The following is a 138,013-nucleotide window of genomic DNA, read 5'->3' on the forward strand; positions in this document are numbered from 1 at the left end:
TTTTCAGAATGTGGGATGAGTTCTCAAGTTCTTAGAAAACCTAGTTAATATCAGTCAGTATGGTGAATCATGATGGACCCTTCAAGAATCATGTGCATATTATTTGCTTGGTTGCTCATGGTTTTCTTGGTCAGAGTTCAAAAGAGGTTTGGTGTGGTCTGGAGAGGAAGAGGGGCTAATCCTCGTGTTAGTTAGCAGCTCCAACCGCTCCAAAGATGCCAATGGCTATTAATGGATGAATGACACTTTGATGGGGATAACAAGGAGCCAAACAAGAGTAAAGAGAACACACACACATACAAAAAAGAAGACAGAGAGCAGGAAGGCGTCTGTGTCATGGCCGGCCACAGCTTCCTAAAGCCTGCAAGATTTGATAACTTGGACGTTATTTTTCTTCTTTTTTTTTTATAGACAATATCATCAAAACAATCCAATATCATCAACACTAACAAGAAACCCGTAATGGTGACGCCCCAACCATCACCATTAAAAACAATTTGAAGACTTCAAGCATGCTGGCTCGGGAAAAAGACTTGCGTCATCCTCTTGGAGTAGACAAGGGGCCGTGCGAATGTTGGACTACTACTAATCCGATATCCGAGCCTGAAGTCGCTTTTGCCGGTTGCAATCACGCAACTAGCCTCATGGTCTTCAGAAAGCTTGGATTGCAAGTTGGGGCCAAGTATGGATAGGATTCCACCTGGATACGAAGGATCAGCTGGAGGAGTATTCTATGCTTACTGAAATAAATGCAAAAAGGATACTTCACCTGCGTGCTAACTTGTCAACCTGAAAGATTTCGGATCCTCGCAACGTATTTTCACTGCAGAGTACCCTGCAGCTTCCATCATCGCAAAATCACCTTATTATAGAAGAAGAAAGGTGGCAATCAATCAAATTAGGTCAAAATCAGATGTGGATTGGGTTGGAAGCGGATCGGATCAAAAATTCATCAACTCCAATCCAGCTCGATTATTAAATAGATCAAAATTTTAAATTTAAATCCGACCTATTTATTAAACAGATAATTCAGACCTGACCCATATAGCCCATTTATTAAACAAATCAAGTCAAGTTAAATAGCTTAGACTTGTTTCAACGAGTTAAGCGAATTTAAATAGATTGAGCAGATCGGATCAAACATATTTTAAATAGTTTAAATTATTTTAAATATGTTAAACAGGTCGGGTCATAACATTATCCAATTTTAAAAAACGGCTTAAAGATCCAAATCTGTACCTAACCCATTTAATAAATAGGTTTAGATAAGTTGATCTATTTATGATCCAAATTTATTTATGTCAAACTCAAAATGTTTAGATATTTTAACTTAAACTTAAAGCAGATCGTTCGTAGGTCGAATTAATGGATTAAATCATAAATTACCACCCATAAAGATGGCGATTAAATATAGCATATCGTATGTATAATATACAAAACATGGTGCAATTTTAGGTATTTTGCTTTCTTCATGGCAGGATGATCCGATAGGGATGGTCCTTCACGTACAAAACATCCTTATTGTATCAGTCCCACGTCAATTTCTTGGTAGGGTCCGCACAATAGGACGTAAATGCATTATGTAAAGAATGTAGTAAAGCAAAAGAGAAATGGAGGTGATGGTTAGAAAAAAAAAGGAAGGATGATTTATATTTAATTAAAGTTTTTAAAAAAATAAAATAAAAAGTAGTTTCTCTATGCGAATAAGATTTCCATATTTTATAAAAAAAATATATGTGAGACATAAAAAAAATATTTTCTTACCGGCTAGAAATTGGAATAATTTTTTTTACTAAAAATATTTTTAAGTTTTTAGATAGAATAGAAAAGAAAAAAATTTATTAAAGACAGAACAAGTATTTTACACAATTTTTTCAGACAAATAGCAGCTCAATCAAATATAAGCCACTCTATAATATGCCACTTTTTTTATAGTCAACCAAACATGCAAAAACTATTTTTTTGAGCATCATATGCTTGAGCATCAGCTTTTTGAAAAAAATATTTTAGTCAGTAAATTCTTTCAGCAAACTAAATAGGTTCTTAAGGTATTTCTTAAGCGTAGTGCGAAGACTTTTCTTGCCAACTTTTTATAATAAAATTTAGGCATCACGATGCAAAGTATGCAGCCTTATAATCTAGATCTATGATGCTCTGGATCCACAGGAGGGTGCCATTTCTTTAACCTTCCTATTTGTCTTACAGCTAAATGAAGGTTTGCTTGAGATTTTTTTAATGATATAATATAATGATGGAGTATCAAAAAAGAAATGATGTCAATTGCTTGTGACCCTGAATTTTCAGATTTTGTGCATAACATATATATATATATATATATATATATATATATATATATATATATATATATATATATATATATATATATATATATATATATATATATATATAGGGGATTGATAACTTACTCTCTATTATGGTAGGTTATCAATCTACCCATTTTTCATTGGACAAAAAATACCCTTATTTTTTGTAACTTTTAAGGGTGCTTGATAACTTTTAGAGAGCCAGAAAGTATTTTTTGAACCTCCAAAAGTACTTTTCAATAATATAGTGATATTTGGTAATAAAATTTAGGAGTTGTTTTGATTTTGCCAAAAAGTTCAAAAATTTGTGTGAGAGAAGCTCCAAGATGGAGCTTCTTCCTAAAAATATTTGCCGGCAAATGTCAGAAAGTTATTTTGGCTTTAATAAAATTTTCGTGATAATCAAAATACCTACAAACAAATACCATAAAGATATTGTTATGTAATAATATATTAATATGTAATAATAATAATTATAATACTTTATATTAAAATATTGTACAATAATAATTAACTCTATTTTATATATTATATTATATTATATCATAATGTTATTTTATAACATTATATCATAGTACTACAATATTACATTATATTATACTACAATATAATAGTTTCCAGCTGGTACAATGTATACTAATGTTAAGATCGTGTTATTAATCCTAAAATTTATTTAAACTATTTTAAACTTCTTATATAAAATAAAGGTGGCAAAGCCAAGTGGAGCTTTGGGCTGCTCAAGACTCGAATGTAAATGAACGAGGTATTTTCAATTGAGCCAATGTTTGAGAAAAACTGAGTTAGAAATTTCCAAGTTTGGTCCATTTCTAACATATCATCAAATTTGAAATGTCAATCGGACATTAGCTTAATGGTTGGCAATTGTACGCTTCTTTAAGGGATTACTCTTGGAAAAGATCTAAGATTCAGAAGTACTAGAGATAGCATATTACCATTGTGCCATGTCTCAAAATGAGAAATAAATGAGATTGAACGAGCTTGTTGTGAAACCAAGCCCAAGCTTAGCTTGGTTCTGTTGCATCATGGTAGATTTCATATATACATAATTCCAATATAATTAATTCCATGTAACTTATAAAGCATCAAGAGAAAGTATATGGTTCAATCAACATAATTAATTCCATGTGCACTCTCGAACTGTATTGAGGCACATATGGTGCCACAACTAGCGCACCTTGAGGTATGCTGCATATCGTGATGTCGCTAGTGGTGCACTTATGGCGACAGGAAACTACCTAGGATCATATTTGAATAATTTCTAAAAGGTATGGAGATTTCGCAGCAATAATCTAAAAAAAAAGGTGGAATTTCTTCAGCAATTCTATAAAATATATATATAATCTTGCGAAAGATTAAAGTATAGAACTTTATAGTAGGATGATTCTAACTAAGTTATTAGCCTTCATTGTCACCCATATTTTTTTTCCGCTATGGTTGGCTTATGCACATCTAGTATGAATACATCTTAAAAATAATATATTAAGGAGTGTCGAGATTTTTTTTTTTTTTTTTCTTCTTCTTCTTCTTTTCACGGCAACTGTAAAATTAACTTAAAGGAAGTTGGTAAAATTAGACGGTAACAAAAACGGAACACACCAGTAGGCCGTTGTGTTTGGCCACCATCCTGGAGTCACGCCTAATTCCTATCCTCCACATCCTGTTGAAAAAAAAAACGAAAAAAGGCAATCACGCCACCCTCACCCACCCCCTATCCTCCACGTGGAACCAAATGCCTTGACCGCGTTCCTTGTACCATGCCGGCCCCACCCCTCAAAGGAACCATGGACTTTGCCAAAAGAAAAGACCGGTTCGGTGGAAAAGCCGAAATCAACCCCAGTCCCTCCCTGCCGCTTTCCGCTCACCAAATCAAGCGGCCCAAAAGACGCAGCCACTCCACGAAACACCCCACCCCAAGTCCTTATAACAGCAGCTGACCCCCAACCCTCACAACCCGCACCATGCACTTCTCCTTCACTCCCTCACATCTCTTCGTTTCATTCTAACAACACCATGAACTCCGGCAACCAAACCACCGCCACCCTCTCCAATGGCCGAAGTGCCTCCACCACCAACCTCGGCTTCCTCTGGCTCTTGCCGGCGGAGATCCAAGTCCTCGAGCTGCTCCTCGCCCTGTCGATGTTCGTAACGTTGCATGCCTTGCGGCAGAGCAAGCGGCAGGGCCTCGCCGTATGGCCCTTCGTCGGCATGCTGCCGTCGCTCATCCTCGGTCTCCGCCACGACATGTATGAGTGGATCACCGGCGTGCTCGACGGGCTCGGCGGCACGTTCATCTTCCGCGGCCCGTGGTTCACCAACCTCCAGTGCGTCGTCACTGCGGACCCCCGCAACCTGGAGCATCTCCTCAAGACCAAGTTCTCTAACTTCCCCAAAGGCGGGTACTTCCGGAGCACCGTCCGCGACCTCCTCGGCGACGGCATCTTCAGCGCCGACGACGAGGTGTGGCGGCGCCAGAGGAAGATAGCAAGCCTCGAATTCCACTCCGCCGAGTTCCGGTCCATGACGGTCCGATCCCTCTACGAGCTCGTCCACTCGAGACTCCTCCCGGTGCTGGAGTCCGCCCACAACAACCGTACGCCGATCGACCTCCAGGACCTGCTGCTGCGGCTGACCTTCGACAACGTGTGCATGATCGCCTTCGGCGTCGACCCGGGGTGCCTCAGCCCCGGGCTGCCGGAGATCCCCTTCGCTCGCGCCTTCGAGGATGCGACCGAGGCCACGATTATCCGATTCGTCACGCCGACCGCCATATGGAAGGCTCTGCGCTTCCTCGACCTCGGGAACGAGAGGAGGCTCAAGCGGTCGCTGAAGCGCGTCGACGAGTTCGCCTACGAGGTCATTCGGACGAGGAAGAAGGAGCTGTCGCTGGAGTCCGGCGACGACAAGAAGCCGGCGAGGTCCGACCTATTGACCGTCTTCATGAGGGTCAAGGACGACGACGGGACGGCGTTCTCCGACGGGTTTCTGAGGGATGTGTGCGTGAATTTTATACTCGCCGGAAGGGACACGTCGTCGGTGGCGCTGGCCTGGTTCTTCTGGCTCTTGAACCGGTACCCGGAGGTGGAGGACCGGATTCTTGGGGAGCTTAGGAAGATTCTGGAGGAGAGAGGATATAACGGCGAGGGGGTCGAAGGAGAGAAGGATTTGATGTTCAAGCCGGAGGAGGTGAAGAGGATGGAGTATCTACAGGCGGCTCTGTCGGAGGCTCTACGCCTGTATCCGTCGGTGCCGGTGGATCACAAGGAGGTACGTACGTGCTAGCAGTTGATTTTTGGGCACACTGCACTAACACGCACACGTATCATGAGTTGTTTTCTATTTCCCATCGATATTAATGTTGATATTGAGTTGGCTGGATGATGCTTTACGTCTTCATTATTTATATCTAATTTGGTGTATGCTTGGCTTCCTTCATAGGCATGCATGCGTGCGCATAGAAATAGCCATCTATCTATATTATAGAAATCGGAGAGAGGTTATGGATGTGCAGACATGGATTTTTTGTGTCGATGTACTGATTTATGTGCATGTAAAGGACGTGATATGTTGATAGGATCATGACACTCGTTCATGTTCTTCTTCTTCTTCTTTTCTTTTTTTCTTTTCCCACATAAAAATACCAGTACCATACGAAGCATGCAAGAAGGTTCCGTGCTTAGTTGCGTCGTTGGGTAGTTGAAACTAATTTGTGCTGAAGATACCAACTACATATAGATACATAAATACATACATACTTACATATACATACATACATATATATATACATACAGAGAGAGAGAGAGAGAGAGAGAGAGAGAGAGAGAGAGAGAGAGAGAGAGAATTTCCTAGGTGGGGATGTCATTGACATGGATTTCAAGCTCGAAAGAAAGTGCTATGGTTGCCATGCAAATCTCAAGGTACAAGTGTATGACAGCCACTGCCAGTAGTAGCACTTCTTTCTGATGGGGCATATCCAACTCCATCCAAAGGAGGAGAATTCATCGTTGATAGTGCATGCTCACATCATTGTACACGTCTTACAAAGTTGCTCACCAAGTCACTGCCTATGAATAATAATAATAATACTCCAAGTCAGTGTCCATTAAGAATTTGAAGATTGATGCTTCCAGACACATTAGTATCGATCAATATGGCGTCACATCAAGTTAGACAAGTCAAAACTAGCTCCAGTTGGTGACAAGTGCACCGGGCATTATGTGGTTAGAGCGATACTAAACCAACAACCGTCCCAAGTAATTACGCTATAGAGCATGGTTAGGCCACCTGTGCTCTCACCTTTGAGGGAGTTCCCAGCGCTCAAATCGTGGGGCCCTTCATCCAGTTTCTTCCAAGTTCTCTATTAGAAAAGTTTCTTAAACGGCGGTGACCTAACCCTTGTTGCACGAGGAATATTACAAACATCAATAACGAGGTATCACCCAATTTAACTTCCGAAAGCAGCTTCTTGGCCTTGTTCTTCAATTCTTACGTTAAGTCCTCTAGATCATTTCTCCACCCTGGGTATTAAGGATGAGATGAACTTAATCTTCTAGGTTGGGCGACATCAGTGCCCAAGAGGCCTCGCCTGGGAACATATATCTTTTTTCATTTAATTAACTGCTTCTTGTGTTAGGAAAAGGAGGTTTTTCTCAAGAAGAATCAGCTTGTTTAATCCATTCGTTGGACAAGATTACATATATCCAATGCGCAAGCGGCACATAGCAAAAGTAATTGCAGAAGATTTATGGTAGTTGACTGTTTAATTATTTCTTTAGTTAAACGTTTTAATCTTTAGACAGTTCCAAGCCCTTAGTCAAGAGAATTATAATTATTGTAAGTGAAGCATCACAGTCGAAGACAGGAGGCCGGGCCTTCCTTACACCTTAAAACATGGGCAATAAAAGTAAAACCTCAAGTCCTATGGGTTGGTCCATCTAAGACCTTTTTATACTTGAACCAATTAAATTAGCCCCTTGCACCTCATTAATTATTGTGATTATCTGTTCTACCTAACCTGAACTTTGGTCTTATCCTATGCATGGCACCCGTCTTGCTCGTGTGCAAAGCTGCTATCGGCTGTGATGCTCAGCTGAACTTCTGAAGGGTGCTTATTAATTCATGAAACAAAGATGACTTGCCACCAAATCAAACATAACAATTATTGCATGCATTTTGGTTTGCATGAGTTACATTTTTCTTTTTTTTTCCATTCTGCATGGTCCTCGAAGAGCAATAGATAACCTTGAAACTACAGAATTCTAATAATTTACGAAAATTTTGTATCTTTTGAAGATGAACTTATTCCACAATTACCTTATTATGCGAACACTTCACAATCTATACTTGTAAATTATGGAATTGCCAAGTTTGAACAAAACCATTAATTTGCAATGTAATGATATGCGTGTATGTGTTGGCTTAGGTTGTAGAGGATGATGTATTTCCTGATGGTACTGTACTGAAGAAAGGAACGAAGGTTCTGTATGCCATCTACTCTATGGGGAGAATGGAGAGCATATGGGGGACGGACTGCAGGGACTACAAGCCAGAGAGGTGGCTCAGGGATGGCCGCTTCATGAGCGAGTCTGCATACAAATTTGCTGCCTTCAATGGCGGACCGAGGCTGTGCCTGGGGAAGGACTTTGCATACTATCAGATGAAGTTTGCCGCAGCTTCCATCCTCTATCGATACCATGTAAAGGTGGTCGAGAACCACCCAGTGGCCCCCAAGTTGGCGCTAACCATGTACATGAAGCACGGCTTGAAGGTGACTCTCTCCAGAAGGAATGACACCAAGCTTTTAAAATAGTAAATAAATGAGGTGAAAGCTTCAAAGGCTTAAATCAGAAAGCCGTATTAAGGTTCTACTTTGATCTGTTTTTAAGATACATGGGTATTGAATTAGTAGGATAGAAGATGTCATCATGTTCAAAAGCCTCCCGGTGGGAACTTTTTCTTTTTTGTTTATTGTTTGATGTGACGAAACTGATATCGTCAAGTTCCATAGTTTTACGGTAAGGCTTTTCTTTCAGTATTCTATACTTTTTTGAAGCCAACCATATGTTTTATGGATGGCTCCAATCTACTCTTGTAAACCAATTGTACCTCAAGTAAAAGCTATAACGTTTTTAATGAATTATTCAAAGTAAAACCTCATATATTAAATAAATATCGCTTAATTCCTCATTCTTATCACCTCAATCCCCTCTGTGTGTATATCTATCTCTATCTCTTGGATGCACGCATGGGCACGTGCAGGCGCTTGGAGATCCAAATGATCTCCTTCCAGGCGGCACATGTGTATCGAAAGGCGAACAAACATACTGATTGAGTCACCTTCTATTTTGCTCGGCACTCCGGTAAGATCATTTGGATTAGTGTAGCGGAGATCCCACTTTCTTTGTATCAATTTATTCCTTCTAACTTGGCTGGTTGTATCCACGTAAGAGCTATATGAATGCCGTTTTTTACCCAAAAAAAAAAAAAAAACAATGGGTGGTAAAGAGGATTGTCCGTTGGAGCAAAGCAGGAAAGAGAGGAAGAGAGAGGGAATGCGGAGGCTGGATGTGCTATCTTTGGTCTTGGCGACTCAATGAAGATGAGAAATTGTACCCTACCCTACATGAACTTAGGTGGCCTTGCACTGTGCCAATTACCTTATTTTTTTTGCTGTGGGCCAATCACCAAGATAAGTGTTTGATAAATAGAGCCTACAGAAAGAAGACGAGATGATTGGCATGGTCCACAATAATATGGTATAGGGTATAATTTCTTCAGTGAAGATTTAATAGATGAAGTGAGAGATTAATATCAGGCCCACTCCCCTCCACATCATGCTAAATTAATAACCTGTGTTTCTAACCCAACTACCATGTTGCTTGTTTTCTATCTGATGGCCGAGTTTTTTTTTTTTTTAATCAAAACTTTACGGTTGAGATTCAACCACTAGAGAATGATAAATAAAAATTAGAAGATACAAATCAAATCATGTACTCTATTATGTAATGCTAATATTTGGGTTTTGGCTCGTTCAACTCCACGTGAGAGAGACAGTCTTTGACACCTTGATTTCTTCCCCGTTACATTCATGGGCATAGCACATATTGAGATATTAGTTGCATATCCTTCATTATTTTGTAGGAAAAACATATCATTATGGTTGTGAGTAGGTCAGCCCCTTTTTTTTACTTTTGCATCTAAATAAAAAGGAATACAACCCGAGGTGCAACACAACTTAGAAAGCCCAACTCAACCTGTCAATCTATTCGCAACTATGTGCATAAAGTATGGCTTCTAAGGCTTGAAGATTTAAATTGGAAGGTTTCTTTCTGAAATTTCTATTATCAAGGCATGCTCTATGGAGCTTGGACCAAACAACGAGGATAAGGATGCAAAGGCATCCCGGGGTGGGTTTTTTTATGATGCATTGAATTGTTCCTTTGGTTTATCCCTTTTTTTATAAACCAAAGAAAAAAATCTATCTTCGTTTCAAATGTCGACCACATCTCGGGAAGAGAGGTTCCTACCAGGCAACCAAAAGTCCTTTTTGCTTACGCTTCTTTCGCTTTTTAAGTTAATTATACGAAAATGATGGAATCGATATGTATGAGGTTACGTAACGTTATTATAAGAAGTTAGCTGTGCATGTCCATCACCACTAGCTCTTTCGATGACTATGAGCAATATGGTCAGCTAATCTTGTTTCATTTCACAATCAAATAAATCAAAGATTAGATAGGTCAGTCCGTTGAAGATAGTGCATGTTTGAATATTTCTAAAGAAAAAAAAAAACTTTTTGCAGTCCAAAGGCTTGGATCTGGACTTTCAAAGGCTAGGATCTAAGTTGGATTTGGACATGCTATTGGAAAATACAAAACGGATGGGCCAATAAGCTCCATTTGTATAGCATTTACGGTCCGATCCTGTAGGAATATCTAAACAAATCTTTAGTAATCTTTCCAACCATAAAGCTCAAGAGGAACTCAAACTAATCCAAATGCTACCTTTTCAACCAAACACCATCTGGCTAGACCACGTTATGTTGGGTCAGGTAAGGATGTGTGGGCAAAGATCAAACCATATGATGGATGTATAAGAAATATTTGTAAAGTTTAGACTGGGACTGGTTAATATGGATTACTTTGGGATTTGAAATTGTTAGAAGGTTTCATCTAGAAACTGAGTTTGATTCAAATTGATGGAGATTGTTCAAGCCTTCGATCAGCATTGAACATAAACCTTCTTGAGAAATAGGATGGAGAAATCTTGGCTGAAATCTCATAGCCTTTGATCCTGCTGATAACCTTCTTAAACTATAAGAATTTTTTATTTTTCTTGGAGCCTTTCCTACCTAGCGGATAACCTTTTTTTTCTGTTTTCCCGGGGGAAAGCTAGCATTCTCGGATTATGAGATTCTGATACCCAAACAGGCCTGAAATGTTCCAGCTATTTAATTTAGGAAACCTCCATTGCAGGAATAGATAGAAGTCTAGAAGAGGAACGAGGCCCGGATGCACAATAAACTTTATAACAAATTGCAAGGAATAACTAACTATACATTGCCACTAGTATCTTTTCAGCCAAACCCAGTTGCAGGCACAGGCTAATACTTTTCAACTCAAGCTGAGTATGCCTTGTGAATGTCCTGTTCATGTAGCTTAATAGGCCTTCACTGTAGGAAAAGACAAAGAAAATTAGAACCAAGAGGTATATCAGAGACCTCATGGTAGACAATTGCATCAAAAATTGTTACATGAATGAAGATTGTTACTTGGCGCTGATATACTTCTCCGGCAACTAGTTGCTGCTACAAGCTAATACCTCCATTAATTTCTAGCTTTAACATGGCCTTTTTAAGGACATAGTGGGACAATGTTATGGTTATTTAGCTTACTAGGTGTCACGCCCCAAACCCGTTACGTGGGTCGACCACATGATATTGCCGCATGAACCCTAGAGTAATGCCCTAGAGATCATGAAAAGCCTAGGCCAAATGAATATCTAATAACTCAACAATTAATAGCCACAAAATCCAACTAATAAATCCACCATATTCGAATAATCAAACTGATTCATTTATATAAGATAATCAACTATTCGTTTGGCATCAGAGAATAAACTAACTAACTAAAGACTCCATCGCTCAAGCTCCATGCCCGACCTATCCATGAGTAGGCATCCTGCAACTTTGAAAGAAAAAGAGGAAAAATAGTGTGAGCTTTATAGCCCAGTAAGAATCTCCACATGTTTACATCATTATAATAATATAATTTGAAAATAACAATAAGCAATAACAAAATAAAAACATAAATTATGAAATCATTTTTCAAACATCAAGTATAACTAAACTAAACCGACAAATATCCAAAAAAATATACATCAAAATCCGGCCTATCAAAATAGATATATCACAATATATCAACAAATAAAAATCTTTTATTCAACATTGGTTTCATATTTCTTATCATCCGTTTCTTATTATTTTAATTTCAGTTTCTAAAATAATTACTTTTCGGCTTTGGACTAACCATGATCATATCCTGGTCCATGATTGATAAACAAAGTTTCCACGCGTAAGCCTGTGGAGACTATCCTACGTATAAGCCCATGGAGGTTGTCCCGTGCATAAGCCCGGAGAGGCCGTCCCACATATAAGTTTGTGGAGGCTGTCCCATATATAAGCCCGTAGAGGCTAACAAAGATTAGTCCAAATCAATTCTTATCCGTCTAATTATTATGCATTATTCTTATCAAATCAATTTTAATTAAACAGTGCATTCCTTATATCCAGATAGATAGAATCATAATTCATATAATCATATCTCCAATAGTTAACACATATAATAAACACATATTAAGTTCATACCGAAAATCATATAAACCAACATCTCATGCCAAACCAAATCTATAGGCATAAACCTCACAATACAAAACCAGTGGTATAAATCAATAAATATGTATATATTGGTGATCAAGTGCAAAAATTGTTACCTCTATTGATGACAAACTCGGTCACAATGTCTACTAGTCTATGCCTAGCATGTCCAATCAATCAATATAAATCCAACTCATACTTGACCAAACATTAGCATAAGAAATAAATACATCATTGATAGTTTCTTAACTTCGAAGCTCTAATATTTGAATTACACTTGCATCTAATTTTCCTATCCTATGTAACTCAAGATTAAATAAATAAATAAGAAATTAAGATTCTACCTTGATTGAAGAACTAGAGTATAAAATTCCTGTTAGGCTTCTTTTTGTCCAAATGAGTATGGCCACATATTAAACCAATGTCAACCATGAAAATAGATTTTGCACAAGAAGAAAAATGAGGCCCGCTGAATGACGGTGCGGAGCAAGCAGATTTAGCCAGCATGATGTATCCCAATTCATCTAATTAAGAGATCGGCCACCAATCAAAGCAAGAGTAACATGTCAGATGTTAGAGGGCCGACGAAAGTTGGAGTGGAGGAAGAACAGGGCCAACAAATAGTAACATTAGACGACTCGGATTGATCGGATCTGGATAGTTTAACCAGTCAAATCATGAAACAAGAGTTAGGGGTGTTGATGAAAGAGTGATCCCAACGATGTTAGTCCGAGACTCTCTACGGGGTTGACGAAAGAGCGCGGAAAGGAACAACGGAGAGAAAAAAGATTCTTCTTTGGGTCCTCTTTGAAGCATAGGGAGAGAAAAAGGAAGAGAGAGAAGAGATAGATGAAGAAAAGAGAGAGGAAACTCCATCCTTTCTAAAATAGGGGAGGCTTGTGGTTGATGGGAACGGAGGTGGCCCCGACGGTCGGCAGTGGCGGCGGCGACAACCTAATATCCGGCCTCCAGCGATGACCATGACATTATCAACACCCACGTTGGTCGGCGGTGAAGAAAGAATAAAGGAGCCGACCATGGATCGGCTCAAAACAAGGGAAGATAGAGCAACCTGGCTTACCGGCCGGCAATGGCTCTATCACCGACCATGGGGGGGTGACCGAGAGCTCGACTAAAGCTCCGGCAAGGACCCCATCTTTGAATCACGGCATAGGAGGTGATAAGAAACCAAAACAGGGGAAGAGGAATCTGGTTGAATCCCAGGGATTCAAGGAAAAATTGCTATTGACGATGGCTATAGGAGACAGACAAAAGCAGAGAGGAAGGTGACGATGCCTCAACTTTGGCGAAGTTTAGAGCTTGCATAGTGAAGCGGGTGCAGGGAAATCGGGAGGGAGAAGAAGAGAGGAAGGTGCCGGCGTTTGGTGGTGCAGGTGTGTGGAAGAGGGAAGAGAGAAGAGGCCTTTATAGGTGATGGAGGCTAAGGTTTCCCATCTCCGACGAAGTCGAAGAGGAGCTGGAGTCGGTTTCCTCTTCCGACTTAAAAACAAAGGAACTTCGTCCCCTTTCCCTTTTTTTTCTCTTGAGCCGTCCCAAATATCAATGGACCAGGCCTGACTCAGGTGTTGGGCCAGCCAAAGCACTAGACATCACACTCTCTTCCCCCTCAAAATAATTGTCCTCCAAATTAACTTAATGCTCAAACTTTGAAAGTTTGCAACCATCACATCTTCCTTAAGCTCCCAAATAGTCTTCCTCTTAGAGTGCTTGGTTCAAAAGATCTTAACATAAAGAATTATATGGCATCTCTAAACTTCCACCACAATACATATCAAGTTCTCATTATCCCTTTCAAAACAACACCAACCAAAATACCATAATTCATTGCCCACAACATTAATTGTTCTTGATTAATTCTACATAGAAATCATAATCGGCCCAATTCACTCTTAACAAAAATAGAAGAAGGCTTGAACATTAGATGCTCATCATGATCTACAGCCTTCTTTCTTCTCTTAACTTCTCCTATAATTTATTGATTAAACTTTTATCTTAGGAAAACCTCAAGCCCTTCAAGCAAATGGAGTAACAATATCAGAGCTACAAAAAGAAGAACTTTGCCAAAACATTCTACATTCAAGCTCGGCCAAATGATCATCAATCTGTTACCCCTAAATTTTGAGATGCTCAAAGTTCTTCCTGGCATTATTTATAATAGGAGAACCCACTAGTAAAAATTGCAAAGCTACATCCAAATTGGCCAAAGAATCAACAACATTCTACTTCGCTTTATCAATAAAATCATCCTTTAGAAGATAAATAACTCAACTCTTCTATCATAGTATCTTTTGGATCAAGAATTAGTATTTCTAACCAGTTTCAAAATAACTCAAACCATCATACTTTCACCGCACATTCTAATCTAAACACACCAAATTCTCTAGGTTCACTAAACAATTTCCGCCCAAAATACCACTTTGAGTTAGAACTAAGAAGATCCAAAATTTTAAATTTTCAAATAGAACTAGCACATTTGTCATGATTAATTCTTAAGCCTATTGCTAGCTTGAAGTTATTGCATAGGCTTCACCACGCATTTAGAACCCAAATAAATCTAGAACTAATCTAAATCGAGTTAACCCTAAGTTTCCTGACAATTCAATTAGACAATTCCAAATCTACCTTTTTTTTATGATGAACTCCAAGTTACAACAAATTAGAGGACCTAGAGTCAACATCCCTATAAATAGAATCTCCAAGCTAGCATCTTTATGAATAGAATCAACTCCACTATCTTCTTCAGATCTTTCTATACCATAACTCCTTGTACCCATCAGCAAAGCCTTCTATGATAACACATGCAAGCATCTTAAAACCAAATTCTCTACTCAATACTAGATTCTACCAGCGGCTTCATCAACAATGGAAAAAGGCCCTTCGTCGAATCAAGAACCAATAATTGAATTTAAATTAACACATCTAATAGTCTTTGACTGTAAGAACCAGGGCAGCTAGGCCATTACGACCATTCATCCGAGCTCATCCTCTCCCTCTAGGGGTTATGAGAACCCCCGATCCCACTCCATCTCCTTCCTCCCCATCTTCCTCTCTTCCTCCCTCTCTCTTCCTTCATCTGTTGGGCAGCTTGGGCTCACTGTGCCCTCACATGTGCCACCAGGGGGATCGGGATCGCAACGCCTCGTCGGAGCGAGTTAGGGTCTCCCGTCTCCTTCCCACTTCCTCCCCCTCCTTTCGATTGATCGACAATGGCCGGGATCCGGCAAAGGGCAGCTGGGATAAGAAAAAACAAGAAGAAGAAGAAGAAGAAGAAGAAGAGGGAGGGAGTTACCGGTGGCCGATCTGCAGTCGCCGCAAGCCCTCGGCCGCGATCGCCGCAGGCCCTCGGCCGCAGATCCGGCAAAGGAGCCACTGAGATAAGGAAAAAGAAGAAGCAGAAAAAGAAGAAGAAGAAGAAGAAAATGGAAAAAAACATACCAAGAGGATTTACCCAGCCATTGCCCTTGGTTACGGTCGCCACAAGCCCTTGGCCGCGGGCGCCGCTGGCCCTTGGCCATACCGTTGCTGGCCCTAGGCCCCTTCCCCTCTCCTGTGCTTCGATGGGGGGGTCTGACCCTTTCACGGGAAGAAAAGTGGGGAGGGCAACGAAGGAGAAGAAAAGAAGAAAAAAGAAGAAGAAGAAATGAAAATGTGTGTGTATATATATATAAGATAAACTATAATAAATTAAAAAAAAGAGAGTGAATAACAAGTAATTTATTTTTTATGGTACTGATCGGTACAGTAGAGTTGCCCAACCAAATCTAGGGATCTTTGGGTAAACAGAAGTAAGTGACCTTGGCACAAACTTTATTAGTGTTAAAATTATTCAATAATTTTTACTATAGAAAAATTATGAATTATATTTGATATGATGGATCCAATTTTTTTAAAAAAAATTAGGATTAAGCATACGATTGAAAATGATCCTTACTTTTGGCCAAATAGCATCTTTACTAAATACTTGTTGTAAATGATTTACATATGATTTATAAAAAATTGCATGAAAATGATATATGTGGCATGATTAGAATACTTTAGTAAAATTGCATAGTCGGCATAGCTGTGTATTTTAAACTTTTGCTATGCCATTTAGCATTTTCAACCTATTTATAAATATATGATTTATGAAAAATTATAAAATATTTTACAAACTCTCAGATAGCTGTGACCGCCTCTAGAAATGGAGGCCAATAGATATCCTGGAGCTAGCATCCAACAAAAATGGCCCTTTGCCAATGGGTTAAAGTGGGTAATGAATATGAATTATGAAATCTTGTCAGTTACAAAGGCGGCCCTGTCACAGGATTATAGTGACCATAGCAGCACAAAAATCTATGAGCAAGGTTTTGAACAATGATATGGCTAAATGGCAGAAGAATAATTTATGCCAAATGAACTTGAAACCATGTTTGTGAAAAATAAATGATTTATGCATGCATTGTTTTATGACCTGTTTTAATATATATGTTATAAAATATATATTTTGGAATATCTGTTATTTTTCTTAAATGATACATTAACATGAAAAAACTCATGCTTGATTCGGTAAGGTGCGCTTGGTTACTTACTGAGCCCTAAAGCTCATCTATCTCTTTATGTTCTTTTTTAGATAAATAAGGTTGCTAATAACTGGAAAGAATAAATGAATGGAGGTTGAAAACAAAATAAAGCTTGAAGCATAATTACAAGCTATTATAATTGTAGCAATGACTATTAAATTTGGGTTGTAGTCTTGAATACTCAAATATTTGATATAGATGATCTGTACCTACTTTCTTTTGATTAGCAAATAAAATTGAACAAATTTTATCTTGCTACAAGAAAGAATATTGTTATCATGGGCTTCGTGTTATTGTGGATAATACTCTATAGTAGAATGGCCATGCGACGCTCTAGATTTGGGGCGCAACAAAACAAGCTCTAAATTTGAGTCATGACAAATATGGTACCAGAGCAATAGGTTTGATCATGGGTAAAACTTAAAGTTTAGCAATAGGTAGTTAGGTCTCGTTTAGTTAGGTTCCGCGTAGTTGAATAAGAAAAGATAGATTTTCTTAATTATACTATTGATCGACCATGAAGATTGATGAATATTAGTATTTTGATAAGTGATAATGAGCAATAGAGAAAAGAAAGTCTTGGCAAATTTTGCTGCTAGGAAGAGAGGAGCGAGAGTGACTATGAAAGGAGGTGCCAACCAGCCTATTGAGCAAGCTCCAAGCGCGGTAGCCACCCAGACAGACATTGTTGGAGTATGCCAGGTGGTGCTTGGCTCCCTCAGCAGCAGCAGCAGATACAGGTCGATTCCCGATCTGCACCACCTATGGTGTCCTATTACGAGAGATTTAGGAAGCCCAACTCACCCATATTCGAGAGTAAAGCTGATTCTCTATCCGTAAAGACCTAGATTCGAGAGATGGAGAAAATATTCGATGCACTACAGTATCCTGAGAGTGTGAAGGTCAGGATGGCTAGACCAATGTTGAGAGAAAATGGAGAGTTTTGGTGGACGGCTATGAAAGCTGCAAATGAGAATGAGGATGACCACATGGGATGAGTTCAAGAAAACATTCTATGAACAATATTTTTCTAAGTCAGTAAGATTAGCAAAAGAGAACGAGTTCTTGTCTTTGAGGCAGACGGATGACATGACAGAATTGGAGCATGCAAATAAATTCAATGAGTTAGGCCGATTCTGTCCCTAGCTCATGGAGTTTGAAACACTACCAGAAAACACGCGTATAGTGACGGAGATTTCCGTCACTATACCGTGTTTCCGGTTACTAATACGGAATTTGTGACCGGAGCTCCCGTCACGAAATTAGTTACAAAAACACGCGTCACTAAATTCTCAATGACGGCGGCGATTCCCGTCACTAAACTCCGTGACAGAACCGCCGTCACTAAGCCGTTACAAATCCAAAAATTAAATATTTAAAAAATTACGTATTTTCCGTCACTAACCAGTCATTGAGTTAGTGACGAAGATAACTTGGTCACTGATTTTGTCACAGAATTCGGTCACAAATTTGGTCACTGATTTGTCACAACCTTCAGTGACAGATTTAGTCGTCACAGACATGGTCACAAATTTTGTCACTAAATTTGTCACTAATTCCGTTACTGACTCACTGAGCAAAATCAATTTTTAGAAACCAAAATCCTGTCACTAAGTTTATATTAGCTCGTCACAATACTTGGTAAACTATTCAGTAACCAAATTTGGTCACTGGTCACATTCCAATAATCTGGTATATTTGGTACATTGATTGGCTCATAATAAAAGAAAAATACAAGCTAGAGCCTCATCCAGTCATATGCATAAACAAAACAATGGAAGTGTTCTGCTGAAAGCTTTTCATTCAGCATCTCTCTTTTCAGAATACAAGAGACATATATAAATGTCGTCAGTATATGATTCCAATGGACTGACATAAATGACTTCAACTCTGTCAACCGGGAAGGAGTCGGAATAAGAACTTGTACTCGTTCAGATAGAAAGCCAGCAGTATGCTTTGACCCTTTGCTTTTGCATTGCCCCTTGTTGTTTCCTTTAACCTGTTTCATTCCATTCATCAGAGGGGCAAAAAAAAAAATAGAGAGAGAGAGAGAGCATTGCCCCTTTTGTTTCCCTTAACCTGTTTCCTTTAGCAAAGCATATCCCATCTGAAGTTAAAAAGAAAGCATTACAATTCAGTTCATAGTTACTTACAGAAATATAAAAACATGAGCAAAAGTTAAGAGTGACATTAGATGAGGGCATACCTGAGAAGCTAAAATTTTAACCAAAATTACAATAACCAATGACAACATCCATAGTCAAAGCAAAACTAAAAAAGTCCCAAACTATAACAACATCCATATTTAAACCAAAACCAAAAGGGAGTATCCCATGATCATGATTCATCTCACTATGAATTGGATTCAACATTGGCCGAGCATTGAGTTGATTGAGTTTCATTGTAGAAACTTGAGTTTACGACATCTTCTACAATCTCATCTAACTTGGCATCCTCAACATCTACATTGAAATATTGCAATAATTAATAATAAATTATTCAAAAAATAATAGAAATATAATTAATAAAACATATACCTTTCTTTTCCAACACCCAATCTTGAGTACAAATCAAGGCCTCGGCAATATTCAGTTTAAGTGCACTACGATACTTATCAAGTACCCGCCCACCGATACTAAAAGCAAATTCAGTCCTTACAAGATGTTAATAAAGACTAAACAAAATAAAACTGTAAGGCGATTTTACCAATTATCTTCCCTGCTTTGGAGAGAAATACAAAGTCTCACTGGAACCAAGCTGTTCAGAGCCTCACGCTAAATGTTCGTAAGATATTTTTTGATCATGATCCTGGGCTATTCATGGAGTGCTTGAAGAAGTTTGAAGAAGATGAATCTAAAGAAAAGGAGATTAAGTCAAAACGTGAAGTTGTATGGAAGCGCCTAAAAGAAATTGCCGCTTCGAACGCTGCAAGTAATGAGGCTGTTCAATCCAAAATACAAGAATTTGCTACAGTACAAGACTTTGTGTCATTTCGATCCTGAGATTGAAAGCCCAATCCAAAATACCAGGACCATATGTTTTCAATCTTTATGATGATCAGCAACAGGGTAAAGACATATCTATCACCTACTTAAAATCTTTATAAAGCTCTTTTTACAGTAATTAAGCTCTGCAACCTCATTCTAATTTGATGGTAAAATTGAATATGTTAAGTTACTATTGATTTTCTGGAGACATAAATTAACAGCTGAAAAATATCCATTATTGTTTGGGTGGCATATCAGCCATAATCCCAGATCAAACTGGTTGCACCTAGGTGTGAAGTCCAAAACATAGGAGGGCCAAAAAGTTTCATAGCAATACACAACCAAAAAAGTAATTAGAGAGATTATAGAGAACAGCATGGAACAATAGAGCGACAGATTAAAAGAAAATAAGACTCAGATGTAGGCATTGATGACACAATCTGCAGCAATTAAAAAACATCTTGCCTGGATAATGGCCGAGATATCATCACTTTGAAAAATTAATAAAAACATTAAAAAAACAAAGAAAATAGATAGCTCTTGATGTGTGAGAAGGTCCTCTAAAAATGGCTAACACATGCACCATCTCCTTCTTCTGCCCTTCTCACAAAAAATAAAAAAGAATAAAATAGGAAGCTACATTTTAAGAACAAATTAATGTGGGAAGCTTGGTAAGCGGGTTGCCAACAATAAGGAGAGCAAGCCGATCAGTTTTCTTCCCTCTTCTCTTTATTCATATAGCTACAGCCAGATCCGGCAACTTCAAGACTAGGGCAACCCAAAACCCTAACCTTGGTACTTGTAGCGCAAATCCTAACCACCATTATAAAATCTACCACATAATATCAGGAGAAAACGAAGAAAACCCCAAAAATCAAGAGGAAAAAGAAGGGATAAGCTCTATACTGAAAGAGAGAGAGAGAGAGAGAGGACAAAATTCAACATCATAGAGAACGCGACCAACAGGGGAAGGAAGAATGCCAATCGGGACTGGACTACCCGCAGCAGAGGGGGGAGGAATGACCCTCTCTGCCTTGCCTACCTGCAGCAGGGGAAGGAAAAGAACCCGGATAGGAGGGAAAGAAGAACCCTAGCGCAGCCGTCGACAACTGCGGCCACGGCGGCGATCAAGCGCGGCGCTGGATCCACAGGCGGAGACCCTCGGTAAGTTCCTTCCCCCTTCCTCTTCCTCTTCTTCGTTTCTTTTATTTTGTTATCATGGGGTAAAAAGAAACGGGGTTAGGGTTTACCTTGCTCGGGAAAGAACCAGTTGTGGGTTCTGAAAACCCTAGCCGACGAGCAAGAAGAAGGGGGGCGTCGACGGGGTGATGTAGACGTGATGATCTTGTCTCGGGTGAGAGTTGGATCGGCCGATCGGGGGGCGTGATGTAGCCGTGGTCACCGTCGACGGGGAGGCACAAATGGTCGGCAAGGAGGAGCCGGAGAGGAGAGGGCGGAGGTCGAGGAGAGGAGAGGAGAGGGGAGACAAGAAAGGGGAAGCGGCGATGCCAGAAGCCCTGGACGAAGCCAATGTTTTAAGTTCGACCGGGCTGATGGGGAAGTGCTTCGACCGGGCTGATGGGGAAGTAATGAGGTAAGTCGGTCTGCAAGCCAAATTTCATATCAAACTATTTTTTATCTATAAGGCCGATTGCACCGAACTTGATGTCTCCCAGCTCCCCACTCACGAGGACAAAAAAAAATCTCAGACCTTCTTCCGAAATCCAATCCCATTGCAGGAAAGCAGCAGTAGGGGTGCAAATAGGTCATGACCGGCACCATGAGATTTGAAAATGAGAAGAAGAAATTTGAGTTTTCTGGAGAACGATTGAAATTTGGGTTATCGAAGGAATTTAGGTGGGACGGCGGACACACTTAGTTTCATTTTGGATTTTCCTCCATTTATCTTTTTTTAATTTAGAATTACTCAAAAATAATATTTTTAATATTTTTGGAATTAAAATTTAAATTTGGTAACGGAAATTTTTGTCAATAACCCGTCACTGCCAAAAATAATCTTTTAAAAATTTATAAACACTTAGGTTACGATATTTGTGACGGCTGAATTTGTCACTATCTGGTTGCAATTTCGGTTATCATTTTGCTGACAGATACTCCGTCACTACGATGGTCACTAAGTTTTGGCGCCCATCCTACCCGCGCATTCTGTGACCGGCCTGTCACTAATCTGTCACTAAGTTTACACCATGGTGACCAAATTTATGTCGGTCACTAATCCGTCACAAATAGTGACTGATAACGGTCCGTCACTAATTTTCCGTCACTATACGCGTGTTTTCTGGTAGTGAAAGAAGCAAAGAAACATATTTGAACAGGATCCAATATATGGAATTCGATCTCGGTTGTCCTCTCACCTCTTCAGTAGTTATAAAGATGTGTTGGATAGAGCTCTGAAGGTCGAAGCAAAATGGAAGAGATCAAAGAAAAAAATAGGTGACAAGAAGAGGCCCAAAACAATAGAAAATCAGAATGGTCGATCGAGGAATTTTGGAGGCAATCCGAACAAGAAGAAGAAATTTGAAGCATGTGACTATTGTGGCAAGTTTCATGCTGGGCCTTGCCTTAGGAATATGGGAGCTTGCTTTGTATGTGGACTGTCAGGACATTTGGTACGAGACTCCTTGAACAAGAAGAAGAATGACTCTAGACCTGCTAAACTTGCCGATCAAAGACAGAAAGGAAGTGCACGGGTTTTCAAACTGACGCCGCAGGATACTAGTGTCAGAGATGGAGTGGTGGCAGGTATAATTTCCATCAACTCAGCTTGTTTGACTCTGGCTCTACGCATTTTTTTTATCCTTCAAGTTCTCTGTATCCTTGAATCGCATGCTTGAAAAACTAGATGAGCTATTGCATGTCGCTACTTCTCTTAAGAAGATAGTAGTTGTTGATTCTATTTTTAAGAATTGCATGATTCAGATAGGGAAAAAAGAATTAGTAGCAGACCTGGTGCAACTAGATATGCATGATTTTGAGGTCAATCTTGGGATGAATTGACTGTCTAAATATCATGCCTGTATTGACTGCTATGGGAAAAGGGTAGTATTCCAGATGTCGGGTGAGCTAGACTTTTTCTATCGAGGCAGGGCACCCATAGAGAAACCCATGCAGTGTAAGCCCTCTTTACACATTATTTCTGCTATGAGTGCAAGGAAGACCCTAAAAAAAGGGTGCCAGGCCTATCTAGCCTATGTGGTGGACACTCAAAAGAAGGTAGAGTTAAAGGATATTTCCATTGTTAAGGAATATTCATATGTTTTTCCTAATGAGCTACCCGAGCTACCTCCTAAAAGGGAGATTGATTTTGAAATTGATGTCATGCCGGGAGTTGGACCAATCTCCATGCCTCCTTATAGGATGGCCCCTGCAAAATTGCAAGAATTGAAGATCCAACAATAGGAACTTTTAGAGAAGAAATTAATTTGCCCGAGTGTTTTTCCTTGGGGAGCTCATGTCTTATTTGTAAAGATGAAAGATGGAAGCTTGCAGCTATGTATTGATTATGGAGAGCTGAACAAGGTGACTATGAATAATAAATATTTCCTACTTGAATTGATGATCTGTTTGATCAGCTGCAAGGTGCTCAAGTCTTCTTAAAAATAGATTTGCAGTCTCGTTATCATCAGTTATAAATAAAAGCTGAGGATGTGCATAAGACTGTATTTTGAACCAGGTAGGACCATTATTAATTTTTAGTTATGCCTTTCGGACTAACTAATGCACCTGTTGCCTTTATGGATTTGATGAATAGGATCTTCAAGTAGTTTTTGGACCAGTTTGTTATTGTTTTCATAGGCGATATATTAGTCTACTCTAAAGCAAGGAAGAACTTGAGGATTACTTGAGAGTGGTGCTGCAAATTCTTCAGAAGAAGAAGCTCTATGCCAAGTTGAGCAAATGTGAATTTTAGTTGGATGTCATTGCATTTCTCAGACATGTAATTTCTAAGGAAGAAAATTTAGTTGATCCAAAGAAAATAGAAGCAGTGGTGAACTAGTCTCGTCCTACTAATGTGACTAAAATCAAAAGCTGCTTGGGTTTGGCTAGTTACTATAGAAGGTTTGTGGAAGGATTTTCTTGGATTGCTGCTCCTCTAACTCGCTTAACCCAGAAACGAGCAAAGTTTGAATGGGACAAGAATTGTGAATGAAGTTTTTAAGAGTTAAAGCAAAGGTTGTTATCTGCTCTAATTCTCACTCTACCAACCAGTTCTGGGGGCTTCACCATTTATAGTGATGCCTTCAAAAAAGGGTTGGATCGTGTATTGATGTAAAATGATAAAGTGGTGGCTTATGCCTCTGGACAACTGAAGCCCTATGAGCAGAACTATCCAACGCATGATTTGGAGCTGGCAGTGGAAGTCTTCGCTTTAAAAATTTAGTGGCGCTACCTGTATGGGGAGCTATTTGAAGTTTTCACTGACCGCAAAAACTTAAAGTACCTATTTACTTAGAAGGAGCTAAATATGAGGCGTTGAAGATGGCTTGAGTTGTTGAAGAATTATGACCTGAGCATTAAATACCATCCTAGAAAAGCTAATATGGTGGCAGATGTGCTAAGTAAGAAGTTAGTTGTGGGCACAACAGCTTTGCTTACTACTCAAGATCAAATTCTAAAAAATCTCGACAAGATGTCGAGGTGACTGCAAATGGCGACAGGAGTATGTTAGCTAGTTTGATGGTGCAACCAACCTTGATAGAAAGGATAAAGACTGCCCAACAGAATGATGCCCAATTATGTTAGCTCAAGAATGATGTAGAAAAAGGATTGCAACCCGAACTCAGAATTCACCCAAATGGTATTTTATGATTTAGAAATAGATTATGTGTACCAAGAGACCCAATCATTAAGAAAGAAATTATAGAGGAAGCTCACCGATCTCGTTTTTCTATTCATCTTTGCATCACAAAGATGTATAGAGATTTAAAGGAGCACCTTTGATGGAATGGTGTGAAAAGAGCAATAGCCAAATTTGTAGCCCAGTGTTTGGTATGTCAGTAAGTGAAAGCTGAACATCAAAGACTTGCCAGTTTGTTGGAGCCATTGGAGATACCGGAATGAAAATGGGAACATATCACTATGGATTTCATCACTGGGCTTCCAAGGACAGCTAAGAAGAATGATGCAGTGTTGGTGATTGTAGACCACCTCACAAAGTCAGCCCATTTCATACCCTTCAAGGTTGGCACTCCGCTGGATAAACTGGCACAAATGTATATTGTTAAAATTGTGCGCTTGCATGGTGTACTGGTAAGCATAATATCTGATCGGGACCCACTATTTGTATCAAGATTTTAGAGAAGTTTTCAAGATACCATAGGAATTGAATTAAAGTTCAGCACTGCTTTTCACCCTCAGACCGTTGGTCAGTCAGAAAGAATGATCCAGACTTTGAAGGATATGTTAAGGGCATGTATAGTTGATCTTGGAGGTTTTTTGGATAGTATATAGTTTTGGTGGAATTTGCCTATAATAATAGCTATCAATCTAGCATCAAGATGGCACTATATAAAGCTCTTTATAGGAGGAGGTGCACGTCTCCTCTGCATTGGAATGATGTTGGAGAAAAGAAGTTATTGGGTCCTCAGTTAGTCCAAAATGCCAGAGAGAATTACATTGATCAAGAAAAGGCTCAAAGCAACTCAAGATAGACAGAAGAGTTGGGTAGATAAGAAAAGAAGAGAAATGGAATTCCAAGAGGGCGACTTTGTTTTCTTGAAGGTTTTACCTTCAAAGGTGTTATGATATTTGGGAGGCATGGTAAACTGAGTTCTCATTACATTGGGCCCTTTAAGATTCTGAATAGAGTAGGAGAGGTTGCTTACAAACTAGCTTTGCCGCCAGAGCTATCCAGTGTACATAATATTTTCAATATTTTTTTCTTGAGGAAGTATGTTCCGAATCCAAGTCATGTGGTAGAGTATGAGCCATTGCAAGTTAAAGAAGATTTGACTTATGAAGAGTTCCCTTTATGCATCATTGACTGCAAGGAGCAAGTTTGGAGGTGATGCACTAGTCCCTACGTAAAGATTCAGTGGAGCAACCATTCAGAAAGAGAGGCAATTTGGGAGCTCGAGGATGAAATGCGTGCGAGGCATCCGCAACTTTTTGAAGACTCGGGTATATGAATTTCGAGAATAAATTTTTTTTTTAAAGAAGGAAATAATGTAAGAACCAGACTCGGGTACGTGAATCACAATCCCCTGCCCGAACTTGTCGAACGGCTGCTGTGGCCGTTGGGCAGTTGTAATCGACGAATGGCCGGGCATTACGGTCGTTCTTCCGAGCTCATCCTCTCCCTCTGGGGTTTATAAAAATCCCCTATCCCCACTCCACCTCCACCCATCTCCTTCCTCCCCATCTTCCTCCCTTCCTCTCTCTCTCTTCCTTCATCTGTTGGGCTCAATGTGCCCTCGCCTGTGCCGCCGGGGGGATCGGGATCGCAACACCTCGCCAGAGTGAGGTAAGGTCTCCCGTCTCCTTCCCACTTCCTCCCATGCATTCCCCTCCTTCCGATCGACTGGTAATGGCCGGGATCCGGCAAAGGGCTATTGGGATAAAAGAAAAGAAGATCCGGCAAAGGGACCACCAGGATAAAGGAAAAGAAGAAAAAGAAGAGAGAGAAGAAAAAGAAGCAAAGGAAAAAAAACATACCTGGAGGATCCACCCAGCCGTTTCCCTTGGCCGCGATTGCCGCAGGCCCTCGGCCGCGGGCGCCGTTGGCACTTGGTCGCGCCGCCACTGGCCCTGGGCCCCTTCCCCTCCCTTGTGCTTCGATGGGGGGCTTTAACCCTTTTCCTTTCTGTTTCACGGGAAGAAAAGAGGGGAGGGGGGGATGAAGGAGGAGAAAAGAAGAAAAAGAAAAGAATAAAAAAGGGAATATATATATATATATATATATATATATATATATATATATATATATATATATATATATATATATATATATATATATATAAAAGATAAAATAAAATAAATTAAAATTAAAAAAAAAGTAAATAGTAAGTAATTTATTTTTTTAGATATTGATAGGTATGGTGGAGTTGCCCAGTTGAACCTAAGGATCTTTGGGTGAACAGAAGTAAGTGATCCTGGCACAAACCTTATTAGTTTTAAAATTATTGAATAATTTTTAGTATAGAAAAATTATGAATTATATTTGACTTGAAGAATCCTATTTTTCTTAAAAATTTAGGATCAAGTATACGATTGAAAATGATCCTTACTTTTGGCCAAATAGCATCTTTATTAATTACTTGTTGTAAATGATTTACATATGATTTATGAAAAATTGCTTGAAAATGATATATGTGGCATGATTAGAATACTTTAGTAAAATTGCATATTTGGCATAGTTATACATTTTAAACTTTTGTGATGCTATTTAGTATTTTCAACCTATTTATAAAGATATGATTTATAAAAAATTATGAAATATTTTATTATATAGCTATGATCGTCTCTAGAAATGGAGACCAATCGACATCTTGAAGCTAGCCTCCAACTATAACGAATATGAATTATGAAATCTTGTCAATTACGAAGACGATCCTGTCACGGAATTAGAGTGACCATAGCAGCGCGAAAATCTATGAGCAAGATTTTGAACAATGATATGGCTAAATGGAAGAAGAATGGTTTATGCAAAATGAGCTTGAAACTATATTTGTGAAAAATAAATGATTTATGCATGCATTGCTTTATGACCCGTTTTAATATATGTGTTATAAAATGTTTATTTTGGAATATCTGTTATTTTTTTAAAATGATGCATTGGCATGAAAAAATTCATACTTGATTCGATAAGGTGGTGCATGGTTACTTACTGAGCCCTAAAATTCATCTGTTTCTTTATTATATTTTAAATAAATAAGGTTGCTAGGAGCGGAAAAGAGTTAACAAATGGAGGTTGAAAAAAAAAATAAAGCCTGAAGCATAGTTACAAACTATCATAGTTGTAGCAATAACTATTAAATTTGGGTTGCAATCTTGAATACTCAAATATTTGATATAGATGCTCTGTACCTGCTTCCTTTTGATTAGCAAATAAAATTGAACAAATTTTATCTTGCTACATAAAAGAATATTGTTATCTTGGGCTTTGTTTTATTGGGGGCAATACCCTACAGTAGCATGGCCATGTCACGCTTCGAATCTGGGGCGCGACAAAACAAGCTCCGGATCTAGGTCGTGACATTGACAATTATGAGAAAAATCTAGTAGCTCAATCCAATTATGAAAATTTAAATTACTAAAAATTCTGAACAATATGCATGCTCTATAGCGTCAAAATAAAATCAAATATATCAATAGGAAATATACCAATTTGTAGTGTCCCAATAATATTTTCTTCTACATGCCAATTCTAAATAAGATCCACATACATATTCAAACTCGAAGAATAATCTACTCTAATACTATGAAAAATCTTTCTTAGCCCACACCTAAACAACTTCTTACTAACGATCCCAAATTTTGCAATCAAATAATTAACAACAAAACTAGAAATGCTACCACAATTTGCACCAATATCAAATTTGGGTTTTCAAAGATCGCCTAAATGATAAATGATTAGATAAATGTGTCATAAAATAACATATCATATTTTATGGTCAACCCTCTCGCATTCACCTTACATAAACCGTTCTTCTAATAACTTGAGATATAAAATTTTCTAGCCTATCATACGCCCAGCTCTAAGCTCATCTCTATCTTAGTCTCTAGTGATCTTAAATCTAAGATCCGAAACCATTTTTGCTTTGTCCCATGTGATTATAAACCTAAGCTCTGGATTCATTTTTGCTACCTCTATCATATCCCTAGTGATCATAACTTTAAGATCTGATATCACTTCTATTACGCCTCGAATTTGTCACCTGGGTCGACGATGTGACACGGCCGTATGCCTCCTAGAGCGATGCATAGAGATGCAAAGCCTAAGATGAACATATATCCAATAACTCAACAATTGATAGCCAAATAATACAACTAAATAAATCCACCATATTCAAGTAATCAAATTGATCATTTATGAGATAATGAATTGTTCGTTTGGCATCAAAGAATAAACTAACTAAAGACTCCCTCGCTCAAACTCCATGCCCAACCCATCTGTGAGTAAGCGTCCTGCAACTTTGATAAGATTAGAAAAAAATATGGTATGAGCTTTATAGCCCAGTAAGAATCTCTGTATATTCACACCTTTATAATAATATGTTTTGAAAATAGCAATAAGCAATATCAAAGTAAAAATGTAAATTATGAAATCTCTTTTCAAACATTAAATATAACTCAATTAAACTGACAAATATCTACATAAATATACATCAAATATCTGACCTATCAAAAGAGATATATTACAAATACCAATAAGTAAAATCTTTTATTTAGCATTAGTTTCATTTATTTTATCGTATGTTTCTCATTATCTCAATTCTAGTTTCAATAACAATTTTTTTCTAACTTTGGACTAACCAAAATCATGCCCCAGTCAATAACTGATAAACAAAATTTTCACACGTAAGCCTGTGGAGGCTATCCCATGCATAAACTTGTAGAGGTTGTCCCATGTGTAAACTCGTGAAAACTATCCTGCGCATAAGTTTGTAGAAGCTATCCCACGCATAAGACCGTGAAGGCTATCTACATGATCTTGGTTAGTCTAAAACTAGAAAGTACATTATTATCGAACTTGGAATTGATATAATGAGAAAAAGATAATACGAGACATGAAACCAATGTTGAATAAAAGATTTTATTTGTTGGTATTTGTAAAAATATACCTCTTTTAGTAAGATGGATATTTGATATATGTTTTTGCGGATATTTGTCGATTTAATTGAGTGATATTGAATGTTTGAAAATAGGTTTCAAAATTTATATTTTCATTCTGATATTGCTTATTGCTAGGTTTAAATTATAATATTATATTAGTGTGGATGTGCAAAGATTCTTACTGGGCTCTAAAACTCACACCATCTTTTTTCTTTTTATTTCAGAGTTACAAGATGCTTGGTCATGGATGGGTTGAGCACGGAGTTTGAGGGATGGAGTTTTTAGTTAGTTTATTTTCTGATGCAAAACAAACTATTATCTTATAAATGAATCAGTTTGATTGTATGAATATCGTGGATTTATTTAGTTGGATTATTTGGATATTAATTATTGAGTTATTGGATATCTTTTCGGCCTTGCATGATCTCTAAGGTTCATGCGGCTGTGTCATGTGGTTGACCCAAGTGATGGGTTTGGGGCGTGACAGAAAATGATCAAGTGCAGGAATTCTTTTCTCTACTGACAACAAACTCGGTCACAATGTCTACCAGTCCATGACTAGCATGTCCAATAAATAGTATAAATCCAACTCGTCCTTGACCAAACATTAGCATAAGAAATAAATAAATTATTGTTAGTTTCTTAACTTCGAAGCTCTAATATCTGAATTACACTTAAATCTATTTTTTCTATCCTACCTAATTTGAGATTAAATAATAAATAAGAAAGTAGGGTTCTATCTTGATTGAAGAACCAGAGTATAAAATCCTTGTTGGGCTATTTCATGTGTAGATTAATATGCCCACATATAAAACCAATATCAACCACAAATATAGAATTGCACAAGAAAAAAAATGAGGCCAGCTGAATGACGGTGTCGAGTAACCTTTAACTTGATGTATCTCAATTCATCTAATCAAGAGATCAGCCACCAATCAAGCCAAGAGTAATATGTCATATTGTCAGAGAGCCAACAAAGGTCGGAGTGGAGGAAGGACAGGGCCAACAAGGTAAAAACATCTAATAGCTCAGATTGATTGGATTCAAGTAGTTTAATTAGTCAAATCATAAAACAAAAGTAAGGGTACAATATAAATAGTTCAATAAAGGTTGATGATGATGATGATGAAATCAATAGTGCTCGGCAAGTGCTATGGTGGGAAGGGCCGACATACTACATGGCTACTCGAGGTAATCGCAATGATGTCAATTCAATATCCTCTAGGAGGTTGACTTAAGAGCACGGCGAGGAACAAAAGAGAGAAGGATTCTCTACTAGATCCACTTAGAAGCATATATATATATATATATATATATATATATATATATATATATATATATACATATACATATATATATACATATATACATATATATATATATATATACATATATATATACATATATACATATATATATATACATATATACATATATATATACATATATACATATATATATATACATATATACATATATATATATATATATATACATATATATATATATATATATATATACATATATATATATACATATATATATACATATACATATATACATATATACATATATACATATATACATATATACATATATACATATATACATATATACATATATACATCTATACATATATACATATATACATATATACATATATACATCTATACATATATATATATATATATATAGAGAGAGAGAGAGAGAGAGAGAGAGAGAGAGAGAGAGAGAGAGAGGGAGATGAAGCAAAGAGAGAAAAAGGAAGATGGGGAAGAGAGAAAGAAGAATAGAGGAGGCTTGTGGTCGAAGGGAATGGAGGCAGCCCACTCTTAAAACCTGTCTCAATAATAGAGGATGGCTCGGTGGACTCCTTGGAGAAGAGAAATTTCAGCCTCCTATTAGAAGGGCTTGGGATCCACTCTTAATGACCATCACATTTGGCTTGAAAGAAATGGGCACATTTGGCACATTTGCATACTTTCAGAATGTGGGAACATCTTCGATCCGAAAAGGTGACTGAAGGATGCCACAAAATTTGGAGTTGTCTATCCCCATTGACTCAAAGCTTGTAATTATTTCCTTGTCAAAGAACCTTGTACATTCTTCTGTACCAAAAATAATAAAAAAAAGGAACATTGCATACGTTCTTCTTGTACATATTCTCTCCAATCTAATAAACTGGGGGAAGTGATTCACTTCCCCCTTATTCCCCTCAAAAAATTACAATTGAGGAAGGCATGATTCTAATCCTCCATTTAGGAAACGGAGTTGACATCCACTAACAGTAATAAATTAAATTGTTACTTGCCATCCTCTGAAAAAAGATTTGATATGAGGGGAAACAGAAAGCTTCCATAGCCTTGTCCATCATGGTTCACCTTGCTATCCGGATTCTTGTTGGGGCAATAATTGTATTGCAAAAGTCTTTCATCTAGTCTTAATGCATTGGACCATTGGCCTCCCAACAAAATCTAAAAGCAAGATCTATATCGTCCCCACATCTAGCTTTTCATCTAAACTTGTCTCTAAGCACAGTGAGGAGCTCCAAGATAACACAATTAATATAGTTGACCGCTTTGTATTTTTCTAGCACCTTCTTATACCATAACTCTCAACCTCCAGATAAAGAGAAATTATTAGATAGACAAGGCCCACCGCGGACCTAGGGTGAAATAAATCCACCTAAAAGCGATTTCATCTTATATCTGTAACAATCTAAGATCTCACCCAAAAAGGCTAGTTAGAAGGTAATTTTTGAGTTTCTTAGTCTTGTATAAGTATTCCAGATTTTCTCGAAAAATAATTGAAAACTAAACACATGCCTATACGGATTCTCACAATATTTGCAGTGGATCTGGTCTACCTAATAATTATTCCGAAGGGTCCAAACTGGACTTAGGCAATTAAGGAACAACCCTCACAGAATTGTAATATAGGTTGGCCTCATTTTTAAAATTCAACTAGAGTTTCAGCAGGTCCCAAGCCTAAACTCGGCCGGACCACCTAGTTGATGTCCCGTTTAGTTCAAGCCTCTCGGAGATCAACACATTTGCACCAAAATGCTTGGTTGTTACCATGGGTATAGCTTATGAGAAGGCCCATTTAATCTCGGGTTATTTCATGGGTTTAGTCCATAAGCTAGGTTTACTCGCCTAAGTGAGATGACCTCACTCTCTCTGCAGGTGTTTGTTGTGCCCAACATCCAATATTTTCCTGACATTCTTGCTGCAATTTCTAGGATTCAACAGGCATGGTCTTCCAGATGGAAATGGGTTGCATCCACCACTACTTATCAGACCATTAAGTGGTCAAATTCATCATAAGTTTTTAATCATGCATCAAGCATAATCAAGATGAGTGAAACAAAATGATCGCATGCAATGCAAATAAGCAGAACATCAGAAGCCAAACCATCAAGCATCTTGATGTGTGATCCAAGAAGCTATATTGCTACATTAAACCATGAAATGGTAACACGCCGGACCCCAAACTCTTTGGTTTTTGACGCATGAAGCAACATTCACCATAACATAAATGCTAAGCTCCAATTTAGCCGGGTCCAGTATCCGGGCGCACATCTAACAGTAGAGTAGCATAATTTGCTGGATAGATTTGTAGTTCTGCAGTATGGCCCTAAGTCAATAGTAATGGTATCATCTGCAAATAGGAGATGGATAACGATCCTCCAGTAATGTTATAATCGACGAAGAACAAATAAGATCTCATTGCAAGTGACCCATCAGAAACAAAGATCTAAGTCTCATTATCTACTCTCGTACTCTTGCTCGTGCTCTCGTTCATGTTTTCTTCATCATGAATAGTCTCCTATTCCGCTATGCTGAATCAATTATGATCATAACTTTGACAAGGAACTCATTCAGCACAATAATTCAACTTCCACCATGCTCATTCAATTGTGAGACAACTTTAACAAGGAACTCCAGCGCTGCATTCGGCACAATACTTCAGCATCATCTAGTAGGATCATCAATTTGCACCTCCAATCTTCTTAATGAACTGCATTAATGCACTCCTACGTCAAGAATAAATACCTCATCAATGAGTTTCCTGTTCCAACCTCCTACCGTGCATTATCAGATGATGCAGTCTCACGCATCTTCTTTATTGTTAATTGTACCCTCATCGACTCTATCTCAGTAAAGTTTGTTAGTCGATCTCCTAATCCTAATTGTTACTCATATTGCTTAACCTCTTGTTGATCAGCTTTAGTCGGCAAAACATGGGTGTGATGGCCCACGTACACCTCTTGCGGCCGAGGGTGCTTCATCTAGATCCTATTTTGCCAAAAAATAGTTTGGACTAGGTTGCATCCAGAAGAATTCCCTTTGGCCCTTTAGTTCGATTAGTCTCGATGGAATTGGCATGATGCTTGTGCCGCTGAGCTTCCTCCTCCTTCATTGTATTTTCTTTTACCTGCTATACCCACATGAGAGCTATATGAAATGCCATTTTTACCGCAAAAGAAAAAAAAAAGATCAGCAGTATGACTCATATGCTCTTTAAGGATTGCAACAAACTAGGGTTCAATATCTGGTTAGGTGAATAGAAATGTTTCCTTTCTGTCAATTTTAATTAAGATACTTCAATGCTGCCACATGTATAATACTGACTAGCCTCCTAGTCTCCTCCTCCATATTATTCCCTGGCAAACCTCCACTCCATCAACACCATGAGCTCCAGCCACCACACCACCCTCTTCCTCCAGATCCTGTCAGAGGTCCCATTTGGAGCTTTGCTCTTAGCCTTATCCACTTTTGTAATCATCCACTCCCTTAGCCAGCGGAGGCGCCACGGCCTTGCCGTATGGCCTGTCCTTGGGATGCTTCCCTCGCTGCTCGTCGGCGTTCGAGGCAACGCCTACGAGTGGGTCACCGGCGTGCTTGTTCGAACAAATGGCACGTTCACCTTCCAAGGCCCATGGCTCAGCAACCTTCAGTGTGTCGTGACCGCCAACCCCGACAACCTCAAGTACATTCTTAAGACCAAGTTCGCCAACTTTCCCAAGGGGGAGTACATCCAGGGCATCGTCCGCGACATGCTCGGGCACGGCATCTTCAGCACCGATGGCGAGGCATGGCGCCGCCACAGGAAGAGATCGAGCCTTCAGTTCCACTCGGCGGAGCTCCGAGCCGCCATGGCCAAATCTGTCATTCAGCTCACTCACTCGAGGCTTCTACCGGTGCTTGAGTCCTTGGTCGACATCCCATTCGACCTACAGGACGTGCTGCTTAGGCTGACATTCGACAATGTCTGCATGATTGCCTTGGGCACCGATCCGGGCTGCCTGAGTCTCGGGCTTCCAGAGATGCCCTTCGCCGACGCCTTTGAGAACATGACAGAGGCCATTGCCCTCCGGTTTATAACCCCAACCGCCTTGTGGAAGGCTATGAACTACCTTGGCGTTGGGGGTGAAGGGAAGCTCAAGAGGTCGCTGAAGCGAGCTGATGAATTTGCCTACGAGGTGATTCGGAGGAGGAAGGCAGAGCTATCATCGTTACCGGGTGAGAAGTCTGGGTCTGATCTCTTGGCAGTGTTTTTGAGGCTCAAGGATGAGAATGGGAATGCATTCCCTGATAAGTTCCTGAGGGATCTCTGCATGAATTTTGTACTGGCAGGGAGGGACACGTCGTCCGTGGCTTTGGCTTGGTTTTTCTGGTTGTTGGACCAGAATCCGGAGGTGGAGGAAGAAATCCTTGCAGAGGTTAGAAGAATAGTGGAGGAGAGAGGATATGACGGCAATGGGGAAGGAGAGAATTCTTTGGTATTTAGGCCAGAGGAGGTGAAGAGGATGGAGTATCTGCAGGCAGCTCTGTCAGAGGCTTTAAGGCTGCACCCATCGGTGCCGGTGGATTTCAAAGAGGTATGCAAGACATATAGTTAGAGTGTTGTGCAGCCCCCGATAGCTATCATCAGAAGATGGATAGCTATCAAACAACGTGCACCGTATATGATGCGGTGGCACTTGTGCATTGCCTTGTTCGGATGATGGCGGCCATCCATCTTCGGATGATGGCGGCCATCAACTTTGCAGCCCATGCACCACACAATCTTGCTTGATGCAAGATCATGAATGAAATCAATTATGACTGATGAGGCCCTAAAGTCGGTTACAATTGATTTATTTCAGTGCATGTATAGCTAGCTGCAAGAATGAAACGCATATATGCCCCGACATGGACATGCATCCATTTCTGATAGCTTTATTCATGCACATACATGCAGTAGTATGTCTCTATTCCGGCATTGGTACACATGCATGAATGGTGACTTAGGGGTCGGCCGTTAGACATAGGGGCCCAAATATGAGTTTCCTCAAGACTTATACTGTAAGTTCCTTAAATTTGGTCAGGTGACAGAAGATGAAGTATTTCCCGATGGGACCGCACTGAAGAAAGGAATTAAGGTGATGTACTCGCTCTACTCCATGGGGAGAATGGAGAGCATATGGGGGAAAGACTGCAGGGAATTCAGGCCGGAAAGATGGCTCAAAGAAGGGCGATTTGTGAGCGAACCTTGGTGCAAGTTCCCGGCCTTCAATGGTGGACCAAGAGTGTGCTTGGGGAAGGACTTCGCATACTATCAGATGAAGTTTGTTGTGGCTTCCATCATCTGCCGCTATCATGTCAAGGTAGTTCAAAACCATCCGGTGGTCCCAAAACTGGCGCTGACTGCATACATGAAGCATGGATTAAAGGTGATACTTGAGAAAAGATAAATCCAACCTCATCATGGAAGGTGTTCATGCTACTGTGTCACTTCAAATTCTTGGGTATATGCAAAATATTTATAGCAAAGGTAATAACAGATGTGACATGAGGAGAGAAATCCAACCTTCTCATGTAAGAAATTCTTGCTATCAAGGCAGATAAAGTTTTCTAGATAAGGCAATAAACAGTGTGAAAAATCTGTCTTCCTATTTTCATGATGTATTAAATGGATATATGGAAGGGTGGTGTTGGTGTTTGTAATAATTTGCAACATATTCTACTAATAATATGAAGATGATTTAATATGTTCAGCCCTTAGCTTATGCTTTTTGCATTTTTTTTTTTAGTTTTTATATTTGGTGGTGAATATGTTAATGGTTTGCACGACAGGTATAAATCTAGTTAAGACGGTCCGTCCCGTAACACTTTCATCTAAGGGTGGCAATAAACACGGAAGGAATAGATTCAAGTTAGGTCAGGTCAAGAAAGTTACTCATTTTAACTCTCAACCACACACACACACAGGGGGGGAGAGAGAGAGAGAGAGAGAGAGAGAGAGAGGCCCACCAGCACTATCATTACATAGATCTCAGTACCTATGAATGCACCATCCAGGATTCAAAACAGAACCTCTGATTGCTAGGTGGAGAGGTATGACCTATGAGACAAATTTTAAACAAGTTTTATAATTAGGTTCGAAAAAATAAATCTATTCGCAACCCATTTATTATATATAAACCTCATCAAACATGCATATAACTAAAAAAAAAAAGCAAAATATAGTATGAAAAGAACACAAACAACAAAATCAAATTTAATTTTAAAATATCATCATGATCACAATAAATTTAGAAATTTAGGAGAAATAATAATCATAAACTAATTAAGAATAGAACTTGCTAATATGCAACCCCATATTCCAAAACTTTGTGATCCATCCTGTTCCATCACTCTTTGTAAACCTTTTTCTTTGAAAAAAAAAGCCAAATCACAAGTCAGAGAACTATCAACAATGTTGGATCTAGGATCCAGTTGGTTCCTGACCAGTTCACCCTTGATGACCTATTGGGTCTGGGGGCTAAAACCGATCCCATCAATTTATAATGGGGTTGGTTTTGGGTTAGATCCAAACTGATCCAACTAAAAAGGCAAGGGGAAAAAAGCATTTATTCTAGGTCAATTCGGGCATGTTGATGGGTGCAAATCAGATTTTTCCACTCTCATTTTCAGCCAAAACAATTTCTTTATTCTGCTTAACTATATTACTTGAGGCCTACATCCAGTGATTAATAGTCGCTGCGAGAGCTGCAAATGAAATAGCAGTTCATGAACAGCACAGGCTGCACTTAGTATCTCCCTTGTTCAAGCAAATTCAGCGAGAAATCCAAGCTCGGGGTTGGCTCTCTAAGAAGCTAAAAGTGCATAACCTGAAATTGGAACTTGGCTTGAGTCAGCACTGAGTTTGAACACCCCCTTCAAATGACCAATCAGACCGAACAGCCCTAAGCATGTTTGCAAGACTCATCCAAGTTCACGATTCCAACAACTTAACAGCTGGGGAATGTATTAGTTCTAAAGAAATAATGACAAGTGTGAAGAAGTTCACAAAACTAGGAAAAGAAAAGAGTAAAAAGGATAATGAATTAATAAAAGGAAAAGAAAACAAGAGAAAACACATAAACAGTAATGAATACATCTAGGAAAACAAGATGATAGTATGGAAAATGCTATGAAACATTGCATAGCATGCTTCAGTATCTTGCCAATGAACAGAATTAATTAGGCATAAATTAAATCAATCATAGCTGTAATTTAACATAAGAAAAATCTAAAAACTTGTTTACTGGAAGCTGAATGATTGCCTTGGTAGATAGACAATCACAATTATAACAGTACACCATGTCGACTTGCCCATAAGTGCATTTCCTTCAACTCCCCTGAGACAATCACATGACAGCTTCCAAGCAAACTAATCTCTTTAGTGCGAGATTGCACCTTCACTGTCTTCACATCTCATATGGTAATTATATATCATTTATTTATAGAGAGATATGTGAAAGCACTTTGAAAAACTATGAAAGTTCAACAAACTTTGGATTTTTTTAGTTTTCATTTAACTGTCTCTTTCTATAACCTCTCACTTTCTTCATTCATATAACTTCCCTTACAAGACAATATAATATATTTTCTTTAAAAGTCTCAAAGTTTTGTACCAAAGAGAAACAAAAGTTCAGATTTAAGAACCACCAAATGCACATTAACCATACAAATTCTGTGGGAGAGAAACCGAAAAATTACTTATCCATGTTGGCTTCCAAATAACAAATGCTCTTCAATTATTATGCAGATGTTAGAAGGTGTTTTGCAGCCATATTTTTCAAGGTTCGTCATCTCGGTACCAGACCCCGTATAGGTACCAACCTATTACAGTGTCGGTACACGATATAGTATGGTAAGGTTCGGTGTATCAAGTATCGGTATAGTACGGTACGATGCAATATCGACTGGTACGGCAAACCTTGATATGTACCATAATCTTCAGATGTATCTATTTATCAAATTTTCAGTCAAATCCATTCATATCTTTGGATGTTACCCTTCATATTACACAAAGTCTTATCCATATAACTATGAAACAAAAGCAAGTATATTTTCTCCCCCCAAAAAGGGTTCCTTTCTTGAATATGATAGCGTGTAATTTCATTTATACATTTGCCTATTTATGACTTATGCAACAAATAAAATGTATATGACTACCCTCTGCTTTGAAGCAAATCATACCATCCTTTCGGTATAGTACTAATGTTGTGCTCTAAACTGAATTAAGTCAACCTCACAAATTAGACATTCTTCTGTCATCATGCCTCCTTTTTGGCAGTAGGAATCTTCTACCTAAAGTAATGAAACTGCTTTAGAAACTCTTCAATGTTTTGGACACTACATTCGATTACCTGACGATCTCCTTGATGAAGTCTCTCAATGAAAGTACCAGTGTTGGCCTGCGGGGCTTTGCAGTCCCAAACCCCGCGCCAAGGTTCAAAGGATGGAGATGATGATGGGACCATCTTGGATGTGGGTAACGTGCTCTCTTCTTATTGCCTTTGGAACCACGCCTATGCTACTCCATTATAGGTGCCCGGCGATGGGAAAGAATCAAAGTATGGGGCAAAATATGAAAGAAAGATGATTCTATTCCAATAGACAACGAAATAACAAAGACTCTTAGCAAGTTGGGAAGGGATCATGCTTTACCTAGAACAATCTAAGGGGAGTTGATTTACCCCACCCTAGCCCAAGCCTTGCAGCCGAAATTTCCACCTAGAAAACCTAAGGGACAACCCTTTACAATGAAGAAATATGATATTTGATAGATAGATGCCTTGGAAGGGCCCTAACGGCTTCTTTATATAGGCCTAATGCCCATGGCTTATTGGCAGAAACAATTCAAATTTTGAATGGCTTCTAAATCAGCCGCAAGGGGATCCAACTAAGTTTGACCTCCTTTGGCCATGTGCTGAAATCTCTGGACGTCCGGGATGCGTCGCTCGGTTGGCCGAGGCGCGCGTCAGGTGCGTGTGCTGCCACTTATCCACGATTGACCTGATATGGGATCTTTGGTGGCTGGCTAGGATGCGGATCCTGGTTGGCCGGAATGCAGGTCTCAGTTGGCCGGGGCGCGGATCCAGCTGCCTGCTCTCCCACGGATCAGTGACTTGGCATCCTATCCTCCTTTCATCTTGCGGCCTAATGCATCTTGGCCGCCCATATCCTTGCTCGCCAAATCTCAATGGAAGAGTCCGCGGACTCCTTTGATTTTGCACACGCTCCTTCCTTGTTTGGCCCTGCGCTTGTGTTGGGATTTCTGCCATGTGGCTCGGCCTACTATCTTTGGCCGAGTGCTGCCTTGAAGGGCCTTTCCTTGTCTGTTACTGCGCGCAGATGGTTGCCACTTGGCCCTTGACCAAGTCTTTGGCTCGCCCGGCCGTGGCTTCCCTTGCTTGGCCTTTGGGCGCGCATGCACTGGCTGGTTATGGTTCAATGTGCGCGGGCTTGGTCTGATTGTGCTTGCTTTGGCTTGGCTTAGCCCGTGCGCTTGCCTTTTGACCTGATTGGCTTGATTGCGCCTGGTTGAATGCAGTGTTGGTCGAGCCTTGTGCTTGCTGTGCCATGCCATGAGCTTGGACCTTCTCTTGTGTGCGCGCGCTCAGATATGCGCGCATGGGCTAGTGCCCCTTATCATCACCCACGTCCATGCCCACTCTTGGCGTGTGCGCAACAGGTTGTTGCGCGTGTGCCAGGTGCTGGCGCGGCGTGGGCTAGTAGCCTGGCTGTGCACCTACCCCCTCTGGCCGTGGCGAGGTTCGGGCGTGCTAGGTGGGCACGGGCGCAGAGCGCCGGGCACGCACTGGTGCGCGTGGCATCGAGTTGGCTTCGCGCTTGGGCGTTGGTCGGCCCGGCTGCTGATCATGCGCGCGAAGGGCTGCGCGCTGAATCTGGTGCGCGTGGAGGCCCACGCGCTGCTGGGCGTGCATGTGGAGGACCGCGTGCTGGCTGTCGGGTGCGCGGAGGGCCACGCGGAGGAGAGGGGCGCGCGGAGGGTCGCGCGCTGGAGAGGGGCGCGTGGAGGGCTATGCGCAGGTTGGGGTGCGCGCGGAGGACCGCGCACAGGCTACTGGTGCACGCGGCGATCGGCCGCGCACAAGTTGGTGTGCGCGCAGGGGTCCGCGCGCATGCTTATATGCGTGCGGGGTCCGCACGCCCGCTGCTATGCGTGCAGAGGGCCACGCGCCTGCAGCCAACCACGTGTGCCTGAGGCGGGCACGCGCGGTTGGCCGTGCGCAGCTGTGGCCGAGCGGGCGCGCGGTTGTGGCCGAGGGGGTGCGCGTTGGCCACACGTTGCTGCTGTTGGCTCTGAACCTCGCGCAGGCGCTGGGCAAGGCCTGCGCGGGGCTGAGCCGGCTGGTGGCGAGGTTGGCCACTGCTTGGGCAAGCCTCCAAGCAGTGAATTTGGCCCGTTGGTTGGTCTTGGCCGAGGTTGGCCTCGGCCAATGCTTCCGGATTATGGCTTGACGGAGCTCTTTTGTGGTGCGGCCGTCTGGGGTCCGTAACATTACACTTAAGTGCATCTCCCATGTCCGGGTCCACAACTATCTACTGCAGGATCAAATAAATGTTCTCTTTCTTCCTAATAAATTAGGGTACTTCCTTATCACAAAAGAAACCAGATGCAGTCCAAATCCACAAAGACAAACTAAATTGTACATCAGTCAGAGAAATAACTACTGTTGTTCAAAACAATCACATGTTCCAAATGAGTTGGGTAAGTCTATGTCAACAAAGATAGATTTACACCTAACTGTGTAAGACTATCATTCTGTCCTGTTACTGTGAAAATCAAGCAACTATATAAATTGCCAAAAAAAAAAAAGTTCACTAGATGCTGAAGTAATAAGATTCATGTGTAAACAGATCGTTGACTTAAAAACAATAGCCAGTGACATCAACAAAGATTTTTACAAGCAACAGAAACAGTCGTAAAGTTTGACTGCTTCAATAATTATACCTCAAAGGCAGTGGAAGAATATTAGATACTCGTGGAAAGGAAGGGAGAATTTCAATTCGAGTTCTGCCACTCCATTCTTCGTAGAACTCTACTAAGAAATCCAGAATGAACTTGTGGCTTCTCTCTGCTCTCTCATTACTGGCCTGAAATTTTTCCCTGTGAATCACAGTAAAGAGAATCTTGAATGTTCTCAAAATACACTCAAGCATATACCCTACACTATAACAAACAAGAATGACACTAGAACAACATCATCCCTGGTTCTAAAATTGAGAACTAGCACATAGGATGGTCAAATGCAACATGAGGATGCAACAAAGGATAGCTTAATTGTCAGTTACAAGTTACGGATTACTGACAGCTGCTTTTCTTTTGAAGGTAGAGAGGTGGAGTCCAAACATAACAAACAATGCTAGAATAATTACAATATAAGAATAATGTTGACTTGAATTTAAAAAATTCTACTGATAGCATATGCATATGCACATGAATACAGGCATAATTGTAACGATGCATGTCATTCCATTAAGGTTTGGACATGAGCTGAAATGGTCATGAACCAAGAACCCCTACACTTCATATATCTGTATTCTGAAATCGACAGCCTTATTCGTTATATCAGCTTATGCAAAAATTGAAAATGAATCTTATATAAGAAATACACAACCTCTTAAAACTAATATTTCCATCACTCTGCCATAGGTATATCTATGCAAACAAGCAGAGGGATACTTCAAAAGATCTGCATGCATATTTCTTGTTATCTATAAAATGCTCTGTAGTATATGGAGCAAGTTTCATGTTTTTCACTTATCTACCTTTGTCTTCATCAAATCCTTCAGTTTGAAAAGTTTCTCATGGAAATGATTAATTGTAGTCTGCTTTTCATCTTTCTCCAAATATGCTTGCTTTGATAAAGCCTGTCATGGCAATAGCTTAGGTCATGCAGTATTGGTCCATACTTCCACCAAATGTGAAGCATCAAGCAATGCCTGAAACAAGACAAATAACTTATACATGCTTATGCAGAAGAAATATCTGTACAGTAAATGGCTTAATTTCTGATCCAAAAAAGAAAAAAAAATCAGAAACTCAGAAGTGCAAACAATACCCATTATTGAGCCACCACTATTTATGAGTCATTTGAATGTCCAGAAAGCTCCATGTAACCGTTTAAGTGTATCAACCCAAAAGCCAAGTGGTACAATAACAGATGATTTACCAGAATTGTCGCCTGACAGAAGACATATATGGCTTTCTACTTTAAGTTTGCAGGCTAATAAAAATTAGGAATAAATTATACTTACACCTAATAGTATAAAAAACCTACATTTACCCTACTTAAGGTTTATTTTTACCCAACATTTTAACCCATAACTTAACAGAATGTTAATTAAACTCTTAACTTTAAATGGAACCCAAACATCACATCGGAAAAAATTTCGAATAGGACCAAAACAATCTGACGTAACAGTCACCCAAGGATATAAGAAAATATATGCATCCTCCTCCCCACTTAAGAGCAATTTGACTATTCGCGTGAGGTAAATGGTTTCACTAACACCATTAATTTAATTGGGTGTAAGTATAGGTCTTACAAACTATTAGGTGTAAGTGTAATAAACGTAAACCTCGGGAGGGGTTTGTAATTTAGTCTAAAAATTAAATACTATACCTCTTTAATGCTTCTGCGGAAAGCTATTGTGTTCACTCATTTAGAGGAATAAGTTACCAAAAGCTACAAACAACTTCACGTAACCATAGGCATGGTGCATTAGCAATCACCTAGTAAATTCCAATGTCATGATATCATGGTAAAAGGAAAAACCTTAATTCATGTCCGTGGAGTGACCAGGGAAAACATACAGCTTCAAAATTTAGACATATTTGACGACAAAAGAGCGTAAACAACCTCAAATAAACCGAGCATACCAAATGGGAATTGAACCAATGCGCACGAACATCCATTAAAAAGATAATGTAGTTGGGCTATCAAGCCGCAGCATCAAATGAAAATGAGTTGGGAAACAATAACCAAAAAAAGAGACAAGGGGATAGAGGGGGGAAAGGGGTGAGGACTGCCTTGCTATCTCCAAGCTTTGAGGGGAGGAAAGCCCTTTTCTTCGGCGAGGGAGAGGGCCAGGTCGTGGACGAAAAAGGCGTGGGCCGCGTCGTAGGAGGCGTGGGCCGCGTCGTAGGAGACGTCGCGCAATCCCATGGTCGAAACCACCAGCCTCTCCGCCTTCCTCACCACCTCCGGCGTCGACGCCTCCATCTCCTTTCCTCTCTGTCTCTCTCTCCGCCATCGCATGGGAGATAAGCCGCGCTGGGAGACAAGGAGGGCTCCCAGGAGACAGAAGACGAGAAGTGAATATTTTTCAGATTGTGTCTGGGTGTCCATCCCGGACCATAAGTACGCAACATTAATCTGTACTTATTTTTTTTAAAAAAACAATTTTTATAATTTATTATTATACTCATTCTATTAATTTAAAATCAACAATGGAGATTTTACATCCGGTGACAACGATCTAGATCATAAAAATAACTTTGAAACTAAAAGTTGTATTATTAAAGATTTATTTATTTTTACCAAAAAAAAAATTTATTTATGCATCAAATAATCCAAAAATATATTATTTTAATATTTGATATGATGGTTTGTATAATTTATGTTAGAGTAGGAAAAGAGTTGCATCCCATCATGAGATATTGTTCGCTTTGGAGAGTTCCCCATCTTTCAGGATGGAAGACACCCCTCACAGCTTTGTCCAAAAAGCGCCTCGCGAGGAAATGGGGATGGAGACCTTTATAGGCACAATCATTTCTATTACTCAAGCAGAGAGTAAAGGTTTGTGACCCTTCTTTACATTCCTAACACTACCCTGAGTGGGAAGGATTGTGCAGGGAGAGGTCTACGCACCCGGGGCGCCCTATCTGTTAGAGCAGAAAAAGGGGTTGCATCTCGTTACAAGGTATTATCTGCTTTGGGGAGTCCCCTGCCTTTTCAGGACGGAAGATATTCTTCACGGCTTTGTCCAAAAAGCGCCTTGTGAGGAAAAGAGGATGGAGACCCCTTATAAGTACAATCATTTTCACTACTCAATTAGTATGGGACTAAAGGTTTCTGGCCCCCTTTGCATCCCTAACAATTTACAGTTTGAAAGTATCTAAAATTATTATATTTTAGTGCGTTCATATTTCATAATATAGAAATCATAATTAATGGAGTTGATGTTTAACTTATATGCTTTATGCTTAATTAGCCTTCATGATTTCTTGATAGTTTTTATTATATAAAACATTATTGCTCGTGTAGGTACTCAATTATATATACATATATACATACATATACAAATACATACACACACACACACACACACACACATATATATATATATATATATATATATATATATATATTTGTATATATTTATTTGTGCAATCTCATATTCCCTTTTGTACTAATCCAATAAGTTAAACATGTTCGACAACCAAGAGTTTGTTTATTCTTTTTTTCCACGTAAAGAGACAAATCCATATATATCATACACGATGTCATCAGCAAAAGAAGATATAGGCTTGGTGAAGGTTGCAATTAAGTTTAGAAAAGATAAAGAAAAAATAAAAGCAAGCAGTAGTAGGTGCATTACAGAAGGCACAGGTTGAAATAATCTTTCTTGGATTCGAAGTGGTTACAATCTTTCAATTAATAATTAATATTTCAAACCATCATGATTTAAACTTATAATATTGTATTCATTTTTGCTTTTTTCTCTTTTCCTAAAAGAAGGACCTGAGTTCCTCTTGTCGCTTATTAGTTGCTATACTACTTACGATAGATTTTGATTCCACATCTAATGTCTTCACTTTGTTGAGCCTCTACCTATTTTTGAGTGATGATGGTGTTTAATGCCTGAACCATCAAGTATATATGCTTGATATATTTTATTTCAGCACCAAACACAACGTGAACAAAATCTTGTACTCAAGATTTATCTTCTTGGCTGACTATGAAAAGAGCTATATTAACTCTGGATTTGCCGGTAGATATTGATAAAGTCCACTGTCTTGAACTTGCTGAGCATTAAGAGTGGTCTTTCTAATTAAAAAGACTTGTGGATACAATATTATCCTCTTCCCTGATTGCCTCTCTAGCCAAGGAGTTGCCAGCTAAACCATCTAGAGTTTCATCCTTGTTTTCAATTCGTGCTAGCCTTCTTCCTACTGTTTATCTTAGTCATTTCATTGTAGAACTAGCTTCCTTTCTCTCTTTCCAGCCCTTTTAATTCTCTCTCTCTTTCTATTGGAACCAATCCTTTTTGTACATTCTATATTTCTATTAATAAAATTTGGGTGGGTCATTCCTTCCTTTCATGAACAAAATAGTGCTGAGAGGATGTCATTTCCATCACCAAGGGTGAATCTAATACTCATCTAGAATGGTTCCAGATTAATATCATTTGGGATATAATACATACTCTCTCGTCACATGGGCCACTCTAACCAACCAAATTGATGACCATCGGTTCTAGATAAACTACTAGTTAGCAAAATTTTGCTTCTTAAAAACATATATGCTTGATGTATGTTATTCATGGCTTCATACTTTTTGTAAATATTTGCAATCAAAATCTATGAGTTTAGATTCATTCTTACCTTTCTTGTGTAGATGTTTCATCTCTGTCCAATCATAAGAGGCATGCCTTAATTTGCCTTACGCCTCCCAAGTTGAGACCCTCCAAAATATCAAATTATATGATCAAACCAGATTTTTTCCCTCCTCCACTAAACAAGCATCGATATTCCTCGGTAACCATCATCTTATTAGCTTCTGTACTTCTCTGCTATGTGTGTTGTGACAAGCAAGAAAAATAATAAATCAAGAAGAAAAAAAAGAAGAAGAATACATAATATTTATGTAGTTTGGTCGATTGACCTACGTTCATAGGCAAAAATGACACAAAAGTTTCACCATAGAATATTGGAGATTATAGAGTACAAGTTTTTGCCTCTAACCCTAGCCCTCGATATACTTGGCCTCTAGAACATTCAACTCTCTTTCTTTAAAAAAATTTACAAGAGGTATGTTTAATAGAGTAAGTCGATTTGGATTGAAACTAGTAATCTCTGGAATACTCAACTCTTATTGCACTGTGCACCACTCGCTTCGCTCGCTCTGCTCTGAAAAAAGATTCCTTTTCTGGCTTTCTAGAGTTTGTTAACTCAAGATATACTCAACGTTGTTTTATGTAGACTTACCTTGTGACTTTGAATACCTTTCTTTTTCACCACCTAACGGAATTTTTTTTATATTTTCCTCCCACAACCATCTCCCTACTTTGATTGAAAGGATTTAAAAAGACGATGTGCAGGCTCTGGTTGCAGTAGACGTCCACTTCTTGTAACCGAGCAAATGGATAAAGTTTTAGTTGAAGATGTGGAAGTTTCCAAGAACCAACCATAGACCTCTTTGAAAGTAAGAAGAGATCTCTTCCCCACCTATTCCAAAAGCAAATTAAACATGAGGAAGTGTTTCGCTAATGAGGTTCTCTTGCAACATCCCAGTCTTCTAGCCAACTCTTTTTTGGTCATATACTCATATGTGAGCCAAATAATTTCGTCATCATCCCGCCAATTTAAAGATTTAACCTTTTCGGTATGATACCCTTTCCTATCTTCATTTCCAACAACTTAGATGGAAAAAGATGGCCTTCAGTGAATACACAAAGAGTGGTAATACATTACCAGAAAAGAGCTCCATGCCTCATGGCATCCAGCACCCTAAATAAGGATGAGGAGAAGAAGAACAGGAAGAAGATGGTATTGATCCTTGCCCAACGAAATTATAATAATATTGACTTCAAAGATATTTTTATATGTGTTCTCGATATCATATTATGTTGATCCTTCAAACCTGCTACTAGCTGACAAGTTTTCTCCATCTTCCTACTCTTGAACGAAAAAAATAAAGGAAAAAAAAAGATATGAAAGAAAGGGGAAAAAATGGATATATCTCCAATTTAGCCAAAAAAATATCAAAGAAAAGATTTTGGATTTCTCCTTCTCCCTTAATTTCTATGCAATCCTTTGTGATTCCCACTTTGCCATAAGCAATTATCATCTAATTTTACATCCTATGAAATCATGGGCATCCATTAAACACATCTTATGCTCTGTATGCTTGGCATGTGCTAGAGTGCCAGCTGTCATCAAGGTAGGAAGTCGAGGTAGAGCTGAAAAATCGCCCCAATAATATCTCTAAATTATGACTCCATCTTGTAATTCGAACTCATTTTTACATTATTTTCCAAATATCTCCAAAGCCCAGCTCTCTTCTCATCCCAAAGTATGGCACCAATTTGCTTTTTCATTTCTATTTGAATAGATTCATTACGAGGCTCATGTGCAGATCACGTGCAAGATATTAGGTATTAAAATGCATAATTAGGGATATGACAGACCTGCTGTCTCTGCGTTTAGATTAATTTTTTGATTAAAAAAATCATAAATATTAGAAGTATAGGGTATTTTTCAAAAGAACCCTGTAAGTTTAGAATTTTCCATACCCCATCTATATGTATATATATATCAAAGAAGCTTGTCAACCAAGGAGGTTTTTGGTCTACAACAAGAAACTTAGACCCCGGCATATACATATCCATGTCATTCTTCCCCCTAAGTATTGTGGTTTCCCTCGGCAGACCATATGCCTCCCGAGAAGAGCAACCATCGCAAAATCCCAAGCCGGAAGAGATGGTGGTGCCTCCCCTCCTGCTTCGTAGGGTCTCTCGTCTCCGGCTCCGATGGCTCCCACCGTTCCGGCCGCCCTGCCGGGTCGAGGCCCAAGCTGATCTCCTGGTCCAGATACCGGAAGAAGAAGAAGACCGCCCCACTCGACGGCGTTCGCCTCGATAACGAAGCATCAGCTCAGAAAGACAGTGAGCCCTCCGAGGTTGGTTTCAGCTCTTCTTGTGTCTCGTTTCTTGATCTCTTCTTGCTTCGTTCCTTTCGGAGGGTGGCGGGCAGCGAGCTGATCGACCGTTGGATCTCTTTTAGCGCGGTCGATGGACGGTCGATTGGTCAGGGGAGTTGCGGGGCCGGCGAAGCCACCGCCGGGTCGGTCGTAGTTCGCGTCGATTGCTAGAATTTTGGTTCACCTCCCCCTCGTGCGGTTCTGCACGAATCTTGAGGAGCCATCGTCGTTGAGAATCACCGACGAACATGAAATACATGATGGCGTTGACAACGGGGTTGGTATAGACCGTAGACCCTACTATTAGTCACGTGCAATGCACGTGACGTGCTCTCGTCGCGTTGCTCTAACGGTGGATTCGGAAAAGTCCACGCGTGCCCCTTGGTCGCGTCTGCGTCGAAGCTTCCAAGGGCCCCACATCGCTTGCCGCGAGCTGCGACCCGCGGGTTGATGACGTGGCATCGCTCGTTTCCTTCTCCACATAAGCTGTCTGTGCTCGGACGGCGTATGTCGTGCTATCTTGGCAAGTCCGAACTACCGTTCTGATGGGGCCCAGTCTTCCCCGTGGGGCCATCTACGTGAAGACACGTTAGCACATTATGCTGGTTGCTGTCTCGGATGCGACAGCTGATTCTGGGTTCCCAGCCTAAAATAGGATCATGAGAATATTTACTCCTATCAGAATAAATATTTAATACATTATTTTATTTCTATTTAGTTAAATCTTTTTGAAGCTTGGATTTTTGAGGCTCCTCAAGATACAAACCTGAACTGATTTTTTAGCGCCAAACGCTACGGGTTGGTAGCACAAAATACCAACAATGCCCCTTGACGATTCATAAAAATCCATGAGGTGAACAAAGTATTAGGAAGATTCTAGAGGGTATGAAACATGTTTCTTTTTAAATTTCTGAGTCAAGTTAAAGAATTTCGAATCTAGATTATAGATAATTAGTGTATGTAAGATATGTCACTGTGATTGAAGGAGATCCTATCTCCCCAAAAGTCAAAATTTAAAGAAAAGGCCTTATCTTAAAAAGCGAATATTTTCTACTCTTCTTTGTAATATTTATTTCAAAAATAAAAATAAATAAAGAGTTAAAAGGATCTTAGAATGGAATAAATTTCAAAACTTATTCCGATTTTTACAATGTTGCCAATTTTATTGACTAGCAAATCGGGTTCGCTGTTTGGATTAGGGTCGAACCAGTAGAAGCCGAGGCAGCGCCCAACAAGTGCAGCAGGTTGCCGACTCCCAAATCCATTCAGGAATCGGCTCTGAGCAGCCACGCCTCCCCCGAATCTCCAAGCAATACAACACCCGCAGCGGAGAGGCCCCACCGTTTCCGAAATCCAACACGGTTCGAACCAGGTCCACGACCGGTCACCCTGGCTCGCCCGTGCACATCCATCCAGCTACCTCCCATAAAAGCTCGGTCCGAACCGGATCGCTCAAACCGACCGCTGGGATCTGGGTCATGGTGGTGACTCTTGCCGTGATGGTTTTCTTCGGCCGGGCCTCGGCCCTTATTTGTCTGTGCTCTTGCATGTACCTTGTCCCACTTTTGAGTGTGGGCAAGGATGATGGCTCCGATGGTGATGGGTTGGCTTCAAGAGAAGTTGATATGGATTCAGACGAGTACAAGAAGAGAGTCATATTGGAAGGGTTGTTGGAGAGGAATGGCCGGAAGCCGTCGAGTTCTTTAGCTGCCATGGCTTCGGCCGATGGAATGCGGTAGAGGAATGGCTTCGAGTAGTTTGTTTTTTTTTGTAAAGATACTGTTGCATGGCAATGTTTGGAGACTACTTAATTTTCCAGTCCCACAATGCACAAGAACATAGTTAGATCCTTCTGAAAGATCAAGATGATGCAGTTTGGTTCGATATGCAATGCCTTCTGGTAATCCTTGAAGATAATAACGACCTTGCAGTTCCAATGTCTGCTGATTGTAAAGGTTGCGCAACGATTTAGGCAACCATCTAATCCTAGTGAGGTTGTGACTGAGGAAGCATAGGAGTTTCATGTTGCCGATCGAATTTGGCAAAACCTCAATATCTGAATCCCTCAAATCTAATGTCCTCAAGCATTTCAAGTATAGGAACAAATCATCTGAAAATGGTAGATGCAGAAGATGCTCATCCCAAACAAATTTTCTTGCTGGTGAATTTAGACTCTTGTCTATCACTAGAAATGTGCTCGATTCCCAATATCCTGCGTAATGAATGAAAAGCGCCCAGTTTCTGAAGCAATAGAGAACCTATCTGCTTCCTCGATTCTAGAGACCTGCTTTCCTAATATATAGATTGTGCAAAGCCATGAATGCGATGATGCATCACCATTGTTTGGTGGCCAACATGCGAATATAAAACGAACGACCTCTATCAAAATACTCACAACCTATGTCTTCCACTAGTTGACCTTCTATAGGATGAAGAAAGCCTTGTGCTATCCATAATCGGATAAGTCGATCTTTTCTATATAAGTAATTGTGGTGGCAAATTAAAATAGCTAATTTTTTTACAACAGATGGAATCTCATTTTCTATCTCATCATGATCCCATGAACTGCTATGCAGGATCATAATCCAACTCTGAATGTTGGTTTCTGAGTGCACAAGGGTTCCAAGCATCGATCTTTATGGACAAAGGCAAGCCCTTGCACTTCTCATCAACTCTCTTTCTCCCAATATCCACCAAATTCAGTTCTTTAACAGTTCTTTGTGAGTCAAATGAGAGATGTTGAAATAACAATTACCAACCACTATCGATCTTCTGATAAACGGTCTGCAAGGACATCGCTGGTGTGGTCGTAGCTACTGTTTCACTATGTGTAACTATCATAATTTTACTTCCTTTGAGGCCAAATATAGAGGGAGAAAGAATAGTCTTCCATAGGCTTTGGTTCTCCCCACAAAAGTCGTCTAAAGAACCTTCTTCCTTCTAATTGGTCTTTCAAATGTTCTTCAAGACAGCTTGGCCTTGCTGAACTGATCCAAGACATTGATGCGAGAGACTCTAAAGTTGCTCTTCTGAGCCTCGTCACGTCCAAATCATTCGACATTCGAACCCATCCCCATGTCCTAAACTGCCCCCAAGCCATGGGGTCATCATAGACAGAATTCCTGATGCCATTGAGGAAATTTTAGCGGAAGAAACCAGGTAGAAACGGAGGCTATTGGAGAAAGGTGGGAGCGTAGCCAATGCTTTTATAAAAAGGTGTTGCACTGGCAGGCGGAAAGTCTGGTCCCCAACTCTCGTGAATACAAAAATTTAATCATTCTGGGAAGAGGCAACAGTCTGATGGATCGGCAGCTAAGTTTTTTATGCTGCTTGCACCAAGTAAACATAACTGGTTTTAAATTTTGCAGGATTTGCGACCGTGCTCAGCTCGAAGTTGATGAACATAGAAGAGCTTTTGGCACAAATAGGGTTCTTGTACGTGGAACTTCATATGCGACATTGCTTTGGTATTGCCAATGCACCGTCGAGTTATAGGGGATTCCTACAGCTTGGCATACGATAGGATTTTAGTGTCATAGTTGCATTTTATAAAACAATTAATGGCTATTATTTGTATATAATATTTATCTCAATTAAACAAAAAAATAAAAAAATTAATTTTTAATGAACTGTCTCTGAAAGATTTCATGCCACTTTAGAAGTAATGTTTTTTATTATTATTATTAAATGAATAGTGATTTTGGAAAACAATGCTGCTGTTTTATATTATTTTTCCATTACAATGTTGTTGTAATAATTCTTTTAGTAGTTGTCGTTTGGAATTTTGTTGTTAAGAGAATAACATTGTCGTCGAAACATTGGATGGGAACTCATGTTTCGTCTCGTTTTTGCATTAAGAAGGAAGACTTGCTTATTCTTTAATTCAGCTGCTATGACAATATTGTTTGTCGGAGCTTACTCTTTCTAATAGCCACCTTCCCACATTTTATTTTTTCATGCTAGGAACCACCTCCCAAGTTTTCCTTTAAGAAAAAAGGACTGACTACTTGTCGATGTATTGCTTCTGTTATGTAATAGATACCGCAAATTAGGCACAGAAAAGTGATTTGTAAACAAAATGTTAATGGGGCAGATGTGCTAATAATGATGTCAATCATGCCATTAGATGTTCTTAGAGCATCTATCAAGGCTCCCTTAAATAAGACTAAACACATAAGTTGAAGCATTAATCGGTGTGATTGTCTTACTTTTACTAGTCGATGCTTTGTTTAAATTTGATTAGGCATCAATTTCTTTTTCTTGGATATCAGATTTCCTCATTTACATTCTCCTGGAAGTTCATGTCCATCTCAATTGCCGGCGAGGCTGCATGCAGCATTCATTCCTCTTTTGTCACCATATGATGTAAGCGGTTGAGATTTGCTTCATGGAACATGAATGGTGGATTTAGGATCAGTTGAATCCTCATCTGAGAGCTTCTCGATCGATATTGCTCCTACAATCAATATCTATTCAAGTTGTTAAGATAAAGAAAATTTCAGCCCTTAAACTTGTTCTTACAATTTTCTTGAATTTCTATGTGTGGCTGGACAACAATGAACTATAAGATTGCTCTCTAATATCCTTCTCTCACTTTCTCCTCAGCAAAGCAGACTGAAAAGGATGAAGTGGCTAGGTGGGTTGGTACTTGGTCTAGATTTATACAAAACAAAATGGTCAAGGGCCTGATGGTTCATGTCTTCCCTAGTTACTTCATTGGTAATTGACTAGCTTGGCTGAGCCAGAACCAACTTAAACTTAGGCTTGATCATGATCAAGAAAATATTTTTCTTAACTCGGTCAATCTCAAGGCAAAATTAGACTATTCATCGGTTTGCTCATTGAAATGCTCCCAAAGAACTTGTGGTCTCTGGAGAGCTCCTGCGACCTAGTAGGACCTTTAAGCAACAAAACCTTGTATAATTTGTGTTTGGCTCAAAATGTGGCTGCATAGGCTTGCTGAATTAGTAAACGATCTCAGCTTAAGCTCTGCCTAGCTTGTTCACTCCATTAAGCTCCAAATCAAAATTAAATCTAATATATCTTATATCTCGATTTGGTTATTATTTAGTAATAAGAAGTCTAATTTCTGTGTTTAGTTATTAGAACAAATATAATTCAAGTAAAAGTATAGTAACTCCTGTCTTCAAGCAGCTAAAATTCTGTAGGATTGCAAGTCCAGCAGTGTTTCACATTCTAATCTATTTCCTCTAAACAAGCATAGCACAAGCATGTGTCTTCCAAGGACAGAGTCACTGAAGTTCTCAAATCTGCTTCTGGTCCACAGAAGTGCTCATAATTCAGATAGGGCTTCTTGACCATTTGGCCCCAAAACCAGGGCCACAGATGCCAAGTTCTCAAATAGGTGCCAATCTTGAAACGACTTTTGTGCCTTTGCTCATTTTCTAGATACCAGCAGGAAATAATGGACTGCGACAGGCCGGGTTTAGCTTGCTAATTAACCAAAATTAGATGGTTTTCAATTGGATTTTGCATGCGGACTGCAAACATAAAGTGATATTATCCAAAACTAATTCATAAAGCCTATTTAATCTGCAGTCTAGCACCAGTGACATATATCATGATTACACCCAGTCACTGAACAATCAAGTAAACAGGCTCCCTCTTGAGAATAGGCGGCCACCTTGCTCCCATGATTGAAGGATGACTATGGAACACAATCCAGCCATCATAAATATTTGAAGCTTCCATCAAAGCACGCAACGACATGTCTGATGAACAAAGACATGTCTGATGAACTCATCTTGCATTCCCCTAGTGAAGAAGCATATCCCCAGTTCTGATGCTGAAGATCCAATTGAAGGCTGAGTAACGAGACATCCCTCCCAAAAATATATGGTCGACGAGAAAATAAAGCAGGGAATGAGGAAATACAATACAGGCTCTGAGGGTAATGGACGCCAAATGCATCAGCATAAAAGAAGGCTGATTGAACCATTTCTAAATCAATTTTATGGAGAAAAAAATACAAAATTTGATTTCCTCACTATAAATACAACATCTGAATTTATACAAAAGAATTCCTTCAAAACAGTAGGACCGAGCAGGAACGACGTATTAATGGTGATGTGATGACCCTAAAGGATTACAGCTACTGTTAAGCTCGGCTTTTTTCCATTGCGACACAAGGAACATGCAAGACTGGTGCCCATGTTTCTGACCAGTTGCAACAGGTCGAGATGGCATTATAATGTTTTATTTGACGAATTTTCTGTACCTCTTCCTATTCCTGTAGGGTGACATATATGATGTTTTAATTCAAGGCCTGATGCAGAACTCACTCTCATGAGTTGCAATAATCGGTGTATCAGATATCAGATTGCAGCAAAAAATTGACCGAACAAGTAAGAAGGGTGGCTAATCCCGAGCAGCTTTATTATTCCTCCATGCAGCTATGGGCTTTGGCAAGCCATCAAAAAGAGGCCTAGCAAGAGCTTCAGGTTTCAAAGTCCACTTGCTCGTCGACCATATGGAGGAGCTGCTGTCAGCGTCTTGCAAATTGGAAGTGCTGGATGATTTACGGACAGCAGAAAATCCACCAGCCATGGAGGAGTCTCCAAAAGAAACGCCATTTCCGCGACCCATATCCATATCTGTTCTGCTCCCTGATTTTGGCCTCACGGCCAGGCCTTTCGCTGCCCTCCCTGCAAATCCCCCAGAGCTATCCTCCAAAAATAGTTCTGGCATCTGCTGTGATGGAAGAGCATCAGACTTTTGACGCCTCCTAATAGATCTCTCAGCATCACTGTTGTCGACAGCTTCAACTATTTTGTCCTCGACAACCTCACCATTTTCTGATGAGAATCCATTTGCCACACTTCCAGTCCTCTGATTCCAGCTATGAATTGGGTCAGAGATTGGCGACTCTCCCGGCAACTGTTCATTCTCCAAGCAGAGGAATCTGCGTGTTTTGTACACAGCCACTTCGCTGCCTTCGGGTGTTGGACCGCTTCTAGGGCGTGTGAGGCGATAGTATCCCTGTAAACTGCTCATAGCTGGGGAGATTTTATATGGAGGGGGTTTCAACTTGAGCGATTGGAATGAATCCAAGACATCAATATGAGGCTGATGGGGAGGAGTCTGTTGTTCTCTGAAATAACTTCCAGCATAATATGAGAAAAATAATACAGAAATAATATTGCAATTGATAACAAGAAAAAAATGGGAGGGCAACTAACATGCTCTACAGTGATCAATGAATCTTGTAAACAGCTGTCTAAGAGCAAGAAAACTGCAAGACTACAGAACAAGAGAGTGGTCAACATGGTTTTATAAAAGAACTGACAAAGTGCTAAATCAACAACCATCTCACAAGATTCTACTCTTGATGACCAGTCTACTTTGAATTTTCAATAGTTACAATTTGTAAACACGAGATAACATAAACCATAAATGGTATTGTTGAAAAGCTGTAATTTTTTTTAGCGAAAAAAAAGCTGTATTTTTCATTGACGTTATCATATCATTTCTCCCAAAGAAAGCTAACAAGTTATGTGCAAGCAGATTTTTCTTAGAAGTAACACCTTACTCCTAAACCATTAAACATCAGTGTCAGAAGGCAATCAAACAATCAAATATTCCATCTAAAGTTCATGAACATTTTGAGGAATGCCAATGGCATCCAATAACCATCAATCAGAATGATTTTCTGCCGTTGCTAAGAAACGATTTCTACTGCTTGGTCCCCTCAGATTAAAGTTTTAGCATCTATCAGGAGGTACTGCATTACAATATGCTCATGCATACAACATCAATTTATACATTTTGGGATCCTCCACACTGGATTTACAAATCCCTTTACAATGTGGTGATGGATAAAAAATAGCTATTATTTTAAGACACTAAGAAATCCACCAGTAAAACATTATCTAAATATACAGGTCAAAGTTAATATTGTTACATGGCATATGATCCAAAGTAAAGGTTCGCGGCCTACAATGATTTGATACCTTTGTCATCCTTCTCTGTTAAAGCAACTTCGGTAGTCAAGATGAGCAAAAGCAGATTAAAAAGAAAGATAGTTAAAGATTACAGATATGGACACTTACCCGACTAAAAAGAGCAGAGGGAGAATATAGCTATTAAAATTCAGTACCATAAACTATCCTCACTGTTGGTAGAAGATGTCAGATGATATTTCTGATGGGAACTTCCTGTGAAATTTAAACTTTGGTTCCATAACACATGAACGTAAGCATCTAATGAGAATATTCAAAATATCAAGGAATCAATCATCTAATCAGAGTAGTCACTTAGGTAGTGATTCTAATTAGATGACTTATAAACTAGGAGAAAAGTAAATTTCACTAGGAATTCAGTTGTTGTACATATAAAGGACAAATTAATGAGAACTGAATAACGTAGGATAATCATCTGCAATATGTACTATGTGATGTTCCAATTAAAACTGGATTGGGATCAGTATGAAATGGATGTATATGGAACAGAATTAACCAAAAAACAGACGGGAATTTAGAAATTCTTGAGAATACTTCTGCTAGTTGGACAGTTGATCCATTACAGGAAAAAGATGGTCAGTCAACCAGGTGGAACTTGGGCAGTTGGTTACAACTGTAGATCCATTTATAGTTCAAAAGACACTCAGACTGATGATCTCTGAAACTAAAAATTGAAATTAGACATCTGACATGAAAGAATCAAGGTAACCAACAATAAAGATAAGGAAATGGTCGAAAGAGAAGGACCAAAGTGCACACATATGAAAAAGAAATGAGGAAAAAGAAAGGGACTAAGAAATAGATGATTGAGAATAAAATAAGCGATGGAAGCTTTAGCAAGTAACAGAGGAAAGTGAGAGTGTGAGATACGGGCTGAAGTCGGCAGCCCCAGCCGACTTCAGCCCCGTCTTCTTTTTTTGGAAGGGGCTAGAGCAGGGGATCGCAGATGCGATCCCCTCCGGCTTCTTCGGGTGCAGCGAGGGCGGGGCGCCGCGGGCGTTACGCGGCAGCCCCGCGGTCATTCCGCGGCCACCCCACGGCCGCACGAGCGGCCGTTGATTTCGCCCCACCGCCGCGATTTTCGCGGCGGAGAGCTGTTGAAATGGGGTTATAAAACCCCCTTTCCTCCTCCCTTGGATCCTCCACCGAGCACTTTCTCTCCTCCCCCCTCTCTTCTCTGCTTCTCCTTCTTCTCCGGTGACCGTGTGCGCCACTTCAATCGAGTTCAGCCACCCCGGGAGCCAAGCTCCTTTGATTTTCTTATTCCCCTGTTTTTCGATCTAGTTTGGCAGTTGGAAACCCCACCGCCGTCGCCACTGCTAGCCGCCGGATCGAGCCACCTGCGGCCGGGATCTGCCGCCTCCGTCGACCGCCTGTAAGCCCCTTCTTTTTCTCTTTATTCCGTTGCTAAACATCCTTGTGTTCTCCCTTTGTTTTGGCCCCAAACCGAGACCACTTTCGATCTCTTCCTCCCCGTCAGTCGCCGCCGCAACCGCCGGCCGCTGGCGGCCGGCTGACCGTCGACCGAGGGGTGGCTTCCGGCCACCCAGGCCGGCCACCCCGCCGACCCTCTCTCTCTCTTCTGTCTTTCCTTCTTTCCCTGTCCGTGGGGAGTTTGGGGAAGGAGGAGGCCCATCACGGGCCAAATTGGGCCCATTGGGCCCTATCCATTGCAGGCCCAACTTGGGCCCAGTCCAGTCCGGTTGGGCCCAGTTGGGCAGTACCTTTGTGGGCCCAACTTGGGCCCAGTTCAGATCCGAACCCGGAACCCGAACCCGAACCTGGAACCCGGAACCCGGAACCCAAAATCCGAACCCATTTGGCCAATAAATGGAATTTTTCAGTTCAGCCCTTGATAGTATATTATTTCACAAAAAGGTATTCTGAAATTTGTATTTGATCCCTGTAGGAAAGATTTATTACATAAAGGCCCTCAACTATATTTGTTTGGACCTTTTACCTAAGTTTTATTACGGAACGGTGCTATGTAATTAGACATTGGTCCCTGAAACGAATTTTTATTGCATAAATGAACAAATTAGAGGCCAACCTTGGGAGGGCCCTATTGGGGCCAAGTCTATGTGGGCCCATTGGGTCGTGTCTGATGTGGGCCCTATCGGGCCACGCTCATTATGGACCAACTCTGGGCCCTGTTGGGCCGTGCCCAGTAGTATTATTTTTGAATTTTTGCTTAGCTCTGAAATTAACAAGGAATTAATTAAATTTAAACAGGTGAACCTGATCCGCCTATCTGAAGTAGGGATTAAGCGAGAAGAGGTAAGTGACTTAATACTTCAAGTGTGATTTTCAAATAAATAGATTAAATTCTGAAATATGTTTTGTATTTAGTAAAATGGGTCTGGCATGTTAAATTTCATTTGAAAATTATGCTCTGAAATCCGTAAACTATGACTGAAAAATTTATGAAATCTGTTTTTATATATATATATTCTCAGCATGGCTATGATCTGTTCTGTTCTGTTCTGGCCCCGCCAATGGGGATTATACGTTGGACCTGTCGACTTGTAATCTGTGAGGAACCGATTTCGACACCGCGCCACCGGTGATTAGAATAGTGGTTTCTGGACACCGTTTCCACCGGTGACTAACAATAGTGGTTTCTGGCACTCTGTGCAACCCATGCCACTGGGTTACGTGGCCGTAGCCTATTATGTTGAGATTCTGATATAAGAGTTTTTGAAAAAAATGATAATAAGTTTTGAAAACAACAAAACGATGTTATTTATGATTTATTCCAGATATTATCCTGTATTTTGATCTGATATGCTCTGACCCCACTCTGGGGTATTTTGTTGCTTACTGGGCTAGTGTAGCTCATTATTCTGTTTTCTTCATTTTTCAGATCCAGAGGCTTGATCGCACGGGATTGGGGAGTGCGTTAGATTTTCCGACGATTCCTTCAGTTATTAGTCCTTTAGTTAGATTGATTAAAGTATTTGACTTACGCAAGCATTTGTTATTTGAAATTTTGTAAAACTGCTTTTTTTAAATTTAAATAACTATGTCAGTTTTGAATATTTGTATCTGCTTTGATATGATCCGATGCCTTGCACGCCTGTGCGGCCCGCCGTGCGGGCGTGCGGCGTCTGCCGCGCCTCGGGCTCGGGGCGTGACAGATTTGGTGGTATCAGAGCCAGGTTTCAGATTCCTACGAATTGTGTTTGAAATAGTTGGATGGAGCTTAAGTTTTAGGATCTTTAGGATTCGTCGGAAAGTTTGAGAGATGGGTGGACATTAGGCTATTAGACGAAGATATTTATTTGCTTTTGCTATTGATAAATTTATATTATTTTATCAGAATTTTGAAATTAGAATGCAACCTAATTATGGCTGTAACCAAAGTGTGAATAAGTTATTCTGATAGTTTTCTTGGTAGAGCAATTTGTATTTCAAGTTATGATTAATTAGATTTTGACTAAATTAAGTGAAGGAATATTAATCATGAGATATTATCGTGCAATGTAATTATTTTGGAAGTTTAACTTGATATCAGGCACTGTGGATATTGTTTCTAGTTGAAGTTAATTATTTTGGTGGCAAATTAAGATTCATCTATAAAAAAATGTTTAAAGCTTGGACTAGAAAATATTTATTGAAATCTGTATGTGGATCATGCATGGAACTCGTATATAGAAGGAAAATATACTTGGGGATGAGACTTAAGAATTTTTATTTGGCTCTACTTGAGACTGGAAACAATTAAGATTGATATTTTGATGGAAAGTCAATTAGTACGTCTTGAGAATATTAGAGTATTAAAATATTTTTGGGTTGGTCGAAGATCGGACCTCTTTGATTTGGAAAAGTTCTTGATGGTTTTTCTTGTTAATGAAAAATTTCGTTGGAAAGTATAGTGTTTTTGATTTTGATCAATATGGATATCATTGTGTTATTAGTAGATTCTTTTATCTGCAATATATATTAAAAAAAAATAGGAACTATTACTAAAGTGATGAAATAGTTAATGAGTTTGTGGTGTTTTGAATAGATTCTCTAAGTCTAGTAGTTTACAAGATCCCAAAATGTTTGCAGTACTGCAAATAAAAATATTTTACTTATTTGAGGAGTTGATCTCAATGTAAAATCATAGAGCTTATATCTGGGTGAAAATTTTTTGTAAATCTTTAAACTAGATTATTAGATTCTTGTGAATTAAATATTTATAAATCAAGGCCATGAGTTGATTATGGATTTTGTCTCACCATATGAGAAATACAAGTGGGATTTCATGAGAGGCCCAAATAAGTTTAGCCTAAAGAAAAGATTCAGGATGATTGACTAGGCTCCTGAGTAAGCTAATCTAGAATCTTTTAATTATCAAAGCTTAGAATAAATATTAACTTGTATAATGGAATTGTCAAGGGAAACTAGAATTGGCTTAGTTCAAATCTGGATCTAGAATATGATTACTTGATTATATGATGGTACAAATACGACAACTATCTCAAGGGTTAATCATGACCTAGTGTACTTGGAAAGCAAGGATAAAATTTTGCTTGGATATTATATAAAAAAAAAATGTTGATGATCTGGGATCATTAAGAACTTTTGGAGAATATTGATCAGAGTTGCGCAGCGAAAGTATGATGGACTGAGTCAATTTAAACTGGTCAAAAATATTGACTGTGTTTTGGTAACATGTTATTATGAAAGACTATGTTGTTCAATAATGAAAGATTTTGTTAATAAGGGAAGGTGTATACTATTGATTCTCAGGTCAATCATGATATGATTATGTTATCTCTTGGATAGAATTTGCTATTTTTGGGTATGCTAAGAAAATAATAATAATAATAATAATTTGAGCGTATCATGACTCGGGTTAGTTGATTGTTGACTAAATATGGTCTAATTTGTTAAGTATCTGAATAAACCATGCATTATTTGCTCCCATCTTATAATTTATAAGTTTAAGTTAAAAGCTTTGTAGCATATTGAATCATGATATCAATACTTTGCGTTCCCAGACCTGCTCTTGTGATTTGATGCAAATCATTTTTGAAATAGACCGTTGCTATCTAATGATCGTCAGTACATGTTCATTTTGTGAATTACATTTCTAGCCATTTAATGATTTGACTCCAAGGTTGGTCATTATCCTTTGAGGGATCAGCACACTACCATGATAAGTGTATGAGATCTACTTCATTTCAAGTTCTATCCCAAACACAACTAATTTTAATCAATCCTATTGTGAATCGATCCTGATCCAACCTCGAGCGAACATGCATCAAGATGATAATTTCAATATGAGATTTTACTCAGTCACTTATCTAGTGTTAATCTTGAAATTTTTGATAGTTGATCCAAAGCTATCTATCACACTGATTTTGATCGAGGAGAATGAGATCTTAGATTTATATTACTCAATGGGCTGAGCATCTGAAAGGCCTAGATCTCTTAAATTTCGAGGACGAAATTTTTTTTAAGGGGGAGAGAATGTGAGATACGGGCTGAAGTCGGCAGCCCCAGCCGACTTCAGCCCCGTCTTCTTTTTTTGGAAGGGGCTAGAGCAGGGGATCGCAGATGCGATCCCCTCCGGCTTCTTCGGGTGCAGCGAGGGCGGGGCGCCGCGGGCGTTACGCGGCAGCCCCGCGGTCATTCCGCGGCCACCCCACGGCCGCACGAGCGGCCGTTGATTTCGCCCCACCGCCGCGATTTTCGCGGCGGAGAGCTGTTGAAATGGGGTTATAAAACCCCCTTTCCTCCTCCCTTGGATCCTCCACCGAGCACTTTCTCTCCTCCCCCCTCTCTTCTCTGCTTCTCCTTCTTCTCCGGTGACCGTGTGCGCCACTTCAATCGAGTTCAGCCACCCCGGGAGCCAAGCTCCTTTGATTTTCTTATTCCCCTGTTTTTCGATCTAGTTTGGCAGTTGGAAACCCCACCGCCGTCGCCACTGCTAGCCGCCGGATCGAGCCACCTGCGGCCGGGATCTGCCGCCTCCGTCGACCGCCTGTAAGCCCCTTCTTTTTCTCTTTATTCCGTTGCTAAACATCCTTGTGTTCTCCCTTTGTTTTGGCCCCAAACCGAGACCACTTTCGATCTCTTCCTCCCCGTCAGTCGCCGCCGCAACCGCCGGCCGCTGGCGGCCGGCTGACCGTCGACCGAGGGGTGGCTTCCGGCCACCCAGGCCGGCCACCCCGCCGACCCTCTCTCTCTCTTCTGTCTTTCCTTCTTTCCCTGTCCGTGGGGAGTTTGGGGAAGGAGGAGGCCCATCACGGGCCAAATTGGGCCCATTGGGCCCTATCCATTGCAGGCCCAACTTGGGCCCAGTCCAGTCCGGTTGGGCCCAGTTGGGCAGTACCTTTGTGGGCCCAACTTGGGCCCAGTTCAGATCCGAACCCGGAACCCGAACCCGAACCTGGAACCCGGAACCCGGAACCCAAAATCCGAACCCATTTGGCCAATAAATGGAATTTTTCAGTTCAGCCCTTGATAGTATATTATTTCACAAAAAGGTATTCTGAAATTTGTATTTGATCCCTGTAGGAAAGATTTATTACATAAAGGCCCTCAACTATATTTGTTTGGACCTTTTACCTAAGTTTTATTACGGAACGGTGCTATGTAATTAGACATTGGTCCCTGAAACGAATTTTTATTGCATAAATGAACAAATTAGAGGCCAACCTTGGGAGGGCCCTATTGGGGCCAAGTCTATGTGGGCCCATTGGGTCGTGTCTGATGTGGGCCCTATCGGGCCACGCTCATTATGGACCAACTCTGGGCCCTGTTGGGCCGTGCCCAGTAGTATTATTTTTGAATTTTTGCTTAGCTCTGAAATTAACAAGGAATTAATTAAATTTAAACAGGTGAACCTGATCCGTCTATCTGAAGTAGGGATTAAGCGAGAAGAGGTAAGTGACTTAATACTTCAAGTGTGATTTTCAAATAAATAGATTAAATTCTGAAATATGTTTTGTATTTAGTAAAATGGGTCTGGCATGTTAAATTTCATTTGAAAATTATGCTCTGAAATCCGTAAACTATGACTGAAAAATTTATGAAATCTGTTTTTATATATATATATTCTCAGCATGGCTATGATCTGTTCTGTTCTGTTCTGGCCCCGCCAATGGGGATTATACGTTGGACCTGTCGACTTGTAATCTGTGAGGAACCGGTTTCGACACCGCGCCACCGGTGATTAGAATAGTGGTTTCTGGACACCGTTTCCACCGGTGACTAACAATAGTGGTTTCTGGCACTCTGTGCAACCCATGCCACTGGGTTACGTGGCCGTAGCCTATTATGTTGAGATTCTGGTATAAGAGTTTTTGAAAAAAATGATAATAAGTTTTGAAAACAACAAAACGATGTTATTTATGATTTATTCCAGATATTATCCTGTATTTTGATCTGATATGCTCTGACCCCACTCTGGGGTATTTTGTTGCTTACTGGGCTAGTGTAGCTCATTATTCTGTTTTCTTCATTTTTCAGATCCAGAGGCTTGATCGCACGGGATTGGGGAGTGCGTTAGATTTTCCGACGATTCCTTCAGTTATTAGTCCTTTAGTTAGATTGATTAAAGTATTTGACTTACGCAAGCATTTGTTATTTGAAATTTTGTAAAACTGCTTTTTTTAAATTTAAATAACTATGTCAGTTTTGAATATTTGTATCTGCTTTGATATGATCCGATGCCTTGCACACCTGTGCGGCCCGCCGTGCGGGCGTGCGGCGTCTGCCGCGCCTCGGGCTCGGGGCGTGACAGAGAGAACTTGGTGTGCATCAAAATCCACCACTCATAATAGTATAATTGTGGGCAGTCAAATCATTCAACAAAGAGATGAAGCATTACATTTCACAGTCGAAAGAGAAGGAAAGCATTTAAAGGTGGAAGAGCAAAACAAGGGTCAGCTGAAAACAGGAAAAGATAACTGTACTTTTCATTTTCCTGTTTTCCCTCAACTGCATTGCACATTGAAGGGCATTGACTGAGTGAAAAAACCAAGTGCTCACCTTTTTTTACGACCTTATCTTTGCATTTTTCCTGCATATTTGCTCTTCTTATGCCCTACCATTTGGCTTTCAAATATAAACATCATCGTTCATTAACCTAAGGATTATTCAAGGTTGTCTGGAGCAATTCAATTGCCAAATCTACAATGGAAATGAAAGCTCTCTCTTAAGATTTTATGCTCCACATACAGGAAAAATTTTGTGGTTATTGGTTGACACGAGTTAACCTATAATATCAACCTTTAATGCCAAAATTAACGCAGTAGAAAAATGTTGAGAAGGATTACCAAACTTGTAAGTGGTTTATAATAGCCAAATCCATAATGTATAGTTGCTAGTGTTTAAAATCTGATTTGAACATAAATGAAATAAAAAATGTTTTCTTATCAAAATCATTAAATGAATTAGTAAAGCTAGCTATTGGAGATGAGAATCTAGATTATCAAAGGATCTTGATGTTGATTTTACATTTTAGTTACTTCAGCAGGCCAACATTTGGCTTAAAATGAGTTTATAGTGGACCAGACAAAACCTACAGGGTTTGGTACAATTGTTGCTTGGCTGAAAAGGTAGTGGAATAATGTAGTTATCTAAGAGTCATGAAGAAGATAAGCATTAAAGGAAAAAGGTACAAAGTAGATTCACATCATAAAAGGACCGAGTGACCACATCTAGTTTTGGAGTAGTGCCATCGTGGAGTCACACCATAAAGAACAGACAAAACTCATCTTGTGTTTTTATGCAACTAAAACATTTGAGACATCTGACAGGTATCTGTTACACTAGCCCTCATGGATCTTTGTACCTTTAAATGCAAGACACAAAAAAGGAATGAACACCCTCCTGTGGAAACAGGGGATCTTGTTATAACTCAAAGAAAAGTGATCCCGCCCTTTCATGAAAAGATTATGTAAGAAAGAAATATTTAGAAAAGAGTTGTAAAATTAAAATCAACACTTATAAAAACAGCAAAACATGTTTGCAACTTCAAAACCTTAGGACCTAAACTAGCATACTTAAAAACTATGTATGATCAGACTGTGAAATGAAAACCTTCCCAAAATAGCCTAAAAATTGATCAAACAGTGACAAGAAAAAAAAACTAAAAAGCAACTAGCTTTATATCTTTAGAATCGAGAAAATCCTTCACCAAGTTCTAACTTACAGATAATCTTAACTTTAATTGCAAATCCTATTTTATTCAAGATTCAGGTTATTAATAGAAACCATCTGTTGAGTAAGAATATTAAATATATGAAAGCTATATAGAGAGAATATGTATTAACTACTCCTAGGATATGAATACAATTCAAACCAATATTGGGTGGGGAATTGCTGCCACATTATTAGGTCTAGATGGGACAGCATCAAGTACATTGATGGATCTTTTGCAAAAAAAGGAAAATTCAAAATCAAAATGATGAAGCAGAATTTGAACGTGCATCTTGCTATGATTTGGGAATAGGTAACATATCATATCGAAGGAAGTTGCTTGAGAAGTTTTTTTATGGGTACATAATGCAAACAAAAGAAAATTTTGTGGTATAATGCTAATAACCATGAGGCAAATGATGAAAGTAAGAGGGCAAATAGTCATGTTAGATGCATAAAACCTTTATGGTGGAAAAGTCAACTAGATTATGGCAAAATAGAGGATACTTCCAAGTCGTATGAAACAACATCATGCTAAGAATTAGTTTCAGACGACATATATGAATAACCAGAAATAGGAAAATATATGCATGTGCACGCATATGTATGTATATGTATGTACACATGCATTGTTTACACACAAACATATGTCTGTACATATGTGTGCATGCACAGACATATTTTCTGGGGTCCTGGCAGTCTTAATTTTTGGAGTTTTTTGTTGTTCTTCAATCACTGCATTATTTCTTTATTTAGGAGTCCCAAAATGTTCTGGTATCATGGCCAACCAGTCAATACGATAACAAGGTTTAGTCAGCTGTTTGACAGTAGGTTGTTTCTCATTTTGTTGAATCATAATGGAGGGAGGAAAGGTATCTGGTTGAATCATAATAAGATAACATTTTGTTGTGCCTACCAACCGAACAAAGGGTGTATTTGGTGTTTCCTCTGCTTCGTAGAAAGGGAAGGAAAAGCTAGAAGGTCAATTTTCTAGCTTCTCCTAAAAGGACTATTTTTGACTTTTTTTTTCTTGTAAAAGCCCTTCTCATAAAATGTTGACAAACACTTATTCTTTCTAGGAAGTGTTTTTTTTTTCTTTGCTTTAAGTCACAAAAGCACATATTTTAAGCAATACCAAAGATGCCCTAAAATTGGTTGGTATTCTCTCTCTTGTATACTCTTCCACTTAAATTTTCTCCCTTCTGTGCCAAAGCAGCAGATTTCTTGCTGGATATCAGTAAGTACAGACCTGCTGTGATTCAGTCATTTAATGCATCCAAAGAGTGGTGAATATATATATATATATATATATATATATATATATATATATATATGCAGCTCAAATTTTTGTATAGCATCAATGACTTACCCTTAACCATTTCCCACAAACTAGGTAAGGAAGAAATTAGGCATTGACTAAAAAACTGCAATTAGATTTGTGTTTGCAGCTAGCAAACTTAATCTGTACCATATTAAAAAGAGCAAGTTGGGATATCCGAATGTGTTAAATTTGTCATCAGATGGAAAACAACTTAGTTTACATAGAAAACTTTATACATAATAAGTATGGATTGTTTAGAAAGAAACATATGTGTATACTAATCCAGCTGCGATCTTATATCTATGATGCCCAAACAAACCCATCTCCATTATTATCCATCTCTAACTCATCCTACCTATTTCGGAAAGGTTCCTACCAATCATCCCCCCCCTCCCCAGCTCTACTGACAAAGAGAGCATCTATATTTCACCAATTGTATTACAATCCTTAACTACCTATTTGATTATTCTTTGCCCATCTCTTTCCTCCACCTTTTTCTTTAGTAAGACTCCTACATTTTTTAAATACCCACCTCCCCCCTTCCTTAATTACATACATATCTCTCAATTTTTTAAAATCAATCATTTTGCTTTATTTTATTCTCTTATTTAATTTTGCAAGTAATAGCTTATCACCAAAATTTGATGCAAAGAAAGTCATAGTAAGATAGCACAGTAGTAAGCCAATCTGATTCCTTTTTCCTTCATTAAAAAGTGCTTAACTTTTGGCATGTGGAGTGTGAAACTATATGTTTAGTTTAAATCATTTAATTTACATACTACCACTACCATAAAAGTTTTTTTTACTATTTCTTATAAGAAATCTAAAATATTTTAACTTTGTCTGGTTTTACTCCCCACATGCAATGCATATGCCCGTGTACTACTGGCACGCAAAAGAAAGATATCAAATATGAGACTAGAAGAAATATTACAGCACTAAAACATCTGCTAATGATTCCACCAACTTTAGTGGTTCAAATTTCAAAACTTCACCAATTATGAGTATTATAACAAGCAGGAAGATGAGGATAATTACCCGTTATTAGCTGAACCATTTGAAAGAATTTGAGATGGAGGATGCTTTCCTGGCAGAGGAATCTGTAATGATTTGTGACCAAACATCTGAAGATCTGTCACCAAACCATTCAGTCGTCTTATGTCTGCTACCTAAAGCATGAGAAACACATTCTTGTAGCATGAGTCAGACTTCAGCGGGATAACACAACAGAATAAAAAAATGTCGAACTATGATATCAGTCTGGGTAGAGTCTGATAAACATATGAAATGGTAATTTCACCAAATCGTCATCCAAAATTTTCTTTTGGCTCAATTGCTCCCTATATGAATAGGGAACATTTAAAATGGCATCATTGAGCATAAGGATACATCCATTTGTACCACCCATCGATCAAATCGTTAAAATAGACAACAATCATGCATTAAAATTCAACATATCACTGAAAACAAGTAGCAAAACCATCAAAAGATTCATCTTTTCTAGCATATGGTTATGGTTGTTATGCTTCCTACGTTGCATACCGAATAAACAAAAAATCAAATTTTTAAAGTCCACGTTACACCTAAGAAACAAAAATTGTACAGAACACAGGTCCAACGAAAGAAAACAGCAGAAACGAAAGCATTCCATTTACCTCGACACCATACTTTATGGCAACGCCGGCAAGCGTATCCATCTTCGAGACCCGGTGCTCGATATAATTAACACCCATCGGCGAAGAAGAGGAAGAAGAAGGCAGAGACGAAGAGGAGGACGCTGGGATCGTCGCAAAGCTATCAAACTCTCTCTCCATCAAACCCTCAGAAAAATGGAAAGAATTTCCATTCCTTCTCACTCTCACCGTCTGCATCTCCGACGGAAAACTAAAATCCACCTTCTCCCCAACCAAAACAAACCTAAAATCTCCGGGAATGGAGAGGTCCTCCCATCTGAAACCCTAAACCGTATCAGTTCCTCGAATCAACCAAAGCCCGACCAAATTTTCTCAAATTACATCCCAAACTGTGGGAATTGAGCCACGGAAAGAACCCTAAATCCCCCAGAACCGGCAAGAAAATAGGGAAGGCGGGAGGCGAAGGGAGGGACGGGGAAGGCGGGCGAGACGCGACGGCTCAAGAAGCTTCCATGAGGTTGGATCGGTTTCTGGAACTAACGCCACGTGGCGCTTTCCATCGGCTGTCGTCGGAATTTCCTTCCGACCATGACCGTTGGCTTCACGTCCTCCGATTTCCGACCGTCCGCCCGCATTATATCGTAATATTACGATCCTACCCCCCTCACATAAAGCGCTCTTTTTTTTTTCTTAGCCTAAGAAGAGCACTAAATAAAATTACTGAAGCGCCTTCCACTAGGGTTGTATCGTTCGTTCGCACGAATCCACCGCTGGATCACCCACCGCACAGCTTTCAAAGCTATCAGCACATATTTCAAAGCAATGAGTAGGTGATCTAACGGCACACTTCACAATACAAATTCAAAATGAGCAACAAGAATATTGAGTGATTTTTTGAGTTACCCATTTGGGTTATCTTTTTTTTTTTTTGATAAATTGACAAAAAAAAAATTGCACCACTCTACTATAAATGTTTCGTAGGAATTAAAAAACAAAATATGCAAAAATTAAGACGATCGATCAGCTACAGAATTTTATAAGATAGTTTCTATATAGTTAGCTACATATTTTTATTTTATTATTTTAGTACTGCTACGAGGAGCACAGTGGTATCCATAGGCTTCTCTTCACTAAAACGCTGAGCGGAAAAACATGATTAATGATTTTCGCATGGTCCTTCGTGCTTGTGTTATAAACCACCAATTGAAGATCCTCTCCAATTGCATCTCAATTAGAGTGATTTAATCCTCCAATGACAACCATAAGGAAGCGTTATTCTTTTTTTCTGTTCCCTAGATATTGCTCTATTGATCTATTTGTCTCGACACCCTTTATTGTTCCGTTTACGTCCGCGTCTCAAAAGGTACCCTTGGTCATACTATCAACTATTTTCCGAACGCCTGTTTGGATATCTGTTTGCGGGAGCAGGGCACTCTCCCCTGTGGGTCATTATAAGTTTGACAACCTACTCAGCATTCGGGCAAGATTCTTTGGACACACCAGAAAGCCTCTTCTCCATTACCCTTTCTTGTCTCTTGATTCTGTTGACCGTACTCAAGCTGAAATAATGTATACAAGCATTGTACCAAAAAAAATGACATTTTTTTTAAAATAAATAAATAAATAAATTGCATCGGCGACTTATTCCATGATGACACTGACTAGTTATTGCTGAAGTTAGATCACGGCCATCCATTTAATGTATCCTCGATCCCACGCGCTTTTTTGAGTAAGTGCTCTGTAACATTTAACTATTTAAGTGAGATAAAATACACTGGAAACCGGAAATCTTGACCGTCCATTTGAGATAAAATAAGTGAGATAAAAGTGCGACATGAGATACTGGAGGTGATTAGGGAGTAAGAGATGCCTAAAATACACGTTTAATGCAGATAAAAAATTCATTGTTATACATGATACAAGAAAAAAAACTGCAACTTGCAAGGATTTTGTGATGCATAAGAGCCAGGATACTGGCAGTATCATATGGATCCAGTTCTAACGGGCACTGCAATGCACTTTCCATGTTATCAGATCTAGCTCAATAGCTTCGTATTTAGTTAATTTGTTAGGCTGCAAAGCCTAATAGAATCTAATCGATATGCCTTCATTATGCCGTGTACTTGTTGGTTTGCAAAAATCTGCGATGTCTCGCTGAGACCATAGATTTTTGGCTTTACCTTAGCTTGAAAGCCAACAAAAAGCGCTTTGAAAGAAACTAATTTAGCAAAAAGCACTTTTAGTCACATCTGAAAGTAAAAACATATATTGGAATCGCCTGAATTGATGATCCAAGAATTGAGAGGAGAACATGCGAGAGAGCTGCATTTGCTGAAGATTGATGCCCCTGAGCATTATACAAAGATTGTGACAATTCAAAATCTTATCCATGATGAATAGCCAAAAAGTATTTTTTTGAATTCCTTAATTTTATATAAGTATTTAAAAAATTTTCAGCAAATAGCCAATATAGAACTGAATACACGCCCACATGAGTCTTCATATATTCTCCTATTCAAGCCCTAACGTCATTATTAATTTAAGAGTTCAAATCTATTCATAAGCACCACAATTGATCCCTAGTCAACCTCTATAAACCATATTGCAATGCCTCCTAGTCTAAATAGACTATAGGCCGAATTCGTTCGGATACCATTTATAATAATCCAAAACCTCATCCAAATAATACTTTCCGATTAACCATTTGAATGAGATCCTGGATTGTCCCAAAAATAGTAATTTGATGCTGGATAGCAACAAGTTGTGGTAGGGCTAGTATAATTTGGTGAAGCAGAACCATGAAAATCATAGCTTTTCCAGAGCCTGCAACATTATAACTGGATGTAGTAATCTTTCTTCGATGGTCTTGAATGTCAAGCGACGCCTTGCTCTCACTCTCGATGCATAGATGTACATCCATGCTTCACGAAGCATTAAGTTTCAACATAAAACTCCCATATTGGAAGAGGGGCTGTTCTTTCCACATTCCCATCTTTTCACATCACAACAGCATTTAGTTTCATCATAAACCACTGTTCTTCCACAATTGTTGCAAGTAGGCGTCGAGCAGCCAATGCAGTTGTCTCCCCTACAACAATATTAGAAAATTGAAAGTTGCATTGCTTTTCCTCTCCTTGGAACCATGGGTAGACCTTTATTTATATTTGGCATCACAAGGTACCAAAGGTCTGAAGACCCATTAAGCGCAAAAGAAGGGTTCGCCCTTTTTGTTGCGAATCCACCATTGGATCACGCACCGGTCACTTTGAGATCTTTGCAGACAGATGAAAGGGGACGTTCAGAGTGCTTTGTGATCCGTGCTGCAGGTGATCCAATGGTTGTTTTGGGTGAAGGTAGGTGAATCCTTCTTCCGCACGGAAGATGCAACCTGCTCCACCCTCCGATCTCTTCGGCAGCACCACATGCACATGTAGAAGACCTGGTAAGACAAATTTATTCTGCAATGATTTGAGGGACGTATAAAAGGAATCAGGGCAAGTACAATTGCAGGTGCGAAGACCTCTTACTAATCTTGATCCACAAAAATATAACCTTTTAATTATTAGGAGTACTGCAAGGAGCACGACTTGATCCAATTGAAAAACTCAAGCACAACAGACTACCCAGTCCAAATTAAACAAATTACAACAGCGTAACTCTAATATTCCAAATTCAACATGAAATTAAATGTGATATAAAAGTGAGGAAAGAGGTAGATGTAGCGATCTTACCTATACGTGATAGTTCAGACCAAAATGATGACTGCTTCCACTTTTGAGCTACGAAATTGAACTGTAGTCTACCATTCCAGATCATCTTCACAAAGGAGAGGAAGTACCATAAATATAAGCATAAAAATCTATTATTTTGATATCAAACTGCAAAATATATATTAACTTCAATACTTACGGAAAAGTACTGAACCTTCAACTGAATGTATAAGTTGGAAATGGGTATAAAACATTTGAATGGTTCAAGAAATTATGTTGCATATGGGAACTCAAATTCCAAATTCTGCAGACTACAATAAGAAATGAAGAAGATAATCTACTCAAAGATCTTTGCTGCAAAGATGTTAAAGTAAGCTCAGGTTACAACTTATTACCACCCATCGTGATATGCTAGATTTATCAAGGATTCCCCCTCGAGCGAGATTTGACTCACAAACAACTCCCTGGCATATCTGAAGCCCTCCCATCAACCCGAATTGTAGTTTGGTGAATCTGTAACAAGGATACTGCTACAATGAGGAACCTTATGCCTTCAAGCCAGCTCCTGCAAAACCCTAGGTATGATAAAATGCTCTGTCAAAGAAACTTTATCTGTAAATGTAAGAAAAGCAGCAGAGAGATATCATGAAGCATAGGGGATTAAACAAATATAGAGTCTGTAGTAATGAAATATATCTATAACTAAAAGTACCAGTTCATTAAAGCCAGGGGATCAAATCAATAAAATGAATAATCATATCAAAATTATGATGAATTCCTATCAGAACCAAATTTGAGGAAGCTGATAACTTTAAAATTGTCTGATTAGGACAATTCAGCTCTTAAATGAACTAAGTTCTCACATTAGCCCATGACCCATATTAAAATCTGAGCTCTTTCCTTCTACGTACCAATCCATAAGAAATCATGAACAGTAATAGTTTAAGAAAACAAAATTTTAATGGATAAATTACTTGGAAAAAAAAGAGCCATGCCATGAGATCGAATCACAAGGTCCATCCTTGATTAGCTACTTAATCCAACTTGGAGCAGGTACGCAAGATACGTTTGAGTTTGGTTTCACTTGAACCAAACTCCAAATTTCTGTTTTAGATTCATGGATTTCAGTGTTGTAAATAACCTCTTGCATCTTCCCCCATTATCTAAAGCATCTTTGCAATAATTATCTGACTTTTTCCAATTGAAGGCAGGTGGAACATAAACATTCAGGTGAGCAGAGCTGCAAAATTTGAGGTCTCCTGAGTTCTTAACCACAAGCCTTTCAATATCATAATGGTGGCTAGGATTGGCTTCCTGAAGTGTGCATAGAACTTCACATTAAACCTGTCCTCAGGTTAACACCAAACAAAGAGGAAAACTACCAGCTAATGACTGCAGATTTGAAAAAGAAGCAGTTAACGACTACTCAACTGTGGAAACTTATGCTTGCAAATGGTCAAAAACATGTTGAAAAATGGTATCTGCACTCGTTTTTCTTTTTCTTCTTCTTCTAACTTCTCATTTTGTTCAGAGAGACCTCCTCTTTTTCTATTGTTCACAACAAAATAGGGGGAATGAGAATGCTTATCTCACACACAGCAACAGGAAAACAACAACAATCGCAAGGCTATTAAGAAAAAAGAATTATTTCTCCGTACAATCAAGCATGATGCTGAAGGGTTGCAATAAGTTCCATGACGTCAGCTCCTTTCCCTTCAGTTTCAAATATACTCAACTGAAATATGGAATCAAATCCTATTGACTTTCTTTCGCTTTGATTAGAAAGATACTTATTTCTCCATACAATCAGACATGATGCTCAAGGGTTGCAATAAGTAAATGTCATGTCAGCTGCTTTCCCTTCAATTCCAAATATATTCAACTAATTGAAATATGGAATCAAATCATATCAATTTTATTTCGCTTTCATTCAAGATACAGTCAACTAACTGATACATGGAATCAAATTATATGAATCCAAGAAGAATGAGAAAAGTAATCTACCGTTCCATTCCTGCAACTGTACTAAATTGGAAGCAAAAGGGGCTCCTGATGTCTTGAATATTTGACAGAGAAGCTGTAGTGGGAAAAAATAAAACAAGTTGAACTGCCCCTTTAAGACCAAAAATAAACTATCAGAAAATGAACGCACTCTAATTTCAGCAGCTCTGGATAACTCAATGATATAGGTAAGATAATAAGTGCTAGCATCACACTGACTACACCAGTGCTTGGGTTTTCGTTTTTAAGATGGCAACAGCAGATGAAATTTATTAAACAGTTTATGGATCGAAAAATGCATATGAATCAGATGGACAAATAACCAAATTACATTATTTATTACAATAGAGGTATTAATCATTTATAACAGTCTTGATTGCATAGGTGGCTCTTGTGCAAACTATAGTTGAAATAATAGAAAGCAGCACAATGCAAGTAGAGTTGTACATATAAATTATTGAACACCACCTCTTTCTTAACAATCAGAGACTGAAATTAAAAATCTTCGTTATGCATAAGCAATTCAAATGTAAGGAAACTGATTCAAATACATAAAGATAGGAAGAAAAATGGAGGAAGAATTATGTTAGAAGGTACTTTCACTTTTATGTTATCCTAAATGTGCACCTCAGCCTTTTTCCACAGCTTGTGTAACAATAACCTTAATCATGACGAAAATCCATTGTTTAACATGGATTTATTTTGATTTTCTCTGACATTATATTGTTAAAGGGAAGCCTACATCGCTGCCACCCCAAGCTTTGAAATAAATTAAAAATGAAACAAAAAGAAAAAAGAGTGAAAGTTGATGTCAAGTTGAATGCCAGATTCATAAAGAACGAGCTTAATTAGTAGATGTCACATGAACATTTATATCTGCATGAGATTGTGCATGAAAGTCTAAAAACATCTATAAATGAATTGCTTTAATAAAACTCAGGAGCTATCTTTTCGTTAATTGATCAGCAGCCAAGTGTGGCCCATAATCATAACAACCAAAATTGAAAAAAAAATAAAAAAAAAGTTGAACAAGTACTGTATCAGTTTGCTTCTGTGTATTGAGTACCATACTGTACTATAGCAACTGGGTAGTGAGACTGTGAACCTTAGATTTGATCTCTTAATATGAACTGATATAGGTTGATAGCTACCAGATTTAGTATTAGTGTTTTAATGAGCTGCCAATCATCATGACTAAAGATATGTTGAGGGCTATAATGTATTTAAGAGAGCAGTTTGGCTGAGGGAGATAATAGAGGAGATATAGATTGTAACATTGTGCTTTGACCAAGAATGTCTTTCTTCTTTTCAAATGCTCTCCAAGTAATGCAACAATACACCTAATGTTATCTATACCTCAACTCTAACAAAAAAATTATTTCCTGCAGAAAGATCCTATAAATATCCAAACACCTGGCTTATTAAAAACAGAAGTATTTTTTTTCCTGGCGAATCACTTTTTTTTTTCTTTGACCAGCCTAGAGTAATCACTTGGTGCATCACCCAATTACTAGAGAATTTCCATTCTCCGAAATTTCTCCAGACTATCCAAACTAGAATTTGTAGTTTCTTCAAAATTTTGAAGGGATGCTGAGGAAATTAAGATGGCGATACGTTCTCTAGACAATGTCTAAAATATGAGCTTGATCTCCAACTTGATGAGTTATTAACTAGGAAATATCAAAAAGTTTCTTTTTTTCCTTTCTTGTTTGCGTGTATAGATAGATAGATAGATAGATAGATAGAGAGAGAGAGAGAGAGAGAGAGAGCAGATCATATTCCATATCAGTTCAATTTGACCTGCTCTATATAAGCTGACTAATTCTGGACTAATCTAGTTTCCTCTTGTTGAAAAATCAAAGCAATAAAAGATAGACTAGTTTAATTCCCTCAAAATGAATGTTGCTGATTATTATAATGAGAGATAGAAGTCTGTTAGTTCTATTAGTTGTTTTTGTGATACAAAGGTAAATTCTCATAACCAATATTTCGAAAATCGCAAAGGAATGGTGAGGCTCTTGGTTTAATGGTGAAGCGAGAGGTAGGCTTCTAGTAAGGTCAGATAGATAAGCATTGAGGGAAAATAATAAAGAAAAGCTTATGATGATGAAGATATGACAGGATTAGGAACGATGGTTCTCATGATGGGACCAAATATTAAGGGTATCATTGTCATTTTGAGGAAAAAGGAAGTATAATGGAGCAATCTGTTTAAAAAATATTCAGACTTTTTTGTCCACCAAGTCAGTCATTAAGACCTAATTGTATTTCGCAAGAAAACAGAAACATTGTGGGGTTTGATATAAAAATAATACTAAAAGCAATGTTAGTAGGAAACCAGTTACCATTAAAACATATTGTGCAATTGGTTTTGGGAACCGATAATGGAAATCTAATTTAATGAACTAACAGAGTTTTTCTAACTTACTCTATGAATATAAAAAGTTTTATGGTAAAACATTTTAATAATACATTAATTTAAGTGGTTATTTTAGTTTGTAAAATTTGAATACAGACTATTATTCCCTTAGCCTCGCCCTCCCAAAGTCATGGCTCTGCAATTGATGCTATTTACTCTGCATAACTTCACATATTATCTGCACACATGGCAGGACACCTAAATAAGATTATGTTATGACTACTGAAAGTAAGATTTAGGATGGTGTTGATTTATCTATTATGAATGATGAGGGTGTGTGTCTGTCATCACTAACATGTCATTTTAGTTCACTTTAACACCCACTTACAGACACGAGGTCAATTCTAAATTAATGATTCACACAGTTGTCAAAAACAGAGAAGCTCAAACAGGTACTAGTACTACACCTTCTAACATATGCCATGTCATTAATTTTCAAGTCATGAATGCAGGCACCTAAGCCCATGTTCTGCCTGCAGATCATTAGGACATCTCAAAGAATACATGCATATTTAGCAATTATTATCTACTCATTCAATTATAGATGAAGATCAAAAAAAAAAGGGAAGAAAGCAACAAAAAAAAAAGAGGGGGGGCATGATTTCAGCGTAAAATCTGAAACAAAAAGCAAAAGGATATCACGTCATGTTGCACAACCAACAGTAAATTTCCAGCTAATTTTAGACATCTCTTAAAAACATTATGATGTATTACTGCCCTGTGAAAGATAGCAAACTTGAACTTTTTGTATTCACTGGTTGACTTCTTTTAAAAGGAAAATGGGAAACTAACTTTACTAAATCTATTCAAGCTTCTAAATTTCAAATGACTGAACGAACTTCACAGCTAACAGTGATCATGAAATCCTACAAGATTTTATATTTCAACAATCTCTTATGTTACATTTAGAAAGTTTCTTTTATTAGATGATAATGACAGTAAATTATCTATGCTTAGAGAACCCAGAATAAACCTCTCCTTACAATTATAAATTGGGTATTCATAAATACAAAAAGAATGCTGCTAAGGAATGCTCGAACAATTGTATAGATTGGCATAACAGGTTAGTCCAGAATCCAGAGTTTTGACTAAAAAAGATCCATGGTGCTTATATATAGTAAAGATTCAGAATTTCATTTGCTACAAAATTAAAAAGTGGAAGGATAGAAAGGGATCAAATAAACATTAAACAAAATTTCAGAATAAGTAGCTACAAATAATGAACTACATACCAATAACCACACAAACAGCATCCAAATTGCAGATATAAAGTAAGATCAATACCAATTCACTAAAACTTATACAAAACTACGAAGCTAGGTCTACATGAATCATCATCCCATCATAAGCAAAAGCAGTTTCTCTAATACCACTCAATTATCATTTCTGAAAAGGAAGGTAAATAAACATTAAACAAAATCTACGACTCATAGCATCAGCTTAGCATCATTGCTGCCCCAATATGCAGAGCTAAAATGAGCAAGAGTTCTGCATGAATTGTACCGCTCAATTGCATCAATTTGTGAAACGACAAACTAATTTCTCCCTTGAAGATGAAATCCCAGAGAGACACTTCCTCTACTCAAGCTGTCTCCTCTGCATCCCGATGCTTCTTCTTTTTCTTCTCCTTCTTCTCAGTTTTCTCCTCTTCCCCATTGCCATCTCTCATGCTGCTAGGTAATTCAAGTTCCCCACCATCATCACCATCTTTACTCTTCTTCTTCTTCTTCTTCTTCTTCTTTTTCTCCTCTCTTTCCTCATCAGATGATCCCAGTTCACCCTTATCTTTACTGCTTTTCTCCTTCTTCCTTCCCTTTTTTACTGCCCCGTCCTCATCAGACAGTCCTGAATTTCCTTTTTCCTTGTCTTCCTTCTTCTTCTTTTTCTTCTTCTCACTCTTAACCTCTTCAACCAACACTTCCTCGATTTCCTCCTCCTCCTTCTTCACCTTCCTCCCTTCAGACTCAACCACAGCATCCCCAACTTCCTCAACCTTAAGTTTCTTAGCAACAGGGCTTTCACCTCCATCCTCCAATTTACGCTTCCTTCCTTCATCACCATCATCCCCATCCTTATGCTTCTTCTTCTTTTTCTTCTCTTCCTTCGCTTCTTCAACCGCCGCCTCCCCCTTTGGCGCCCCTGACTCCGGCGCTGCTGCAAGGCTGGCGATCATCGAGTCCCCTCCAGTTGGCAACACTGCATGTCTACGCCACTCCGGCGGTGTCTTCTCATTTGGCTTCCCGTGCTTGTCTAGCAGCCCTTCAGCAACCAACTTCTTCTTCATCAATGCTCTCGGCCCCAGCCCCCACTTCCTTGGGTATGTGTCCCGATCCATCACCACCCTCTTAATCCTCGCAACCGACCCATGATCACAGGTTGCCATCACTGCAGTTGTCATCTCTGCAACCCCCAAAGCTATCGCCTCCCCCTTGGTAGTCATCAGCACAACCTCCTCCCCGACTTCAATATCATTCTCAAACCTCAGCAGCCCAGGGATCATCAGCTTGGCACCGTAACAGATAGCATTGACCGCCGAGTCCTTCACCACCACCCTCTTGTAACTCGTGAGCAGAACCTCCAACGGCATTACCGCCCGTCTCAGATAGCTCTCATCCTTAAAATTATCGTACACCCACTGGGCATCCAAGACATCGTGCATCGTCACCATGTTCTCCTTCTCCCCAAGGATCCCAGACCGCACCCGCCGCAGCTCCTGCATATGCCCTCCGACACCAAGAAGCAAGCCCAGGTGAACACAGAGCGTCCGGACATAGGTGCCAGCCTCGCACGAAATCCAGAAAACCACGAGATGCTTGACAGGATCATACTCGAGAAGCTTGCTTTCGTAAATGGTCCTGATCCGGAGCTGGCGCTTGACGGCCGAGATGAGCGGCGGGCGCTGGAAGACGGCGCCGGTGAGGGTTTCGAGCGCCCGGGCGACCTTGGCGACATCGGGGACGGCGGAATGAAGGCGGGCGACGCAGACGTACTCCTTGCCGGCGCCCTGCTGGGACTTGACGAGGCGGGTGGCGCGGTCGATGCAGACGATGAGATTGCCGGTGACTTTGGGGTCGAGGGTGCCGCTGTGGCCGGTCTTCTCGACGCGGAGGATGCGCTTGATCCAGGCGACGACCTCGTGGGAGGAAGGGTTGGAGGGCTTGTCGAGGTTGATGATGCCGTAGCGGAGATACTCGGGAAGTGGGCGTTTCAGAGGGGAGTGCCCGGCGGGGAGTGGGGTATAGTGGCCGGTGCGGACGTTGAGGCGGTCGTAGTTCTTGAGGAGGATCGGCCACTTGGAGGTGTCAATCGAGGGGGTGAACGACTGGGGCTTGATGAGGTAGTCCTTCTGGAACAGATCATCGTCGGCGGGGGAGATGGGGGTTCCATCTCCGCCATTTGCGGCGGCAGCGGCGGAGGAGGACTTCTTGTTCTTCTTCTTTTTCTTTTTCTCGGAGGTGGGGGAGAGGGAGGAGGAGAGTGCCGCCGTCGACATGGCTGTGGAGTTCCGGGGGTTAGGGTTTTTGGCGCAGTGAGAGCCGGGGAGGGGCGAGGTGGGGGAGGCGGCGAAGGGGTTTTGAAGGGGCTTTAGATCGGAGGGGAGGACAGACCGTGTCGATTTTCACGAATCTTACAGTTCCACGTGTTAATAAAAATGATCAGCCCAAAATATGCGAACCATACATGGCGATTAAAGGATGACAAAAGGAGGGAAGGAGGAACAAAAAACTGCTATCCAGAGTGCACCTTATAGACAGTCCGCTGAATGCCACGTCACCTATTTCACGGCTCTCAAAGCATCATCTGAGTAGGGAACATTGGGGCTACAAACAGATTCGATCGGATCGGAGTATGATTGACCCAACCCAACTCAGTTTCGTGTACGGATCTTCATATTAAACCAATCAACTAGAGGACCGAGTCAAGTAGGGTTGGGTTCATAGAAAATATTTTAGAATCAATAAGTTATCTGGATCGGGTCGGAATGGTGTATGCCTCAAATCAAACCAAAATATTCTGGTCCGAGTCGAATCTAGATCAAGTCTGAGTCAAGTCCGTTCCAAATCTAGATTTACATTTATTTACTAACAACATTTTATGAAGAAAATTTATTCTTCCTTCCGAACCAAACTAAATTTGACTGTCATGAAATTATTTGCCAATATGGTCAAAACTCCATGAGTCAATGTTTATCTAGAACTGCAATCTACTCTAAGAGGTTAATAGCCCTAGCAGCTTGTCATTCTTAATATAGTAGTTTAGTTTGAGTGCTTTTCTTTTGATAGAGGGAAAGAGAAAAAAATAACTTGAAATACTTTCTTTTGGCCGGGATCGAGCATCTATTAGGAAGCCTCGAAATAGATTGACCGACATGGTGTAGAAATTGGGTTGAGTCAGGTCTGATCAATGTTTATGAAATCCAAACCTAACCCAACATATATAACAGGTCTAATATTTAAACCTAGCCTAACCCCACAAGACTTCAAGAACAGGTTCGGTTGCGTCTAAATAGGTTGCTCAGGTCTAGTTATGAATTAACCTGATCTTTGCAGCATTGGTGAAGCTGGACTTAGTGGACATGGCTCTTGCACATCTCATAGACTCTCTTTGCAAGTACTCTGATTGCCATTCTCTTCACCGACGGTTCAGCTGCTCTCTTCTTGTCCACCACCTGAGATGGGATCTGGAAGAAGCTGGCTTGAACAAGAAGGGCTTTGTTTTTTGCCCAAGTTAACAGTGTCCCAAGCATGGTTTGAAATGAATTCTGAGATTGAAATTTTGGATTTGCTTAACATTATTTCAAGCTCAATTCGCTCTTAATTTCAAATCAAAGCAGAGCATGAGCTTAATTGATTAGCTTGATAATCCTAAATCAAGATTATAATGTAGAAGTCTTGAACAATTAGGATGCTTATTTAATACAATATAAATATAAATTGGATACTTAATTTTTTATCCATATCCGGATAAATTTGGATACAAAAATGAATTTGAACAAATATTATCCGGTCAAGTTTCACCCTATAAACTCCTTACTCATCTATAACTAAGAAGGCTAATTGGCTTGCCAAATTTTTCTAGTAGGGCAAGTGCTTTCCAAGAGTCACACATTTTGTTAAACTCGGCATATATAATTATGGTACACCTGCCCTTGCTCCTAATAATGAATGGATATGTGAGGGTGCATAAGGTGTAGTTTCATCTTTGTCTTCTCAATAACACCTTATTTTAAATCCACAATCTTTATCTCCCATTCCTCGCATCTGAGATTTTGTCTTTTCTCAACGGGCATCAAATATAGGCTAGATCTGGTAACAAAGTGGAAATACACTCCTACAATAACTATTTCAAGTAGCATGATATCGTTTGGAGGTCGGTTGCATTGGACCCTGTATTACCTTTACATGTTGATGACTTTGTATTGTGATATCCTGCTTTTGTTGAATTGCATATTTATTATTTCTTCTACAATGCTTTAATAAATTACTCTCAAAGTGATTAAAAAAATTATGAAAGAAACCTGGAGTTGCCCATCCAAAGTTGATACCGTTCATGATTCTTAAGATTCATGCCGAGCATGCACTTGCTTTGATACCATGGCCTCAGTCCTACACATCCAAGGCCAATTTGTTTGGCTGAGAAAACCTTGACTTAGATATTCCTTCTGAGATATGATGGTCCTCCTGCATTTAACTGCAGCTAGGGTGGAAGAGCATATAACATTTGAAGCAATCAGAATATGGCCCATCTGCTTTCAATTTCTTATTGCATGACTTAAATTGAAAAGCTGAGATTTTACTATTTCTGTTACATTTTTTTTTTTGCAAATAACATATGGCACATTTTGCAAATAGCTACCATTTTTCAAATAAAATTTACTTTTCGCAGCTTTTTTCTTTGATTTTTCCCCTTTAAAGAGATGAAATATACATTCTTATTAATCCAATGAATGGTGATGGAAAAAAAACACATCTATTTTTTTATTAATATTGAAGACTTTTCATTTTAATATTGCTATGACAGCCATCATAATAATGATTATCCTAATACTAATTTTTAAATAGTTGTTCCAAGACAAATAATGCTCGTTCACTAACTACTTTAATGATCAAAAATAGTTTCAGTGCAGGTGCGTTATAACAAAATAATGTCATTATTGAAACCTTGCTTCCAATCAAAATTTTGAGCAGAGTACCTCTTACCATGAATGCCCATGTACAATGTTTCGACCATCTCCATTAAATCATAGCACAACTAAATCGGAGAACCAACGCAAGGGAAAGATAGAAGTTTCAGCGAGCTGTTCCATATAGTGTGATGGTGTACTGCACTTCAAAATCTGCACATGTTACACCAGTCTAAAGCAATATTTAGAAAAATACCACTATAACATCATAAAGAATGCCCACCAAAATCATTCTTAACTGATTGGTTAGAAGAACCATTATTGCCTGCAGCTCCAAGGACAAAAATTCTTATGTTATAAAATAATAGCAGGCTGCTATTTATCATTATAATATATATAAAAAAACACCTCTATTTCCTTAAATCTTTGAGCAAGGAAAAATGCTTTTAACTATTAATGAAATAAAAAACATTCTTAATCTAGCTCAAAAAATTGAATAATTAAAATGTTAATTTACTGATCGAATTGGTGCAGATGGTAAATAATCGGTTGTTGCAATATGCCTTGGGGATGAAAGTTCAAACCATCTTTTGGTAGGCCATATCATCAACCTCCCATGTTGCAAATACAGCTTCGGCGAATAAGGATGGATGAAACAGTGCACTTATTGGATCTTGCTTTATAAGCAAGGCATAAAACTTGAAACATTTTATTCAGGACATGTTCGATGCCCCAAAAACTCCATCAGAACCGATAGGCTAAAACATGTATTGAAAACGGCATGAAAAGTACCAAACTGCAAGTAAAAAACACTTCACAGACAAGATCTAACCAATAAATCAATTAAATACCCAATAGCAGTGTAACAACCCTAAACCTCACCTAGAAAAACTAGCTAGAAAATATTATTTAGATTTCTTTGCTCTATATAAGTATTCAAGATCCACCCAATATACATGCCCGTACAAATCCTCACATACTTCTATCTAAGTCATAGCATTCTCACTTGGCTAAATATCCAAATTAATTCAAATCTAATTACAAGTACTATTAACCTAATCACAAACACTACGATTAGTCTATAGTCAACTCGAATAGACCTATGATGCAGTATCCCTCGATCCACATGGACCATGAACTAGATTAGCTCTAATACTACATGTAACAATGCAGGACCTCACCCAAAAAAATTAGTTAAAAAGTATTATTTTGATTCTTGAGCTCTGTATAAGTATCCGAAATTTATTCAGTATACAACGAATATGGGACTAAACATATGCCCGTACGATTCCTCACAAACAATATAATTAGTACATATTGTCCAAGGAAAATAAGGCATCACATATGAAGTGCCAAGAGTGGCATAATAAATTGTAAGGACTGCACTTCTGTAATTCATAAACAAGCCAATTTTTTGGATATCTAACTGTAAAAGAAAGCTAAGCGTAGCAAGTCAAACATCCATATTCATGAATGCACCAAGTACATGATTACAAAGTTTTAAATTGGCTACACCAAGATTAACTCAAATGGTTGACAATATCAGTGTCTTAAGCTTCCATTAGCCAACAATAGGCAGTGATACAAAAAACAAAGACTGGTCATAAAGCAAAACACACCCATACAGTTTACATCACCAACCATATAACTAGAAAGTTCAATTATACAATGACAAAAGATTTCTGCTACTTCCCGCTACTGCAATCCAGATGCTAAGTATGTTGCCACCAAGTCTGACAACCTGAACCTTGGGATATATAAGTAGTCACAGAGCTCAAAAAAATGAAATCTAAACTACAGAGCAATTTCATAATTTCATGTACCTGCTACATGCGTTAAAAACCAAAAAAAATGCAAGCATGACATCCTTTTTCCAGAAAAAAGTAGTCAGAGATAATAAACCTCATCAATTGCAAAATGTAGCACATAATATTAACTAGAGAAATCTTCTAGAGAACTTCTATGTGAAGCAAAACACGACATATAAGTATATGTTACAACAGAAAGCATAAAATGCCAAGACCTAAAGTTGAAGTACTGCAAATCATAAATCATGTCAACACAAGATTTCACAAGAAAGAGAAATTAGATAACCTGAATCCTAGTTTTGTATTTCTTGAGTATATTCTAGAATCAGCATAAGAATCTTTAAGTTACGGAAAAATTAAAGCATTCACACAAAACGGACCCTCACTCCTACAGCTCAGCGTATCATGAAACTCATTGTCAATATCAAGTCTGGGATAACTGAATTCCAATTCCACTCGCATCCCAACTTGAGGTCAACAAACTGCAATAGTGTTGATGTTCCAATCAGTGATAATTTTATCTGAAAAAGCATCAAACATCAAATGTTTATGTCGTTGAGACCAGAAAAGGCATATGCAAAGTTTAGATTTTCCTACATATAAAAAACACTATTCAGGTCAAAAGAAAACCATATGCCTTCATTTTCAAAGACTACTTGCAGCCAATTCCATAACAGCATCTAGCCACATGATTCCTTTTTTAATGTACCCCAAGTCAGGTTTTCCCTTTCTCAAATCATGCTCCTCTCTTCCTCCTATCTCTAAAAGCTATTCATCACAAGCAATATAGAAGCAAGAAATGTTTGAAATGAAAATTTTGGTTCAGTTTTGCTACAACAAGACCAATATAATAATGGTACCTTACATAACAAAATAGAAAAGCAAAAGATAGTAATGTTATCTTTTTTTTTTTTAAGGAAATGCTGTCTATCAGTATATAATAAACTTTGGGGAGGGTCTTCAACTTACAATACATGAAATCAGCATCTTATTGAGTTGGTCATCTTCCAACTACAAACTAAAAGACTTTTGAAACATATAACATTCAACTGATTTATCAGTCAAAACACAAAATGCAAGGATCTTAAAGTTTTCAGGTTATCTCTGCACAAAATTAAACTATTGTCAGCATGGACAAGTTGGTCCTATTTCTGCTTTATAGAATCTAAATAATAACTTCAGTCAGTCATCTTTCTACCTAAGTTCCATAAACTTTGGTAACTAGATCAGAAGAGAATGCATATGCCGCCCTGCTGTTTATCCGTCTATAGCATGTAAAGAATAATTTTTAACCAGCTTCAGATTGTCAACACACCTATAACAAATGATAATATTGCCACCACATCTCAGATAAGCAACCAGTGGCACCTCATATCAGATTCTGGAACCCCAAAATTGGCCCGGTCTTGTCTTACAACAATTAATAAGGATTTCTTTAACTGTTTATAGAAAAGAAGAGCTGGGGTTTTCCATTGCTTCAATCCTTAAAAAAATCTAAGGGGAAAAGAAAATTTTACATGAATCCTTACTTTATAATGCAAACATTCTAATCAATAGAAAATATAGACCCAACAATCTTATAAATTTTCAATTATATTTTATGCTAAAAGGCAACCACAAAGCACCTGTCCAACTCTCTCCATCATAGTTTTTACTTGCCACCCAAAGCACCACCATTCAGATGATAAAATAAAAAAGTCAGTTATTCTACTCCAGTATTTATCCAATAATATCATGACACTATCCTACCTCATCGGCAACAGCTTTGATCCAAAATGGTTATCCAAACACAAGAATTCATTCCACTACCTACCATTAGCTCAAAAAAGGACATAAAAAATCCGTTCCAAAATCATTGAAAAAATTCAAAACTTCAAAGGCTGCTCTGATTCTTGTTCACCAACGGCCACAATAATTCATTGTCCCACAAATTGGATTAAAATCTGTCAATATCCCCCTCATGATGAGGGGTAAAATAAACTATGAGATAGCTAGTTATTTATGTATTTATCTAGTTATTTATGTACTTCCTTTGACTTGAGATTTAGCCCCCACATTACCAATCTATATGCAATTTTGTCATAAACAAATATCTTAATTTTCAAACTTTTTTTGAGTCTAAAATTTGATCAAATACTAATAGAATAGCAAATAATTTAACAATTTCAGACTCTTGTATCTCACATTTGCTAGTTCCAAGAAAAGGTATAATATCATATCTCCCATTTGCTAGTTCCAAATATAAATATGTATTTATGCAAGGTTTTTTTGCATATCAAGCCCAAGATTTTATCAAAAATACATGTAACAACTCTCCTTGTCCTTATTCACAAATTGATCTAGATACTGTTAATTTAATTTGTAAAGCCTCCATCTCCAATTAACATGGACCCTAGTTAACCAGAACTGGTGAATGATGATCCTATCCCTGGTTACTCGCAACGAGGGTCCATGAACAATAAAAGAGACCCATCCCCTTGTCACATAAACCCGTTTCCCCTCTCTAGGGTTTGTTGAACATTGCGATCATTTTTTTCCTATTGAGATTTCAACCAAATTGATTTCTTTGAGTTCTTCATTCAATCATAATCCAGAAATACATCCCTAAAAATGTCCCATCTTGATCATAGAAACACATCCCCATAAATGTCCACCAAACAACCCAGCAAATGGCTCCAGTAGAACATAGCAAGGCAAGCTAAAACCCTTGGAAATAAAAAGGATAAAAAAATGAAAGGAAAAGAAAATAGGTAAAGTGCCCAATTCTTGCCAACATCGAGCCCAAGAAAATCAAAATTTGGTTCCAAAACTGCAGGTAAAGAATCAAAAGCCAAAGTACAGTAGAGTAGCTTGATTTGGTGAAGAAAAATAGTTTCTTTTCAGATTTTTATCTCAATATTGTGTTGGCTTGAGTTTTTCCATGAGAACAACAGCAATTTTGTCCTCTTAAGTTGCAATGGTCCCATCAGACATCGAAAAAAAATGATCATCCACCATTCCATTAATCAATATAACCTAAGCTTCTTTATGCAAAAAAAGTTGATATTTCCTAGGTCAATTTGCAAATAGGTATAAAGGGAGGTATTGCATATAATTTCAATAAATCTTGGATGTGATATGCAAAAAAACCCATTTATGTCTGTGTGAGAGAGAGAACTAAAGCCTTCCTAGGTGCATCTACCAAGTTAATGCTTACAATTAAACAAAAGCAACCAAAGCATTTAGGTGCCCTTAATTCCACTTCCCCACCACGAGAAAAACTTCAAACTATAAATCAAAATATCAAATCTAACAATAAACCAACCCAGATGATAACCCTTTTCTTTCACCCTAGCCCATTAACTAGTTAAGCATATGCATTGTTTCAAACAACAAACACAATCTCGTAGATTGGCATTCCCACCTTATTTGTATCACCACAGAGAACGAACAAGTTTACCTCAGACAATGTGAGAAATAACTGATGTATTCTTCCCTACCATATTTAATAAAACCATAGTCCTGTCACTGTGTGCATAGGGTGTACTCAGAAACACTAGGTATCAGCATGTACTCTATCTATATCATATAGAATTTAAACATAAATAATTTAAAGTCAAGAAACGATACTATCAGAGAAGGCCAATGATCCAAAAGCAATAATTAGAGGAAAGGTCTCCAAGTCAACAAGAAATCACTAACTATAACAGCCTCAACATGCACACAGCAACATCAGATATCAAACAGTTAAAGAATGTATGTTTTTGAATAACTATGGACTATATTGTACATACATGGAGATCAATTTGCACAAATATACAATAGACACTATATAACTAAAATTTATCATTGTAGTAAACAACAGTGAAAAAGAATAGTCTAAATACTTTAATATGTTATATTATTCTACTTCAAGGATGCTATATCATCACATGCAACTAATTATGAACCAGGCATTCTTAGAACCTAAAGAAAATTTTCACCTTTTTTTCAGATTCTAACTGCAAAATTTAGTTGCATAACCATGTTGGCATATAAATATGCATTCAATTTCCAAAAAAGCTATCAAGATATTGCATACATTGTCAGTATGTATAGAATAATTTTAGGATTTATTTGGTTGATAAGAAATTAAAAAAGAAAATAAACTTTGTTAAACAGAAAACTTCTTTTGCACAATTCTATACCAAAAGGGAACTTCAGGAATAAGGTGAAAAAAGAATTCCAAAGGGGCATAATTTCTTCTCCAAAATGTAACAATTTTGAGAGAAAACAACAAGAAAATAAGTAATTTGAGCTAACTTATCCCCATCTTATATTTTCTTAATTCAGCCAAAAGTGAAAAAACTCCTAATTTTCCTTTATTTTTTTCTTCTGCTGATTTACTCTTTCCCTTTGTTCATTTTATCAGCAACCAAACAGTGCATTAACAATCCAGAGAAAAAGTTAACCACATCATATTGACTAAACTGAATTGTTCTATCCATAAAGTACTCAGACAACAATTCAGTAAAGGCATGCTGCAACCCACAACTACCAGTACCATCTAAGTGTGACAATTCCATACAAGATTACTCTTTACATTTGTTGATTTCATTACCAGCTGTGGTCTCGTATTCTAAATTACAACTTCTAAATTTCACTATTTAAATTGAGTTGACAGAGTCAGTCTGCCCAAAAAAGTTATGTCTTTCCCCATAGAAATATGCAATATAACTTCAAATTGCTGTCTTAATTTAGGATATCTATATCCGATCCAGTAACGCAAAGTCCACTTCGATCTTGACAACTTTTAAGTACTTCTGAGTTAACTGATTCTTATGTAGCCCAATCAGGTCTGTTAAGATACAGCTCCATCTCTATGGTTAAACCTACATGGTTGTCCTACAAGGTGACCTCCTCATATGCTAAGATCTTCAACATTTAAAACAACTGATTGACGAGATGAATCATTTGACAAGTTACTGAGTCACTAGACCATATGAAAGTAACCACATGGAAGTCCATCATCTTTACTAATAAGACTTCATATCAATTCATTATAAATATCAGCACCATCTTAGCCTAGGTCTTGATAATCCTCCATTCCTTTATCCTCATAGTTGAAATCTAAATAAAGCATGCATGCTACATGGAGCACAAAGCATCACACAAATAACAGCTGGTGTTTCAAAGCTTCTTGGTTATGGATGAGTTGTCGTTGCTTATTACATCAGATCATGAATGGAAGAAGCATGCAAAGATAAGGTTCACGAAGCTCCATGTATCATTATTGGTAGCAGAAAATCTTATGCAACTCTTTATCTAAAGATTCAACCAAAAAAAGGAAATATGTGATGCATGTTTCAAAAGTATCACACTTTCATTCAAAACATTGGTCAGCATGCACAACTTAAAGAGATTCACCAGCATCCCAGCTTCACATCAATGTTGGGCATCGATATTAAATTACACTTGAAATTACCTCCAGAGGAAACAAAACTAGAGAAACATCGAATCTAACATGAAAAATCACATCTATCAAACCCATCATATCGCCAATCATGTCTTGGAAAGAGCATTCTAAGTCAGAGACCTCAACATGTTGAAGCAGATCAACGTCTCCAAACAGAGTTCATGTATCATATCATTTAAGAGTTCTGAAGTAGTGATGACCCCCATCATCTCTCTTTCAGCATAACAATTTTAAAATGATCAGATTAGTATCATTCTGACACTCCTAATATGAATTACAAAGCCCAATATTACATTAGCAAAACCTTTTAAATCCCAGTGATATCATATGCTCCACGTCAAAAAGGGAATTCAAACAAGAAGAACCATAATATTAGACTCCACAACAGTACAATGTGAGGCAATCAACTCGCAGCACAAAGAATAAACTCACCCAGTCACATTTAGTGGCCAGTTAAAAATTAAAAGAAAAATTTAAAAACAACACAAAATGGTATACATGAATTTAGAATCAACCCTGAAAACCACCAAATTCATGGCCCCGTCTTAAGGATCAACAGCAACAGCAATGCTTGCAAAGCATGAACAAATCAATGATGATACAACTCCTCGGGAACAAGTAGGGCCCGTATTACATGTTGCAAGAGTTTATCCATACTATTTCTGTACTTCATGCTTCCTTGGAACACAGAACTAAGTCTCAAAAGTAAAATGTCAATGGAACTGCAAGAGAGGTTATCATCAAATCCACCAAACAAATTACAATCGCAATCTATGCAAACATATGTTGCAATTACTTAATAAGAACACCAAAAGGCACATCCATTGGATCTCCATCAACCCAGATTAAAATCTTTTTTGTCAGAAGAGAATCTTGAACATATAGTTTGGCCAAAAAAAAAAGATATCTCACAGAGACAGCATAGGCAATTTTCTTGCAAAAGGCATTGGATAATATTTTAGAGATCCTCCAATTTAATCAAGATCATACACTTTTCACCAGAAGGAACAAGTAACATCCTTGATGACAGAATTTTAATTGCTCCAGAACCAGAAGAGCAACTTTAACAACTTTAATTCTATCCCTCTTATATAAAAGCATCACAAGCAAAAATGCATTGAAAAGAATTGCAAGTGCAATCTCTTATATATCTACTAGAATATTTGTACGAAACTGGAATCAACGATAATTATAATATTGACAACCACTCCCCTCTCTCCACTTGGAAACCACAAAAAATTGCAGTCATAATCTTCATGTGCTGTTTCATCAAATTATCTTGTACTATAAAATCAAATGCACTCTTTATGAATGCCATTTCATACTCAAGAACACATCTCTGATGGCATCATCCAGTCAATTCCATGGGCATTATATACCTTGCCATCTCTAACAGAAAAGCAACAAATCCAAAATTACTGGTTTTCCCATTTGTTTTCTTCAGCATTCCAAGTAACAGACAAATACATATGTCACCAACAAAGAGCAAATTACTTTAATCCAAACATATATTTTATCTCCCAGTTGACTTCGAGTTTATACTTGATGAGTAAAGTTAATTGAAAAATAGAAACTCTATCCAATTGAGTTCATCATTAATAGGCTATCCAGCACCACTCACATACAAACAGCATAAACCTATATAGTTTCTCCAAGGAAAATAAACTAGAACAAAGTATACTTGGAAGCCTAGATGTCCAAAAAGTTCTAAAAGTTCAACCAATTCAAGGTATAGCTAACAGAATAACTGAGATCATCATCTTATCAAGAAAGCCCTTCCTCCTGCAGCATCATACCCGCATTTGCAAATTACTGGCAATAAGAAAAAAAAAATTATAATGAGATATTAAGAGGACAAAGATGATATCAGTACAGGAACTGGAAGTTTGTGATGAAATGTCTGGCATTACCATCTAATAATAGTAGCCACCCCCAGAACGTTCACCTCCATAAAGAGATGAATATGTGCTACCACCATACTGTATAATACAAAAAAGGGAAGAAGGTAACATGCAGAAAAGATTTATCCAAATAAAATGTATAAAAAATATAATTATATACTTACATCTGAACCATAATAATCATGTGAATACAGACCACCCATTCCCAATGAATCTAGAGAACAAAGATAATAAGGCACTCAGGCAAAAATTAACAAATTCCTCCTGGAGTAACATCAAAACTGTGCAATCCAACTTTGCTCGAAAGAACAGAGAATCCGTACCTTGATAGTGACTCCTACCAGCCAACGGATCAGGATGATCAAAATGAGGGCGTATTCTAGACACAGGTTCCAAGTAACCAGGATCATGCTCCTGAACCAAATATGTAACATGTCAATCAGTCAGGAATCAGACATCAACAAAAATAGACATCAAAAGAATGTAATACCAACCATCATTGAAAATGAACGCTTGACACCATGCCCAACATCTCCATAAAAGTAAGGATCTTCGCCAAGGTGTCGAGCACCAAAAGGTCCGCCAAACTCCTCGTCTGGTAGATATGGTGGCCTTCTGGATGGGAAGGCTCTTCCACGACCTCGATCAAAGGCACCATGCCTTGCTGATGTAGAAACTCCTCTACCCCCTGTTGGTAGCAAATCATGATAATCCCTTAACTCTATTAACTCTGAAAGAAACAAAGCAAACAAGTGCCTTACCTCGAAATCCAAATGGCCTCCTATCATGGAATTCAGAAGGTATGATTTCAGAATTGTCCTCAGGTGGAAAAGAAAATCTTCCACCTCTTCCACGCCAACGAAAATTAAAACCCCTTCTACCATGAAAGCCTGCCCTATGTGAAACATATCTGCCCCTACCAAATCCCCTACCTGTTGACACAAGAAAAACTTCAGCAACATAGAAGGTACAAGAAGAAACATAAGCTCAAACAGTTGGCAACTAGTACTTACCGAACCTAGAATAAGTCCCCATGCCAGTGTGTCCAATGCGAAAACCACCACTCATTCCACCCTTTACAGCCTGAGTTTTGGGTAATGGATTGGCAAGTCTAGCTCTTGCTTTCATCTGGAAAACCATAAAAAGAGGTTAAGTTCCTTGGCTATATGTGAAACAAAATTGAAGTAATAAAATTAGATATCATAATTCATAATTTTCTGATATCTAATTCTAGTAATATCAAGTTTCATATTAATATGGAAGGAAAAAACCACATTTCTAATTGTTGGTATACCAGCCATAGAAGTTTGAAGCCACACTTACCCACTGGTTTTAATCATGTCTAATACATATGCCTCATAGAAGCAATTAAAAAAGAAAAGGCAAGAGAAGGAAATATTAGTAGGCCAATATAAGACTAGAGTCACTTAAGATATTGCAAAATGGCGTCTGCTTGAATCACTAATAATAAAAATCGTAATTTAAAAAAATAGTAATATATTTCATAACTTGTTTCATGAAATGTGGGAGGAAGCAAACATTTGAACACGGATATATAATCACGTCTATTACCGCTGTCTAATGCTTTGGTCAAAGTCAACTTCACATCACTACCCAAATTTTGACGAAAATGTCACCTGCTACCTATATTCAGACCTAGCCTATGAGGGGCTACCTGTAAATGTATTAGATTGGATCATGTTCTTAGACATTTATGCGTCTGCATCTGACAGAGTAAAGATGTTGCATATTTGTGCATGCATACACTAACTGGCCAGTCTTCAAGAACTGAACATCATTTGTGAGGATCTATAACTGCTACCACTAACAATGGTCAAAAAGAATGGTATCTTCTGAGGAAATTCAATGGCAGCAACAATGCACAAAATGACAAAAAAAGAATGGAGAAGCCAACGAGGCAGCATTCAATGATCAAAATAAATAACCGTCGAGCACCCTCTGAATCTAGGATATTTCCTCTCCTCAGTGGAAGGCTTCCGGTCGCAAACCTCCATATTCCCTACCAAACAAATCAAAACAAAACTCAAATTACCAGACTCTCTATAGACAATCTATCACTAATGATATGATAACATAGAACATGGCAAATCTAAAGCCAGAACCAAATGCCTTTGGGCTTGGGCAGTTGGGTTTCTAACAACAGGGTTTCAGCAGAAGGGAAGCTCCCACTCTCCAACCTCTACACGCAGCCCACCAAGTAGACATGTAATAAATTCAGCTCAACAAGAGTGATAATCATCAAACTCAGGAGATCAAACCCAAAACCTAACAAAGGAAGATTTCCCTAAATCACTTCAAAACATAAACTCAAAGTAGATGAGAAAAGATAAGATAGTGACAATATTATAATAAGCTAGCCAAGCAATTCGTGTATCCATAGATGATCCAAATTCTTATTTATGCCACCATAAAGAATGACAAGCTAAAGACTCCAAACAAAAGACTGTGGGCATGAAATCGACTCCAAGGCAAGTACTTACATACCAAACAAAATGCAATCAAATTGAAAGCATGCTTGTGGTTGACATGATTATAAGAGTCAATTAGAACTTGGATCATTACCTTAAATGCTCACATCTCACAATGAACACATTAGGATGGGATCCACAAAAAAATTGTGTTTTAACCTTTAGAAACCATTTCATAATGATAATTCAAGACTATATCCATGAACAAGGCTCGTAAACAGCTTGACATCACCACCCTCTTGTTTACTTGAGATTTCTAAAAGAATTCTGATGATGACTTCTTATTTTTAAAAATTTATCAATTCAATAGTGCACCAGAACAATTGATTATTCGAAGTACCAAAAGCAGAACTTCATAGTTGGCATAAGTCCAAGAAAATGATTCCTTTAACTGCCGGCATCTGATGATTTCTATAGCAAAACATGCAAGTCAACTACAATGATCGAAAAAAGATCAACATGGACTATAAATGTTGTGTTGCATTCAATTACAAAAATAATAATAATAATAAGTTAAGTGCTGATATGGCCATGTTAATAATCCAATCCAACCATGTCAGGTTTAAAGATACCTTGGACTTCCAATCACCCAATTCAGTGTGATTTACACCTTCAACACAAGCAACAGCAGCTTCATGAGTTGTAAAGTTTACAAATCCGAAATCCTTCCTCCTGGCAGTTGACATATTCCGAGCTAGCACAACACGCTCGATCTCTCCATACGCTTTAAACTGCTCTTTGACTCGATCCTCATCCCAATATGGTGGCAGCCCATCAACAAACACTGATTTAACCTGCATTACCAAAAAAATACAGCTAAATCATGATATATCAACATCTGGAAAATGGAGAGCAAAACATGGTGAAAGGGAAAGAATGGGGCAAAAAATGGATTTGTTAAAAAGAAAAAAAAAACCTGGGCCATAACTTCTGGATCTGGCTCACGTAATGGCTCGGCAAAAGCCACTTTGCCAGTCCTCTCGGGGTGGCCAAAAATAACATCTGGCTTTTGGAGCCGCTTGTAGGCAAGCATTGCATCTTCATGGCAAGAAAACTCCAGGAAGGCAAATCCCCGACTCAGACCTTCGTTTTGGGTGTCCTCAACAAGAGTAATATTCTCAACCCTATCAACTCCATAATCCTTGAGTTTTCTCCTAATCTAAAATCCCACAAGAACAAAATAAAAAATCATCACCATCTCTACAATAACTTGTGGTTGCTAAATATAAAATTGCATAGAAAGTGGCGAACCATACAGCTTCCTTTGTCCACGTATTGCAGATGTTGCCTAAAAATAGTGTGTCATTGTCCTCACTTGGTGCAATGCCACAGCGCTTGCCACGTATCTGAGATCAAACACAATTACATCAATGAAACAACATATTGAGTAAAAGCAATGCTAAAAAAATATTCATGTTCTGATATCAAAATCTCCTAAACAATCAACAAAAATAATTATACACCGGTTATGTTCCCAAAAATGCCACTCAGAAAGGTTAAATGGTTCAGATATTGCTCCATATGTGGCAGTAGTTCAACTTATATGGCCTGCAAACCATATCTACAGACTCAAAAACTAATTGTATTGCCTATTCCACTTAATTACAGTATTATATTCCCATATGCAAAAAGGTAGCAAGAAAACCAATGCTACGTAGAACAAAACAAACAAGAATAAAAATAAAATCTCACAATAGGATTTTTCAATTCCGAGAGCGCCTTGGCAGCCAGCTCCTTGCTGGAAAACTTCACAAACGCAAAGCCTTTGTTCTTGTTGGTAGCAAAATCTTTGTGGAGCCGGACCTCAACAACCTCCCCAATTTTCTCAAATGCCTTCTTAATATCCTGTTCCACAGCATCACGGTCCAAACCCCCAACAAAGATCTCCTGCTCCTTTTTCATCTTCCTCTTCTTAGCCATATCCGAGATCTCAATATGTTCGTCCTCCTCCATCCGTGCACCTTCTTCCTCTTCTTCCCTCATCACTGCCTCCTGCCCTTCTCTACCTGCTGCCTGCTCCTCCCCACCCACAAACTCCTCAACAGGCTCTTGGAAACCCTCTGGCTCCCCCTCCTCCTCCATCTGCCGGTCTCCCGCAGCCTCTTCTCCCTCATTCCTGACAGGATTGCTCTCTGGCTCGTCCTTGGCATCCAGGACCGCTTTGGCCTTCGCATATGGGACTGCTTCGGCCTTCGCATCTGGGACTGCTTCGGCCTTCGCATCCTCGTCCTCCTTCACCTCCTCCTTCCTCGCATCTTCTTCAGCTTTCGGTAGTGGCTCTTCCGTGGCATCCTCCACCTTTGGTGGTGCTGGCTCGTCCACAGCCTCCTCCACCTTACGGGCAGCTGCCGCAGCCCTTCCACCCAACGGCGACTTGGCCTTGCCGCTCGCCTTCTTCTCTGGAGGAGACTTCACGGCCGAAACCAGCTTCTTCTCATCGGCCGGAGTTGCCACTTCCTCGACTGGATCAATGACACATATTATCAAACACCTGGACTACAGCAACAGCCTAAACCTAGGGTTTAGAGAACTGGGGCTTCTACCTTTGGGTTCTGGCTTAGCATCGGGCGTGGCGGGCACAGGGGCCGGGGAAGAGGCGGCGGCGGCGGAAGCGGCGGCGGCCTTGGCGGCGGACTTCTTGGCAGCGCCCTTGGCGGACTTGCCTCCCGATTTGGGCGTGGATTTGGGCGCGGCCTCCGGTGTTTTATCGGCGGCAGCGGGTGCGGAAGAGTCTTTCTTGGGTGGAGAAGTCTTCTTGGCAGGCCCAGATTTGGGAGCGTCGGCATTTCGAGTCCTCATGCTTCCAGATAACAAAACCCTAACGGAGTCGCAACCGAACGCTTGGAGAGTTACTTGTTGAGATGACAAATCTAAGAATTTTCTTTTGAGAATGACGAAAGAGAGAAGAGGAGAACTGGGGGGAGCGATAGAGAGGATTTTTTTTTCCGTACCTGGAGATCTTCTTCTTTTAGGGCTCGTTTGGTTCGCGGGAAAAGAAGGGGGGAATGTGTGGTCAACGGGAAAGTAATGAGATGCCTCTTGTTTGGTTGGAGTTTTCAAAGGAGAGAGAAGGGAAAGTTATATTCCCATGGGAATGTGATTCCCATATTTCATGGGAAAGTCTTTCCCATGAAAAACATGGGAAAGTTACTTTCCCATGAGGCGGGAATCACTCCATTTTTACTTTTTCCCAAAAAGTCCTTTCAGCATTAAAGAAGCATTAAAGAGGCATTAAAAACTTAATTTTTATTAAGGGCATAATAGGAATTATATATAACTTTCCGGGCTCGTTTGGTTCGCGGGAAGCATTTTCCTTCCTAGGAATATGATTCCTGGGAAACAAATTCCTAGGAAGAGGATGCCTAGGAAAGTACTTTTGGCATGTTTGGTTGACCATAGGAAAGTGACAAATTTTCAAGGTGCTTATGTTTGGTTGGCCATCTACTTTCCTAGGAAAGTTATATATAATTCCTATTATGCCCTTAATAAAAATTAAGTTTTTAATGCCTCTTTAATGCTTCTTTAATGCTGAAGGGACTTTTTGGGAAAAAGTAAAAATGGAGTGATTCCCGCCTCATGGGAAAGTAACTTTCCCATGTTTCTCATGGGAAAGACTTTCCCATGAAATGTGAGAATCACATTCCCATGGGAATACTACTTTCCCTTCTCTCTCCTTTGAAAACTCCAACCAAACAAGAGGCATCTCATTACTTTCCCGTTGACCACACTTTCCCCCCTTCTTTTCCCGCGAACCAAACGAGCCCTCCTAGGAAAGTGGATGGCCAACCAAACATAAGCACCTTCGAAATTTGTCACTTTCCCATGGTCAACCAAACATGCCAAAAGTACTTTCCTAGGCATCCTCTTCCTAGGAATTTGTTTCCCAGGAATCATATTCCTAGGAAGGAAAATGCTTCCCGCGAACCAAACGAGCCCTTAATCGGAAGAAGAGAATAAGAGCAAAGGAACGGGGGAGCAGATGGAGCCCGGTTTGGTAGGGGCTAACATGGCATCCAAAAATAATTCCACGTTAGATTATTATATTTGGTTAAAAAATGGGAAAAAAATAAAATAAAAGATGAGTTATATATATATATATATATATATATTGGAAGAGAAGATAATATAAATATCATCCAAAAGATGGTATCTGTTTATTCCCCAACAAAGGTAATCTAAAAATACCATCATCTATATTATATTAATTATATTATAATTAATATATATTTAATAATATATTAATATATTTATTAATATATTTATTAATAAATAATAACAATTGACAAATACTTATTAATTACCAATAAATGAAACACAGAATTTATTAATAGTTAATATATTTATTTATATACTAAGATGCATTAAAATTTATTTATAATAAGAAATATAATTTTTAATATATATCTTATTAATTTAAAATATTTATTAACTTATGTAAATATATTCAAATATTCAAAATAGCTGGTATTTATATAAGTAAGGCCATATATGGCGAGCAAATAGACTAAAAACAATTATTATTACTTGATTGTTTATTCAAAGATGTTGGCGGAAATTTAATGGTATACTCATATAAGATTATCTCTAACCAAACGTAGTAATTTTTTTTTGATGTTATTTTTTGAAGTAATGTTTCCACCAACCAAACATGTTAAAATTTATTTTCCTCCATAAATAGTTTTCTAGATAAATAATTCTCATGAAGCATCAGATTACGAAGAAATCTAGCAAACCTAGCCAAAGGATTGCTCAGCCAAAAAAAGAAAAAATCTAAAGTATCAAGAAGAAAAATCTAAAAATGGAGGAAGCGAGAAGCTTCCCGCAGATTTATTACTATATATAAAAAAAAGCATATTTGTCATCAAAACGAAATTAACGAATTAACTACTCTCAGCAACAACTCGGCTAATTGATGTCTTGATGTCATCACCTAAAATCACGGAAACTAGCCGTTTCCAATGATAGTGATATCTTGGATTCATTGACGACTTAAAAGTAGACTCGTTTGATTCGCATGAAGAATTTTTTCTCGCTAGAATGTTTTTTTTGAGAAGCTGATATCTGGATATATGATGTTTAGAAACATGATTTTTGCATAGTTGATTGATCATGGAAAAGTGACACATTCTAGAGTAGTTTATGTTTGGTTAAGCATTTACTTCCCTCGAAAGTTGCATAAAACACATGTTATACTCTTAATAAAGAGAAAAATCTTATCCCATTCTATCCAAAAGTTTAAGAGCACATTTGAAAAAAAAAAATTTATCCCAATTTTCAGCCAGTAGGAAATGGACTTTCTCATGTCACATATAAATTTTTCTTCCTCATGGGATGTGGGAATTGTAATCTTATGGGAATGCTACTTTTTCATTTTTCTTCTTTGAAAACTCTAACCAAACATGACATCTTTCTCCATTTTTTTATTGACCATACTTTTCCCTCTCCTCTTCAACCATTTCAACAATATTCTAGATATATAATTCCCTTTAGGTGGATTCTTGATTATGGTAGCTGGACGAAGAGATGGAATTTGTGCGAGGAAATAAAGACAGATCCACACAGTCATTATTTTCCAATGGTCATTGTGCGGACCCGTGCGGGCGTGTATTTAGTCCCACATCGGTTATTCGCTGGGTAGATCTTGGGTACTTATACAGAATCAAGGAACCCAAATAATACCTTCTAGTTAGCTATTTTGGGTGAGGTCCTGGGTTGTTACAAATAGTATCAGAGCGGACCCGGCCCATAACCTATGTGGACTAGGGGACACTGCAGCATGGATCCATTGGGGCTGACCATGGGCCAATCGTGGTGTTTGTGATTAGATTTGAATCGATATAATCCTTAGTCTGACGAGGACGTAGAGCTTGAACGGAGGGAGTATGTGAGAACCCGTGCGGGCGTGTGTTTAGTTTCACATCGACTATTCGCTGGGTAAATCTTGGGTATTTATACAGGATCAAGAAATCCAAATAATACCTTCCGGCTAGCCATTTGGGTGAGGTCCTGGGTTGTTACAGTCATATTTTAGGTTTTGGCCCAAGAATCAATCCTTGGTGCCGCAAGTGGATCATGGCAAACTAGCTTCCTGTTCCACGTACGTTATACTCACGAACTTAATTGGATGAGTTGGATCCAAGGTCTAAACCAGGTTAAGTTGAATTATTTAGAGTTACATTTGGACATAGATCTGACAGGTCATCCAAGGTACCCTTGGATTTGATCTTAACCATGTTCATCCATACCTGATCTTAAGCCTGCCTTCTGACTTCTAAAATGTTTTGAGTTGGAATGTCTTTGATTTTTCGTAGTTAGCCTAGATTTCCTGTCTTCTTCAATACATTTAGATTGAATTTTGTCCACTTTTTGAAAAGTTTTCTGGCCGCGCGGCATTATTGACTACATATAACTTGCATAAATTAGCTGTGAATGCCTCCTCGTTGTTCTTGCAATAAGAGAGAATATCGATCATCAGCAACTTCTGATTGCCTGAAACGTCAAAACCACAGATAATTAAAGAGTAAAAGTAATGTCAGATTTCTCTCTCTAGTCGTAGTCGTAGGTAGCCGCCGCTTCCAAGAGAATATACTCACCAACCTGGACCATTTCATATTGATCGTAACTAGCGGTTTCTCCGATCCTTCCCTTGCCGTAGTTCGGACTGAAATGGGCAGCGAAGAGAAAAGCGAGCGACGCCATGGGAGGAATAGTCCATGAGGCGGCCGTGGAGGAGGAGGTGGTGGAGATGAGCCAAGAGAAAAGCGACGCCATGGGAGGAATAGTCCACGAGGCGGCCGTGGAGGAGGAGGTGGTGGAGATGAGCCAAGAGAAAAGCGACGTCATGGGAGGAATAGTCCATGAGGCGGCCGTGGAGGAGGAGGTGGTGGAGATTATATAGCCGGATGAGTCACCGGAGGAAGACGAGGAAGGAGATGGAAGGAGGAAGAGAGGCAGAGGATGGAGAAGAGGAGGAAGCGATGTCGATCGAGAGGGCCTTCGAGGGGAAGCGGGTGCCGACGTGGAGGGAGCAGCTGACGTTGCGGGCTCTGGTGGTGTCCTTCCTCCTCTCGGTGATATGCAGCTTCATCGCGATGAAGCTCAACCTCACCACCGGCATCGTCCCCTCCCTCAACGTCGCCGCCGGCCTCCTCGGCTTCTTCTTCGTCAAGACCTGGACCAAAGCCCTCGAGAAGGCGGGCCTCCTCCGACTGCCCTTCACCCGCCAGGAGAATACAGTTATTCAGACCTGCGTCGTCGCCGCCTACGGCATTGCCTCCTACGGTAGTATGCTAACCCCCACCCTTTTTCCTTCGTTTTTTTCATCCATCCGTTTTATAGATTAATTTATTTTTGCAGTTCAAAAAGTTGATGGACCAACTATGTAAAAATTGCCATGCATAGAGATATGGATATTTTCGCGTTTGATGGTATGACCGAGTCCATGTGGGTTGGCTAGTAGTGTCAAATTTGGCTGCGCCACCTTCTTCACCCTACTTGATGAAGAAAGATAAATTAAATAGATTACTATACTTGAATCCAAACCTTCAGTAGACCAACTAAACTTAAAACCAACTGAAATGTAACTAAAGGCCTGTTTGGATGATTGGATTGAAAAATTTTTAGAATTTGCAGTTGGGCTAATACAATCAGAAGAATTATAGGCTGAACTAAATCTATATTCATAATAACTTTGAAATAGGATCCGAATCCTATAGAAAGAAAAGAAAAGAAAACTACTAGCCCAGCTTGTAAGGCTATGAATCTCATAGAAAAAAAAAAGCTTTGGGGCGTCCATTATGCACATATGAAAAAAATCATGGGATCCATAATTATCAACCTCATAATAATCAATCCTTGAGTCCGGCAACAAATCTCGCAAATTGCACCAATTTGATGTAGCCACATGATAAGAGAGTGGTTCATATTCATCAAACGGGAGCCTCATACCATTATTCTTTTTATAGCGTCTCAGTCATTGAAGAGGATCCCATGAATCGGGAAACATGCTTTTACCTGCTTCGCTAAGGTTGTTAGTGAGCTGAGCAAGCTGTCGTCAATTAATTTTGGGCCGAGAAACCTCAAATTGGGCCTTGCCTCCCCCCTTCGCCTTTGAGCGTGAGCTTGATTTGAACAAGCCACAGACAGAATGGCTAATGAATATCAAATAATGATAACAAAGAAGACATCAACAAGAACAACATCATGAGCGAAATTAGGTATCTCAAGTTTACACCTAAATAGCGCGACATTAGGTGAAAGATAAGCAGTAGCACAATTAATGGAGAAGCAATGTGTGGTATTGATTGCTTGATATTCTCATTAAGATGTTGAGCTTGTAAACTTAACTTAAGACATTGATACAGTTGACTTGATCCAGTGGTACTCTTGGACTATCATATTAGGGAGTAAGTTCTCCTCTTCTAAGTTAGTAGTTACAACGATATTACCAAAAACCAAAAGATGTTGGGATCTCTGAATGTATTTCTTAACCTTGTCTCAGAGTCATTGCTTAGAGCAGTGTGACATAAATAGGGTATTGCATTGCTCTTCTAGAAACAAAACTATGAAATCGCTTCACTTACCAAACCAAGACAGAGCTAAGGGTAGCTTGGTTTATGTCAAGCCTGATGCGTATTGCGGGCCAACGCAGGCCTTCTCGAAGATGACTCGACTGCAATAATCGGTTGGATCCAGAGATGCACCAGTTGAATGGGTGGCTGCCATCCGCTGCTCTGGGGCATTTGGGGCATGGTAGACGGAGACGTCGCCTTCCAGGCCAAACATGTCTATAGGGAGGCCAATAGAACTGCGATTAAGTGGCCTAGTTTGTGGCAAATCACTCTGGGGGAGTTCTTTGGATTGATGAGAAGGAGCTGCCTAGAGTGCTTCGAGGCTTATTACTTTTTATTTTTTTAAGATGTATTCATACTAGGCTGATGCAAGTCATCCGTTGTAGGAAAAAAAAAAAAAAAAAGCAAAACAAAACAAAACAAAACAAAACTTCACTTTGGCCGGTTCATTGTCTTGAGCTAAAACCCCGTTCCATGAAATATTGCTTGTTCTGGTGATATGGTTCTCAATCATGAAACTGCATTCTTCTGAACAGGTGGCTTTGGAGCCCAACTTTTTGGCATGAGTGAAAGAATTGCCAAACAAGCATCAGAAGCAGACAATGCACAGAATATAAGAGACCCAGAATTAGGATGGATGATTGGATTTCTCTTCCTTGTTAGTTTCCTGGACTCTTCTCCCTTGTGCCTTTAAGAAAGGTAATCCTTGGTCTAATCATACATCCAACGTTTTAAATGTTCCATTGGAAAACTCGAGAAGCGATCAATCCATCAACTTAAATTGGAATACGAGCAAAAGTATATGTTTCAAGCTGGTGCATTCGGTATAAATTTTACTGACCAAAAATATATGTTTCAGATCATGATCATTGACTACAAGCTGATCTATCCAAGTGGTACTGCAACAGCCTTTCTTATTAATGGCTTCCACGCACCTCAGGGTGCCAAGCAAGCAAAGTAAATCCTAAAAGATCCTACGAACAAATCATGCTCGGACCTTTCACATTTTCAGTGTTTCTCACTTGCGTTGCATCAATTTCTTAATTATATGCATTTCAGGAAACAAGTGCGGACAATGGGCAAGTTCTTTGTCTCCAGCTTCCTCTGGGGATTGTTCCAATGGTTTTACACTGGCGGTGATGACTGTGGATTTGCAAACTTTCCTACATTGGGTCTTAAAGCTTATGAAAACACGTACAATGCATAATCTCTACATCCCTCACAAATATCTCTTTTCTTATCTATTCATTTCTGCTAGTAAAGTGTGTTTAACAATGTAAGATATTCATATAAATTTGCTGACGAAAGAAGCACCCAACTATTTTCAACAAAAGAAAAAAGCATCTAGCTTTAATTTATCGATTTGCTAAGACCATCATTCTCCTTGCTCAATTACTTACGATCATGCATTGCTGTAGATTTTTCTTCAATTTTTCCGCAACTTACGTTAATCTCGGAATGATCTGCCCATACATTGTGAGCATATCTATTCTCCTCGGAGGCATCCTTTCATGGGGAATCATGTCGCCTCTCCTAGGTAATAAGAAAGGCAGTTGGTATCCTGCAGATATCCCATCAAGCAGTCTTCAGAGCTTGCAGGGCTAAAGGGTAACTATCCTCCACTCCTCTTCTTCTGTTGTTCTGGCAGCTTATGTTTCAATTGAACATTCTAATCACAGGAACAAGTTTATGTACACCAACCAAGTTAGCCCTGTTACTAAGTCTTTTTCTTTTCTTCATATCCTGCAGATCTTCATAGGCATTGCGATGATTCTTGGAGATGGTCTCTATAACTTCGTCAAGCTTCTATTTCGAACAATTTCTCCCTTCATTTTCACAAAACGAAGCAGAGATTCCATAATAAAGCTTCCTGTCTCAGATGATGGTTGTCGTACCAGCACGACCGCCGCCATATCCTTCGACGACCGACGTCGAACTGCATTCTTTCTTAAAGATCAGATTCCAAAGTCAGTGGCATATGGGGGCTATGCTGCCATCTCCACTGCCACCGTTCCCCACATCTTTCCTCAACTCAGATGGTACCATGTCTTGGATTCCTACATCTTTGCACCGGTATTAGCCTTCTGCAATGCCTACGGTACCGGCCTCACTGATGAATCTCTTGCCTCTACGTATGGTGTGCTTGCCACCTTCCTTTTTGGAGCTTGGGCAGGTCATTCGAATGGTGGTGTGATAGCAGGCCTTGCAGCTTGGGGCGTCATGACGAGCATTGTGTCCACAGCTTCAGATCTCATGCAGGACTTCAAAACAGGATACCTGACATTAGCCTCTCCAAGGTCCATGTTTGTCAGCCAAGTAATTGGCACTGCGATGGGTTGTGTGATTGCTCCATGCGTCTTCTGGGTCTTCTACAAAGCCTTCAATGACCTTGGCTTGCCTGATAGCGAATACCCAGCTCCCAACGCCCTTGTTTTCCGAAGCATGGCGATAGTTGGTGTGGAAGGCCTCTCGTCGCTGCCAGAGCACTGCCTCACTCTCTGCTTCGTATTCTTTGCTGCTGCTATTCTCATTGACCTGATAAGAGATTTGACTGGAGGGAAGAAGGTAGCAAGGTTCATTCCTCTCCCAACGGCAATGGCGATACCTTTCTATGTTGGGTCGTACCTTGGTATTGATATATGCATGAAGTTCCTATCTCGGAAGGTGAACGTCCAAGTTGATGATTTCATTGCCAAGTTAACATAGTTTCCTCATAGTTGATGGACAATAAATCAAGAACAGAAAATGGATTCAGGGATCAACAAGGCAAGCCGCTTATCCACCACCTAAGTTGACTTTCTGCGTATCTTTCAATTTTTAGTCAATTTTTGTCATGCAGCCTGTTGTTCATGATTTAATTTTGACCGTATGTATTAGATGTTTCATGGATAAAGTTCTCAAATTATGGATTGTTTTAGCTTGATTAACTTTTCAAAATATAATATTCTTGATGGGTATCCAAAATTGATTTCCATCCATCTTAAATGGGCTGGACTCAATATATAGTCCGAGTCATATGACCGGTCCGGCCATTTATAAGAACTGGTTCATCACTCGTGATTCGATCAAATCCATCCATTAAAGCTAGTGTTGAGCCATCTCACGACCAATAGGAGATAATTTTTGTTATTAGTTTGCGTATAGGAGCAACCCTGTCCTTCCATATGTGAACGCCAATACGAAAACTATGAATTCAATTAAAAAAAAAAAGCTAAAACTATGAAAAGGGCATCAAGGCCTTATAGCACCTAAATTAACATATAGCAATATACCTTGTATAATAAATGATTACTGGTAACTTTTATATATATATATATATATATATATTTTTGCTGGAAAAAAGAGGTAGGGGAAGGAAGGGACCAGCCCACCCCCGCGTAGCAGCTCCTACTGGCCTCCGCCCCACCAGAAGAATATTCGATGCGGATAAACTCCGTTTTACTTATATCCTCCCCATCCGAAGGTGAGTACGTCACACCTGACACCACCTCAGTGGGTACTAAATATTCTTATAAGATAGTTTATCTATTCATATATATATATATATATATATATATATATATATATATATATATATATATATATATATATATATATATATATATATATATATATATATATTAGTTGAATATATAACTTTCTATCGGTATTGGACGGATATTAATCAGTCCGCTGTCGCCCTCATCGTGTTGGCAGTTGGCGCCGTTTCTTCCGCGCAGCCAATGGAAATGTAGATCCAGCTGACTAATGACTTTATAAACAGCACCAAGAGAAACCAAGCAAGCTTATCCTCTCCAGCTCAGTCCCAAATGGGCACCGAAGAAAACGGCGATGCCAGGCGAGGGAGCTGGGCCACGGATCAGGAGGCAGACATGGTAGGGGAGGAGGAGGAGGAGGAGGAGAAGGATGGGATGGTGGTGGAGATGAGCCAGATGAGCCGCCACCACCGCCGCAGGAAGACCAACACGAAGGAAACCGAGGAAGGGGAAGGAGGAGAAAGATCGGAGGAGAAAGCGATGTCGATCGAGAGGGCCTTCGAGGGGAAGCGGGTGCCGACGTGGAGGGAGCAGCTGACGTTGCGGGCTCTGGTGGTGTCCTTCTTCCTCTCGGTGATGTTGAGCATCATCGTGACGAAGCTCAACCTCACCACCGGCATCATCCCTTCCCTCAACGTCGCCGCCGGCCTCCTCGGCTTCTTCTTCATCAAGACCTGGACCAAAGCCCTCGAGAAGACGGGCCTTCTCCGACTGCCCTTCACCCGCCAGGAGAACACCGTCATCCAGACCTGCTGCGTCGCCGCCTACGGCATCGCCTTCAGCGGTACTTAACTTTGCTGCTCTCAGTTCTCTCTCTTCCCCTTTGTGTTTCCTCACCGTTCACCATTAATTGCTGCTTTTTCCCTCTCACCTCTATCTATGAGATAATGACTATGCTTATTTGTCTTGTTTCTAAACTGTTTTTTCGGAACGCAGCACGATATTTTAAGCACACGACTTCATTTTTTTAATTAATGATCAGTTATTTTAGTAGCTTAAGTGCTGTATACATACATACATACATATATATATATATATATATATATATATATATATATATATATATACACACACACATATATATAATATAATATTTTGTAGCCGGGGGTGTCAAATGTCAATAGGTCAGGATTGGATTGGGTTTACCGCTGACTCTGTGCCTGTGTCTTACTGTCACTGTATCGATATGGTACATTAAGGAGCCGATTCAACGTACTGAGTATCAGTACCTCCCATACCATATATTGGTACCGAATTGAATACGGTGCATCCCATATTGTTCGGTTAGGTATGGCATGTTTCTATCCATGCCCAAGAAGATAGAAAGTATATCTATCGGATCCAAATCCAAACTGAATTGGTAACCTCAAAGCGACACCTGCTAATAAACCCAAGAATAATTAGTTATCTAATTGGGTAGCTGATCATAATTCAGTAGTTGTTAGACTAATTTAAGCTATCTTTTGGACTATTTTTCTTCAAGTTGCTAAATGCTAGTTTTTGCTAGAAAGCCTCATGGAACCTATCTAACATGCGTAAGTTATGTCCGGATTGGATATAAAAACTCTTTCCGTGTGGCTTTAGCTTTCCTAGTCAGCATGCTGCTCATGCCAGCAGCCTTAAACTAAGTGATCAAGGGTCGATTGAACGTGTCCAGATTATTCCTGTGCAGGCAGTGCAAATTATGGGCAAAAGGTCTTACACTAAATCTGTGTTGGAAGAATGAAATAAAGACTGGAATGGATTTATTAGAATGAAATGCAAAGTGGAAAGTAACAAATTGGAATCATGCACCATTCCTGTTCCATTTATTGAGATATGAAGAAATGCATGGAAATAGAATGGTAATTCTTAGATATAATTTAGCTAGTGATATGCTAGAGTAGAATCAATTTTATGTTAACTTTTAAAATATATCTTTTAGTTACTAAGAAATATAACCAAATTTTAAAATAACGAGTATTATATTTCTTTTTGGGGCCTCTTGTGATATTACGCTTACATATCAAACTTTTAAATAACATCCTTTAATTATGATATTGTTTTATTTTAATTTTTATTCATATCCGACATTTTAATTAGTATATTTTCTTATATCTATAATTATTTTTTGGGTACTTTTTTCTTGTTATTATTCTCATAATTTGTATATCAATTTTTATCTTCTATTTCTATTTATTATTATTATTAATGATATTTTTATGCATTTTTGTCTTCTGTATTAGTCATATTTGTACCGATTTTTATTTTTATTTAAAATTTTATATTCTATATTTTTATTTATTTCATATTTCATATTTTGAATTAGCATATTTCTAATATTTATATGTAATGTTTTTAGTATTTTTATTTGATTTGCTATTTATCTTGTATTTTATGATTTGTATATATTTATCTGGTTATTCTTAGTTATTTTTATATTTAGTCAGCTTTTAATTTATATCTAATATGATTTGCTGATTTATACTGTTTTGTTCATTAAGTTTTTTTTGTTCTGCAGTGCATTGCACAGTGCAAATTTGCTATGATATACATAATAGACTTTTATGTAACAAATAATTTAATGTTATAATGGATGTAATTTTTACATTTTTTAATTTATACCAACAAAATAATATTTTCAGATTCAAATATTCATGGATCATCCATTTTTAATTTTATTCTGCAAATGCCTCTAACTTCTTTATACTAAAATTCATTTATTTCCTTTTTACATCATAAATGTTGCCAATTGGTTCATATCAAAATGTCGTTCATTTCCATTCCTGGGAGACTTTTCATTAGGAGTGGGATTATAGTTCCTTTATTTAAAGGAATGGTTATTCCAAACAAAATGTGATTATGGTACTTGCTATACAAAACAAACTTCAGAATGGGGCCAAAGACCGTTCTGTTTTAGCTCTCATTCCATAAATCAAAGATTGTTATTCTTGATGGTCATTTGAGTTATTCCTCCCTGATGATCTAAATGCTAGATAGATAGTTGAGGCATGTCCATTGTTTGATGTGAATAATTGTTTCTATCTAACTCCCAACTTTTTCCAAGTTAACACAATAATATTTCTGATTGCCAAACACAATATGTCAAGTTCCATGCATGATATATATTCGTAGATCGGGTTAGGATCTAATCCATCATTTCAATAGTTTTTTTTTTAATAGAGGTAAACTCTTCTACCGTCTAAATCTACAATATTTCTAAAAGCAAAAACTAGGAATAATTGGTCGTACTCATACAATTGACCAAAATACTCTAAATCAAATAACCTCTTTTTTTCTATTGCATAAAAAAATAACAAATTCTTCATTTAATTTCTTAAAATCCCATTGATTCCCTTCTTAACATTTTTGCAAAAAGATCTAACTCTAATCATGTGGTAATTAAGTTCTATCCATTTTTCATGTTCTCTCTCACATATTCCCTCTCTTCTTACAACTTTGCCTCCTCTCCCAAGAACAAACCATCTCTCTCTCTCTCTCTCTCTCTCTCTCTCTCTCTCTCTCTCTCTCTCATATCCAATTGCTCCTATTCCTTTCTTCTTTATAAACGAAGAGAGATTTTCTACCTTAGCACCCCTCTATCCACCTTAGCTATCTGAGAAAAAACTTCCAATTATTGAATATCCTAAACCGTTTCTCCTCCATATTCCTTCCTTCTATTTTATTTTACGACCTCTCTCTCCTCCCCAGTCCTAACTTATCAAATAGATGTTGTGAATAAGGTTCGTTACATATCACAATAATGATTGATGTTACTACAGCGAACCATCTAGTACTTCGTCTATTTATTATTCTACTTGGTAATTGAGAATTTTTTGAATATTTAAAAGGCAATGTGTGCTTAAAGAAAAGAATAGGTGAATATCATTGTTGGGTGAAATATTTCAAATTACTTGAGAAAACATCTATGGGTAAGTCTTTCTATCCTTATTGATGAATGTCAAAATTCAACAATAACCTATAAGAATGTTTAGATCTTATCAAATAAGTATTGTCTATAGAGTTCATTACTAGCAATTGATAGTGCCATGACAACTCATCAAGTACTCCATATGCATGGCATGTGCGCATCACTATTTTAACAAAAAAAAAAAAACAACTATTCATGCCAATCTAAAATGTCATCGAACTATCATTTCAGCTACACACTATCGAAATTCTAGTTTTAACAATATGACTTAGTTATGATTTATTCTTTTACTGGAGTCTTGAAGGAGTCATGGTGGATGTTAGATAGGGAGTTGGATTTATGTTTTGTTTTTAATTCATAATATAAGGTTTGTGTAATTTTTTTCATGGATAATAATGAATGGTAGAAAATTTTTATAAATTCAAACTTGGAAAAAAAAACTTGTCGACAAATGATGATGGTGGTCCATAAATGGTATGCAAGCTTCATTCAACTTTTCCACTATCTTTTTATGGGCATTGTTAGCATTTAGACAGATGCGCAGAATTTTTTCTCTCTACTTTGTTATAAAATCATGTTAAGTGATATTTGAACATGACACCATGAGTGGATGGATATTTTAATTCAAGCTGGCCAATTTTTGTCATGTCAGCTATGGACCCATCCTTTAGGGTTCAATTAGGTCAAGTTTGGTTGGGTCCCACCTCACCTTAGTCATGAAGGGTTGACAAAGTCAAGTAGGGTATTAGCCATCTCCTAGCAACAGGTCAAAGTCGGATATAAACTAGACAACATGCACACCTTCAGCTTGATTTGATTGGATGGAGAAGGAAGCAATTCCTTCAATTCAGTCAACTTGGACATACCAATAATATTAAAATAATTAAAATCAAAAGTAGGGTTTTAAACCCATTTTGCTTTCATTAATTTCCCATAATTGTTACACATGTTCTTTGTTTATATTATTGAGGGTTGAGTCCAAATTTAGGTCGACTTCCTATTCTTGTTAGGGGTGCAACTTGAGTTTGGCTCAATCGAAACTGCCTACCCAACCCGTTCATTAGGTAGGATTAGATTAAGGTTTTATATTTTGGGTTAGGCTTGGGCTCAAAACGCCTGGCCAACCCAAACCTGACTCTAACCCAAGGTGAACCCAACTAGACCCAACCCAATATATAAATTAATAAATAATTCATGTATATGTTTCAAATTCATATTCATATTTCATATGGGTTAATTGTATATATTTTTTATCTTATTATATCCCTAGTCTTATTAAATTAGGTGTAAGTGTGTCATTAAAATTGATGAACTATTGAAGCCTCAATCAACTAGTAATCTAACAGAAACAACGAAACATTTTCTCTTAAATTTTTATTCATTTTGATAACCCAATTGATGTTCAAACCTGAATAATCCAACTAAATCTGAATTTAGCTGAAGAAGGGGTTGGGCCAAGTTAGGATGTGTTAGAGAAATTCTAACCTTGAGACTCGGTTGGTTTGGGTTGGGCTAGGGTTGGGAAATGTAAAATTCAAACTGAAAATGGGGAAACTCTTACTCTGTTTAGATTTTCAGTACCTATGAATCAATCCTTCTCTTTGCTAACCGTTCGTCATTACTAGACATCAAAGATGGATTTGCAACAGGAGTACTAGGTGTTGGAGCTAAACATATCGGTTGAATTGTAAACTCTAAGTTGTACATTCTTCTCCTCTAATTGAGAGAGACGGCTTTTCATGTCATCATCCACTGAGGAAAAAGCTATCCCCTTTTTTGTCTTTTGATGTACTCCAAACACTAAAAGCTTTTCTCTTGCCTAATTGTACTGTTTATGGGTATGGTCCATAAACTACGGCTTCACAAAGATTGGATGCTAGACTCGATGCCAAATTAATCCAATTGGAGAGAAGTGGAAGCAATTCTTTCTATCTGCACATCTAAGATCTCTCAAAGAGAATAACGGGAAATAAGAGAATTATTAAAATAGGGTTCTAAGTCTTCTTTTCTTTTATTGATTAAATAAATAAAATAGATTACAATCCCTTTATTTATACTAGAAAGGCCCAAATCCTAAAGTTCGAGATGGATTCCTCTTCTAATTATAAATTGGCTTCAACTTTTCCTAAATAGCTATGACTAGCAAAAATAATCAAAAAAGATAAAATGTTTATAGAGCTAGATCTCAACTTCTACATAAACCTTTTCTTATGTTGCATCATCTAATTCCTCCTTGCATGGTCAAAGTCTTCCCTTAAAAGAAAATTTTTACTTTGATCTGCCCATTTTTAGACCCCAAATGTTGTTGTAGGCTCACGTTCACTACATGCAACAAACCCCTTAGCGGTAGATATAATCTCATAGTAGTTGTGAGAACTCCGTTTTGGTACCTAGTATAATGAAAACAAACTCTGTATGAGAAAATTATCTCTGGAGGATGCGGTTGGCCCATAATGGGCATGGCCTGATAGGGTCCACATCGGACACGACCCAATGGGCCCGCATAGACCCGGCCTAATAGGGCCCCCCAAAGTTGGCCTCTAAAAGGATCATTTATGCAATAAAATTTATTTTAGGGACTAATACTTAATTACAGGGTACTGTTCTATAATAAAACTTGAGTGAAGAAACTAAATAAATATATTTGAGGATCTCTAGGTAATAAATCTTTCCTATAGGGATCAAACATAAATTACAGAAGGTTCTTTTGTGAAATAATACACTGTCAAGGGCTTAACTGCAAAATTTCATTTATTGGCCAAATGGGTTCGGGTTTCGGGTTTCGGGTTCCGGGTTCCGGATTTTCGGTCTGAACTGGATTTCGGGTTTCGAATTTTCTCTCTCTCTTTTTTTTTTCGAGTTTCGGATTCGAACCGGGCCCAAGTTGGGCGCGCGGTGAACAGGGCCCATGCTTGGCCCGTAAGGGCCCTCATCTTCCCCAAACCCCCACGGACAGGGGAAGGGGGAGGAGGAAGAAGGGACCGGTGTGGGGGGGGGGGGGGGGTCGTTGCCCAGTCGACGGCCAGCCGGCCGCAGTGGCGGCCGGCGGCCGTTGCGGTGGCTGGGGTCGAGAACAATCGAGCATGGTCTCGGTTTGGGGCCAAAACAAAGGGAGGAAATCAAGCATGTTCCGGCTAGATTGAAGAGCAAAAAGGAAAGAGGGCTTACCGGCAGTCGAGGGAGGTGCCAGATCTCGGCCGAGGGAGGCTCGATCCTGTCACGCCCCGAGCCCGAGGCGCGGCAGACGCCGCACGCCCGCACGGCGGGCCGCACAGGCGTGCAAGGCATCAAAACATATCGGAACAATCACAGATGTTCAAAGTTGACATAAATTTTTAAATTTATTCAAAAGCAGTCTTACAAAATTTCAAATAACATATGCTTACGTAAGTCAAATACTTTAATCAATCTAACTAAAGGACCAATAACTGAAGGAATCGTCGGAAAATCTAACGCACTCCTCAATCCCGTGAGATCAAGCCTCTAGATCTGAAAAATGGAGAAAATAGAATAATGAGCTACACTAGCCCAGTAAGCAACAAAATACCCCAAAGTGGGGTCAGAGCATATCAGATCAAAATACAGGATAATGTCTGGAATAAATCATAAATAACATCATTTTGTTGTTTCCAAAACATATTATCATTTTTCCAAAAACTCTTATACCAGAATCTCAACATAATAGGCTACGGCCACGTAACCCAGTGGCATGGGTTGCACAGAGTGCCAGAAACCACTATTGTTAGTCACCGGTGGAAACGGTGTCCAGAAACCACTATTCTAATCACCGGTGGCGCGGTGTCGAAACCGGTTCCTCACAGATTACAAGTCGACAGGTCCAACGTATAATCCCCATTGGCGGGGCCAGAACAGAACAAAACAGATCATAGCCATGCTGAGAATACATATATATATAAAAACATATTTCATAAATTTTTCAGTCATAGTTTATGGATTTCAGAGCATAATTTTCAAATGAAATTTAACATGCCAGACCCATTTTACTAAATACAAAACATATTTCAGAATTTAATCTATTTATCAAATAATTTAAAAATCACACTTGAAGTATTAAGTTACTTACATCTTCTCGCTTGATTCCTACTTCAGGTAGACGGATCAGGTTCACCTGTTAAAGTTTAATTAATTTCTTGTTAATTTCAGACTAAGCAAAATTCAAAAATAATACTATTGGACATGGCCCAACAGAGCCCAAAGTTGGCCCATAATGGGCACGGCCTGATAGGGCCCATATCCGACTCGGCCCAATGGGCCCGCATAGACTCGGCTAAATAGGGCCCCCAAGGTTGGCTTCTAATTTGTTCATTTATACAATAAGATTTATTGCAGGGACTAATACTTAATTACAGGGTACTATTCTATAATAAAACTTGAGTGAGGGGACTAAATAAATATAGTTGGGGGCCTTTATGTAATAAATCTTTCCTATAGGGATCCAATACAAATTACAGGAGTCCCTATTTCTGAAATAGCATACTGCCAAGGGCTTAACTGCAAAAAATCTGTTTATTGGTCAAATGGGTTTGGGTTTCGGGTTCGGGTTCGGATTCTCGGGTTTGATCTGGATCCAAGTTGTGCCCATGGGGGTATTGCCCAACTGGGCCCAACCGGACTGGACTGGGCCCAAGTTGGGCCTGCAATGGACTGGGCCCAACGGCCCAGTTTGGCCCGTGATGGGCCTCCTCCTTCCCCAAACTCCCCCCCACGAACAGGGGGAGAAGAAGAGACGGAGGAGAGAGGGAGGTGGCCGGCGGGGGTGGCCGGCTTGGGTGGCCGGGGGCCACCCCTCGATCGACTGCCAGCCAGGCGCCATGGCGGCCGGCGGCGTTGCAGGGACCGACGGGGAGGAGAAGCAACCGAGATGATGATCTCGGCTGCTTGGGCTGAAACAGAGGAGAGGAGGATCTCGACGGAAGAGGGCTTACCGGCGGTCGACGGAGGTGGCAAATCCCGGCCGAGGGAGGCTCGGTCCGGCGTCAAGCGACGGCGGCGATGTTTGAAGCCGAGGGGTTGGATCTCGGAGCAGGGGAAGCTCGCGGAGGGGATCCGGGCGGCGCTCGGTCGGGAAGACACACCGATCGGAGAGGAGGAGGAGGGAAGGAGGAAAGAGAAGGAGGAAGAGGGCTCGGTTTGCCCTAGGGAGGAGGATTTGGGGGGTTTTTATCACCCCCCTCGTGATGGCTCTCCGCCGCAAAGATCGCGGCGGCCGAGCGAGATCCGCGGCCGCGGTTCGGCCGCGGATGAGCTGGAGGGGGGGGGGGTGCCGCGGGACTAGCGACATCCCCGCCCCGATCATCCCCGGAAGAGCCGGAGAGGATCGCAAATCGCGATCCTCTGTTCCGGCCTTCCAAAAAGAGAACGGGACTGAAGTCGGCAGGGGCTGCCGACTTCAGCCCGTGTCTCACAGATCCGGCGGTCAAGCGGCGGCGGCGGCGCTCGGGACCGAGGGATGGATTACGGAACAGAGGAAGGCCGCGAAGGGGATTCGGACGGCGCTCGGCCGGGAGAGCACGCCGGTCACCAGACAAAGGAGGAGAAGGAAGGAGGAAAGAGGAGGACACGGAGGAGAGGGAGGAGGGCTCAGAGGTGGTCTTAGGAGGAAGAGGAAGGGGGTTTTTATCATCCCTTGTAACGGCTCTCCGCCGCGAAAATCGCGGTGGTTGAGCGAAATCCGCGACCGCGGATTGACTGGAGGGGGGTGCCGCGGGATACCCGCGGCGCCTTCACCCTGATCATCCCCGGAGGAGCCGGAGAGGATCGCAATCGCGATCCTCTGTTCCGGTCCTCCCAAAATAAGAACGGGGCTGAAGTCGGCTCCCATATCTCACATGTACTCATTCACTTAGATCTAGAAGCCATTGTTCAAAACAATGTGACATAACAAGGGTATTACATTGTTCTTCTAGAAACAAAATTATGGGATGCTTGATTTCCATCAGTAGATAAGTCTGTACGTAGTACTGTTTGTTCTAGTGATTTGGGTGTCAATTATACAATTCTATCCTTATGAACAGGTGGCTTTGGAAATTACCTTTTTGGTATGAGCGGAAGAATTGCCAATCAAGCATCAGAAGCGAACAATGAGCAGAACATCAAAGATCCAAAATTAGGATGGATGATTGGATTTCTCTTTGCCGTTAGTTTTCTTGGACTCTTCTCCGTTGTGCCTCTAAGAAAGGTAATTCTTCCCCAACATATATATCTAGTGTTTCAAGTGTCTCGATGGAAAACTGTCCATGCATTCAATCCATCAACTGATTGCAATTAAAACTCTGAGATTTCCTGTCTTTAATTCACATAAGCTTCTCTTGGTTGGTGATTTGGTTAATTTTTCTAATCAAAAATATGTTTCAGATCATGATCATTGACTACAAGCTGATCTACCCAAGTGGTACTGCAACTGCTTTTCTTATTAATGGCTTCCACACTCCTGAGGGTGCAAAGAAAGCAAAGTAACTCCTAAAAGATCCTATGAATCAACTACGTCTGCACCTTTTGCATTTTTAATGTTTTCCCCTTGTGTTACATGAATCTGTTGTATATTTCAGGAAACAGGTAAGGGCATTGGGCAAGTTCTTTGCTTTCAGTTTCCTTTGGGGATTCTTCCAGTGGTTCTACACTGCTGGTGATGATTGTGGATTTGCAGCCTTCCCTACACTTGGTCTTAAAGCTTATGAAAACAAGTAACATGCTTCAACTTTAATTTCATTTCATTCATTTCCTCCAGTAAAGGGGCCTTAATTTAATATGTAAGATATTTGTATATATCTTCTCAATAAATAAAAGAAAGAACTTAACTTTAAGTGATTTAGTTGTTAAAATCATCATTCTTGTATCTTGATAATCTACATGTTGCTGATAAGACATTAATATTGCCACAGGTTTTTCTTTGATTTCTCCGCAACGTATGTTGGAGTTGGAATGATCTGCCCATACATTGTGAACATATCTCTTCTACTCGGAGGCATCCTTTCATGGGGAATCATGTGGCCTCTTATAGGTAATATGAAGGGCAGTTGGTACCCTGCAGATATCCCATCAAGCAGTCTTCACAGCTTGCAGGGCTATAGGGTGATTATCCCCTCTTTTTTCTTTCTTCTGTTGTTCTTGCTCGTGTTTCAACTAAAACTACCAATCCCAGAAATTGTTTAAGTAAATCTAACCAAGTTGTGGTTATTACACTCAACCTTGTTATTACATTCATGTTGTCTTCTACAGGTCTTCATAGCCATTGCCATGATTCTTGGGGATGGTCTGTACAACTTCCTGAAGGTCCTATCTCGAACAATGTCCTCCATCATTTCCATAATGCGTAGCCAAGGTTCCACAAGCACGCTTCCTGTCTCAGATAATGGTCATCCTATCACCACAACTACCATCATATCCTTTGATGACCAACGCCGAATTGAAATATTTCTTAAAGATCAAATTCCAAAATCAGTCGCATATGGGGGCTATGTTGTTGTTGCCTCTATCTCCATTGCCACCCTTCCCCACATCTTCCCTCAACTGAAATGGTACTATGTGTTGGTTTCTTACATCTTCGCACCTGTATTAGCCTTCTGCAATGCCTATGGTTGTGGCCTCACTGATTGGTCTCTTGCTTCCGCCTACGGGAAGCTTGCCATATTTCTTATTGGAGCTTGGGCAGGTGCCTCTCATGGTGGTGTGCTAGCAGGCCTTGCAGCTTGTGGTGCAATGATGAGCATTGTGGCCACAGCTTCAGATCTCATGCAGGACTTCAAGACGGGATACCTGACATTAGCCTCGCCGAGGTCCATGTTTGTTAGCCAAATAATTGGCACCGCAATGGGTTGTGTGATTGCTCCATGTGTTTTCTGGCTTTTCTACAAGGCTTTCAAGGAACTTGGCTTGCCTAATAGTGAATATCCAGCTCCCAATGCCCTTATTTTCCGGAACATAGCAATACTCGGTGTCGATGGCTTCTCATCTCTACCAAAGCACTGCCTCACTCTCTGCTGCATATTCTTTGCTGCTGCTATGCTCATTAACTTGATTAGAGATTTGTCCCCGAAGAAGGTGGCGAGGTTCATACCTCTCCCTATGGCAATGGCCATACCTTTCTATATTGGGTCATACTTTGCCATTGATATGTGTGTAGGGAGCTTGATATTGTTTGTGTGGGAAAAGATTAACAAGTCCCAGGCAGATGCATTTGGTCCTGCAGTGGCCTCTGGTTTGATGTGTGGTGATGGGATGTGGACTTTACCTCAATCTCTGCTAGCTCTGGCTAACGTGAAGCCGCCGATATGCATGAAGTTCCTGTCAAGGAAAATGAATGTCAAAGTGGATGATCTCATTGCCAAGTTGTCATAGTTTCTTCATCTTGGGGCAGACCAGAAACCAAAAAAAAGAAATATATTCAGGGATCAACTAGATAAGCTGCTTATCAACAAACACTGAAGCACCTAAGGTGGGCGCAAGCATTCTGCAACTGCTGTTTGGGTCACCTTGTATTTCTTATAATGCATGACTTCTAGGGGGGAATACACCAAGCTAGAAGTTCTCCTGTCTTTATATATCAACTGTAATTGGGTTGGAAGTGCAAACATTACCATATATATGTAAATAAAGCTGAAGGTTTATGAGAGACTAGGGCTGTTTGCAGAGATGATAAAATGTCGTGCATCCGGTACTGATGCCAATTATTAATGACCAAACTTAATGAGATTGTTTGACATCGTAATAGCGAACTACATTGAAAACAGTGCGGCTGCAATCAGTGGGTACAAAATCCGGCTTGAAAGAATCTCTTCCTTTCGGATTTATCTGCAGTCCTTGATGTTTGACACTCTTACCTTAAGCATGAATTTTGAACATTTCTTTCACACAATATTCTTCCAAAGTACCCAAACTCTATCACATCCACTCTCTTTCTGCAGCCTCATTTCTTTGATTAGGCCTTTTATTCTCAGCACCTGAACTCCATTAGGGTTTTTGTAGGCCAAAAACGAGAGTTGCAATCCAAAGAGCACCACTTCTCAAACCTAAGCCTCAGAGGTCGTTTCCACCCATTAATTCCTGGACTCTTTTCCAATTAAGCCACAGGTCCACCCACCGCGATGCATGTTCCCCTTGAGGACTAGAAAGTTTTCAACTTTTCCACTTCTAGGAAAAATTGGTCTGAAATACATGTACAGAACTTGCTGGAGCTGTTTCCTGCCATTATTTCCTGTATGTTCTTGTCTGAGATTTTTGCAATCGGCTGTAATCCATTTCCATTTCCTGGTTGTTCGCAAAAACTAATAGCTCCAAGTTCCCAACAAATCTCGTAAATTGCACCGATTTCATGTTGCCCCATGATAAGAGAGTGGTTCGTATTCATCAAACGGGAGCCTCGTACCATTATTCTTTTTATAGTGTCAGTCATTGAAGAGGATCCCATGAATAGGGAAACATGCTTTTACCTTGCTAGTGAGCCGAGAAAGCTGTGGTCAATTCAATTTGGGCTGAGAAACCTCAAATGGATATGGAGAAGCAATGTGTGGTATTGATTGCTTGATACTCTCATTAAGATGTTGAGCTTGTAAGCTTAAGTTAAGACATTGATATGGTTGACTTGATCAAGTGGTACTCTAGAGTATCAAATTAGGGAGTAAGTTCTACTCTTTTGAGATAGTCGTTACAATGATATTATACCAAAAACCAAAAGATGTTGGGATCTCCAAATGTATTTCTTAACCTTGTCTCGAAGCCATTGCTTGGAGCAATGTGACATAAATAGGGTATTGCATTGCTCTTCTAGAAACAAAACTATGAAATCGCTTCACTTACCATACGAAGATAGATTTGAGGGCAGCTTAGCATGGTCTGTGTCAAGCTTGATGCGTATTGTGGGCCAACACAGTTCTGCTCTAAGGTAACTTGGGTACGGTGATCGGTTGGATTCAGAGGTGCACCGGTGGCATCGAAGATGACTCGGCTACAGTGATCAGCTAGATCTAGGGGTGCACTGGTGGCATGGGTGGCTGCCATCCATTGCTCCGGAACATTTGGGGCATGGGAGGCGGAGACGTCGCCTTTCATGCCAAGCATGTCTATAGAAAGGTCAATAGAGCTGTGGATTAGGTGGCCTCGTTTGTGGCAAATCACTCTGGCGAATTCTTTGGATTGGTGAAAAGGAGTTACCTAAAGTGCTCCAAAACTTATTACGTTTTGAATTTTTTGGATGTATTCACACTAGATTTGTATAAGTCATCCGTTGCAGTAAAAAAAAAAAATTGCTTCACTTTTGCCGGTACATTGTCTTGAGCTAAAAGCCGCTAAAAGCCCATTCCATGAAGTATTGCTTGTTCTGGTGATATGGTTCTCAATCATGAAACTGTATTCTTCTGAACAGGTGGCTTTGGAGAACAACCTTTTGGCATGAGTGAAAGAATTGCCAAACAAGCATCAGAAGCAGACAATGCACAGAATATAAAAGACCCATAATTAGGATGGATGATTGGATCTTGTTGCTGGAAATTGGACCCGGGGGCAATCTTCGGTCGAGGGAGAGGGAGCTGCGGGTCACCACGGCGGGGCGGCGACCAGTCGGCGGGCGGTGTCCTTCGTCTGGGGTGGCCGGAGAGAGGGAGCTGGGGATCCTCACGGCGGGGCAGCGATCCGTCAGCGGGCGGCGTCCTCCGTCTGGATGCCTGCAGACAAGCCGGTGGCCGGGTTTTCCGGCGCCGGCCCTCCGACGCTCAAGTCAAGGAGGGGACAGATAGTGTAAGGAGGAGATGAACAGTGCTTGTAAGGCGCGGAATTTCCCAACCCCCTCCTGAGAAGCTAAGGCTCCCTTTTATAGGTGGGGGTCGGTTTACCTGTGATGTAACAGGGCGAGGCCATAGTACGGCTCGGCATGTGGCTCAGGTCGGCGCACGGTCAGGCGAATCATTGTACTGATGTCGGCGGTGAGGGCGTCGTACGACCCGAACCAGTACGCTACCAGGCGAATCATTGCATTGGTGTCGGAGGTATGGCCGAGATCAGAGACTTATCATGGTTGACCAGACTCTGCTGGGCTAACTTGCCGTGGAGAGCCGAGGATCCGTAGATGTCAGGAGCCATGCGCATTAATTGTGGAGTAAGCCGGAGATCCGCATTAATGGTGGAGTAAGCCGGAGATCCGCATTAATGGTGGAGTAAGCCGGAGATCTGCATTAATGGTGGAGTAAGCCGGAGATCCACATTAATTGTAGAGTGAACCGGAGGGTTACAGCGGCCATGCGCAATAAATGCTGAAGCAGTGGCAGGGCATGGTCCTCAGTTGGACCTCGGAGGAGTACGGCCATAGTAGGTGGCTGACAAGGGTAGACCTTGAGCGTCAGAATTTTCCTAGGTCGGAGGTCTCGAGGTCGGATGTCTTGAGGTCGGGCGTTCCGAGGTCGGACGCCGACTTCAGCTGTTCAGGGTCGGCGATTGTGCGGCTTCTTGGGGGCATTTGTGTCACTTGGGGGAAAAATCTTATTTCCCCAACACTACCCCCCGACTTCCGAGTTCGAGCAGCTTGCGGGCTCGGACGTGGGAAGTAAAGTCTATCGTTAAAGTTGGGGGGCGAATCTCGTCTGCGCCCTCGTGTTTCTCGGAGTGTTTATGGCGAGACCCGCGCCCTTGGGCGTTTCGAGGTTGCTTTATTCAGCGAACTTATGGTGGAGCTCGTGTCTTTACGTTTCTCGGAGCGGGTGTAACGGGGGTGGCGTCTCTTGGATCGCCAAGATCGCTTCGTGCGGCGGACTCATGATGAGGGTCCTTGGGCTCGACGAGGCGACGCCTCGATCCCGTAATCGAAATTCTCCGCTCATCAATGAGCGTGCTGTTACGGGGTTCAAAACGGACACGCGGCATGACCTAGGATCGGACGCTTCCGATCTCGTATTACTGGATCATAGATCCGGCGAGGTGAAGGCTACGTCGGGGCTCCACGTGCCCCAGGGCCTTATTAAATGAGGGGAGCGGAGGTGCCGTCCGTTCGTTGTTCAAGGCGATTCGATTCTGCGGACCCATAATGAGGCCCCGAGATCCGATGGGACAGGGCTTCGATTTCGTACCCGATTTATTGATCCGGAGTGAATACGGTGCCTCGGTCTCCGAGGTCAACACGTGGCGCAATCCGATCGGGGGATGGGAACCGGCCCTGCCGATCTGGACCGCCGAGGGGGTCTATATAAACCCCTTGAGGTTGCCCTAAAGGTTTTATTTGGCTGCCTCTTATTTTTGTTGTCTTTCTCCCTTGCTTCCTTCTTCAACCGAACCTCGCCGTCGGTGCCCGGAGCAATTTCCGGCAATGTCTAGTAGGTTCCTACCCTGCAACTGCTAGGGTTCTCCTTCCTTTTCCTTCCCCAGTTTTCATTCTCTGTTTTTGATTTTACTTCGCTCTTGTAAAATGGGTCTTGGTCCGGAGGAGGTAGGGTCCAGCTTGTCAGAGGAGGAGCTGGAGTTGATCCGCTCCCGCTTCTTCTTCCGGCCCAGGTTTCGCCTTGAAACCGCGGGGTCGGAGGACAGGGTGACGCAGCCGCCCCCAGGTCGGATCGTGGTCTACCGCGAGACACTCTGGGCTGGTCTGCGGTTTCCCGTTCACGAGTTCGTGAACAACCTGCTGGCCGAGTACCAGCTCGTCCCGGCGCAGTTGGCTCCGAACTCGTGGAGGACGATAATCGGGTTCTTGTTCCTGTGCCTCGGGCACGGGATTCCGATCTCAGTGGGTCTTTTCCGCCGGTGTTTTCTGTTGAAGAAGAAACCGGCGGACGCAGGGTGGCTATACTTTGCCTTTCGGGGCGGTATGTCACTCTTCCAAGGCGCCCCTTCCTCGATTCATGAGTGGAAGGGGAAGTTTTTCTTCCTGGCGTCCGAGGCGCCTTGGGGGTTCGACCCGAGGTGGGGACACCCTTGGTTGAAGGCCCTCAACAGGCTCTCCGAACCGTCGGGGAGGGAGCTGAGGACCCTAGACTCTCTGCGAGCCCTCGGGAGGGGTAACGACCTGACCGAGCTCCTGCGGGAGGGCGCCCTGGCGAGCGTGGGTCTGAGCTCGGCGCGCCCCGAGGGTAAGGGTAGTTATATTACTTTCTTTCCTTGTCCTTTGTTTTCACTGCTACTGGTCTGACACTTAGTGAAATTTTTGTTCAGACACTCCCCTCATGCCGACCAGCAACACATCGCTTTTTTCCCGCCTGAGGAGGCGAGAGGCCGAGGCCGGCGGAACTATGCCTCAGCCTCGAAAAAGGGCGAGATCAGACGGTGCCTCGACGTCGGCCGGGACGAGTGGCCCCGAGGCGGGGGCCTCCACAGCCGACCCGAGGCGGGCACGGGTCGTCAGCGACGTGGGCCCATCAGTCCCTCCTTGCCCTGCCCCCATTGCCCAGCGGGGGGAGCCGTCCACGATCCGGCAGCAGCGCCCGGGACCTGAGCCGACTCGAGGCCCCGAAGCGAGCGGCTCCAGGACCTCGGGCTCGGGCATGCCGGGCCCTTCCCGAGCTTCCCGGGAGGAGTCAGTTGAGCCGAACTCCCCTATTCCCGAGGGGAGCTCGGCCATTCATAACGCCGAGGTCGCACGCTCCGTGCTTCGGCGTGCGATGCTTCCAGCAGACCGGGCCGAGTTCCGGAACATTCCGCTGGAGGTGGTCGTTGACAGTGCTTACTGCAACACCGCCCGGGTAAGTCCTTTTTTCGATTTCCTTAAAGTTGTTAGTGAATCCGTATGTTTTTAACTCATGATCATTTTGTCTCTTTCTTTACAGTATGTTCACGAGCTCGACACCCTGGTGTTCATCGCCCAGGGATGCCAGGAAGAGACCCGGCGGGTCAGCCGGCAGTTGGAGCTGGCTAAGAAAAGGATCGCCGAGCTGGAGGCGGCGTTGGCCGAGGCCGAGGCTCGGAGGGCGGCCACCGAGGCCGAGCGCCTCGCTATGGCGGAAGGGCTCAAGGAGGAGAAGGCCGCTCACGCCCTAACCAGGTCGGCCTTGCGCGCCTCGGAGGCGCGCCTGGGGGAGGTCCAATCCGAGGTTGCGGGCCTCAAGTATGAGGACGGGGTTTCCCGCCTCCGAATCGAGTAGCTCGAGGCCCGAGAGAGGAGGGCACTCGAGCGAGCTGATCATGCCGTGGAGCTCTTCAAGGGGTCGCAGGAGTTCCGCGACATGTTAGAGGAGGAGACGGTCGACGGGTTTCTCCGGGGTTTCGAGAACTTCCGGCTGCAGGTGACCCGGTACTGCCCCCAGTACGACTTTTCGACGGTCCGTCCGAGGATGGACGCGGGCTACGGGTCCGACATGGAAGACCTTCCTGCCATTTTGACATCCGAGGCAGGATTGTACGAGCAAGACCCCGCCAAGCCTTCGACGAGGGCGACCGAGATGGAGGGTGTCCCGGAGGCGGCACCGGCGGCCGAGACGGTCGATGTCCCGGAGGCGGCACCCGAGGCCCCTGCCCCCGACCCCGAGCCTGTGCCGGCTGAAGATCCCGAGGTCATCACAGTGCCAGACGATCCCCCGGATGTAGCTGCCGCCGCTTAAGGCTTGGCGTATTTTTTCATGTCAGCGGGCGAGATTGTGGAGGCACAGGCGGAGAAGATGGATCCTTCCCTGATAGAGATGCTAAAGAAGCGTGGGCAAGACAAGTCAGGGAGAAAGAAAGGTGCTGACTTGAAACGGGAAGGGGGATGGCATGATCTGGGAAGTGCTAAGCCAGTTGGAGAAGACCCCGAGCCTGTGTCGGCTGAAGGTCCTGAGGCCATCGCCACAGACGACCCCGCGGATGTTACTGCCGCCGCTCAAGACTTGGCGTATTTTTCTTTTTCATTGTATCCGAGGTCGGCTCTTGAATGGCCGACCTCCAATTTTGTAATTGGCCTTCCGGCCCTTTGTCAATGAAAAATACTTTTGTCATTTTGTGCTCGTCTTTCCCTTTCTTGTCGTGAATGAGGCTCGGGTCTTAGCTAACCGCCTCGACGACCTCTAACTCTGTATTTTAGTTCTCGGGCCACTTAACGAAGTTGCCCTTTTCCTGAGTTATACCTTAGCCTTCTCGGATCTTAGTTATTCCGAGCAAAGGGAGCTCCGAGCTTAGGTTTCCAGGAAATTTTCTAAGTCCTATAACTCGGATCTTAGAATCGCGAAAGTCGTTACGTTCGGCCTTTAGGAAAATCCAAGGCATTGAGGTCGGGCTTTAGCCCTTCGAGTAGGACCGGGCTAGGTCTGTTCGTGCCGCTATTCGGGGGAGTCTAGTCGGGTTTCCGAACTTGACTTCCGGGTCCTTTGTAGGGAGCGCGGGCTAATAGTCGAATTATCGCCGAAGGTTTTCATAGTTATTGCTCTCGGACTCTGCCGAGATTTCAGTGAGTAAGGCTGGAATCTCTGAAGATCGCCTTAGTATCTGTATTCGGCTGGCGCACTTGCGGCCGGGACCGCTTTCTCAGCTAGACATCGGAGTCTATGTATGGGGGCCGAGTTGGGCCCTAACTTACGGAGACTTTGTTCAAGTTGAGACTTGACGAGTGGAGACTTGTCGAACGGAGCATGCATAATGTAGTTAGGAGATCGGTCTTAAGCCGACCCATTGGAGTAGCCCGACTTTGGGGCAAGATAGGACTCCAACGTTAGATGATTAGCGGTATGTAGATAAAATTTGACAAGGAGGGCATCGAGTTGGATGTACCTCTTGCATTCTCGGAGTTGTGTTTCACATGGCGGGGTAGGTTGCTTCCCTTCCTCGTCGTCCTCCGGAGTCATTTTGACTTGTAAGGGGGCTCGGGCTTCTCACGGACCCGACGACACCCACCGAAGTTGAGAGGATCTGGGGAGGCTTTATCGATCTACAGTTCTTTTCGAGGCCGAGGGAGCTTGAGACCCTCTGGTCGGGCCCCGGGGCGCCTCAACCTTAGTCGAGGAGTCTTGTGTCAGGTCGGCGGGCCTGTGGGCGCTCTACCGAAGTAGGGTGCGCGCTAGTTCAATGGCAGAGCTCTGCTTCAGAAAGTATTGTCCGCTTCGGGGATCGGGGATCGTCGACCGCTCCCGGGGGTCCACTTTGTGGCGCCCCGGGTGGAACCACCCTTTCCACCCCTCACGGCTTCTTCCCGAGGTCGAGGGAGTCTGGTTCTCTACGGTCGACCCTCGGGGCATCCCGACCTTAGTCGAGGGAAAGTATTGTCCGCTTCGGGGATCGGGGATCGTCGACCGCTCCCGGGGGTCCACTTTGTGGCGCCCCGGGTGGAACCACCCTTTCCACCCCTCACGGCTTCTTCTCGAGGTCGAGGGAGTCTGGTTCTCTACGGTCGACCCTCGGGGCATCCCGACCTTAGTCGAGGGAAAGTATTGTCCGCTTTGGGGATCGGGGATCGTCGACCGCTCCCGGGGGTCCACTTTGTGGCGCTCCGGGTGGAACCACCCTTTCCACCCCTCACGGCTTCTTTCCGAGGTCGAGGGAGTCTGGTTCTCTACGGTCGACCCTTGGGGCATCCCGACCTTAGTCGAGGGAAAGTATTGTCCGCTTCGGGGATCGGGGATCGTCGACCGCTCCCGGGGGTCCACTTTGTGGCGCCCCGGATGGAACCACCCTTTCCACCCCTCACGGCTTCTTTCCGAGGTCGAGGGAGTCTGGTTCTCTACGGTCGACCCTCGGGGCATCCCGACCTTAGTCGAGGGAAAGTATTGTCCGCTTCGGGGATCGGGGATCGTCGACCGCTCCCGGGGGTCCACTTTGTGGCGCCCCGGGTGGAACCACCCTTTCCACCCCTCACGGCTTCTTCCCGAGGTCGAGGGAGTCTGGTTCTCTACGGTCGACCCTCGGGGCATCCCGACCTTAGTCGAGGGAAAGTATTGTCCGCTTCGGGGATCGGAGATCGTCGACCGCTCCCGGGGGTCCACTTTGTGGCGCCCCGGGTGGAACCACCCTTTCCACCCCTCACGGCTTCTTCCCGAGGTCGAGGGAGTCTGGTTCTCTACGGTCGACCCTCGGGGCATCCCGACCTTAGTCGAGGGAAAGTATTGTCCGCTTCGGGGATCGGGGATCGTCGACCGCTCCCGGGGGTCCACTTTGTGGCGCCCCGGGTGGAACCACCCTTTCCACCCCTCACGGCTTCTTCCCGAGGTCGAGGGAGTCTGGTTCTCTACGGTCGACCCTCGGGGCATCCCGACCTTAGTCGAGGGAAAGTATTGTCCGCTTCGGAGATCGGGGATCGTCGACCGCTCCCGGGGGTCCACTTTGTGGCGCCCCGGGTGGAACCACCCTTTCCACCCCTCACGGCTTCTTCCCGAGGTCGAGGGAGTTTGGAACTCTACGGTCGAGTCTCGAGGCATCCCGATTTTGACCGGAGAATCTGGGGATCACAGACGGCCCAACATTAGAAGAGAATTACAGTCGTCAAAATAAGAGAATTATTTGCAGAAAAGGAACTGAGCCCATTGTCCTGATTGTCTTGAACCCCTAGGGGTTTTACTGGTAGTACATTCGTAGATTCTCGGAGTTCCAGCTTCGCGGGATCAGGGTCCCCTCTAGGGACTTTAATTTATACGCCCCTGGTCGTTGCACCCGGGCGATTTGATACGGCCCTTCCCAATTTGGGGCGAGCTTTCCTTGCTCGGTTGGTTGAGAAGCCTCGGCTCTCCTGAGGACGAGGTCCCCTACTTTGAAGAGCTTGGGCTTGACTCTGGAGTTGTAGTATTGGGCCGTTCGCTGTTGGTATCTTGCCATGCGGACCCGGGCGACCTCTCATGTCTCTTCGACGAGGTCCAAGTTGTTCCTGAGCTGGGAGGAATTGGTGTCGGGGTCATAATGCTCCACCCTTGGAGAAGGCAGGCCGATCTCCAACGGGATGACGGCCTCAGTGCCGTATGCTAGGTTGAAGGGGGTCTCCCCTGTGGGCAGTCGGAACGTGGTCCGGTACGCCCAAAGGACATTGTACAAGTCCTCGACCCACTGTCCTTTGGACCGATCAAGCCTAGCCTTGAGTCCCTGCAAAATAATGCGATTAGTTACCTCAATTTCCCCGTTTGTCTGGGGGTGAGCGACCGAGGTGAAATGGTGATCAATGCCGAGCTCAGAGCAAAATTTCCTGAAATGAACATTGTCAAATTGTCGACCATTGTCAGATATAAGGATACGGGGGAGTCCGAATCTGCAGATTATGGACTTCCACATGAAGTCCCGCATCTTTTGCTCGGTGATCCGGGCGACGGGTTCGGCCTCGACCCATTTGGTGAAGTAGTCGATGGAGACGACCAGGAACTTCCTTCATCCGGAGGCTTGGGGAAAGGGCCCCAGGATGTCGATCCCCCATTGGGCAAATGGCCAGGGGGCGATGATAGAAGTCAGCAGGGCCGAAGGTCGGCGCTGGATATTGGCGTTTCGCTGGCACCGATCGCATTTCCGGATGAAATCCGTCGCATCTTTCTGGAGTGTGGGCCAGTAATATCCTTGCCGCAGGATCTTGTGGGCTAGTGCCCGACTCCCCATGTGATTTCCGCAGATCCCTTCATGGACCTCTCGGAGGGCATAGTCCGCCTCGGAGGGGCGGAGGCATCTGAGAAGGGGAGAAGTGAATGATCGACGATAAAGTCTATTCTCGTACAGGACATACCGGGGGGCTTGGCGCTTGATTCGGCGAGCCTCCGTCTCGTCATGAGGTAAGGTCCCATCTTGGAGGTAGCAGACGAGCCCATCGATCCAGCTTGGCTCGGAGTCGATGCACATGGTGGGCTCGGGTTCTTCCGTGCTGGGGATCTGAAGATACTCGAGCGTTGTTCCCTTGGAAAGCTCGCTCATGCGGGAGGTTGCCAATTTGGACAGCTGGTCTGCCCTGAAGTTTTCCGCCCTGAGAATGTACTGAATATTGAAAGAATTCAGGGCAGACGTTGTTAGATGTATGCCCTAGAAGCCAATCTGGCTGACACATTATTAATTCTAGGGACATAATTTTGTACTTGACTATTTATTATTGAATAAATAAAAGGCATCTTTTCATTCATATTGTTTATGTGTCTATGAATCGTCCAAGGAATTAATAAGATGATGATACATATTCTCAAGAGTTGAGAATTTGAGCCATGTATTATTGGTGATTAATTTCTAAATGCTCCTGATCAATGGATCATCACGAGGACGGTGATCGATCGGATCAGTGCACAGATCACTTTCCCTCTGGATGGACGAGACTTGAGTCCACAGTGTAGTGACACTGAAGTGATAGTGCAGGTGCTTGTTAGAGAACAAGGGTACTGAGCGTGACCAAGACAAGAAGTCACTTGGATGTCTATCCACTCGTCAGTGACTTGCTTGATGTTGCAGTAGTGTGACTGGTCCTTTGACCTGCGGTGCTTCGGCTACTCACAGTGAGGTTATTGTAGTTTGACTGCACACATACATGGTCTCTAGCCATATGGGTCCATGCAGTGTAGATTGGCTGCAGTAAGTTCACTGTAGGAGTAGGGTATGCACCTACAAGGAATCTATCGACCTTGATAGAAGAGGAGAGATCCTATGTGATTTGTTAGACTGAGTTCTAAGACCTTGGCCAGGGCAGTAATATAAAGTGGAGAAAGAGTTTTCCACTATCGAACTCAAGTCGAATAAATCTTGACATATGACAGACGATGGGGTTTGACGAGTTGTCCATGACCTCCGTCCTGTAGGGATCCACGATAGTAGGACTGTATCACACGTTAACTGCACCTAGAGGTTCATCATTCCATTCTGCTGGGTAGCCACTATATGCTGCTAGGTGTCACTGGTGGATGGTGGGACTCATAGGGATTATCTTGATGATCGATAAACCCTAACGAGTTGAGTTGGAATCGTTCCAACCCATTGAAAGGAGTTTTCAATGATATTGAGATAGAGATCACAATATATCTCACTACCAGTCAGAATAGAACCTATGGGGTCACACACACTAGAAGTATTGACCGATCCGATGGCTGAAATCGTGATTAGGAATCACAAGTAATCAATTTGATTGATAAGAAGTTGAAGAAGGAACAAAGGGAATTAATTAATTGGACTTAAACACAAATCCTACTTCGAGTAGGATTCCTAGAGTCCTAATTGGATTAGGACTGGGAATCCTAGTTGGAGTAGGACTGGAATTCCTACTTAGAATATGATTCCTACAATCCTAATGAGATTAGGAATTTTGAATTAAAATTGGATTCCTACTTGGAGTAGGATTCCTAGAAATCCTAATTGGATTAGGACTTCGGATTCAAATAGAGTCCTAATTGGATTAGGACTAAAATTAAATACATCCTAATTGGATTAGGATTCCTTAAGTCTAAATTAATTATTAATCTAATGAATCAACATGACTCCTAATTGGATTAGGATTGAAGAGTTCAATTGAGTCATGGTTCATTCAAGTCCTAATTGGATTAGGACTAGCCTAGATTGGATCCAAATTGGTTCACCCTTGGGCTAAGCCTAATTGGATTAAGGCTAAACCACATTAGGGCCACCCAATCCTCATTAGATGAGGATTAGGGCAACATGAGAGGGAGGGGCTCACGCCCCTCCTCCTTGGATCTCTTGGTGCGGCAACAAGAGGGGCCGGCGCCCCTCCTGGTAATACATCACGGGCTCCTAACTTGTAGGAGCCCTAGATGTTATAAAAGGAGGACTCTTGGGGGCTGACCTAATGTATATAGGAATCCCCCTCCTCTCCATCACGTGGCCACCCTCTCCCTCCCTTGGTTCAGCCGCCAGCAAGAAGAAGGGAAAAAGAAGCCATGGCGCCCTCCTCTTCCTCCTTTCCTCCTTCCAACGCAGGGAAAAGAAAGTAGGCTGCAGGGGCCTTGCTTCTTCCTCTTCTTCTTCCTTCTTCTTCCTCCTCTCAAGTATATTCATGAGTTGAAAGAAAGAGAGGAGATCAGCCATCAAAAGTTATCTCTGCAAGGGAGCTAGCACCCCGGTGAGATAGAAAGCTTGGATCGGATCCTGCTTCGTGTGGATACCCGTAGAGGCCGGACGTTTGAACGGCTTCAAGCGAACCCTCTTCCAAAAACCACGAATTCAGATTTGCGGTGATCATCTACCCGCGCAAGGTGAAGATTTGATCTTCCTAATAGTTTTAAAAGTTTTAATTCTTACCTAATTACGAAAGGTCTCGAAACAACGTTCATGCGATGAACGTCGATCCCGCACATGCCTCTTCCGCTGCCATCTGATTTAATTTTTGAAATATCAGCGGCATGGGCGGGTTCCTAACAGTGGTATCAGAGCCTAGGCTTTGTAGATTAAGGTAAGAATTAAATATCTAAAGGCATATTAGATCTGAAAATTGAATGATCATGCATGCTGAAAAATTCTGCATGCAGATTTTTCAGGGGTGCTGATTTTTTACATGCTGATTTTTATGTGATAAAAAGATGATTCTAATTGCATTGTTAATGGGATTACAAAGTTTAGAATCATGATTAGCAAGATCAGCGACCTATGTCATGATATAATCAGTTAGTTTTCAGATCCGAAAATTATAATTGTTGCATACAGTGATGATCATAGGATTCAAACCCTTTTGGTATCAAATGTAATGACCTGCGATGTGATCTGCGATGTCATGTAATTTTTCAGATGCTTGCATGCATCTTGTTTGATGTTTTGAGAGGCCTGCGTGCCTCCTAAAAGGAGATGTAAATTATTTTTATTTTTATTTTACATCTGGTTGTATTTCTGTGATGTGATGTACATCAACGATCAAGTTGAAGCAAAGGCATGAGATGAAAGGTGATCTAAGCGGTTGATGGCGATGGGATCAAGAGTTGATCAAGGATTGAATCAAGGAGGCTTGGAACCAATTCAAGAGTTGAAGACCACTTGATCGATTGATGTGCATGTGCTTGTAATACGACCTAATTAGAATCCATGATCATCACCTATTTAAAGTTTAACTTTATTTGATGCTGCGATTATAACTGCCTGTGATGTACCGTTTGCATGAGATGTGAATGCGAGTCGGGTAGATAGGTTTACATGTGATGTAGCAAACCCAATTGAGACCTAAATCAAAACCTCCTCAATCAAGTCGAGAGTGAACCGACATGAGCAAGTCATATTAGATTAATTGATCTAATTGGTGTCTAGGAAAGCATGAAAGGTGGTTACTTAATTAGGACCTTACTCTCTGAGTAAGGGGAGCCTCCCACCTGCTTACCTGGCCAATTGTTCGATTACCTCTTATGAAGGGCTCAAGTTGCAAACACTAAGACCTGATTAACCAATATTAAGTCAATAGGTCTTCCACTGTAGTAGAGCTGCTAAGGCCTTTCTGATGTTGATTTGTCTCGGCTGGACACAGTGGTCAAGTTGCATCGGGGGGCTGGACCTCTCTATAGACATGAGATGTTGTAGGATAAAGGTGGGGTTGGGCACCAATAACTGTTAGGTGAGGACCCAATGACGACTTTATTCCTACGGTTATATGGTGGGTCTGACTTAACTAAGAAATGGGACCAATAACTGTTAGGTGAGGTCTTCATGGCTTAGAGACCAAGTTGCACTGCAACATGCTTGAGAAGCATTGTACAAGAGTTGTACACTCATCCATCTATGTGTCACCAATAACTGTTAGGTGAGGTGGCATGTAAATCGGTGGGATCGCAGTACCCACTAGAAACCCTAGTCGTGTGGGATTTCCGTTTCCCTACCAGGGGAGTGTGAGGGATTCGAGAAAATAGTGGGAGTTACATTTGTTCTAAAAGACCTTAGAACAGATTAGGATCAAGTACAAAAGTCTAACTAGAATCTTTACTCTCTGCAGATACAATGTCAGCTTCAAACCCTTTGACCCGTATTCTTGAGACCAACCGACTGACCAGAACCAATTACAAAGACTGGCTTAGAAATCTCAAAATAGTTTTGGACTGTGAGAAGATAGGCTACATACTCGATTCAGATATCCCCACACTACCAGCACGTCCTACTGATGTTCAGCGTGAGTTACATAAAAAGTGGTTGGATGATGATATTAGAGTAAAATGCTATATGATGGCATCCATGTCTAATGAACTCCAATGCCAGCATGAAAATATGAAGACTGCTAGGGACATACTGGCACACCTGCAAGAGTTGTATGGTGAGCAGAGTCGCACAGCTCGTTTTGAAGTGTCCAAGAGACTTTTCAAAGCGAAAATGCGCCAAGGGCAGTCTGTCCATGATCACGGTCTGACCATGATCAAGGACCTAGAGGAGCTTGAGAAGCTTGGTATGGACATGCACAAGGAATTACAAGTGGATTTGATCCTACAGTCACTTCCTGATTCATTTGGTCAGTTTATAGTAAACTACCATATGAATAAGATTGAATGCACTAAGACTGAACTAATCAACATGTTGGTAACTGCTGAGGGAGCCTTGAAAGGTTCAAGGGGCAATGTCCTTGCTGCTGAGTTGACTTCTGGTTCCAAGAGAAAGTCTACTTGGAAGAAAAAGAAGCCTGCTAAGAAGCAGAAGAAAGACAAGAAGCCAAAGAAGGAAGTTCAAAAGAAAAAGGCTAACGACAAAGGAAAATGTTTCCACTGCAATGTCGAAGGCCACTGGAAGAGAAACTGTCCTTCATACCTCGAGAGCCTGAAGAACAAGAAAGGTGACACACCTTCAGAAGGTATAGACTTGCTCATTATTGAAACTAATCTAACGGTTTCTTCTACTTCTAGTTGGGTTATAGATTTTGGTTCTAGTGCTCATTTGTGCACTACCATGCAGGGTCTAAAGGAAAGTAGAAGGCTGGCGGAAGGTGCGGTAACCCTTCGGGTTGGCAACGGGGCAAAAGTTGCTGCTGTGGCTGTGGGCACCTACCATCTGCGACTACCGTCTGGATTTAGTTTAGTACTTAGAGACTGCTATTATGTACCTGCTACTAGCAGAAATTTGATTTCTGTTTCATGTCTAGCACAGGAAGGTCATGTTTTTACATTTGACAAAGACTGCTGTTCTATTTATTTGAGAAATAAAATAGTCGCACGTGGTTTCATGATTGACAGTCTCTATCATTTACATATGGATGTATCTGTGAATGTTACCGAGCAAGATGTGAGTGCCAAAGGATCCAAAAGATCCAGAGATGAGATAAATCAAAGATATTTGTGGCACCTCAGGCTTGGCTATATTGGACAGGACAGAATGAACAAAATGGATAAAGATGGGCTTTTAGGCTCATTGACTTCCGAGTCATATCCAGTTTGCGAGTCCTGTCTTCAAGGAAAAATGGCTAGACTGCCCTTTGTAGGACATGGGGAGAGGACCACTGAAATACTTACCCTAGTACATACAGATGTATGTGGCCCATTCGATGTGCTAGCCAGGGGACGTTATTCTTACTTCATTACCTTTACCGATGATTATTCGCGGTATGGGTATGTGTATCTTATGAGACACAAGTCTGAGTCTTTTGAAAAGTTCAAAGAGTTCAAGAATGAAGTAGAAAAACAAACTGGAAAACCTCTTAAGGCTCTTCGATCAGATCGAGGAGGAGAATACCTTAGTGGAGAATTCCGGGACTATCTCAAAGAAAACGGCATAGTCTCACAATGGACACCTCCGGGTACACCTCAACTCAACGGGGTGTCAGAGAGAAGGAATTGGACCCTATTGGATATGGTCAGGTCCATGATGAGCTTCACTGATCTACCTATGTTCCTTTGGGGAGAAGCCTTACTCACAGCAATTTATTTGTTGAATAGAGTTCCCTCTAAATCCGTTCCTACCACAACGTATGAGATATGGCATGGTAAGAAACCAAGTCTGGGTCATCTCAAGATTTGGGGATGTCCGGCCCACGTCAAGAGACTACAGGCGGACAAGTTAGAGGCTAGGACCATAAGTGCTCGTTTTATAGGATATCCTAAAGAGTCATTAGGATACAATTTTTATGTCTCAGAGGATCACAATGTGTTTGTGAGCCGTCATGCCATCTTCTTGGAAAATCAGTTTATCCTTGATAGGGGCAGTGGGAGGAAAATTGAGCTTGAAGAGAAAGTCTCTGAAAAGCAACGAGTCATGGATCCTATTGAACCCATTCATACAGAGCCAGTACACGATGACCCTCGACCACCTCGTAGATCTAGTAGGGTCTCCCATCCTCCCGATAGATACTTAGGTATACTAGAAGAGGATACCGAGGAAATATTCCTAGTGGGAGATAGGGATCACATACAGGATCCCAAAACCTACAACGAGGCGATATCTGATATCGATTCCGAGAAATGGCTGGAAGCTATGAAGTCAGAGTTAGACTCCATGCATTCCAACCAAGTCTGGACCTTAGTAGACCCACCAGAAGGTATTGTACCTATTGGATGCAAATGGATCTACAAAAGGAAGATAGGTTCGGATGGAGAGGTAGAGACCTATAAGGCAAGGCTTGTGGCGAAAGGGTATAGTCAGCGCGAAGGCATTGACTATCAGGAGACCTTTTCACCTGTAGCCATGCTAAAATCCATCCGAACATTGCTTGCCATTGCAGCATTTCATGATTATGAAATCTGGCAGATGGATGTGAAAACTGCTTTCCTGAATGGATATTTTGATGAAGATATCTATATGGAACAGCCTTTGGGTTTCACTTCCAGTGATGGAGATCACAAGGTCTGCAAGCTGCAAAGGTCCATCTATGGACTAAAGCAAGCATCTCGGAGTTGGAACACTCGTTTCGATGACGCAATCAAAACGTTTGATTTCATCAAAAACGAAGAGGAACCGTGTGTTTACAAAAAGGTTAGTGGGAGTGCTGTCGTTTTTCTCGTACTGTACGTAGATGACATTCTCCTGATTGGGAATGATATTCCCATGCTAACCTCGGTCAAGGTCTGGTTGTCAAAAGAATTCTCCATGAAAGACCTTGGGGAAGCATCCTAAATTTTGGAAATAAAGGTCTATAGAGATAGATCTAAAAGGATGCTTGGCCTTTCACAGAAGATGTGCATAGAGGAGGTGCTGAAAAGATTCAGCATGGAAAACTCCAAGAGGGGTCTCTTACCCCTAAGGCATGGAATTCATCTCTCCAAGAAGATGTGCCCCAACACATCTGAAGAGATTCAACGCATGAGCAAGATTCCCTATGCATCGGCAATAGGAAGCCTCATGTATGCCATGCTGTGTACACGACTTGATATAGCTCTTGCTGTGAGTGTCACAAGCAGATATCAGTCGGATCCAGGCAAGAAGCACTGGATAGCTGTGAAGAACAGTCTTAAGTACTTGAGAAGAACTAAGGACATGTTCTTGGTCTTTGGGAGAAGATCAGAGTTGAAGGTAGAAGGATGCACACATATTGATGATAGAAAGTCTACATCAGAATATGTGCAATTGTGATTCAGTAAATTGGAAGAGTTCCAAACAACCGATCATTATAGATTCTACCTTAGAAGCTGAATGTTAAGCCGTATCTAAGGGTGCAGTAGAAACCTTCTGATTAAAAGTTAATTGCAGAGTTAGGTGTAATGTCATCAGATGCCATAACACTTTACTGCGATAACATTGGCACCATAGCACTAGCTATGGAGCTATGGTCTCATCAGAAGTCCAAGCACATAGAGCGGCGCTTCCATTTCATACGCGACTATGATGTAGAGGTGCAGAGAGTAGACTCCGCGGATAACGTGGCGGACCCGTTCACTAAGCAGCTGAGTCAGCAAAAGACTGAAGCCCACCTTGAGAAGATGGGCCTAAGATATATGACCAATTGGCTTTAGTGCAAGTGAGAGATTGTTAGATGTATGCCCTAGAAGCCAATCTGGCTGACACATTATTAATTCTAGGGACATAATTTTGTACTTGACTATTTATTATTGAATAAATAAAAGGCATCTTTTCATTCATATTGTTTATGTGTCTATGAATCGTCCAAGGAATTAATAAGATGATGATACATATTCTCAAGAGTTGAGAATTTGAGCCATGTATTATTGGTGATTAATTTCTAAATGCTCCTGATCAATGGATCATCACGAGGACGGTGATCGATCCGATCAGTGCACAGATCACTTTTTCTCTGGATGGACGAGACTTGAGTCCACAGTGTAGTGACACTGAAGTGATAGTGCAGGTGCTTGTTAGAGAACAAGGGTACTGAGCGTGACCAAGACAAGAAGTCACTTGGATGTCTATCCACTCGTCAGTGACTTGCTTGATGTTGCAGTAGTGTGACTGGTCCTTTGACCTGCGGTGCTTCGGCTACTCACAGTGAGGTT

At 40.6% G+C, this 138,013-nt stretch overlaps 5 protein-coding genes, 3 long non-coding RNA genes and 2 pseudogenes across 24 annotated transcripts; 4 read left to right on the top strand and 6 right to left on the bottom strand.

The window, feature by feature from the left end:
• The first annotated feature begins 4,196 nt into the window (after positions 1-4,196).
• LOC103712453 (cytochrome P450 86B1) lies at positions 4,197-8,511 on the top strand. The gene is made up of 2 exons (XM_008798977.5): positions 4,197-5,609; positions 7,765-8,511. The coding sequence occupies exons 1-2, from the start codon at positions 4,356-4,358 to the stop codon at positions 8,149-8,151; spliced, it is 1,641 nt and encodes a 546-aa protein (XP_008797199.2). The 5' UTR covers positions 4,197-4,355; the 3' UTR covers positions 8,152-8,511.
• A 2,881-nt stretch (positions 8,512-11,392) lies between these two features.
• Positions 11,393-16,549, bottom strand: LOC120110910 (uncharacterized). The gene is made up of 2 exons (XR_005512035.3): positions 15,673-16,549; positions 11,393-11,527 (listed from the first exon to the last, which is right to left on the bottom strand). It is a non-coding gene; the product is annotated as an uncharacterized LOC120110910 (long non-coding RNA).
• Positions 16,550-18,431: 1,882 nt separating this feature from the next.
• On the bottom strand, positions 18,432-26,628 carry LOC120110911 (uncharacterized). The gene is made up of 2 exons (XR_005512036.2): positions 26,459-26,628; positions 18,432-19,258 (listed from the first exon to the last, which is right to left on the bottom strand). It is a non-coding gene; the product is annotated as an uncharacterized LOC120110911 (long non-coding RNA).
• A 7,467-nt stretch (positions 26,629-34,095) lies between these two features.
• LOC148703051 (uncharacterized) lies at positions 34,096-44,254 on the bottom strand. 3 transcript variants are annotated; one of them, XR_015988394.1, is made up of 4 exons: positions 43,955-44,254; positions 42,691-42,864; positions 41,873-42,028; positions 36,138-36,270 (listed from the first exon to the last, which is right to left on the bottom strand). It is a non-coding gene; the product is annotated as an uncharacterized LOC148703051 (long non-coding RNA). The 3 variants fall into 3 exon arrangements; XR_015988395.1 differs by having other exon boundaries at positions 42,984-44,254; XR_015988393.1 differs by having other exon boundaries at positions 34,096-36,270; positions 42,691-44,254.
• LOC103716599 (cytochrome P450 86B1-like) lies at positions 34,272-36,618 on the top strand. Of its 2 annotated transcripts, XM_088724283.1 has the most exons (3): positions 34,272-35,103; positions 35,218-35,462; positions 35,952-36,618. In XM_088724283.1, exons 1-3 carry the CDS (start codon positions 34,272-34,274, stop codon positions 36,315-36,317), a joined length of 1,443 nt encoding a protein of 480 aa, XP_088580409.1. In that variant the 3' UTR covers positions 36,318-36,618. The 2 variants fall into 2 exon arrangements, with proteins under 2 accessions (XP_088580409.1, XP_008802872.2); XM_008804650.5 differs by having other exon boundaries at positions 34,272-35,462.
• Positions 44,255-54,795: 10,541 nt separating the features above from the next.
• On the bottom strand, positions 54,796-69,613 carry LOC103716594 (uncharacterized). Its single transcript, XM_008804645.5, has 3 exons — positions 68,942-69,613; positions 68,325-68,455; positions 54,796-55,959 (listed from the first exon to the last, which is right to left on the bottom strand). Exons 1-3 carry the CDS (start codon positions 69,155-69,157, stop codon positions 55,227-55,229), a joined length of 1,080 nt encoding a protein of 359 aa, XP_008802867.1. The 5' UTR covers positions 69,158-69,613; the 3' UTR covers positions 54,796-55,226.
• A 2,245-nt stretch (positions 69,614-71,858) lies between these two features.
• LOC103716595 (H/ACA ribonucleoprotein complex subunit 4 pseudogene) lies at positions 71,859-81,960 on the bottom strand (annotated as a pseudogene). Of its 11 annotated transcripts, none has more exons than XR_015988403.1 (6): positions 78,554-81,960; positions 74,635-74,707; positions 73,026-73,195; positions 72,830-72,941; positions 72,652-72,736; positions 71,859-72,327 (listed from the first exon to the last, which is right to left on the bottom strand). The product of XR_015988403.1 is annotated as an H/ACA ribonucleoprotein complex subunit 4 pseudogene, transcript variant X8 (transcript). The 11 variants fall into 11 exon arrangements; XR_015988400.1 differs by having other exon boundaries at positions 71,859-72,359; XR_015988406.1 differs by lacking the exon at positions 72,830-72,941.
• A 2,660-nt stretch (positions 81,961-84,620) lies between these two features.
• Positions 84,621-98,820, bottom strand: LOC103716596 (uncharacterized). Its single transcript, XM_088724284.1, has 14 exons — positions 98,743-98,820; positions 97,758-97,774; positions 97,350-97,624; positions 96,499-97,268; positions 96,063-96,152; positions 95,723-95,965; positions 95,379-95,600; positions 93,331-93,445; positions 93,079-93,249; positions 92,812-93,005; positions 92,641-92,731; positions 92,482-92,531; positions 92,327-92,395; positions 84,621-92,228 (listed from the first exon to the last, which is right to left on the bottom strand). Exons 3-13 carry the CDS (start codon positions 97,603-97,605, stop codon positions 92,330-92,332), a joined length of 2,268 nt encoding a protein of 755 aa, XP_088580410.1. The 5' UTR covers positions 97,606-97,624; positions 97,758-97,774; positions 98,743-98,820; the 3' UTR covers positions 84,621-92,228; positions 92,327-92,329.
• A 2,590-nt stretch (positions 98,821-101,410) lies between these two features.
• Positions 101,411-106,201, top strand: LOC103699983 (putative metal-nicotianamine transporter YSL12; annotated as a pseudogene). The gene is made up of 6 exons (XR_015988407.2): positions 101,411-102,087; positions 103,913-104,075; positions 104,236-104,333; positions 104,436-104,570; positions 104,795-104,984; positions 105,126-106,201. The product of XR_015988407.2 is annotated as a putative metal-nicotianamine transporter YSL12 (transcript).
• Positions 106,202-107,139: 938 nt separating this feature from the next.
• Positions 107,140-119,454, top strand: LOC103716602 (putative metal-nicotianamine transporter YSL12). Of its 2 annotated transcripts, none has more exons than XM_088724286.2 (6): positions 107,140-107,696; positions 116,858-117,021; positions 117,198-117,295; positions 117,392-117,526; positions 117,725-117,956; positions 118,062-119,454. In XM_088724286.2, exons 1-6 carry the CDS (start codon positions 107,186-107,188, stop codon positions 119,178-119,180), a joined length of 2,259 nt encoding a protein of 752 aa, XP_088580412.1. In that variant the 5' UTR covers positions 107,140-107,185; the 3' UTR covers positions 119,181-119,454. The 2 variants fall into 2 exon arrangements, with proteins under 2 accessions (XP_088580412.1, XP_088580411.1); XM_088724285.1 differs by having other exon boundaries at positions 107,142-107,696; positions 117,725-117,914.
• The last annotated feature ends 18,559 nt before the right edge of the window (positions 119,455-138,013 follow it).

Source organism: Phoenix dactylifera, chromosome 6 (assembly GCF_051530095.1).
Source record: "Phoenix dactylifera cultivar Ajwa chromosome 6, Ajwa_hap1_PhDact_Kaust_v1.1, whole genome shotgun sequence".
Classification (NCBI taxonomy): domain Eukaryota; kingdom Viridiplantae; phylum Streptophyta; class Magnoliopsida; order Arecales; family Arecaceae; genus Phoenix; species Phoenix dactylifera.

Coding starts and splice junctions, on each gene's coding strand:
- LOC103712453 (XM_008798977.5), top strand. CDS start 4,356: ATGAACTCCGGCAACCAAACCACCGCCACCCTCTCCAATGGCCGAAGT. Junction 5,610..7,764: donor TGCCGGTGGATCACAAGGAG/GTACGTACGTGC, acceptor GTGTTGGCTTAG/GTTGTAGAGGATGATGTATT.
- LOC103716599 (XM_008804650.5), top strand. CDS start 34,272: ATGAGCTCCAGCCACCACACCACCCTCTTCCTCCAGATCCTGTCAGAG. Junction 35,463..35,951: donor TGCCGGTGGATTTCAAAGAG/GTATGCAAGACA, acceptor AAATTTGGTCAG/GTGACAGAAGATGAAGTATT.
- LOC103716594 (XM_008804645.5), bottom strand. CDS start 69,157: ATGCAGACGGTGAGAGTGAGAAGGAATGGAAATTCTTTCCATTTTTCT. Junction 68,456..68,941: donor CCATAAAGTATGGTGTCGAG/GTAAATGGAATG, acceptor CTCATGCTTTAG/GTAGCAGACATAAGACGACT. Junction 55,960..68,324: donor AATGGTTCAGCTAATAACGG/GTAATTATCCTC, acceptor AAGTTATTTCAG/AGAACAACAGACTCCTCCCC.
- LOC103716596 (XM_088724284.1), bottom strand. CDS start 97,605: ATGAGGACTCGAAATGCCGACGCTCCCAAATCTGGGCCTGCCAAGAAG. Junction 97,269..97,349: donor TGCTAAGCCAGAACCCAAAG/GTAGAAGCCCCA, acceptor TCATTGATCCAG/TCGAGGAAGTGGCAACTCCG. Junction 95,601..95,722: donor ATCCAGAAGTTATGGCCCAG/GTTTTTTTTTTC, acceptor TTGGTAATGCAG/GTTAAATCAGTGTTTGTTGA.
- LOC103716602 (XM_088724286.2), top strand. CDS start 107,186: ATGGGCACCGAAGAAAACGGCGATGCCAGGCGAGGGAGCTGGGCCACG. Junction 117,296..117,391: donor GAGGGTGCAAAGAAAGCAAA/GTAACTCCTAAA, acceptor TGTATATTTCAG/GAAACAGGTAAGGGCATTGG. Junction 117,527..117,724: donor CTTAAAGCTTATGAAAACAA/GTAACATGCTTC, acceptor ATATTGCCACAG/GTTTTTCTTTGATTTCTCCG.